At 38.5% G+C, this 144,179-nt stretch overlaps 3 protein-coding genes across 7 annotated transcripts; 2 read left to right on the top strand and 1 right to left on the bottom strand.

Annotated features, from left to right (window-relative positions):
* The first annotated feature begins 24,038 nt into the window (after nucleotides 1-24,038).
* CNGB3 (cyclic nucleotide gated channel subunit beta 3) lies at nucleotides 24,039-92,260 on the top strand. Its single transcript, XM_075085346.1, has 18 exons — nucleotides 24,039-24,164; nucleotides 25,600-25,675; nucleotides 37,383-37,494; nucleotides 54,979-55,133; nucleotides 56,559-56,744; nucleotides 57,325-57,533; nucleotides 59,420-59,470; nucleotides 61,379-61,465; nucleotides 62,728-62,792; nucleotides 68,449-68,571; nucleotides 76,173-76,314; nucleotides 78,265-78,424; nucleotides 78,833-78,930; nucleotides 79,999-80,082; nucleotides 82,185-82,303; nucleotides 86,801-86,947; nucleotides 90,603-90,783; nucleotides 91,939-92,260. The coding sequence occupies exons 1-18, from the start codon at nucleotides 24,048-24,050 to the stop codon at nucleotides 92,179-92,181; spliced, it is 2,355 nt and encodes a 784-aa protein (XP_074941447.1). The 5' UTR covers nucleotides 24,039-24,047; the 3' UTR covers nucleotides 92,182-92,260.
* Nucleotides 92,261-95,703: 3,443 nt separating this feature from the next.
* Nucleotides 95,704-129,095, bottom strand: CPNE3 (copine 3). 5 transcript variants are annotated; one of them, XM_075085340.1, is made up of 17 exons: nucleotides 128,823-128,902; nucleotides 117,773-117,918; nucleotides 117,553-117,692; nucleotides 116,768-116,947; nucleotides 115,526-115,600; nucleotides 114,995-115,066; nucleotides 114,139-114,222; nucleotides 112,432-112,521; nucleotides 108,985-109,083; nucleotides 105,756-105,842; nucleotides 105,101-105,160; nucleotides 104,046-104,179; nucleotides 103,538-103,592; nucleotides 103,385-103,436; nucleotides 102,561-102,694; nucleotides 100,220-100,456; nucleotides 95,704-98,778 (listed from the first exon to the last, which is right to left on the bottom strand). In XM_075085340.1, the coding sequence occupies exons 3-17, from the start codon at nucleotides 117,682-117,684 to the stop codon at nucleotides 98,668-98,670; spliced, it is 1,602 nt and encodes a 533-aa protein (XP_074941441.1). In that variant the 5' UTR covers nucleotides 117,685-117,692; nucleotides 117,773-117,918; nucleotides 128,823-128,902; the 3' UTR covers nucleotides 95,704-98,667. The 5 variants fall into 5 exon arrangements, with proteins under 5 accessions (XP_074941441.1, XP_074941442.1, XP_074941440.1 ...); XM_075085341.1 differs by lacking the exons at nucleotides 117,773-117,918; nucleotides 128,823-128,902 and adding an exon at nucleotides 128,996-129,095; XM_075085339.1 differs by lacking the exon at nucleotides 117,773-117,918 and having other exon boundaries at nucleotides 128,823-129,032.
* A 4-nt stretch (nucleotides 129,096-129,099) lies between these two features.
* On the top strand, nucleotides 129,100-142,633 carry RMDN1 (regulator of microtubule dynamics 1). The gene is made up of 10 exons (XM_075085345.1): nucleotides 129,100-129,318; nucleotides 129,697-129,808; nucleotides 131,411-131,498; nucleotides 133,235-133,394; nucleotides 133,779-133,868; nucleotides 135,072-135,127; nucleotides 137,191-137,278; nucleotides 138,916-138,946; nucleotides 140,253-140,386; nucleotides 142,378-142,633. Exons 1-10 carry the CDS (start codon nucleotides 129,175-129,177, stop codon nucleotides 142,414-142,416), a joined length of 942 nt encoding a protein of 313 aa, XP_074941446.1. The 5' UTR covers nucleotides 129,100-129,174; the 3' UTR covers nucleotides 142,417-142,633.
* Nucleotides 142,634-144,179: the final 1,546 nt, after the last annotated feature.

The following is a 144,179-nucleotide window of genomic DNA, read 5'->3' as shown; positions in this document are numbered from 1 at the left end:
ACTTTCTCTAAGGAGCAGGACACCTGGGCTTTCCAGATATCAGAGAGAAATTAAGTTAATATTTTCCCTAAGAGTACCCAAACCACCAGACAAGACTAGCATTCCCCAAAAAAAGATACGATTATCAAACTCGGTTCTCATGAGCACATGGGGGCTTTGTTCAGTAACTGCTTGGTTTAAAATGCATAAAATAACCTTAGGTGCAAGGACTGGTGAGTGGCACCAGCCCTTTCCCCACTATGTGCCCTAACATTAATGCAAAGGCATGCTCCCTCATGCTTATATTTTTTTTACTGTCCCTTGAATATTGTGTTCTCAACTGCATAATGGCTCAGCCTTAGCAAAGGGAGGAAAAACATCACCACTGCCCTCTACCCTGTCTGTACTGGTGCTCTCCTGTAACACAGTAGATGTATCTAGAACACGCAGTACCAAGGAGTATAGGGACATTAAACTGACTGCTTTGTTTGGTAACCAGCAAATCTGTTACAAGGCCCTAATGATATCACTTTGGTCTGCATTAGAGACAGGGATGATCCAACCAGTCCTGCACAAATGCATATCCTCAGTACCTAAACTTTCCTAAACTCAGGTAAGTAATAATTTCAGCACGGCACAATCTGTTGGCCTATTTAGACACCTGGCGCTTGGCATGTGCTTATGAATCTCAGGTTAGGTATTGATTTAACTCAGGTTTGAGATTTTCACTGTTGGATCCAGCCTCCAGGCTGAGTTTTTGCAGATGTGCATTACAGTACTTAAGTTTCTTTTTGTATCCAGAACTTCTGAAACAATGACCAGTATCTACTTAGCTGCATCATCAAACCAATTTAAAAATCAGAGATATTAATTTTAACTGCTCGGTCCCACAATAGACTCTGAATTATCCTTCCATTTCAGTGGTTCAGAATTTTAAAACTTGATTTTAATTACCCTTAGATTATAACTTTCATATTTCCTCTAACAGTAAAAATTTGAAGAGACATGAGACTGCCAGAGGGGAGAGAAGAAAAGAATGGATTTACAAATGCAACAGTAGGACAACTTCTGAAACAAGAATGGTCCTTCGTTGAATTTGTATTCTGTATTTGATTACATATCTCTCTGCATGCAGGCTCTGCTTTTTAACTTTCTGGATTTCCAGGAGAATATTGTTAATATGCACACTGACTTTTTGCAAGCAATACAGGGAGAAAGGGGAAAATGTTTAATCAGTCTAATATTAATTTCAATCACTGCAAAGGTTTCATGCAGCCTACAAGATATATATTAAAATGAAGGTTGTTAGTCTACATTGGTGATGTGAGGTGTGACACAATAGCTGTCTATAAGCCTAATCTATAAAATGTGGTCCTATAAGCTCTATTTCATTTGCTCTGATAAAGAATACCGCTTTAATGAAACAGGAACTTTTCATATTAATTTGGAGTTCTTGCTTTCTGAAGCACTTTGCATGTGGTGCGGGAAAGAAGAGGGAAATTAAGACAAAGCAAGCTGAATTTTATCCATGATGTTTCAGCAGGTTGAAACAACTAAGCTGTCTTTGCCAAAACTGTGTGAAGAGATGCCTGATGGCCTGCACTATGTGGTTCTTGGCTTTGGGAGTGTCACAGGGGGCAAAGTTCAGTATTCTTAACAGGGCTGCATTTACTTCTAGCAATAAGCCACTGAAATATTGCACAGAATCTGTGTGTGGAGATTTAAGGTAATATTTTCCATTACAAGGAAGTTTCACTTAGAGTGGAACATTAACTTTTTCGTGTTCTGACATCACACAAAACCCTACACTTCTGACGATGGCATTTTAGTGTTTGTGAACTCAGGTCAAATGAAGTGGTTTAACCACTACACATGATCTTCCTCTGCAAATGAAGGAGTAGGACAGAATTATGACGATGTGAGTGTCTTGGATAAGTATTTACATACTTTTACGCAGCTGGATCTGAATTCATTCCTCTCTCTCCACTCCCTGAATAAACAACATTTGGCTTCCCAGCAACCTCACTTGTCCTAGGTCATTGAGACACATTATTACAACTCAGTTCTAAACCAGATTGGTTTGAAATTATAAAAACTAGCTGTGTTGCAGATGTACAGTTTCTTTTGCTGTGAAACTCTTGCACTAAGCAGCAGAAACAAGATGGACAAGATGCTTCAAGTACTGTAGTCTGTTAATTTCTCTCCTGCTCCTTACACTCAGTGAAAGGATGTTGCAGGTATAAACCAGAAAAACCAGAACCTTCCCTTGCCTTTTGTGTAGAACAGAAACTTAAGGAGCAATACAGAGGTATCACACTGAAGTGAGTCCAGCAGAGCTTACCCCAGTGGACAGTGGGCGGAAGCTCATGCAGAGTGAAGCTGAGAGCCAGGTTTGTTCAGTTTTTAGGAGGCGGCTGATGGTGGTCTAGCTGGAGATGCTGCCTAATGGAGCAGAGACACAACGGAGTCAGACTGTTCTTGGTGGTGTACAGCAATAGACACAGGTATTAGTTAAAAACATCACAGTGAAGGCGATCAGCCGTGGGAACAGCTTACCCCTCTGAGTAATCTTCATCCTCAGAGGTATTCAAACTTGACTGGACAAGGTCCTGAGCAAATGCCCTGGGCCACCGCTGATTTTAGCAAGGGTTGCATGAGATGACCTCAAGAAGTGCCTTCATTATTCTACAGTTTCAACTTCTGTACATGCTACTGTTGCTGAAGCAGATGTGTTTCAACTACAGAGATGTGCTAGGGGATGCCTGCTGTACAGCCAAGTCCCAGACTCATACCAATAAAGTTAGTTTGGAGTTCTGCAAGTAACTTCAGCAGAAGCAGGCCCTAGGCTTCAATTCCAACTATTTGCATTTATTCCTTGGTGCAAGATTACAAGTTCTGGTGCTCATAAAGGAATGCTTGAAGTTGTTTCCTAACAGTTCTGCTTCATTTAAAGTATATGCAAGAGTAAAGTAATCCAAATTCAAGTGACTTGAAACTACCATTAATCTCTTCCCATGATGAAATATTTTGTTTCATCTCAAAAACTAATTTAATAGCTTTGCTTTTCCATCCTGCATTTGCATCCATCCTTATACTGCATTTTTTCCATGGTTTTTCTCTGACATTTCAAAGAAGAAAAATAGAGCGTGCAATGTAAATCAGACTCAGTTTTTCCTGGGTACCTACTCTTCATTTAAAAAAAAAGAAACAGGGCAGAATTTTATGGTTTCCATGGCTGCTACTATCCTATTGAGTTCTATACCCACAATGATCTCTTACAGCAGCTCCAAGAAATAGCCAAACACAGGAGGCTGTGTACTTCTAAGTTTGGGTTTATTACACTTGATATTGCGACTCCTGGATTATTTGTTGCCATTTCTGTTGCAGTTATGCCTCAAACCTTAATCAGACCTGGAATGGACATTTGTAAGCCACACAGACTTTAAAATCTGAAATTTTTATGTGATGTCTTTTGCATTTTTTTAAGGTCTTCGCCTCACTAAGCTATGCAAATGAACAGATGATAATTTAGACTGTACTGACACAAAAAGACCTGAAATTTCTCCCCACAAACACACACAAGGAAGAGAAGGAGAAGAACAAAAATATGTGCATGAACAGCACAGAAGCTTTCCCCAGGCATGGTGCCTGGTGATCAGAAACAGTATCAGTTTAGAGGGAGTAAGTTGTTGTTCCAGCACCTGCAAGTCAATGGGAATATCAACAATTATTTTAGGAAAAAGTAGCATAGCTACACTGACGGTATCGCACTCCCTTGTAAGCAGCGTCTCACTGATTTCAAGTCACTGGGTTTCAGTACATTTCCAAAGGAGTGTATATGTAGTGGTGCCCAAGCTTTGTATTCATCCCACTCCAGGGTACGCTGTCACTGTGAAAGACTGAAGAAAATCTGCTTTGTCCCTGTTTTTCAGTGTAAAAGATGAACATATTAAGTCTGTTAGAACTTATAAAATTAGATCAGGCAATATCTCCTGCATGATTTTGGACAGTATAATTCAAAGTTGGCTTTTGTTTAAGCCCTGTACTATTTTCTATCTGCAAAAGTTAGTAAATAAGGTGTTTCTGCATGTGTAATGTGTTATTTGCATCAGTTAATGACATTTTTAAGTGGCAACTAAAATTTTTTCTGGCTTGTTAAATCACTCTTTGTTAAAATTTTGCAGCTCAAAATTTAACATTATTTCCCTAAAAATTACACTTTAAGAATACCTTTGTAAACATTTTCTCACTACAGCTAAACACCATAATTTCTGGGAAATTATATGCAAACATCACAGGTGTAACTACGGGTATGGTTCTGACCAAGCAACATACTACTGTCAAAGACAAGGATGCAGTGGAAACCAGAGGAGGTGGAGATTTGCAACAGCAGGTGGACCAGTGTGCCTTATGGATGCACATCCAGAGGAACATCTGAGGAAGAAGTTTCCAGCTGCCTGTACTTCCGTGCTCCCTGCAGTCCAGTTTCCCCAGCTGAAAATTCAAAACCTGCTGAATTTTACTGCTTCCAGTAACTTATCCAGCCTAGTTCCTCCACTGATATTTTGAGTATTTCTACATTACACTGGACCCCAACTTACTGGTGTGTCTGCATCTGGACCACATGCTACTGGTGCAGGAATTAGCACCATTCAGTTTTAAGGATGAAAGTATTATTACTGTTTCTACTTACCCAAGCCTACTCCTGCACCGGGTAGATCTTACGTAGAAAAGAGAACCTGGGGCAGCTCTAATGATATCAAATACTACGCTAGTGACAACTGATTTTTTAGTGGTGACAAATCAGAAATATACAGATTTTTTTCAGATACAGAGGAAGCAGAGCAATTACACTATTCAGACAGTGCAAGGAAAATCGAGAAATACGTCTGAAACCTTTGATGCTGGGGTATGTGATTTAACTGCAAGACTACTGCTCTTCCCACATTACAAAATGGTAATGACCATCTTTCAAATACAAAGTTACTGAAGAGGCTGAGGGGAAGCCAACTCCAGTCTGAGCAGGACTAAATTTCCCCCAATCTTACATTCTTTTTTTCTCATTAAGATGAGTGAGGAACCTCATGTGCCTCTCTGCTATCCTTTGCATCTCAGTATGCAGAGCTGCATATCTCACCTTTAGATGTTTTGAACACTAGAAACTCAAACTGCTAGTAATTGCTTTAGGTAAGTATAATTTTCAGAATGTGACCAATGTATTTATTCTATTGACTGTACTCTCTGAAGTAAAGTGCAGTGAGAGAGATATCCTGCAGAGACTAAAGTAACTGTGTCTACTTCCCATGGGTAAAACTACCATCATCTTTTCTGTATTGCCACTAACTGGCCTGAATACTCTCAAAACGGAGCCAATTTTACACTGGAACAATTCCACCAGCTTCAAAGAAGGTTGTCTTCATTTAAGTTTAGTCTGAGGAGTATCAGGCCCTAAACATGTATAGGGTGATTTTCTTTTAATCCACAGAAAATCATAAGAAACTTAAAGTATGTCAGCTTGAATCTTAAGCTATTTGATGTTTTCTCTTTTAAAAGAAAAAAAATAATCTTTAGCACTGAAGAGGCAAACTCAAGAGGTTTACCCATCATAATCATATGTCCTGCATAGACTTGTTTTGTGCACCCTTTGCTCCAAAGTTACTAATTTCTTCCAGTTTACTGCTTTTTTACTCTACTTTGAGGAAAATTAAATTAGCACTGAACAAAATCTGTATTTTTCAGACCTGAGGTCTCAGGAACATAACAATTTTGAACACTCAGCAGAAATTCTCCAGGGTTATAACAGGTATTATGGTAGTTTACAAAGGCAGAACTGCAAAACTAGAGATGATTATTCAAAATAAATTAAAATGAAACATGAACTGTAGTACTGGGATATACCTTGTATGAGATACACTTCTTAGACTTCCAGGGCTTCCTTTTTACTTTCCAAAATGATGATGTGGTTTTGTAAGTGGAAACAGTACGATTTTGAGCTTTGAAGACACAGCACTTGCTCCAAAGCCCAGATTATTAAAAAATAATATAGGCATTGGATGAAACTCTTTTAAAACAATTCCTAAACAAATAAATTTCTATATCTAGTTTTTTTTCTTAAACAGAACAAAAAAAATTATGTGGCCATCACTTGCCTTCCAAGTTATTTCCTAAGCAGAAATAGCAAAACTCAGTGATATCTGAAAGTGTGTCCCACAGCACCTCCCCCAAGGACAGTAAATTGTCTTTCCCTTTCCTCCTCTAGATCCCAGACTTGTCCTTCATCCTGCCCCACCACTTTGACCAAGCACAAGCCACCATGCAGTTGGTTGATTTAGAGCTATGGACAAACTGGTAAGTATTCATAGACTTCTTGGTTGGCTGATTTCAATTTGATCAGCTCAGGGCTAACACCTACCTGCAGCATCAGCCGGAACACAAATTCAAACCTCTATCTAATTTTGTGAGAGTTTCATACCTTTGAGTTTTTGTCAGATTTGGCTAAACTGGACAACATAAAAAAATTATTGGGGTGAACTAAGGACAGGTAACATAACTGCAGAAGTCTGATTTTGTTAAAAAGTCAAGCTAAAAGCATTCACTTCATTATTGCAAGCAATGTTGTTCTGTTACACTGAGTCACGTTTGTGTTGGGTAGTTTAAAGAATTGCAAAATCACAGAAATGTTGAACAACTATATGCTGTAAATCCTAATAAGAGATTGTTTATTATTCTGGAAGTACTTTCGACTTCTGGTTCTGTAAAAACTTCATATGATGATCTAAAAACTTAATGCAATGCTCCATGTAACTTTGACCTTAAATTAAAGCAGAACAATGGAAATGTTGTTTGCAGTATTATTTATTTAACTTGAGAATGCCTGGAGATTTATAGTAAATTTGAAGACTGCAGAGCTCTGGAAGAAGCTTTTAGCAATTCAATAATTTAACATCTTTGGACATACCCTGAAAGGTACAGATACTCTTTTTTATTATTATTATTTTTGCTCAGACTTGGACTCTTTTATGCTAACATTGGCAAACACAAAACCATTTGTAAGCAGAGTAAAGAACAACTTTCCAAGAAATTAGTGAAGCTCACAGATGAAAGGACTAGAGCAGTCATCTATAAAGGATTGCATGTAGGACTATATTACTTAATCTCACAGTGAATGATGTCTTCAGAAAAAATATTATTGTTCAGCATTAGAAAATAGAATGGTACGCATGAAAAATTTTTAATCCTGTGGAGAAAGGAGCACTGAAGAACAGCTACCCTTATACAAACTAATATCCACCTCGTTGTCCATGAGCATGTCTGATGGTCAGCTGGCACACATTTCCCATGGGAACTGCTACCATCACTCTCTTAATCAATTCAGTTCTAGGCTGAGGGTACTTTTCTTAAAATTTTGTATCATAACTCAAGGAGATTAATCCATTTGAAAAAATACCAAATTATTCCTGACATAGACTCTTTGCCATCCAATTCTGATATTTATACTAACTAGTTTGACTGTACTGTGACAGCTTTAAATATTTCTTTTATTGTAGCAGGAACTCCTATTTTTAGAAAAATGTGAAAAATCTGCTGCTACCTTACAATAATCAGTAGCTGAGTGATTAAGATGCAAGAGGTGTGTGGGGGTATAAAGATTCAAGTTTCTGTATAACATAGTTTGGAGTTGCCCCAGATGTCACTGACAGAAAAATTAGATGAGTGATTGGCCATAGAACTGAATGATTCTGCTTTCAATGGTCTGTCTTCCTTGTGTAGCCCTTACTAGTTTTATACAGGTGATAAATCAAGATACAAACTTAATCTACATAACCACAAGAAACCTTTCTAAAAATAAAAATAAAAATAATTTTAAAAAAATTGTTCTCTCTCCTGCTCAGCTCTTGTTAAAAAAAATCCTTCCCTTACTTAGAGTGTTTCCTGTCAGATTCTGTATGTGCCTTTCCAGGAAAAGTTCAGTTTTGTTGAAGCAACATGTTCTGATGGAAAATAGCCTTTCCACTGGAAAATTCCACACTAGCTCTAATTCAGTTCCCTTCCTTGAGGTCATAACAAGAGTTACAATGTTCATTCCTGCTATGCTTTCACCGTAACTTCCAACTGGACATGCTGCTGTTCTAGAAGCATTATCCTTGATCCCTTAAATTGTTGCCCCAGAGGTATTTTGCCCACCTAAATGCCAGATAAAGCTGAAGCTTTCATTCTCCCTTTATTAAAATGCCTGCTCTTGAACCTGACACGAACAGCAGCCACAGAAACCAATTGACATGGCAAAAGTTTTAAAGCGCTTGCAAACCTCAGATACGCTGTACGTCCTTCAGCACCACCTCCTGCCACACCACATGTTTATTATTGTGCAGAACTGCACAGGGTCTCAAAGCAGCTGCCCCCCGCCCTGCTCCCTCCTGCCCTGAGAGTGCAAAGCAGTAGCAATAGGGCTGGTGAAACAAGGCACAGCCTGTTGCCATCTGTCCCCAGCTGTGGTGCCTCTTCCAATCTAATACATCCAGCCCATGGATTTGGGGGAAGTCACAGCAGTGAAGGATTCCCGCTCGCCCCTACTCGCAAGGCAGTTTTTCTTAGTGCAGAAGCTGCTGCAAGGCAAGAAACTGAAAAGACATATTTCTTATCTTCAGAGACTGGTTTCCCTCATTCACTGCTTCATTGCAGCTTAAGTCTGACTTTGTGCCATTACAGGTTCTTACAGGTTTGTGCTGCCCATATACACTAGGAAGTCTACATGCCCTTAGAGGTAAGCTGCAGACAGCATACCACTAGGCTTTGTCTCTCCAAATTTGTGGCATAGTTATGACAGTTCTACAAGATACTTGTTCCAAATTCATAATTTTTCATTGTTTGCCGTTAAAAAAAAATATGTCTGGTGTGAAACTGAACAGAGACCTATCACCATCCAAGTTCAATCAAAAGGACAAGAACTTCAGCATATAATCAGGAGCATTTTATCACTTTGCATAGCTGGGAGATGTAAACCATTGTAAATACAGTACTGGATATATATGGTAAATGTAATACAATGCCATGTAAAAGCTTATTTATGTGACAGTGGCCTTAATAATAAATAAAACAGACTTGACAAGGACAGACTTAATGATGTGGCACTCTCATTTGAACTCCTATTCTGTCTCAGGACAGTGGGTAAGAATTCATCCAGTCTCAAATGGGTTCTTCTAGTAAGAACTCCCATTAACCTCTTGTGAACCTTTTATAAACTGAGAAGTATTGAAAATGTTCTAAACCAGTAAATGGTGAAAATATAAAATAAATGTTGCAGAAACACAAATCTGCTGGGATTTTTTCTTTGAAATCTTTCACCTTGCACAGATTTGAAGACAAAGACTTTCTTTCCTTCATAATAGGTATAATTTGAGTGATTGATTGTGTGGTTGAAAATTGAATTTAGTATTTTTGAAATATGCTCTGTTTATATTATATTTTTTTATATTTATATTTATATTTGAGCCTCCTTTTGTTTATGGCTCAGGAACTGCTCCACTAACTTGCTTTCAAAGATGCAGCAATTTTTCCCCCTCTGCTTATTGTCAGTTTCTCTAGAAAACTATGTATCTTGTTTAATGATTTTCTTCTCAAAATCCCTTTCAAGTAATTTAAAACTTCTTCTTTCAAATAAACAAACCCATATGAAGAAATCTTATAAAAATTCTTATCCCAAGGGACTGCAAGACTTATGTTCCTATCCAAATACAAATTCTCATCACAGACTCAGAACAGTCCATGATTCACAAATCCTATGAGATTACTGCAAAGCATCAAAAACATATACACAGAGGCATACTTTTGTCATTAACCACAGTGTGAGAAGAAACTACAGAGAACAGAGATCACTCTATACAAGGACACAAATCCAAAATTTATGGCTTCATAGAATGAAGTAGAATCCGCAGAGAAATAAAGAAGTGTTTTATTTCCTTAATTTGTTTTTATTCCCAGGAAGACGCTTACTGAACAATTAAACAAACCCCAAAACAGTCAGAGAACCCGCTCACTAAAGCACCAAAACACAGCAGAAATGGAGGGATAATCTTTAAATTTAAGACATATTCCAGAATTAAGATGCCACCATGAGCAGGTGAGAAGGTGGAGAAGTTTCTTCCCCTTCTCACCAGTAGATTTGGGGGCATTTGAATTCATCATGACTGTGACATGAAGTCATGTTTACCTGTTTGTCCTAATGTGCAGCCATGTATAATCATCATGTGCTCTAAAGAAAATTCTTCCTTCACAATATGCAAATATGTCAATAATTTTACCTCTAAAATTCTGTGGAAATTGCTCTTTCATCACGGATTTTTTTTTGTACTGAACATCCAAATGGCCTCTTGGCTCTTCCAGTCTTAGCAGTCTCATTTTCAATAGCTTATTTCATTGCTACTTCTATTCCCCTTTTAATCATTCATGCCGTGTTCAACCCATGCATGGAACATAACTTATTCTCATCAACTAAGCCTCTGTTAAAATCCTATTTCAAGTGAGAACACTTCATTAATTTTTCCCTGTATGCACATATTTCCTGAATTTATGAAAGTATCCTGCCTTCTTTGTGCTTATCTTTTATACTATTAACTCTTCTTAGCAGAGACCATGTTTACCTTGTCTATTCAGAGTTCTGGAGCTAATTTCTGAAGTTGAATAAATATCTGTACCTCCTGTAAAAGTATGACATCCTTTATATATGTTAGAACATAAACTGAACTCTGAACTCTGTATTTTATTATCACATGGATTTTGTGTAATTTTGAGCTTCATGTGTGTATTTGGCATATCGATGTCAGGAAGCATGGGTCTGTTAACAGATATGGTGCCTTTTGAATAGCTGGTCAAATAAGACGACACAACATGCATGGATATTTTAGGGAAATTTTTTTTTAGTTCAAGTCACAGACAACTAGATTTTGGAAGTCTAAGATAGTCAGCTAATTGAGAGCCACATAAGCAAAATAGGTAGTCATCTAAGATGGCATGGCACTGCCATCTATCCTTCCTCCACTAAGCTGTCCTGACTTCTGCATCTGAGTAAGTAGTAAGAACGTATGTCAGCTACTAATAGGAGTGAGGGGAGATCATCTGCCAGCAGTAACCTCAATCCATCTATCTGTCCACAATTCAGGAGTAACAAACTCAACCATCTAGTGTGCTCTCATCCTAGCTCACAGCCTTGCCATGACAACATGGAGTAGGTCTTCTTCCTTGAAGAAACAAAATTCAATTTTAACAACATTTCTAATAGACCATGAGCCAACATTTGCTCCCCATTCATATTACACGTATCCAGTAACTATGTCTGGCACCTGGAACATGTCAATTCATTAGATTAATATAGCATCCAAAGTCAGCAACCATTATAGGAGTTTTCCTGTCCACGTTACCAGTCCATCTTTTCCCAAATGAGAGTACAGGAAAAACAACAAAAAGCCTCAACTGCACCACCCCTCCATATTATTCTCTGAATTATCTTTGCAAAGGTAAACAAATAAAATATTTAACAGCAGCCATGGTCTTCCACTATACGGAAAGGAAAAGGCATATAAAGATAGTGCAGGAGAACTCTAAACTACATATTATGCTAAGAGAAGGACTTGGTGACTCAGTCCAGAACACAGAAAAGCTGTGCATCTCCAAGATGGGAAGGAAATATAAAAGGACACTCTCATCACTGAGAACTACTGCAGTATCATGCCCTCTGTGCTATGGCTTATTACAGAGTTAACATGCACCGCTGAACAAAATTTACCCATCTGTTAGAGAAGAACTCTTGATATTTACATTCTTGTGGCTTTGCTACAAGACCTCTAAAAGACCATGTCAAGTAACTTCATCTACAGGTACTCATCTGAATGGCCCAACTCAAGAATTCAGTTGTCCTGATTCCTTTCATAATGTTGTGAGAAAGCATAAATGAGCCTAATCTCCCTTCAGGAGGTCTATTGCTCCCCCTCCAGATAGCTAGGATGAATCTCAGTCTCTTCACTCAGCTCCCCAGAGGTACTGCTTTAACACATAGCAAAGAAATTAGAATAAACATGTTACAAGGTGGACATGTATTCAGATACTGTGATAATAGGGTCTCACAAATGCTGAGGAAAAACAAACACAGGGATAAAAATAAGCACAAGTTTATGGAGAATGTTGCAAAAAACTTTCCGTTGCAATGCATTTCATTTATATGAAATACAAAGTGTTCTGTTCTTCTCCTTTAGATTTATAACTAAAATTAAAACAAAAAAAAATCTGTATGTCAGTGGTCCTTTCTTTATAAACGATCACCTGTTAAAGGCATTGTGATATTCTACTGAGAAAACTAGCTTGTAGCCAAAAAATGGAGTGACTTTCAAAGAAAATACATGTATACATATAGACTTCCCATATGACCTGAGAACTCTTGTTCCTAGGCTATTTTCATGCTATAACAGCAGGCTTTAACCATTACCTTTCAAAACGTACTTCTTATCATACACTGTCCACAGATCAACAACATATGCAGTACAACAGAGAAGAAAAAAATATCTATAAATTGCAGAGAAACATATTAGCATGGAAACCTGAAGGATAATATCTACTCTTAAAGAAAATGTAACAGTCAAAAAAAGACTGATTTACATTCCTGAAACCTGCATTTCGAAAATAAATATATCTCAAGGCAAAAATATCTCCCTAGGATACTTCTGTCACTGTATACTTGCAAAACAATCTTCTTATTTGAAGATGTTTTTTCCGACTACCAAATCAAGTTGGAAGAAACTTTGTTGGGTTCAAGAAGTAAAATAAACCATAACAAGTCAGAGTTTTTAAACGTACTGCTTATTGTCAAAGGAATCCTTTTCCAAGTTGTCATTTTCAAATTCATTGGACAGGTGTGTGACAAAGAGTAAATCAACATAAAAGGAGAGCAAATAAAATACACAGCAGGATAAAGAAACAATTAATACAACACAAAGAGCTAGAAAGCAAGTGATGATTTGGAGCCTGCTATTTATCAAAGGCTAAAGCATAGTAGGTGGCTGAGGTTACTGTATTTTTCTATCAGTGACATCTCGTTTCTTGGCAGGTTCTAGGCAGTAAGCACCTCAAAGCCATTTTTAGCTTTGCATGTTGTTAGGCTAATGAATCCAATGGAATGCATAAACTCTCTATGTTGCTCATCCTATAAGATGTATTTATCTCATGTTATTGTGCTACAGAGCAGTATAGCAAAATCTACTTGCTCCTACTCAAAAAAATAAATACTTAAAAAAATCTATAGTAAAATGTTTGTATATTCAGTATGAACTACTTATTTCATTTAGAAACAGCATGATATAATTTTCAGACTATGTTAAAAGAAACTGTAAAAATATGACATTATCTTACCAAACAGGCTGATCCTCCTGTGAGTCCAGGATCATATCTGCACACTTAGAAAATATTTGTTGCTGTTTTTACCTCTTTTGGTCCTTCAAAACCAATACAGTTGAGAGTGTATGAAAAAGATTATACATTTGTCCAGCTGACAGGGTGCAATTATCTGACAATTTCTCCATCACTTTTGCCTGAGGGCAACACTAAAGCAGAAGTGCTGATGATACAGTAAATTGGCAAATAAAAATTTGAAAGCAGAGCTTGGTTATTAGTGAGAAATGGCAGGACAAATCAGTAATTTAACTACAGGGTACGTGCATTTTCAGAACAACCTTGAGGTGGAGGAGTTAGCCAAAATTTTGACAAATGCCTGAGATGAAGTTTAATTTCCAGAAGACTGTAATACATATCTACCAAATGTAATAGGTAAGTAAGACCTGATGACACAAGAGCCCCTTCTCATACAATGTTATGTACTAGAATAAATTAATACATGAACAGTTTTAAGTACTATCCAGCAGAAGAGTACAGACTGCAGCAGGAGGCTCTAAACCTATACCATTTGGTTGTAAATTCACAAGACCTGGTCCATAAGCATTCAGGATTACATTCACAGAAGGTATCTATGTGTGCCTTATACTGTAATAGTCATGTAGTATTTATTTACTTCAAAGGGAGCAATGAAACCCCTTTGTAGATCTAGCACTTAGCTCTTACCAAAGAGTAGACCACTTCTAATTTACTGGTGTTAAAAAGATGCATGCAGTTACAAAACCCAATCTTTTATTGGGGCTCTAGCATTACCTTCAAAACAGCCCTATGTGTGTACTGGTAAATAGCAGGACTCTTTAACATCTAGCATGATTTTAAGCAGGACACAGCACTGGAGCACTGACTGAAGAAGCAAGAGAAGTCCAGTGGTTCCACAACAAAGTAATACTGGATCTTGGGATTCTCCAGTGTTGGCATGGTAGGAAACAAGATAAAGCATCTCAGGAAGAATATATTGTTTAGTGTTGTGGAGGAGATGAAGAGGGAAATCAGATGATTTAAAAGACATTTTGCGAATGGGATCAAGGAAGAAAGGGATTTTGGCAGATTATATGAGTAAAAATTAGTAACTCTATGACTGATAGCAAGATTCATGGGATTTTTCTGGGTTGACTTTAGGTTGGGAGTGAAAATGCAGGGGAAGTTTTGCTAAACTACTGAAGGAATGTCTTTCTTATGATACACAGGAGTTGCGGACGCAACAGATCAGGATAACTGGAGGTATAAGCAGATGCCGTCCTAGATGCTCATACATATGCACATGGAAGTAGAGTGGGGTTATCCAGGAGTGTACTGTGCTTCAATTCTAGCCCAACGCCATCAGTCAGATGCCCTTAAAAATGGGCATCTTTGCTAAAGACCAAGCAGCCATGATGAATAAACAGGAAAGTTGTAACTAAGAACTTTTCCAGGATTTCATCTGAAGGAAAACTGACTACTGGTCTGCTGCTTTATAACCCTGGAAAAACTATAATTTTAAAGACAGATATAAATCTTCCATTTTCCCTGATAAAATTTACTGCTCTTCATAAACTGCTTAATCAAGAACTTACTAGTGCTTTTGATTAATGACTGGGAAGAGAAAAAAAAAAAAAGGTCATATTTTGTCTGAATAAGAAATGGCAGTTTTGTAGCAGTGAGAGCCATAGCCAAGCTAACTCTATAACAGAAGGGAAATGGTTTCTTTCCAGCTTTTGCAGCACTGAATGAGCTTTTAATGCTAAATACATCTCTTCCTACACTCCTAAAACTTTAATTGTTCAACAAGCTTAAACCTGAGATGATAGCAAATACATTAACAAAGTTTAATACAGAAGGGGGGTGGGGGGAACCCTATTTTAACCATTCGTTTAAACTCTTCAGGTGTTCTGTGGGTTTTTTCATCCTTAAACAGAAGTGGACTTCCAGTACTAGTAACCTTAAAAAGCTAATATTTTATTGCTTCTTACCACCAAACGTATTATATCACCTTTGGAATCTCTTTATCTAGGTTTATCTCCAGCACACAGTACTTCAGAGTCTAAGAACATTCATGTATAACTCCTAACACAGTCTTCCAAAGACTTATGGACATGGTAAACTTTAAACAGAGAAATAATGTTGTTGGGGTTAACAGGGCTCCAGTAGACGTTCAATTTTCTTATCCACAGGATAGAAAAGTCAGAATTAGAAGAATTATTTTTAATTAGGAGAGCATGCGCTAGTAACAATCTATCAATCTAGAATTTGTAAATGGAAGAACAGATTTTGTTCACATTGCCCTGAAAAAATCTAAGTAAAAAGGGAGCATGAATTCTTCACAGCATGACCTGAACATAAGTAAACCCCTTCGTGCAAATACAAAATGAATATGGTAGGTCAGCCAAATCAATAAAGGACTTTTTGCCATGAAAGGCTCTTTTTTTTAAACCTATGTCACTCTTTAGCAGGAGTGATTCTTAATGGTGAAGTACTAGCCTTTACAGCTTCGCTTAGAGCTGATCACGTTACCAGAAGTATAATCAATGTTATATTTGCAAATGAGAGGTCCAGAAGAAGGAAGAAGTGGAGTCTGACTTTCACAGAGTCATCACTTTTCTGCCTTTTGTTACTGAATTAAATGAGTTGCCAAATCAAATCCAGTCCTTAACAGCAGAACCTCGTGTAGTGCAGGCCAAACAGATCATGAGTACTATACAGGTCAGGCTTGTCTGAAGTGTTTTCCTTTTCATCTTCACTCCTACATGTTTCATGTGTTTTATCCAGTAAGTTGAAATGAAATTAACTGTATAAAGTTTCCTGTCTTTAGAGCAGAAGCTACCACCCTCTTCTGCCCTTCCCAGATAATGGAAGTGCATTGCTTTTCCTCTCCCTCTTTTTTTGTGTTTCAGTTAATCTTTGAGCTATAATCTATACAGCTGTACTCATTCAAATGGAGATGTTGAGAATACTTCTTTTCATTTTCACAAAAGGTCAGCCTACCATTGCAGAAAAGTGGGAGCTGTGAATATGAATCCCTTTTTTGTCAGAGGTCAGAACTGAAGCCAGGTCCTATTTTTGAGCTTCAGATACAATCCACGAGATAGTTGCATTAAAATATTCTCACTGCTCTCTTTTAAAATATGAGAAAAGAAAGCAGAAGCCAATAGAGCACTCTGATGAAGTTTATCATGTCAGGCATTACTCTTCTGAACCAAGCTACTTACACAAAATGTGAATATTTGCCTAACATCTGGTTTTTGTAACACACTATCTCATCAGAGTGAACTGGGCTGCTAATTTGCCTTAGAAGTACCATTAGTAGTGGATTAAAAATAATAAGAATTCCTGTTGCTTCCATCAGAGGTTTAATCCAAACAACCATCTCATCCATCCAAACAACAAATTTGACATTCATCACAACTGCAAAAGCACAAAAAAAAAATGCTAGAATCAAAAATAAATAGATTGTTCTCAATCCATGCGTGGCAGGGAAAGCCTCCTCAGACAGTAATTACAACTCTACCTTTAAGAAGAGAAAAATACAAAAAAGAAAACCATAGAAGTTTGATGGACTGGTTGAAACTGGGGAAAGTCTCAGTTCAGTGCTTTATCAACTATATCAAATTAACCCCATATTTAAAGAGTTTTTTTAAAGAGGGTTTGGGGATTTTTTTGTCTCTGTTAAGCCACTGTTTGTACAGTGCTCAGTTCTAGTTTGTTGCTATGTTGTTGACTAGATTAGATAGTTTGTGTTGGCGGCATGCTTTAAATATTTATGTTAGCAAAAACATGAGGCCTAGCGTCACTACAGTGGGAAGAGGATGCTCTGAGGGCACATAGAAAATATTATGGGTTTAGAGGAATACATTACATACATCTGAGAGCTTTCATTCTTTTGATAACACAGTGGATTTCAGCTTTCCAGAAGAGATGCAATTTATAACCAAATTCCTATTTCCATTTCCTTCAGATAGAAGTGTTAATGTTATACAAGTGTTAACATTACTGGCATGAAACACCCTAAAAGCATCACCCTCTCTTCCTCCCCTCCCCACAATGCTCATTTGCTTACAAGGGAGCATAGGAAAACAGTGGGAACAGATGTTTGTTCTCCACGCTTATTTCTGCTTTTCCCCACAGATGCCTGCCTTGCACCTCTGGGTCCTTTTTCATCCATATTAAGCCATGTGTTCATCTCCCCAGACCCTCTTCAAGAAAGTGTGTCAAGCTTTTATAACTAAAATAATTGAAAAGTAAAGTAGTCTTAGGAAAAAATGTAATGGGACTGCATCACTTCAGTTATCACATTTGCTTCTGCTTCTTACACTTCTCAATTTTATTAAAAAGAGAAGCTTCAAAAGCCCACAGATATTGAACATGAAAGTCCAACTCTACCCTGGTCACCTTCAGATATTTTTCAGTGTAAACAAAATAAAAATATTTATTTCTCTAAGTCTTCCCCCTCCCCGCCCTACTGCTATAAGTGAATATTATTGAGGAATGTTGAAAGGACATTGGTCAGGCTCCAGACACCAAGAATGAGATTATATATTGAAAACATTCTGAACAAGAAATACTTTTTTAAAAAAAAAGAGAAAAAAGATCCTTTTTTTTTCATGGTGTCTGCTTTTCACCTCACATTAAATGGTTTGGGTTCCAAAACAGAACAGGTTCTAGACCTAAACCTTACCCAAATTTAAGATTCCATCACTTCCAAGAATTTCTCTGCTTTTCATGTACATTGAAGTTTCCTTTTCCTGATGTGCTCACACATAATGAAAGTTAAACTTGCCTGATGTACTCTTATAGTTTTATTTAAGGGAATGAAACACCTTTCTACCACTCCACAAAGATAAATACTACCATCCTTGTTCTCCATAGGTATTCTGCACAAGAGAAACAATGATTAGCAGTTGAAAAAGCCAATCGTAAACAGCTAGTCATGTGTGAAATCTCTTGAACAGTGTCTAGAGAATAACTCTTACATTCTAGCTTTGAGTATAAAGTTATATGTAAAGCAGTGGTTCTGAAACCAATATCATAATATCTTCTGTGAAAAAGACATTAAAATTTTTTAACAGTAAGATGCATTCCAGGTCACTGCTATTTTACAAGACTAGAAAACAAAGCAGCAGAACTACATCATCTTTTTTGGGAGTCTTGGCATTTTACTGAGCTACTATTTCAGTGTGTTCTTGCATGGTTCAGAGAAGATCTTACTGATCCTACTAGCATTTGGGGGAAAATAATTTTACCAAGGTGACTTACTTTTCAACCTTTTGATGTAAACAGCCTTCAGGCAGAAAAATCAGCTTGTCCAGTGGTTTTCAGTAAAAGTTTTTACATTTGGTGCACAGCTAGCCTATGCAACTCCATGCTGAAACATAGGTTGCACTCCAGGAGTAAGCCCTTTTGAAAGGAAAGGTTGTCTGCCCTCTTTATCTTCTTCCTGGGGTTTCCTACAGAAGACATTCAGCAGAGGAGCCCTTGTCAACTTCCCTACTGCAAACAGCCACAGCATATAGTCACAAAAAAACGTAGCAGTACAGAATGATGTTTGAGCTCATCTCACATATTTTGAGAAAATCTAGCACTTGATCTTCCTATTTTGAACAACTCCAGTCTCTCTAGAAGTGGCTCATACATAGAGGGCCTCCCCTAGGAAACATCCAGCAGACCACATAGAGGCAATCTCCCATCTAAAGGATGTGGCAGAGAATCTATTCCCTGCTATAGTCATCTATTCTTCTCCACGCGGGTGCATGAAAAACGGTAAGAGAAAGGGGACCATAACCTCAGTAGTATAACATTAGTAAATGACTCTATGTGGCATGAGAGGACTCCTTTTTAGATTGTTTGCTTCTGACACAAGAATGACCTTTTACACATTCCAAATCAGTACTACTTACCAACTAAGGTAGTGAGGAGGCCTTAAGTTGCCAGTTTGAGGTTATGTGGTCTTCCAGGAGGAGCAACAGGAGGCTTAATTCTTCCAGTGACCTACCCCATGGCTGATAATCCTCCAGGTAAGTCTCATGGCCATATTTCTGGAGAGGCTGTTCCTTTTTTCCCCTAGGTCCAGAGAATCATTTTGGATATTCACTTATGTGAGAGAGAGAGAGAGTTTTGAGCGCTGCCTTAGTTGATAAAGCTTTCTCATGTGATGAGTCACATTTTAGAGAGTAACACACTGTTACTAAAGAAATTCTGCCCATAAGGACACATAGGAAATACAGGCATAAACATCTAGTGGTGGTGCCTTTTTTGTTCTGAGGAGGAAAAAAAAGCAGCAAAAAGACAGAGGGAAGAAAAAAGCCAGACATGCTTATGGAAGTGTACTTTCTATTAGTAGACAAGACCCTTTGCTCAACTTTTATTATGCCTGCAGACCAATGGCATAATTAAACATAAGTGGGCTTATATTTTTCTTCTGTCTTATGCCCCATTCCTTTGATTCACATGTTACTTCCATCAAAAGAGGTCACTAGCAAGAGGTGGCATCAGCCGTCACAGTTTTGGCAGGCTGACAGTCAATTTTGTCACCTCCTCCAACCCACCCATCACGTTATGCCATGACGATAGTATCACACTCAGAGCTAGCCAGGCTCTGGTAAAGGCTCCAGAAAAATGAGTCTTTAGGATATGGCTGCTACCTTAACTAAGTAATTTTATAGAGAGGAATGTGAAAAGGAATAGGAAATATCAGCACCCTGTCTTTTCCAGCCTATTGCCACAGAAGTGTTCCCATCTGTTTTTTCTTGTAAGTTGAATGAATCCTGATAATTTGATTTGACATATAAAACTGCATTTGAAAGGAAAAGTTAGAGTCTGCATTCCTTGAAAGACAAAACAATGAAGATTATTGTGTATTTCCAGATTCCTCCAGACTGTAATACCTATTACTGCCTCAAACTTAGGATGCAGAGGTTGATTCTGGTACATTTGTGCCAGTGTATAAACTGCAACTTAATAAAAGCTTTATGAATCTGTGCAAAATTAGCTACATTGAAAGAGTGAAGAATCATCGTTTAAGTAACCTTTGTTATTTCTGAAGATATCTCACTGAATGCTACAGTTATAATGCATACACCTGGCTATGACTGTGATAATATGGACATATTTTCATTAAAAATGTGAATTAATTTTATTTATTAAGCCATAGTTAGAGTTAGATAATAGTATCACCTGAATTTAAAAAAAGAAGACAATGAGTAGATATGAAAAATCTGAGCTCCAGAACTGTTTTCTTCTGAGAAAAAAAAGTCTTTTAACTAAGTCCTCAAAATTAAGGAAGGCAGATAAATTAGTGCTATGATTTTTGTTAATGCACAAAAATAGGCAAAATTGTCAAATCTTACACTGTGCAGAGGAGAAATTATGATAACTGCTAGATTCAGCTTCTGTCTGACTACTGTTACAGAGCTCTAAAGAAATATAGATTACTTTTAGCTGTCAAGATCCTTGAATCACAGAGAGAAACTGAAGAAAGATACCTAGGAAAAACATCTGTGCATTGTGGGAAGATCTGAATAGAAGTGAAACTCAGGCTTTGATTGTTTTAACATGCTACACCTGATTTAATACAAAAATAAAAACTTCAGATGATATCTATTGATCTGTGCATTCAAACCAGTGGAGCAACTGACACTGCCTGTTGAGGAATGCAAAGCAGCCCCTGGAATTCACTTTATGCCTATTAAATACACTGGTAGTTAAATGTGACCTCACAGAGCTTTCAAGCATTTTATAACAAGTACTAGGCAAAAAAGCAAAACAAAAAAAAAGAAAAAAAACACAAACCTCTAAACACCTCCAAGAACAGTTCTGAAGAAAGGAATCTCTTCTCATTAGCAACTGTCCCAATTATTCAGAAAAAGAAGTCATGATTCCTTTTGTATATTCCTATGATTTAGGAAGTACTGCATTCTTTAACACAGCTTCAAATGGGGTGATGGAAGAGAGTTCTGCCAATTGTTTTAGCATTGATTACAAATCAAGTGAACATACAGCGTTTAAATTACCCCAGTTTCTAAGACATTTGCTGTGCTTAATGGAGAATAATCTCTTACACGAGTGCAGAACATATGATCCAGTCTGTGAGTGCCTTGTTTCAAGTTTACTTTTAGACTAAAAAACAGAAAATCCCTCGAAGAAAAATGTTATCAAAACTTTGGAAAGGCAATGCATATGTCAAATTTTTAAATGGAGGAGCAACATTTCCTTAAAGAATGAGAAAGATGGTACATCGTTAATAAATATAGGATATACTCCACCTGTATCTAGAGAATGCCTGAGACAGGCTTGAAATCCCTGTACCCTTTAGGGTTTACCATAAATACAGCATATAGTAAGCACTGGTCAAAGCCAACGTAGCTAAGAAGCTAACTGGATACAGGCTATCTGCTTTGCTGCTGCACTCTTAATCTTCTTACTTAACAGTGCATCATGATATTCAATTAACCGAAGTGCTTTTAGCATGTTCAGAGCCTGATAAAAATAACTAAATACCCATAGTACAGAGAAGAGAAATGAAATATTGAAGCAGATTAATCATCTTACCAGGGTCAGGAGGTGAAATTGTACCTCAATAGGTATCAAATTATTAGGTTTGTTGTGGTCTGCTTATTATTTACAAAATCACATCTTATGAAGGGGTTTCAAACATTTATTTAATTAGTCACAGGCTAAACCAATATAACATTCATTAACTGTGGATGTCAATAGTTATTAACAGGTTCCCAAAGGCACTTTCCTTTTAAAGTCCGCTACATTCCTTTTGCATGCCTTTTAATTATAAATTAAAACCAGCATAAACACTGTAACAAAAAACAGAATTAAAACTTCTTGTTGCTTGGCATTTGTAAAAGACAAATGTGCATAATTTTGCAGAAATTCTTGAGATATGTATTTTCCTTTAATAAATGCTATATATTGTCGTTGTATTATGCTTTATGCACAGCTTCACTCTTTTTAATAAACAAGGAACAAAATTTCCTGTTCTAAAGAATTTTAATAATGAAGAATTTCTTTTTCATAATCAGAAAACTGTTGCTCTCAGATATAGTTTGTATGTGGCAACTGATTAAATTTTCCTGCGTTAGCCAGATTAATTCACTAAAATTTCACATACTAAAAGAAAAACTAACTTATTTTCTAAGATTTCTTCTGAGATTCTACTCCTATGAGCCGATATAAAAAGAGCATGGAGGCAGAATTTCACATCCAAAAGGTAAGAAGCCACCTATTGTCCAGACCTGCATAAATAAGTGAAAATATTTTATTAATTTATAATGGTCATACAAACACTAAGCTTAAACACAGACCGAAGCATTAGCAAGAATTGCATTGCTTTTAAAGTAAAGCAGAACACAGACCTTCATCAAAATGGAGGTTCCAAGCTCTTGCTGCATCTAACAACTATAAAAATCATGCATGTAGAGGGTTCCCAGTTACAAGGCTGAAGTCTGGCCAGCTATTATAAGGTCTGCCTCATAAGCGTCGATGTAGGAAAAAGGCTTGCAAACTAATGAATAAATATTGTTGGTTCATTCTTACAGTTACTACTACTATGGTAGAGTAAGGATTAGAAACTGTTCTTGCCAGACAATAGAAGCCCCAAGGAAGTGGCCGTTGGGCCACTTCAATATAATAGCTAAATATATAATTATGGCAATCTCTCAAAGGAGTAAGTGTCTACATTTCTTGATGACCAGCATAAGTCAATTATAAGATGTTAGCTCAAACTCAGAGCTTAAAGCGAAGGCATAGACTTGTAATAAATAAAGTGGAATTAAGGACAAGAAGAGACAATTACATTGTAAAGATTCTCGTTAACAGGGGTTAAATCGACATAGAACTGGAGGTATTTGAAATTGAGTTTTACCTATAATCTAAACCATGCTTGATTTTATAGATGTATATATAGGATAACCCAAAGCCTATGCAATCTCAAAATTATGTCCTAGTTACAAACCCTATAAAAAATTGTATTTTACTAATTTGTAGGACATTCACCTAAAACTTAATTTCATCAAAATTGTAGCTAAGACTCTGCATATATTAGTATTGTCTGTAAATATATTGGAAAATAAAAGATGAAATTATGTCCACATTTTAAAGTAAGGAGGGTGGAATATAAACCAGGTATGACCTGCTAGTGTCATTCTCTCAAAAAAACCTAAAAAAACACACCTTTAAAAGTTCAGGACTGCAAAGAAATTAAACCTCCTGAGATCTCATGTAATCTATGGGGTAGCTGGTGGTTGTTGGTCAATTAATCTTTCTTATTTCCTGGTTAAACTACAGGTATCTTTAAGACTTAAAACTTCATTTCTAAATATAAACTGAATGCTTAATATCCAACACATAAAAGATTAGACACTGATTTATTCTAACCAGAAAACATTCAGTTTTCTTTGAATATGTGCGTGAAAAGTTGAGTCTGTATATAGTGTAACCATCAAGACTAGAATAACTTAGTCTACAACATAAAACAAAAGTACTAACATTGAGAAAAAGCTGTTGCTGAAACAGACTGTGCAAGGAATTTCTTTAAAGCATTAATCAGAGCTAAACCTGATTAAGTGTCTAATTGGCTTGATTACTGATGGCAAGAAAACGTGCTATATACCTGTTGATGGTAAGAGTTCTAGAGGCTTCAGGAGAGTTGAATGAGCAAGATGTTTAAAAAACTAAAAGCAATATTTTCTAGAGCAAAATTATCACCTGAGGAAGCTGATTGCAGGAATGAAGGTGTTCCTCCACCACCCAAGGCATCTACAGACCAGGTATGGCTTTTATTGTTTAGTAGACTCCGTAATATTACCTTTTGTTTAGAAAGTATTTAAGTAAATGCCTAATGTTAGATTTTTCAAACATACTTACTGCACAGAGTATCAATCTTTATTTGGAAAAAAAAAAAATCAAATAAATGCCTTTATTCCCCTCCTCCCTCCTGTCTTTTCTTTAGTAAGAAAATATAGATTTCCTCCTTTTGCAAGTTGCTTTCCAAGCAGGGCTAACCTGAAATAGTACAAGCTTATGAGAGGTATTTATCAACATTGAAAACAGAATTAGAAATACTGGTATGGCTGCATTTGATGTGCTGGAGTATTCCTCTTAGTCTTGTTCACTGCTGGCAGAAAATGCCAGTATATCATTTCTGATTATTGGAATGGCATACAGGTATATATTAATCTGTTTCCCAATAACTGCTGGAAAGGCAAAGTAATTTAGTATCTTTTTAAAGAAGTATTTTATTTGGCTTGGTCTCACTACTACAACTCCTGTTTGAAAAAATACAGGAAGTCATATTACTCTACAGTCTATATTTTTTATTTAAACAGTTATTTACTGTAAACATTAACCTATTCTTTTCATTTTCATTAATGGAATATTTTCAAATGGGGCAGAAGGACGTCTATTCCTTCACTTGTTACATTTGAATTTTCCTCTTTTCCCAATAATGTTCTAGAGAGTGTTTTCGGTTTTTTCCAGCTTGACATAATGAAAACTTTACAAAGCAAAATGGCAACAATTTAAGGTTTTACCAAATAATTAGGAAAATGTAATGAGTTCTTTAGTATCAGCCTGAGCTATTAATCTGATTTCATGCTTAACGAAACAATTGAAACTCCACCATTATAAACTTAATTTTAACTAAGTAGTGTCTTTCTTCTGTGTAATACATTCACAACAGTCGAGCATATACAAAGACTGCCTTAACTTCTGCAAGCCTTGATTTACATGTACGAGAGTTCCATAAATTTTACAGTTTTAAGTAAAATGGATAGAAACATAAATGTTCTTAAGACACAAACATTTCCTAGAATTGATGTTTTCCTGAAGTTCATAGGTTTGTACAACCTCAAGAAGAGGTGCAGTTTAATCCAGCCCAAATACAACTCAAATTTGATTTGTCAAGTCAGCCTTGACAACAAGAAAGAGGCTCTGGCAACATGCAGCATCAGACCTCCAGGCTAAGTAACTGGTTTTGCACAGCAGATGTGAAGACATCAGGTTTTAATTTCAGTACCCAAGTCCTTTTGTGAACTGATCTGGAAAGTCTTGTCCAAGAACACACACAGAACACCCAAGAACAAAGCTCAGTGTGTGTCAGGTTGGTTAATGAAATTCCTAGGATAATGTTGCAGGCATCAAGCCATCCTTATCATTTTCAACAATGAGCATCTACAGTTTCTAATCCTGTTGATTTTTTTTAAGGGTGAAAATAAAAAAACAGATGAACCACAGAAAGCAGAGGCCAATGAGAAAGCAGAACCCATACCAAAGCAACAAGGTCAGTAATAAGCTATTTATGATTATTCAAAATTATCTGGACAAAATATATGTATATTATATAGGGGTGTAAATAGAAGTGTTATTCTTCCAAATGCTCTGCCAGGTGCTGATCTTGTTTTTATTTGTGGAAGAAATTAAGAACTCTGAATTCCCATTGACTCCAAACCAACGATTTGTTACAGAAATGCAAGCACTACCCACAATTATAAAAAGCAACAAGCTTTCAAGAACACAGTCCCTTTATGAGCTTGTCCACTTTAACCAGCTAGTCTAACAAAATCTACCTCCTTGTACTGTAAGTTGACTTTTTAGAAACCTTATTATTTTAAAATAAAGGTATTTAGAAGCTAAAGAAAGAAAGCTGCATATTTTTAATATATCATTTGGGTGTACTTCTCATATGTATTAAGAAACTACAAAGACAAGACAGACTTTAAATGATCTGACATTCAAATCTTTTGTTGAACTTTCAGAACGTTTTCCAAAAAAGCAAATAAACAAATAACTTTTAAAAATCGATGTTATTAAAAATTATTTGCCATCACCATTCAGAAGACATCCAGGACTAGGACACAGGAACATAGAGCTCAGGGCAGTAATACAACGTAATTATTTGCCTAAGCAGCTGGTTGCTGAAATGAGTGGCAGCTGGCCATGGCTATTCTGCCCCCTCTCCCCCTCCCAGTTACCAAGCCTATTTTGCTTATACCAGAGCCAGAATGACTGCTGCTGCAGCAGCTACCAAAATAAAGGCTCACAATGGGTGAAGCAACAACTACTGCTGGACCATGTCCCCTCTTCCCTCCCTCACAGCATCAGTGGTGCAGCCCTTTCCTTTGTCAGCCTCCGGTACTGGAGAAAAACACCAAGTCCAGTTTTCCTGTCACCTCATGTTTTTCCTCTGGGAGAACAACTCAGGTTCATTTCACTGGAGCAGCAAAGCAAAGGCTGAGGAACCTCCAGCTTTCTGTGATAGAGATGATTTAAGGAAAGAGGAGCAACTGGAAAAAGACTACAAGGAAACTTGCATAATCCTTACTTGTGTTTTGTGTAATTGTAACAAGTATAACAATTCCTTTCCTCATATAATGAAACTTTAAACAAAGTCCATTTAATGTAATTATCTTGTTATATAATGGCTGTAGCACTAAATCAAGGGAAAACAAAATCTGACATGAATTAACTGTAGCAATAAGCCAACAATGGTATAAGTCAAATCTGATGTTTTGTGGCTTTTTAGAAGCATTAAATCACAGATGTTATCCCACAACAGAATGAAGTATCATTATGGAATTTTTTTTTGTTTCCATCTAAAATTTGATCTAATTTTACAGATGAATGTAACCCATTAATATGTGTTTTGGGATTATAAACTACTTTTCCCCCCCTTCTAAAATATAAACTAAGTGGTGGCACAGAAGTGACTACCTCATCAGTTACTTTAGATAAATATCATAACACAGGTTCTGTGTTTGTTTTGGTTTTTTAAAATCCATAGTTTTCTAGAAGTTGCTTCAAGTCTCCTTTTCAAAAAGCCACAAGACTGTTTCTCCTTTTGCATGTGGGTATTAATGAGTTAGATAGAAAAAAACAATACAAACCAGAGAACTTACATAGACACTACACCTAGGAGAAGCCTGTGAATTCCAGCACCATGTACCATCTGAGCTGAATAAGGAACTCCATTATCTCTGGGCAGAAAAGTGAGGCTGGTCTCAAGCAGTTCACAGGAAGGTCTACATGAAGACTCCTGCAAAACTTGGCAAGGTTTGTATCAGACCTAAAATCACAACAGCTGCTAGAAGAAAATAAGAATATCTGTTGTAAGCAAAGGACAAGAGCCCAGAGAAAGCATTTTATGGTGCATGTACAACTTTGAAGAAAATTATTAAAAGCACCACCAGGGCTCAACCAATATTAGTTAAGGGAGATCAGTTAAATGAAGTTAAAACTAGTTAGAGAAAAGCCTCTCCAAGATCTCTCATTAGTTTCTCTGGTATAACCAGAATAAACTAGACCATTAAAGCCTCTGATCATAGTCCCATTTTGTAGCTCCATACTCCTGAAACACAAACCAACAGACTGAGTAGAGCTTATCTTCACCCCTTTCTTCTCACATGGCCAAAAACAGCCATCACTTTCTCCCTTTGTCCTAGCACTTCACAAGGCAGCAGGATGTTCCCAGCATGGATGAGAACCCAGCAGGGGGCATAATTGCAGCCCTTTTGGTTAAAACTTGGCCAATTATATCACTCAGCAACACCTGGTACTTTTGGCTTCTTTGTTGGCTACTCATTGCCTTATCTCCACCTCCTCAGTTGCCCTCTCTCTCACTAGCTTGCTTTGTGATTAATTCTCTGCATAATTAGTTCACTCTGTAATTAATTCTCTGTGCTTAGTCAGTTTGTTCCGTAATGGATTCATTTTTAAATTTATTCCCTGCGTTTCTTTATGTACTTAACAAAGTGTGATTCACCTAATTAGAGGTTCTCTATGATACTGAATCCAATTGCTATAGTTTCCTTGCATATTTATCACCTCCCATAACTGACTGACTATACAAATGCTTCACTTGTTTTACACACTGTTGTTCAATAGCTCTGTTGCTGGTTATGCTATTTAGAAGGCCACATCCAGTCTCTACCTGCTAGCTGGTGTCTGCATCATTCTCTGTATCTCAATTTCTTTTGTCATCCTAGCAGATCCTTCCAGTACAATTCTTTCCAACTCATCCCTTTTCTTTCCCTTTCTCGAAACACTCTCAGCACCACATTTAAGTACTGCTCTTCTGAAGTCTGTCCTCATCTCCTTCCCACTTTTCCCTCACTAGAAACTGGCCTGTTTCCAGTATTCTGGGTTTTGGTCTTCCCACTTCTACTAAATTAACAAGTGTCTCAAAGATTTTTTCCAGATTCACAGACTTATTTATGTAGCTTTTACTAAAGTCCATATTGACATCGCTTTGTTCTTGGTAGGGCCTGAGTGAGAAAGCTAGACTAAAACTATCATAGGTATTTATATACATGCTATAACTGCACCTCTGGATCATAAAGTAGACAGACTGTGGCATCTGGGAGATTACCATGTTAATTTTCAGTGATACTTATTACCTTCAGAGCCTAGATGCTCAGAAAGTACCCAGAGGATATATGAAAGGTTATATAACTGCTCATAAATGAAAGGCATATGCCATTCTATAGTGCATGAGATTTTGATGTTTCTGACAGAGTCAGAAAATTTATATAACAAGAAAGAAGCGCAGAGGGAAAAAAAAAAAACAACCAAGAATTTTAATCAGTATCCCTGAACATGTAACACTTCAAAGGAAGGGCTGCTCAAAAGGAACTTCGGTCCACTCCAGACTCTCTCCCAGTGAGTACACTTCTGTTTAGTACTTGAGAAGCTTTCACTTTTCCACCAAATGGTTGACTAAAAAATGAAAAGCAGCAGAAGCTGCTGATAGCTGCCAACTTTCATTTATTAGCCTAGCTGTTTTACCTCCACTCTTCCATAATAAGAGAGTTCAAACCCATATCACTCACATTCCAGTAGAGTTCCATAACTACCCAAAAAGTCTAGACTAGATAGATGTGGGAGGAAATTCTGTGGCCTTCCTAATCGCTGGGCCATTGTGCAGCAAAGAATGCAAAAACCTGTGAAGTCTGAGAAGAGAGAGAACAACATGGAGCCTGGAATTAACCTAGAAGTTAATTGAAATACTAATGTTGTAGGAGGAATGAAGAACTTTGATTTGATTATGTATTTATATTACAACAGTGTTGAATCTTTAAAAAAAAAGGAAAAAAAATTATTACTACAATGTGTATTTGACCCTTTCACAAATCAACAAGGCCCAGAGCCAAGATTTCCTCTTCTCAGAGGAAATCTTTGATCACTAGCTGCTAAATAAAAGTTGGTCAAAGATAGAATAAAACATCTGTATTTATTGAGGGTACTAAAATACTGTTGCTGTGAAACCCCAGCTAATTTCTGCTAATTAGGTACCAGCTAACTCTACATGGACTACAACTGAGTTATAAGCTCCTGAGAAGGGATATTCGAATTAAATGTGAAATTTCACAGCTAAAAACTGCCTTTGGTCTGTTGTGAATCTCAGTTTTAAGCTTCTTTACAAAACCTGTCCCCTAGCACCTCAAAATCCAGGGTTAAATAAGTGGTTGGTATTTCAAAAAATACAAATCAAGTACAGCATTTTGATATAATATGCTGCACTTCAATGAACCAAACCTGCCAATGCAAAGAGACTTTAAAATAATAATTTTATTCCTTGTCTTCTTTTCCTTTGTACTCTTCACCGGCACTCAGTCAACAGGCAGCTATTATTCCCATAAAATATATTTTTTAAAGATTACCAAGAACTCGAGTACGTTTAATCAGCTTGCTTCCCCGCCTGCTGATGTGAAGTCTTTTAATTCCTTTCAGATCTTCATTTTTCATATGACTGACAGGGCTAAATGCTAGGAAAACAAACCCAGCTTCTTCATAAAATCTGTCTTTACATGGAAAATAAACTTTTATAATAGTTTTGTTAGCCACTGAAGTTGAGGGCTGAATTAAGCTGGACCTATTTACTGATTGTTTAACTTCAACCCCACTGATTTCTGAACTGTTTTCCCCTGCACAGAGCATTTGTTAAAAAAATTTTGTTTATTTTTCTTGACATCTTCATGACCCTATAGCCATCTTTCAAATATTTATGGACATAGCTCAAGAACACCTCTGGGAAGGAAGGACAAGCAGGTAAATTATTAACTGTTAGAAGTATCCAGAAAGTTTGTGGGCCAGTTCTCTCATTCCCATTCTACTGCTTCAAATGCAAAGTCAGTCTTTACTCCTGTTATTTACGAGAACCTGTGCTCTATTTGGCAGGCAATAACATTTAGGAGCCTATTTGAGACTTCTAAGCTATTTTGAAACTTTTAATAATTTGCAAAAAAGAAGAAATTACAAAAAAATTCCTGAATTTAAGTGCTTATAATTATGTTTCATAAGGATATATGTCACTGAGATAGCTAAAAAGCAGAGTACTCAAATATTACACACTCTGCCTCCTACTAGCAGGCTCCACCCATGTCTTTATGCAGTGTTTCCCATTTCAAACAATGCTGTCTAACCTCAAGTATTTCCATGCACTGTTAAAATTGCCAGTGTTGTTGTATATTAACTGCAATAGTTTTATCATATGAGCACAAACACCAAGCTACACAAGGTTTTCAAACAACCATTACATATACATATTCAACAGAACGAAGACCAAGTACTCCTCTGTCTTTGACTTTATATCTCCCATGGCTAGTTATCTCCTGTGTTTCTTCTAAGTTTTGAGAAGCTGAACAAGAGAGTTCAGGCCAATCAGGTTTTCAGGACTTTCTTCTTTACTGAAGGAATACAAAAGAACAACATTAAATGTTCTTTAAATAATGATTTCCTGCATTAATCTTGGTAATAAACTTCAGAACAGAGTGTTAAGGTTTACAACTGTATTACATACATAACAAGTGGATTAACCATATTTAGTATGACACCATCATTGTGAGATAATACAGTACATTTTAAGCATAAGTTTATTGTAAAATGCCTACATTTTTGTAAAAGTCACTAAAAAGTCAGCAGCAGAAGAAAATGTTTTACCATACATTTAATTAATATAAAACATACATGATACTAGGGCGTTGTGACGGAAATACTGCTTCCACCGAAGAAAAATATACAAGTGAGTCAATGTTTTGTAAATAGTACTGTAAAACAATATATTGTTGATTCAAAATGAAGTGAGACTATGTCCAGTAATGATCAAGTTGTGTTAAAATGTACTTTTGTACAATCAAAACAAGAAGCTGAGGGGAACACTGTGCTTTTTATGAGGACCATGAGTAACTGCTAACCATTAAAAGTTCAATCTTCACATATGCCCAACCAGTCCAGAAAGGAAGGGGAAGCATAGGTAAGATATGGTCAGACTTGCTAATGCAAGGCAATGCAGCTGGCTGGGAATTCTTCCCTTTCTGAAGTATGGCAAAGAAAAAGTACTTTTTCTGTTCTGCACTTAGGAATACATTTAATTGCTACTATTATAGCTGCTGACGTTTATTAATATCTTTCTCTCTAAAAACTAATATTTTATTTGACTTTTTGCTTCTCTTCATATTTTGGAATAAGTATAATATATTTGTGATGCTAAAGGCCAGTTATTATGGCTATGGAATATGTACCTGGACGTAACTGATCCAAGAAATAGAACTTTTAAAGCCAGACTGGTGACTGAAAGATTTATGTTTTATTACTTTTTGGAAGAAAGTCTTCAGACTGGCTGGCTGCTCCAGAGGCATACCGAGCTGATGCTGAATAACCAGAAAGGCTGGTGGTCTCCACAGCACAAAGTGCTTTCTTTCCTGTCCCTAAGCCCCCCGCTGCTGCTTGCTCAGGCAGACTCTTCCCTTGCTCTGAACAGCAGGCTAGCAGCTCAGCACCTCAGTCTCCACATTGACCTTTGGAGGGAGTAAGAGGAAGGAGCTGTACTGGACAGGCTGGAGAAGTCTTAATTGCCTTTTGCAAATCTAGGGTTTTGAAGAACACCAGTAACAGCAGGAATACGACTGGGAAGTAGAATAAATAATGAATTAGTATAAAATGGCTGACTGTATCTGCCTTTCTGTTTGCTAAGTACTTACTATGCTAGGTAATAACATTTTAGGCTGTACTGGTGGAAGTATCATGATAACATTCATAACCACAAGATAACACTTATCTTGGTGGATCCATGAGGTTTGAGTCCTTTGATGACAATGCCTATTACCAAAAGAGAAGTCAGCAACACCTCTGTGGGGCTAGGCCTATGAAAGAGATTTTTTTGATCCACCAATACTTACGTACGCTTACGATTAAAGGCTTTAGAAGAATCAAAATGATTACTGCAAGAATGACAACTCTGCAGTGCTGTGTCCTGACATTGACAAATCTGCCTATACTAACAGCTGCCTCTGTGGAAAAAGGTCCTTAGGACTAATGCCTACAATTTTAGGACAGTGTGTATGGTGCTAAATTTTAGAAACATTACAATGGAGTTGGTTTAAGCTAAAAACAACTTTGCCAGCTCTTCCAGTGTTATGTTTAGCCTTACAATATTCTGGTTTTTGTGACGGCTGAACTCCTGGTTTCATGTGATTATTACATAGTTTTAATAAAAACCCCAACATTCAGCCTTTTGTGTTGCAGAGGAAAAAATCCCTAAATTATCAATCAAAAAGTCTTAAAACCCATAGATAAGTTTCTCTTTTTCTCTACTGCAAAAATGGGAAATACTGTGCTACAGGCTATTCTGCAAGCGTGTGTGCATGTGTCAGTAGGAAATCAAATTAATTTTGAAAGACTGTCAAAGGTCTCTGTCCAAAATTGCAGAATGAAAACTGAAGATAAAAACTGCTTTATAAAAACATGAACAAGGGAGCTAAGCAGCCTCAGAATAATTAATGTATACTCCTCCAACGTGCAGAGATCTTCTGGCTACTCTAACCTAATCCTGCATTACTGTTCCAATGTCATTTTACTAGAAGTTTGAAAACAGGGGACAAGAATAAACAGTGACGGTTTAATAATACTAACTTCAAGGTGGGACTATTGTCAACCTGACTAAGTTAACACAGGTAAAAGACTCATGTCCCAACAATAGCCTTTTTTAATTACTTTTTTGCCTGACTTATGTCTCCCCTGGAACAACAAAGACCTGTGGAAAATGAGAAAAATCTGAAAGACCGAGAGAGGGAAACAAATCAGTCTTATAACCTGCACCTTGTTCCTTGCTCCTTGCTATCCTAGGCGGATCACTGATATGATGAGGTTTCAGTGGGCCTCTCAATTGAACCAGCTACCTTTTTGAGGGATCCCATTAAGCAGTGTTTTGCCCAGAAAGTTATACTGCCTCAACTGGCACTTTTCCCTTCCATCTTAAATCAGAACCAGCAACACTTATCCCAACTCAATTTTAAATTATGTTATCCTTATGAGGAGGCCAGATGATCTAGAATATGTAGACACCAGTGGGCTGCATTCCTCAACTCCCACTACTAATACATTGGCAGCTTTACTTGCCTATATTCCAATATAATGGGAATGGAAATCATTTAGAAAAACCCAAATCCCTTATTTTGTCAAGTGAGCACGGATCTATCTGTTTTGAAAATTGTTTTAGATGTTGGTGCCTTGGCATAATTCTGCCTCCTTTTTTCACTCATGGTATTTTTACCATGACCAAAGTTACATAAAGCCAATAGAAGATTTCCTTGTTGTCCTGTAAGACTTGCCATTTACCTCATGGATCATTATTTGTTCTAGAAACCAGTTGCTATACTCCAAATGTTCCCTAAAATGACTACCATATTGCTCTTAAAGACATTCCTTTGGGGCTGGTCTCATAAGTCAGAGGGGTATGAACTAGACTTAAGCAGTGAAGAGCGACTAGGATTTTTTAAACATGGCTACGCAGACAGCCCTCACAATTTCACACACAAAGAAACAACTACAACTTGATGCACAGCTGGCAGTGATGCTAGCCCACGATATCCTAATGCAAATAAGCATTTATGCTTATTTTTGCATTGTATTAGGTTCAAATTGTTGCAATAAGCAAATAATTGTGGTTATTAGCATTTTTGTGCTGGTCCTGGAGATTTATGAACTCTAAAAACTTATGGAATTTTGGAATATTAATGGAATTACAATGTTTTCCATCAGTCTGTATCCAGCCAGTGTTCAATGGTGTGGGTTCAGACCTCAGACTGAATACCTTGAGAGTAGCAGTCTGAGAAGCCATTCTCCTTCTGCAATGGGATGCTTATGTGCAAGCACCATAATTTTTTACTTGGTGGTCGTCCCTTCCCAGACACATGTTTTCATTCCAGAGATGGATTGTCTTATTCAGGAGCCTGTTATTCTAAATAGTGTGTCTACACTGGCATTTTATTCCAGATGAAGAATTCCCTTTTGAACAAAATCTGCCAGTTGTGCCCTACTATGCTCTGTTTTTCACCAAAAAAAACCCCAACCTCTAGGAATGCATGACGGAATTCCTTTAGAATAAAACTAAACCAGAAGAAGCACTCTGTGAGTCAGCCTACTTTACTTGAGCTGTTGATGGTCATTCTTTTCAGAGGATCACGATAGACCTGGTTTGAAATACAGCTGCCTCAGACAGATATAGCTTGGATGCCAGGCCTTCAGCATCATTTCATTGTTCTGATTGTTCCTATCAGGTTGTATTCTCTGCCAGTATAGATGTAACTAGGGGAGATTGCTATAAGAAAGAAAATTCCTAAAGTGAGACAATTACAGGAATGTTGAGACTAGCCTTGCTGTCACTCTTGAGTACATAGCTTTTCGGCTGGTGGAGTCAGGACAGGGAGAACTGAAAAACTGCAAACCATGAATTCAGAAGGGAGCAGAAACCACAGCAAATGCTGACATTTTTGGCTCTTGCATCTTGTTCTCTACATCATGTCATTCTGACCACAAAACCACAGGAGGATTGTGTGCCAAGGAAAGCACAGAGTCAGTGGCATCATTTGTGGAGATCCCCTGAGGAAAGGGTTAAATAGAATTTTAGCAGATTAAGGTTCAGTAGAAAAACCCACAAATTAGCCAGTTATAAATAGGTCCAAAAGCCCTTTATTTTCTGTAGCTGCAGCTCCTCTGTTGGATGTCTGAAATTCCTGGGAGAAATAAATTTTATTTCACTATGAGAATGTACTCACTGTGCTAGAAGCCTGAACCCATTTTAAAATTCCGCTTTCCTAAAAAAAAAAGTCTTCTTGACTGGAGCTCCTAGAAAAGCATTTTGAAAGCCTGTAATCAAATGGTAAGAAACTCTTTCATCATTGCTTGAACCTTCCTGGGTACAGGAACAGCAACAGTCCTCTTTGGAGTCCCCACTTCCCTGACTGTGCTATTCTATACCTTGAAAATTCCCTGGTGGATCCTTCAGGTAGGATGAAACAATCCCTAGTGTTTTATTTCCCACAGACTTTTCTTCAAGATAGTGCTGCAGTACTAACTGCTGCAAAAAGGAAACAACAATCTGCATTTCCATTAAGTGGGCAAGATACTGTTATCAATTTAAGCCATAAATCCAATCAAATGACAGAGTTTTAAATCTAATTCCTCACAGAAGTCTTCCCAGCTTACAGGTGACAAGTAATACAAATCCTGCAGACTATGTCTTCATACTCAGTAGTGCTACATTTCTCCAAGGGACTATTTGAACATTAACCACTAAACTTGCTGAGTCAAAACCCAGTTGACCAGCACATTGGGAGCATGGATTTCTTTGCCTTCTCTTCAGTTCCTTGTCTGACTCTAGCTTGAGCATTTCTGGCATCCACAGATACCTCTGTCTACGTCTTGTCTTGGATCCTGTTTAAGAAACGAATTCCTGTGAGAGTAGCAGGGCTCACACAGGGCATTCTCGCTTCTTAACCTAAGTAATAACCAAAAATACTAGAAATGCCCCACTGGACTGTAGTCAATTGTCCATCCAGTAAAAGTCTGAAACTCAGCTCAAAAAACGTTTTGTTTATCAAGTATTATAAACAAACTGACCCGCTGTCCTTCACTAAGTATTGTTTCAATGGCGTTTCAAGCAACCACCCTCCAGCTGAGCAGCTTAGCAGTTTACTGTTGTAACTGCTTTTACCCCTCTGAAGTGAAAACTCTCTAAATATAGAGATCAACTATTAGAAAACTAATCTTACACTAGCTATTCAAAATATTCAAAGTTTTACTTTCTTTGAGCTGTCTTGAATTTAAAATATAGCACACACAACAGGCTCCTGATTTATTTGTTATGATGTTTTCCTGCCAAGCTTTTTCCTCTTTAATCATATTACTTAAAGTATTTATGAAGGTTGAGTTTATTCCTCCTTTATGCAAACTGTCAGACTGATGAGGGCTTTCAAATTATTTTTCAGTACAAAAATTTAAAATAAAGATATAGGACTAATTGTAAAAATTAATCACGTAAGGCCACTTAAATGGCAAGAGACTATACCATTTGCAGAGTTCAAAGCTCTACAAACTTCCCACTTAAACTCCTTTAAAAAAGTTACTTGTAACAAAAACAAAGAAATAGACTAGCCAAATTTCTACACACACACATCCTTAATGATATATTTCAATCATAATTTACTCGGCAACAAACAGGACTGTCATGGCAGCTGAAGCAACAAGAGGTTTAATGCAACTGAAACACTGAAGTATAAATAATGTCATTAGCATTTGCTATGCATAAGCAAATAAGCTATTCTTCATTTTCTTCCTGTATTTCACAAGGCATTTTAAATAAGCACACACTAAAATTCTATCATATGGCATGAGTTCCTGTCACTTACAAATATAGAAAAGCTCTGTATTGACCATTGTTGAGCTGGCTACAGGTGCATCTAGTTTAAAAACCACAAATAAGTTACATATTCTAAGAGGTACACTCATCATAAACGTGCTCTGTACAGGTGGCGCTGAAACAGACTTATGCAGGAAATTATTCAAGGTCAGGTCCCAGAATCAGTGTTGTGTACGGCTTGTCCACTGAAGGAATAGCAGCAGCCAAGCTGTGATTCCTCCAAAAGTATTATCGTAAATACTTTAAAAATTAATATTAAAAAATTAATATTAAAAAATTAAAATGTGTTTTCTAGATACAGTACCTGCAAAAGCACCTGAGCCCTCAAAAACTGAAAAATCGGCTGAACCACCTAAGACAGTTCAACAGGAGCAGCATCAGCTCAGTGACGGGAAAGAAGATGCTAAGTGAGTAAATTCAGTTAAAAATTTTGAGCCTTTTTTCCAGACATCCTGACTTAACATTTCTGTGTGCCACACTTCAGTTCTTTAAAAGTCCATCCTGTCCTGTAAGGGTCTGAAGAGCTTTATTTCAGTTCTAAGACAACTATATATATATGAGGTATTCATTTAGTACGTACTTTTGGTATTTTGTTGTGTACATCATCCTAAATTGCAGGAATCAGGAAAAGGTTTGTTCAGCTACACATATACTAATTCTAACAGTGTTGCCGCTCGCTTATTATTACTCAGCCTTAGTAAAGGAGTAAGTCCCAGGATGCTGCCCTGAATAGCTGGCATGTTTGTCACATCATTCTGACTTAAAATCTTTTTGCCCTGCACATTTTTTTTCTGAGTTACAACATTAAATCAGCATTAGTCTCTGCAACCAGAGGATTAGGGCTGTCTCTTCCTGAGACAAATAAATTAAACAGTAATGTTCCTTCAGGGGAAAATCTAGCGTCATTCAACCTTTGGAAACAGCTTAGGTGACTGTTTTGCTAAAATAGAAATAAATATGAAGTCTAGAAAACAATAATCTTGAAACAGTCTACATTCATTGCACAAGCATAGATTCATAGAGTCATAGAATATAGAATCATGAAATTGTTTGGGTTGGAAGTGACCTTTAAAGGTCATTCAGTCCAACCCCCCTGCAGTGAGCAGGGACATCTTCAACTAGATCAGGTTGCTCAGAGCCCCGTCCAACCTGACATGGAATGTTTCCAGGGATAGGGCATCTACCAATTCTCTGGGCAACATGCTCCAATGTTTCACCACCCTCATTGTAAAATTTTTTTTTCCTTGTACCTAGTCTAAATCTACCCTCCTTTAGTTTAAAACCATTACCCGTTGTCCTATCACAACAGACCTTGCTAAAAATTCTGTCTTCATCTTTCTTATAAGCCCCCTTTAAGTACTGAAAGGCTCCAATAAGGCCTGCCCATAGCCTTCTCTTCTCCAGGCTGAACAACCCCAACTCTTTCAGCCTGTTCTTGCAGGAGAAGTGTTCCATCCCCCTGATTATTTCTGTGACCCTTCTCTGAACCCAATCTCACAAGACCATGTCTTCCCTGTACTGAGGACTCACTGGACACAGCACTCCAGGTGGGGGTCTCACCAGAGTGGAGTAGAGGAGCAGAATCACCTCCCTTGACCTGCTGGCCACACTTCTTTTTATGAGGCCCAGGATACAGTTGGCTTGGACATTGCCAGTTCATGTCCAGTTTTTCATCCACCAAGTCCTTCTTCACAGGGCTACTCTCAATCCCTTCATCCCCCAGCCTGTGTTGGTACCAGGGGTTGCCTAGCCCCAGGAGCAGGACCTTGCACTTGCCCTTGTTGAACCTCATGAGGTTCACATGGGCCCTATTCTCAAGCTTGTCCTGGCGCCTCTGGATGGCAACCTATCCCTCAGGGGTGTCACTTGTACCACTCAGCTTGGTGTCACCTGTAAACTTGCTGAGCATACGCTTGATCCCACTATGTCATTGATAAAGATATTAAACAGCTTCATAGAACAGACAAGGTTGGAAGGCTGCTCCAGAAGGAATGAGGTCCAAACTCCTACAAAGACGAGGACTGATTTAGAGGTTAGGCCCAACTCCCAAGTTAGATCTAGTTGCCCAGAACTTTGTTCAGTGTAATTGCAAATGGCTATCTCCAAGAATGGAGTTTCCACTTTCTCTGGGCAATCTGGTCCACCGTTGACCATCCTTATCATGAAAATTATTACCTTGCATATAATTAAATTTTTCTTTCTCTAACTTGCTTCTGTTGCATCTCATCCTTTTCCTGTGCACCTCCAAGAATAGTCTGGATCCATATAACTACTCATTATGTAGTGGAACACTGCAATTACTTCTCAACTTTTCACCTCCAGTCTGAACAAACCCAGTTTTCTCAAAGTCTTCTCATACATCCTGTGCTCTAGTCCCCAGTTATCTTAATAACTACCTGGTAGTGTTGCACCATGTGGTCAGAGCTTTTCATGTACAGGGGAGACTACTGCTGGATACAGATTCAACCTCATAAATGTCACACAGAAGGAAATAACCACTCCCCCTCAATCAGCTGGCTATGCTTTTTCTAAAGCATAGCATGTAGTTAGCTTTCATTGCTGCAAGAACACACTGTGGATTCTTATTCAATTTGCTGGACCCCCAGATCCTTTTATGCAAAGGTATTTTCTAGTCAGTCAGCTCCAAGGCTTTACTCTCGCATGGGGTTATTCCATTCCCGGTATGGAAACTTGTGTTTGCCTTTGCGAAGCTTCATGACATTCCTGCCAGTCTGTCCCCCCAGCCTGTTGAGGTCCCTTTGAGTAGAAAATAATGGATACACTCAGTCCAGAACAGGGTGAAAACTCCTCTTGTTTGCCTTTGTCTTCTATTATTTTGATTATCCTGATGACACAAAGCAAAAGTCTTTCTATGATATAGAGTTATTTAATTTATAGAGAAGATTATTTATTTCCTCTCCTTCACCAAGACAGACTTTGTAGTGCAGTCACAGGAATAATCAAGCAAATACTAATGCATATGCCTTGATAAAATAATTCACGCAATTAAAAATAGCTCTAGCTAGAACGGCTCAAAATGTTATAAATAACTTGGTAATTTGAACGTGAATGAGTAGGTCAACAAAGAAAACCTAGATAAAGCATCTCTAGTTTTGTTGTTGTAGGATATGTTACTAGATGCTTATAGTTCCACCGGTAAATCCCATAACCATGGTTAACATAATTACAATATGCTTACAAAACAAAGGGGTCTGTTGCTTATTAGTAGAAGACAAAATCTGTCTGTTCAAGGTAAATTAAAAATGTTTATGTTAAACATTCTTAGAGCTGTTCTGACTCACTGTCATGAGTGCATCCAGATATATGTTGTCAGTCTAATTTGAGCAACAGCTTCTAAAAATACAGTAAATCTTTGGCAAATTCTACTGTCAAAATAGTTACCTGCTAAATTCTGCAGCAGAGCTTGGATGGCACTGGTGTCATTGCATTGGTATGAAACTAAACTAAACAGATCTGTTATACGACTCTCAGAGCTGGAGGGAGAATAATTTTTAAAATGTGCCTTTGAGAGAATTTAATTCATTGCCCCTGATGATTCATGGGAGTCTATTCCGACACCATTCTTGTTCAAGGTCACTAACTTATTGAGTCTGTGTGTTCAAATTTACTCACTAGAATATTTTTAACGAAAACATGAGAAAAGCTACACAAATGTGTATGGATATGGAGAATTTGAGTCAAATAGATACATGTAGTCTACAAAAATAGTGGTAAATGAATGTAGTGGGTTCGCCCTGGCTGGATGCCAGGTGCCCACCAAAGCCACTCTGTCGTTCTCCCTCCTCAGCTGGACAGGGGAGAGAAAATATAAGGAAAGGCTTGTGGGTCAAGATAAGGACAGGGACAGATCATTCACCAGTTACTGTCATGTGCAAAACAGACTCAACTTGGGGAGACTAATTTAATTTATTGCCAATCAAATGAGAGTAGGATAATGAGAAATAAAACCAAATCTTTAAAAAAGCCTTCCCCCCACCCCTCCCTTCTTCCCAGGCTTAACTTTAATCCCCATTTTCTCTACTGCCTCCCCCGCAGCAGCACAGGGGAATGGGGAATCAGGATTGTGGTCAGTTCATCACACATCTCTGCTGCTTCTTACTCCTCAGGGGGAGGACTCCTCACACTCTGACCGTGCTCCAGCATGGGGTCCCTCCCACGAGAGACAGCCCTCCACAAAATTCTCCATCATGGGTCCTTCCCACAGGCTACAGTTCTTCACAAACTACTTCAGCATGGGTCCCTTCCACAGGGTGCCATCCTTCAGGAACAGACTGCTCCAGCATGGGTCTCCTGCAGGGTCACAAGTCCTGCAGAAAGCCTACTCCAGCCTGGGCTTATCTCTCCATGGGTCCACAGGTCCTGCCAGGAGCCTGCTCCAGTGCAGGCTTCCCACAGGGACACAGCCTCCTTAAGGCATCCACCTGTTCCAGTGTGGGGTCCTCCATGGGCTGCAGGTGGATATCTGCTCTACCGTGGTCCTCCTGGGGGACAGCCTGCCTCACCATGGTCTTTACCACAGGATACAGGGGAATCTCTGCTCCGGAACGTGGAGCACCTCCTCCCCCTCCTTCTTCACTGACCTTGGTGTCTGCAGGGTTGTTCCTTTCACATATTCTCACTCCTCCCTCTGTCTGCAGTTGCACAGTTTTGGGTTTTTTTCCCCACTTTCTTAAATATGTTATCACAGAGGCAAAACCACTGTCACTGATAGGGTTGGGCTTGGCCAGTGGTGGGTCCGCCTTGCAGCCAGCTGGCATTGGCTCTATTGGACATGGGGGAAGCTTCTAGGAGCTTCTCACGGAAGCCACCCCTGTAGCCCCACCACTACCAAAACTTTGACATGCAAACCCAATACAATGAAACATGCTCAAATCGTTCCCTAGCACTGAGGCCAACTACAATAATGCAAAATGCCTCCTGAAAAAGTGTCAGTTGTGAAATACCTTTGCTCAGTGCTAATTTCTGGGTATTCCCATACCTGGGAATTATTTGGAAAAGTGATAGTTTGACTAGTCAAAACCACAATCAAGGACTGTTCGCACAACTCAACAGGGTAGTCAGCTGAGAGTCCCATTGTCTAGGAGTGTCCTGGTTTCAGCTGGGGTAGAGTTAATTTTCTTCCTAGACCTTTCCCTGTCGCTGTTTAATCTACATTTGGTTAATGTCCAGATGGAGATTACTGACAAGAGGTATCCTTTGGGGGTCTGTATTAGGAGCATTTATTTGGGAGATATTTGATATCTAGCTGCTCCCTGAGGGAAGGGGAGATGGAAGCTGAGGGTAACCCCAGTGCAAGAAGTGTCCTGACCAACAAAGTGCAGTCCCACAGGGTCTGAACACAGCAAGCAGAGCAAAATCCTAGTGACAGGGTCCATAAAAAAGGCAAAGTGACAAACCAGGTTTAGGGTCTATCCAGGGAGTCCAATCAGGAGCAAAAAAGACAGGGTCAGAGCCAGGACTGGACACAAGGTTACAACATGGCTCCAAAGTGCATCCAGGAGACAGAACCAGAGACAGAACTGGAGGTAGACACACCTAGGTGTAGCTCAGGCAATGACTAAGGCCTGAGCTTAAGTGGACACCCAAGGCACATGGGCAGAGGGTGTGGGTGGAAGTCAGCCACAGCCCTGCTCAGGGCCTGTTAGTATAGGTACTAATATGTATGTATACCTATTTATATATGTATAAATGTATATATGCTATGTAAAACCAATATGTAGGTATGTAGTATACATAGTACTCAGGGTCCTGGTGCTATGTTTTCACTTAGACAGTTTTCCTATACTAATCATCCTCCAAGAGTCTAAGTTTAATAAAAAGTCACTTGATCTGCACAGTAAGAAATCATCAGTATGCCCCCAACTGTGAGTAAGATACATAATAAGGTAAGAAGGTTGGTGGTATATATCTGTTCACAACCCACATACGTCCAGAGCACCTTAACTTTCATGGGAATTACGTTAATAGAAAAGTTTTCACTTTATCATCTCTTACTGTGACTTTTAATTTTTTTAATGCATCTGTGCAGGCTCAGACACATAGGGTAAGGAATAAGGAAGAAGGCAGTTATCCTGTTTGAAATAGCACACTTTTCATTTAGATCAGACCTGTGTCTCTCCATGCAGAATTTCAGGGAGAGGTAATGAGTTTCCACATATAGACGTCAAAATTTAAAATCATATTTCTATTGCTTTATGAACAATTATACTAATGGAATTAACTTATCTGAAATCAGTTAGACTATTTATATGTATGACAGTTTGCAAGATTGTGCACCAGCTGTGTCCTTCTTCCAGTTCAGCTGCATTAGAGTAGCTTTTTACTCATGGTGCAGCACAGCCTGTATTATCTATTAATAGGAAAACAGGTTTTTTAATTTCATCTGTAAGAACAAAAGTGGGGTTTTTTCTCTTGCTAAGTGAATGACAGATTTGACAAAGACTGCATTTACTCCTGAAAATTCCCATAGAAACTCTTTGTCCACAAGAAAAAAAAATATATTTCTGGCTTTCCCTCTCATCTCTTCCTCATTTTTAAAATACTGCAGTACATGGCGATTGACATTAATAAACAGTAGAGAGACACAGCAGTGGTCTCAGCCGCCTAAACGCTACATCTGAAAAAGGAGACACACGCGCATGGCTGATGTACCAAGGCACCGAATTACAGCCGAGTGACTGAAACTTTTAATGTCTGTTTCCTAATGGATTAGATAGATAGGACTGCACATAAGTCTGCCCTGTCTGCCAATATATTGTTTCTCTCCTCCATCTTCAATGATAATGTAACAGAACGATAGGTAATTTCCATGAATAGCTATTTGCTGAGCAATAATAATCTCTGGGAGGGAGGGCTAAGACTATGCTGTCTCTTCGCAGCAAGAAATGAGGGAACAGAACAACACTCAGGACCTAATTTGCACTCTAATAGAAGACAGTGGAGTCTTATTAACAAGTAACTAGCACAAAACATCATTGCAGCCTTTATAATATATCGAGATTGCTTTCTGTTGGGGAAGGTTCCTAAAAGCATGTATGGGCATACACAATCCTGCACTTTTTTGAAATGCAGTGCAAGAATTACATGTGAGATGCTGTGTAGCACTTAAGCAAATATGGCACATCATCAGGGAGCTGCAAGGACCAGCCCCTGCCTGAGGGACAGGGAGCTGGCAAGATGGTGGACAGAACAGGGGCCTCCCCAGCAGGGGCCCAGGCCCAGCCCCGAGCAAGGCCAGCAGGGCAGGCCCAGGGGTAGCAGCCAAGGCCAGCCCAGAGCCCAGATCACCAGGCAGGTCTGTGGTGACAGGGCAGGTCCAGGGCCAGGCCAGGAGGGCAGTCAGGCAGTCAGTGCCCGGTGAGGGGAACAGGGGCCAGACACGTCCCCGGGACAGCCCGGCAGGGCTGGGCTGAGGCCAGGCGGGATGTCACTCTGTGGGTGTGGGTCAGGATCAGTGCAGACCACGGCCAGGCCACAGCACAGTCGCACCTGCCACTCAGCAGGAGCTGTAGCTATGGGCCAAGCACTACAGCCGCCACCAAAAGCAAAGGTATCCACATCACCTTGCTCTGCAGAGGAATATAGCTATTTGTACACAAGAGAAAATGACACCATGCTCTGAGCAAGTACTGTCTGGAACCCAACATCTAACAGAAAAATTATTTAAAAGACATGATTTAGATGATCACAAAGTTGACATAGGAGAGGCAAATGTGAGACCTTCGTACGACGCTGTGCTGAAGGCTAGGGGGAACCAACACTGAGCCTGTGGTATGTGGTAGCTGATGAAGAGGAGGACTGTATAAATTGGTTTGGTATGTAAGAGTAGAGGGGAGGCAGATGCCTAAGGAACAAGCAGTAGTGGTTGCCTGGCATCAGGGGACAAGACAATGAAGTTGCAGCAAGTCCTAGAAAAAGTAGAGCATAGAAAAATGGTAAACAAAGCATCTGAGAGCATAGATCAGAGAAAATGGAGGGACGCAAAGAGCTTCTATAACCTCTTCTCTCCTGTGTGTCTTTTAAAAGCCTTTAAGCCTGGCTAAAGTTGTAAGAGTGTTTCATCTTCCCAGATTACCAAGGTGATTACAGTGTACTATTTATACTAAGGCAGTACTCTGAAAGCCCAGTCAAGGATCAGGAACCCTGCTCTGCACAATGCTGGGTAAAATGGCAACCCATATTCGCAGGCTGCACATCCAAGAGTACATAAAGAAAAAAATACAGTGGGTAACCAGGACTTCAGGTGCTTTTAGATTTCATCTTAAGATGTCACATATTCTGGGTTATGTTTAGAGGGCAACAAAAAACTATGTCTGATATGCCACCTTCAGAATCTAGGTATTATGAACAAAACATGTTCTTATAAAATGCACTAAATAAAATTTAATAAAATATCAAGATTAATCAAAATACTTTAACATTCCCACCCAGTAAACATACTCTTTTAATTCTGCTTTTGCAAATGCAGAAACCCAGCTTTCAACATTTCCAAAAAAAGGGAGCTCCAGTTTGCAAACTTCCATATGAGCACGGGTTGTTCAGGAAGACTAAGTTTTGTGCTTGTAGTTTGACTTTTTCATAGCCATATCCTATTACCTAGTAGGCTATACCAGTCCTTCTCAGGCCCATAAAGGAGATTTTTTTCCTCTCTAATTTGGCTAATAGCAAAAAAAAGGATAACGAAACAAACAAAGATTAAGAGCCAATTTGCTATGTGGTGCATAGCCAGGTTAATAAAGAGAACTCCTGCTGGTAGCATGTTCTTAGTGAGTAATACACTTCATTTAGCTCAATTACCTCGACCAAGAAAATTACCGTGCTTATTAGTGCTTGCCATCCACTAGTTGCAACACATCAATTCACCAAGCAGATGCATCTTAGAGAAACTATGTCCTATCACATGAAAAAAATCTCAGCGCCCTGGTGAAACAGACCTAGTATCAACCCTCTGCAGAGTCTCCAGAAGTCCTTGATTACTGTAGGAACACCAGAGATCCCAAACAATGGCACTTATGGCACTAAACTCCAGTTGACTTGAGATGAAATAAAACAAGGTTAATGCTGGGCACTTCTGAAAAATCCCAGTTTAAACATAGTTACAAGCATATTTTATAAAAAGGGTATTGCCTTTCCTTACTTGTTTCTGGCTAATCACTACAGTAATTGAAACTGTAAACAGATGGAACACATCCAGTACATTTTGTAAGCCTGAGTGAAAAGACATTAATATATTAAAAAAATTAAATACTCTCCTTAACACTTATATTCTTTCTGCTTAGGTCTTTCTTTCAGAGCTTATCACTTTTAGTACTTGGATTTGAATTTTTGCAATGGCTAAACTGGGAACCTGAAAATTAAATAGAGAGGTGATGGTGTGCTGCCTGTAATGCTGTAATCATTGCTGAGATGTATTTTCCTACAGCCTTTAAATTTATCCATTCTGTAGGATGCAGTTACCCGTGTTATTTGATGGCATTCACTTTGCACAACAATCAAGTAGGTAGCCTGAAGTTAAAAAGGTAAATTCAGAAGTTTTTCCTTGAAGACTAAATGAAGTGAGTAAAGGGACAGGAATGTCATTATACAGACTGAAATGCTGCTTACTTTTTTTCTTTTCTTGCATTATTTTAAATTCTCTATTAATAATATTAATATATATTTATTTCTGACTGTATACATGGGAGGAATTCTTTTTTTAGAATATGTAAGAAAACAAGGGTATAGTTTTTCATACTTTGCCACTGATTTATTTCCTTATTTAAAAGCATTTTGTGTAAAACCTCCATTGATTTAACACTTTTCAAAGTAAAAAGATACCTTTTTTGGTGAAGGAAGAAATTATGATTTATTAAAAATATTATCTCTGCTATTATCTGTTGAGTCAATTGCAGGGAAAAAAGCAAAGCAATGAGCATTGTGACAGGTACACTAGTGTAATATAAACACACCAAACAATTGCAAATATATCAGTGTCTTTCTTCATAAATCTAAGAGTCTAATCTAAGACAATGCTATCATTACTAAAGGAAAACTGATTATTACTCCATGACTAGTGTAAGTATTCATGCCCATAATTAATCTTGTCCAATACTTTTTATTAAAATACCCGGTCTCCAGTTATTTGCTAGTTTTCCAAATATTAGGTATTTAAGATCACCACATCCCATTTTGTGCTGCACAAGAGAAGAACAGAAGAAACAGTGAGAGGTGGAGATATGAGGATCAGATGAGAAGTCAAAGGATTCTAGCAGCCCAGTCTTACTTGGTGCTCTTGATAAATTATACTCAAGAGGAGATGTGTGATGATCTATTGTCCACAGGGAACTTCCCTACTTTGTTGCTGAATTTGGAAAAGAAGGTGGCAGGGGCCTGCAGAAGAGGGAAAGGATGGTCTTAGAGATAACTAAAAGTCACCTCAGAGGAATAGGTTCTTTCTCTCTCTCACCCAGTTTCTTTGTGATACTAGGAAAGGTACATGAAATAAGTTCCTGCACAAGTGGCTGCAAAACAGTTTACCACTAACGAAGGTAAAATTGCAACAAAGTTGGTTGCACTGAGCTAATTTTGTATAAGCATAGGCAACAATAGCACATGTCACAAAGTTCAGTATAGTGTGAAAGTCTGCCGGGGTTCCCAATACTGGAGCAACTTTAGTTGCCACACAAGCTGAATATGCCACCACTTCCTTCTCTTTTACTTTTACTTAGTGCTAGTTGAATCAAAGCTTCCTGAAGCATATATCAGCTAAAAGTTTCTTATTCAGGTAATCACACTTCTGCACACTGAAAATTATAAAATAACTAATATTCTTAGTCATTATGCAATTATTACCCTTTTCCAAAATTTTTTCCTTTGACAAAAAACAGTAATAAAAAATGAAAATGTTCAAATGTCCAAAAAGTAAGATAAGAGAGAAGGGACTATACATTTTATCCCATGTTCACAGTGGACAGGATAAATTGTACCAAAAGAGGTTTATGTTGAGAAAAATGGGTATAATGAGGCTAGTGAAGCACCAGAATAAATTCTTTAGGAAGATTATGTAAGAGCCATTGCTAAACATATTTAAGAACAGGTTAGACAAGAATCTGTCAGGAATGGCACAGGTATACTTCATCCTGCTTTGAGCTGTGGGGACTAGGATTACAGGATGTATCAAAGATCTCCAAAGTCCTATATTTGTGTGATTTTTTTTAGGATCTGTATGAAAAGAGATGAGAATAAAAGCATCTATTAAAAATTAAGTTTTTCAGACTTGAGACATTTTATTGTAACTCTTTAAAATTCACTATGGGAATTACAGTGTTTTCATTATAGCTTTTTATTATCTACATATTAATAAAAACTGAAGAACAGAAAGCTTGAAGAAGGATTTGTGCTGTGCTCGTGAACTCTGTAAAGCACTGGATCATACTCTGAAACATCTTTCCTTAGCCATAATTTATTATATGCTTATGTAAATAAGTTATGAGTTTGCATTTAAATGTGTTGGAATGTAACAGAAGTTATGTGTATATGGTGTATATGATAAGAAATATCTTTAAAAATTCCTGGTAAGAGGAAGATAAGGAGACAGATTTGATCACTTACAGATAAGAAAGCCCCAATGACACAACAGCATCAGATGAGGAAATAAGTGAGCCAAGACAGGACTGCCTCATTTATTATCAGATGGTTCTTGCTTAGATTATTATAATTCTGTTCTAAAGCAATTAGTGTCAGAAATGATGCTGCCCTTACTGTTTATTTCATAATAAATATCCAGTGCCATTAAACAACTTTATAACACTAGTGACATTAAAGAAAGGTGATTTTTCCAAGTTAATTGATACTTTCAGCATTCATCTTACTTTCTTTTGCATAGTTCATACTGCAAAATTACTAATTAAAATAAAATCTTATTCACATTTTAATCTGGTACCTCAGTGAGAGTTCCATGTGTTCAGCATTGAGACAGACTTCTCAGAGAGCACCGTACAAAAGATAAGAGGATTCATAGCCTGTTGTAATTGAATAACTAGGAGGATTGTCAAAGGAGCTGCTGTGACAAACCTTTGAACTAAACAGGAGGAATGTCATGCGGCTTAGATGATTAAATTTCAGTCTGCACTGCATCAAGAAGTTTGTTCTGAGTCCAGTGCTAGCAGATAAACTCTGAAAGACAGCGGCTTCCTTAAATATTGTTTCTTCTATATCCATTTTGCTGTATGAATACAACATGAGATCTGGGAAATGGATGATCTCTGCATTTTATTTCAGAAACACTTGCTTAGGGTCAAAATAAGCATAATTTCTGTACAAAGACTCTGAATTAAGGGAAAGTAATGAATTCCAATTGAAAGTTTTATTTACATGGTGCCCACATGAAGCTTATTAATGCCTATGGCCTATTCTTGCTATATAACCAAAGCCAACCCAAATATTATTACATGACTATCTTTAAATTCATTAAATATGCAAGAAAATAGATAGTATGACAAAAGTAACATAAATTTAAATTCAAATTGCATTGTGAAAAATAACTTAGTCCTAAAATAGAATGTAAATAAATATATATTCTATTCTTTTTTATTGCAAAGAAAAGTTAATATACTGCAGTATTTCAAAATGTGCAGCAAATAGAGAAACACATAATCTTCTGGCTCACTAAATATGGGTCTCTTTCAAACACTTTCCCTCTTAAAAGAAGAGATGATGGGGCAGAGGAAGACAATTATTTCAAGACTGCTAATGAAAATTAAAGTTTAATTAAGAGCTTTTTGAAATTCCAAGGGATCTAACATGTCAACAGGTTGTTTCAAGACTGCTATATTTATCTTAGAAACTCACTTTCTTAACACTTGAGCTGTTAAGATTTTTGGTAGTAGTGGACCCGGTGGTACCTATACAAGTTACATTACTCATTCACTTCCCAAAACTCTACATATTTCAAGTTTGTTTGCCGAAAACGATTTCCTGGTGTGCTGCATGCATTCTCTTAGATTCTCAGGAATCACTGCCTACAATAGTTTTCATGGTCTTGGCTAATATAATCTTGAAGTTTGTCACACTTGTTTCAACTATTACTAATTCATACTAGAAAGACGTCTAGAATCCCAGTCTTTAAAGGCTTAGAAACTTTCTTCAGACCTTTAACTCATACTAATTAGTGGTGGTTTTAGTCACATTTATTCTTATTAAAATACTGTTCCTCAGCTCAAATGCCTCTTTTACATACATAGTTCTCCACCAAAATTTAAATTTATAGACAACAATCCTATTGCCTCTCCATCTGTTTTGCTGTCCTTTTTAAAGCCAAGTTGCCAGTAGCCTTCATCATTCCTAGAGACTTTATAGAGTTTCCTACATGGATTCACCTTTCGAGAACAGCTGGTCAGAATAACTCTTACTATTGGCTGATATACCAATATTAATGATTCCTTCACTAGCAATATGTAAGATGCATTCTAGGGTTGCATTTGCACCAGCGTTTTTCACAGCCAGATTACAATACAGCTCATAGGCACCCTGTTGATGACTAAAACACTTGGATATTTATCATTTGGTCATCTACAACTGATGTTCCCACCATTTACAAAAGAAAACCTTACAAGTTGTTTCTAAATGCATGTCTGCATTATGTAGCATTAGATTTGTTTTTGTTCCTATTACACACTCAGTAGGAATCGGTCCTACTTTTTAATCTTCCAAATCCAATGTCCTATCAAACATCATTAGCACACTACCACTACATTTTGGACCAAAGTCATTAAAGAAAATATTAAAGCTCAGTCCTAAAACTCCATAATCTTCCTGTGCAGGTAAAGGAGGATAAGCTCCTTTTGCAGGCAATTCAGAGCAAAAACCTTAGTAATTCTCAAGCTCTCCTCAGAGAACCCTTCTATTGACTACAGTGGGAGATAATCAGAATAGGTAAAGTTAGCTTTTTAGAATACCCCTGGTCCCGCAATGAGCAGGTGACTAACACTTTTTTTTTTGTCTTGCAGGGAAACATTAGATTTCCTAGTCACTTAGGATGTGTGACCTTAGACTTGGAACTGAGGACAGATAGAGGGTTCTGGTTGCTATAACATTACCCACACTGGCATTGTCAGCACAAATTGAGGATGTGTTTTTGAATCAATACCTTTCATGTTGCCTAGAACTACAATTTTCTGTCTCACTGAAATCTTTCTCAATTATACCATCATGTTTTGTGGACATTTGCATAGCTATGCATTGTCATATCCTTCTGAAAATGGTTATTTGAATTAGAGACTCTCCATAATTTATTCAAGACAACAAATAATTTTTTTCAAGACACAGGTTGTAAATACAATCATAAACCATAATTTCAGTGCTCAATGAAAGCATTAAATCTTCTATTGAAAGATCAAGAATTTTATTTCTGGATAGACAGGAAAAAGTACCTTAAGTGCTGCAAAGAGAAGGGTTATAACGGAAATCAGCAAAAAGTGGTATGGATTTTTTTCAGGCAGAAAACATTTTATGAAATACATTTTCTCAGAAGTCACCTGTAGAAAAAAGATGGAGTTGAACTCAGGTATTTGATGTTCATGGCCAAAAAGCAAGAAAGAATTAGACTCTAGATTGAAATTTGGAAAAGTGTAAACTTGATTTATTCTGAAATAAGCCACTGTATTTCTTGATCCCTGTTTTGTTTGAAGTCTTAACACAGAAAACTTCAAAGCAACAGTACTTAACAGATGTTACCTATATTAGCACACTCAACACAGTATTTCCATGGCCTGTTCCTTCAAGGCCATTTTCTTCCACTATGCTATAGGTGTCCAAATCTTTTCTCTTGGCATGGGGAGAATCAAGGCACTGTAATATTATTCACTAAACAAACAAGTAAAAACCTACAAGTTAAAAAGATAAAACCTACAAATTAAAACCATAAGAAAGCTACATTATTATTATTATTATTATTATACTTCTATTGTTACGTATGTTGCTATCATTAAACAAGACGTGTTTGAGGTAAAAACAAAACTGTGTGCACAGTACATGAGCTGTGGTCCTGACTTTGCCATTTCCTAGGCCATGTGAAATTATTACTTCTGTGGGAAATAAATATTTCCACTCTATATGGTGTAGTAAGTAATACAGAACTAGGCCTATTGTAACATATTGCGCAAAGGTCAGAGATAAATTTGCTTAAATAATAACATATCAGCTTAGAGACAAATCCTAGCACTCAGCACAGCTCAACACAGGACACCAAAGGCAAAGTATCCTTCTTCCCAGCTAAGCAGTGTGTTAGTAAGGGAGCAGATTTAACTCCAACTGTGCAGATTTGCCCCTATATGGCACAAACTATTCAGCTGTATAACACAGGCAGAGAGGCAGAGACAAACCAGGAATTGATCGATATTCACAGGTTTGATCCCCCTCTGAGACCTTTCATGCAGAGAATAAAACAAAAAAAGCCCAGTATGAAATCAATACAAGCTGTAATTATAACTGTGAGGTGAGAATGAACATAATTATAGATTCAAAAAGAGGCATTATCTCCTTAACAGACCCTGCTAAAAACATAAGTCAAACTAACCTTTCTCACAGGCACAAGATCTGAAAGTCTGAGGAGTAGCAAACCAGAATCAGAAACCGTTGCAATGCAGCATGATGGACAAAATAAAACTATTAAATGTGGTCTCTTCAAAGAGAAATACTTTAGCAGGGTTTCTGACCTGAAAAATGTACTCCTGTTCCTGCCAGCTGTCATGTTCTGCTGGCAGCTATGTGTTTATGTATATGAATTTATAAAACATGTATTAATAGAGTTAATAAAAAGTTTACCACATGAAAAAGCACACACAGAGTGAAAGAAATCTCATGAAGCAAAAACTGAGAGGGAAAAAAGAGGAGAGCACTTCAGCTCCGCAGGGGAAATTATCTCAGGCCAGTCAGGAGGTGCTGACCCAAACTCTAATTTCCGCCAAGAGTGAAAGGCAACTGCACAGCACTGGTGTCACACATTCATGGCAAAGCACCACCTAATGCAAGAGATGGAGTGAAGTTTGAACGGGCTTCATTAACCAAAGCAATTTAAAGTGCACCTCCGCATGAAGCACAGGCACAATACACATCTTCGAATTAGCAGTATTCAGCATTAGCCTCCTCCATCTGTATTAACCAGAGAAAATTTAAAGCAAGTATTTCATTACTAGAAAATAATAGAGGAGGAGATAATGCAAACCAAATGAGAAGTAGGGCAGGGAAAATCAATTTCTCATCAACTGTGGGGCAAATAACTTTAAACAAATTCACATAGTTTCTAATCAGTACCAAATAACAACATGGGTCCTTCAGGCTACACTGCAGTGATAAAGCACCAAATTCATGATAGAGGAGACTTAAACTTTTATTGGAAAGGCTGTGAAATAGCAAGAAAATCCCATACATCTTATAGCTTATCACTAGAAAGCAGGTAGAAGGGGCCTTTGGCATGATACTTGTAATAAGTGTATTTTACTGTAAGATAGCTAATGGCCTGAGCAAATAGAGCAACAGCAAAAAGTAATAATTATTTGAAAGCCTGCATAGAAGCTGAAAAACTAATTGTGACATGTTAACTCAAAACAACAAAGGATTTACACTGCAGATGGCCTCAACAAACAGAATATGTGACACAAAAGGAACTGTGATGAGATTACAAAGTACATCAGAACTGTTTGATTAATCTCCTGTCCAGGATGTTTTAAGGGACTACAGAAGACTTAAATTAGAGAAATGATAACCACATACTTTCAGACTTCTGCCTCTTCTGCTTTTAACAGCTTATCTCCATTTTATTCAATCATTTTCTTGCTGAAGGATTTTCACATCCTTAAATCATACTTCCTTGAGCACCACGATATGTGTTGTCTCCAGAAAACTGTGCTTCTCAAAAAGATACACGCATCCCACTCTGACACTCTCTTTTTTTTAGTTACAGCTCCTTCCCTTATGAACTTCAGAGTAGGTTTAGGTCTTCAGGAGACATAGTGTTTATTCAAAATCACTTTGGAGTGTTTTTAATTTCTTCCCTACTCAAGATGTTATCATACCATTTTCCCTGTACTCATCTTTGTGAAGGTCTTCTCAAGAATTTGGAAATTTCAGGTGTGCCTCATTCTTGGTCTGCGACTCTTGCCATAACCTCCACATCCCCATGGTATTTGGGATAGAGCTGAAAAACTGACAAGAAAGAAAGAACAATTTTCTGCTGTGCTCCCCATGTTGGGCACAGCTGGCACAGTTTCAGTCTAGGGGTGGCAGCGGTGACCTGTGTGGGAGGAGGCAGCGAGGTGTTCTGTGCCAGTCACAGCCATTTCCCGCCAGCTCTGACACCATTGTAAGACGCCAGCTGAGAAGTGTTGAGTCTAGGATGCAGAAGAAATCCCATATCTTAGCCTCCACACAGAGGAAGTCCAAACGCATGGCCCAGCTGCCAACTGGGTGGTACTCCAAAACAGCCCCAGTTTGCATAATCAGACACTAGCAAGTAACTGAGGATGAAATTTCAAGAGAGTTGATCAAGAAACACCTCGGCTAGATTTGCTAATTGACTGTGCAGTATGCATAGATCCAATAAAAGCATTAGTTTCAGTGCAGAATGTGAGTGTGGGTGATTGATAATGAACGGTCCTCAGGTTTGAAGAAATGCTGTGAGTGTGTATATAAATTGGCAATATAAGTTGACATAAGCAGGAAGCAAGAGGGGTGAACTTAGGTGTCTGCTTACTGTGAATTAAGTGATGTGAATAAGCACTATGGCCAATGAAGATCCAGTCTTAATGTCTGACTTTGGCTCAGAAGTAGAATTAGCACTGTTTCCTTCCAGTGTTTTCCAGTACATTAAGCTTTTTTCCTTTTGTTTTAATTAGCACACAGGAGCCAACACCTTCAGGTTTTCAAACAAATCAGTATGCTGATGCCCAGCTTCAGGAGATTGTCAGAAAAATACGGGAAAGGGCAACAGTCTACAAGGAAAAGCTGAAAGACCCAGTGCTGTCCTCCCCTGAAGGCAGTCCTACAGCTTGTAAGTGACTCCAGAAATAGCTGTGTATTTGCTGAGTTTAAAGATTAATATTATTTTGAGGGAACAGAAAATACTGTGATAAAATTTTTAAGTAAGTATAGCATGTTTACCCACTGGAATGGATCAGTTTGTGCCCACTGAGGCTTATTAGGCTTATTAGGCTACAGTAAACCAGGTCCTTAGGTACTAGCTCCCTTTGAACCACATCACTAAAGAACTTGGAGAAAAAATCTTGGGCGATGCCTAGAATCATCCCTCTCGAAAGGTTTTATATATGTTAAAATAGTTCCCAGGCATGTTTATTCATGGGGATGAATCTGAAACATATGAAGATGCATACGTATTTTATGCATAGGTATTAGGCACTCTGATATTAGGTCTGCTGTGTAAAAGTAAATTTTAGCCATGGCAGCAATTTTCCAGATGCACTAAGGACTCTAAGTGCCTGCTTTAACTAGAGCAAACTCACCCAAAATTAATTGAACATTATGACATTTTTTCCTCTTTAGAGGAAAGTTTGACTTTTTTTTCATTTGCACAAAGAATTGAGTGTGGTGATTTTATATTCTGACATTTTTTAGAACCTGTTTATTGCTTATCTCTTTTATAACAAGCTGGAAAAAATAGTGCCATAAAATATTATAAACTATGCCAGCTGATAAAGAAATTACCTTTTTTATTGTTGTTATTATTATTATTTCTTTGCTCATTTACCTCTTTTGTTCTCTTTGTAGAACTTACAGTCATTTATTTCCTAAATCATTATAGATCCAGTCTGCCAGTTTACTGCTGGGACTGTGTATCCTACTCAGAGGTAAAGCCACCAGAATTAATTGGACAAATGTGTGGACAAAATTATCTGACCCAAAGATGGAAGAATTAGGCTCAAAGGAGTGACACAAGACTTTTGTAAGCTTAGAAACATACAAACCCATAGGTTTCCCATTAGTTTCACCTGCTGCATCTTGCATATCAGTTCTCAGGAAAGGGGAAAGATCAGCCTGTGGCACAGACATCTTTTCTTATCTCCATCCTAATTGCATGCATTATTTGCAAAAGTCATGTAAAGAGAAATGCCCAGTTGCATTACTGAATGCTGAATTATGAATTACCTTATTTCTTGTCAGTCTTCTATGGCATTAGTTGTGGGCACTGTCCAAGAAAACACAGTACCATATCTATTGCACACTGTAACAGGAAGTACCCTGTTCTTGATAGATGATGTACACAATTATATTAGTGGTGATTTTATTCTCCAAATTGTATTCTATTGCATTCAGCATTATAGTGAACTGTAGCTTTAGTCACTGCCAAGTACTTTTAGAAGAGTTTTTAACATGATGAGGCTCTTGTACGTGTTAAAACAGGGTATAGTAACTGAGCCATTATTAAAATGTCACCCATTGCGGCATTCTATGTGGCTAGCACCATCAAAGAAGAAGCCTCCCCCCCCACCAAAAGAAGAAAAAAAAGAAGAAAAGAAAGAGGATGCAGAAGCAAAGCCAGAGGAGGATCATTACTGTGATATGCTGTGCTGTAAATTCAAAAAACCTCCCCTAAAAAAATACATGGAGTATCTGCGGTTACCAGACAGCATAGACTCATACACAGGTAAATTAAAAGCTATGCAATAGAGTGGGGTAAAGTGTATTGAAGTGACCTAATATTACATATCACTGTGAGCCACCATAAGATCCTCATTCCAGTTCACAACACAGAGGGACACATAGATCCTTCCCTAAAGAGCATTTATTCTGAACAGGGAAAAAAAAACATTAGAAGTGACAACAGTTGTAAAGATGGTATGCACAAAGCTGGCAAGCAAAACCAACCACAATTAAAAGCCAAGTCTTCTGATACTTAATCTAGAATTTGTCCCATTCACTGGGGCCAAATAATTCTATTGTCAGTTATAACATACAACAGAAGCATGCAAAATGTATCCCGTTTCTTCAGATGCATCAAATCCTATATGCTCTCACAAACTCATCTTCTTTGCCTTTTGCAAATTCTTTGCGTGACTCCTAGTGCCAACCTATATCACTTTAGCAGCCAGTGCTGTTGAAAAAGCAAGGCTGGTAGGTTGCTCTGGGCAGAAACATTCCGAGAGACTGCAGTAGAATAAATGTGTCTGAAAGAATGAGTAAAGATTTTAAGTTCATGCCTTTAAATTCAATGTTTTTTCTTTCAGACCGCCGTTATGTAGCATGGCTCATGCTTGTGACAGTCGCCTATAATTGGAATTGCTGGTTTATTCCCCTTCGTTTCGTGTTTCCATATCAAACCCCAAGTAATACAATATATTGGTTTACCATAGACATTATTTGTGATATCTGCTACCTGTGTGACTTACTGATTTTCCAGCCCCGAGTGCAATTTTTAAAAGGTGGAGATATAATAGTAAGTATTGAAGGTGGGATTTCCATGGTTAGTAGTTGTATGTTAAAGTACGTTATAGAAATTCCCTCTATTCTGAGATAATTTTTCCTGCTATGCCAAATCTATGTAACTTTTTTTAATTCATCAAAGGATACCTTTGTTCTTCTTCACTGACCTTCCATAATCCTATTTTGGAAGAAGGAAACATATCCATTGTCAACACTTTTTTAAAAAAAGAAAAAAATACAGATTTGAAACAGATGAGAGCAGTTGGAACAGGCATAAAGCTTTTTCTCACCAGGAGTAAATTGGTGCAGCTTCATGGAATTGGTGATTATATGGCTATGTATTCATACATGTATGCATGTGTTTGTACATTTGTCTGAAAATTTCAGCATTCTATTCACCTTGTGCAAGAATCATAGCTGAAGACAGTGCATATTCTGCAGAGGCCAGGCAATATATGCATGTTTTGTTACAGATTGTAAGATTGTGGGGGGTTTTGCCAAAATCAGAGCAAATCCCTGTAATTTCAGATTGATTTGAAAATAATTTAAGATATTTTATTTTGGGAAAATATGTACATTCAATTTTGCTTCTTGCTCCTATTTTTGCATTATCTTTTTATTGAAAAATGGAAAATAAAACTCTAAGCAAGTATCTGAAAAAAGGTAAAAACTTGCTCTTAACATATCAAAACGGCATCTATCACATTAACTTTTCTTTAAAAACTTCCCTACTTTTGATTCTTTAACTTCTTACAGAAGAAAGCCTAATGCGGAAAAAAATCAGTTTAGATAACTTCAGTGTGACACTACTGTGCCCAGCAGACAGAAAATTCAAAATTAGATATCCTCAAATGTAATTTGCAACTAGCTTTAGTTCAGTGCTTTTACATAAAATTTTACACATTGTGCATACAAGATATTACTGATATCTTTACAGAGGAATCTCAGATAAAACTCTGCAAATATAGTTTGGATAGATATTAAATGCAGTGCAGTGTAATGTATTTTTCCAGGCCAAGACATTCGGTAACTGGCAATCTTGCCTAAATCCTACAAAACCCAAGTTTTATAAACAAGATCAAAACAGTAAAGTAGAAAGCTTACCTTGTATTTCTCTTGAAGCTGTTTGTACAATTCACAGATCTTAGTGCGTGAAGAGGTCATCTACTGCCTGATCTCCCGCATTTAGTTTAATGCTTAAACTGATTATAGTGTAAAGTTGGCATGGAAATATCCTTAAGATTTTAGAGATATTTTAAAATTGTCCCTGGTATAAATACAGAAAGTGTAATAATAGATACATTTCTTTAGATACCTCTGATTTCCCTGTCTTATTAAGGTATTAGCATCAGTTCCTATGGAGAGCAATTTAAAAATAAATATCTAATCATTACTAATGAATGCAACGTTGATTATTATAATGCTAATAACGTTAGCATGCTAACACTAGCTTTCAAAGAGCTAATCTTGTACAGCACCATCAGAAACATTCTTTGCATTTATCTTGGAATCACTGGAGTCAAATGGAGTTTTTGGCTATGAAATTGAGAGGGTTTGGGTCAAGCACCAACTGGAACAAATGTCTTGAGAGGGAAGATTTGCAGGAAAAATGTAACATACTTTGCTAGGTCACCATCCAGACTTGGAAAAAATCAGGGAAACCCCAAACCTGATTTCTTCAAGTAGGTCTAAAAAAATCTGGTCTATTCTAAACTGGTCTATTATAAGTACTACTTCTTTGTACAGATATTTCTCCATTCATACTTTTAGACCATCATTAATATAACTGTTATCATCCCTACCACCAGAAGAGAATTATTGTTATTGCTGAGTAGCAGAGGCTCCGTCTCAACATTCTGTTCGTGACTATGCCTTCTTCTCCTTTCATTTTCACTGTAGTCAGACAGAGTGGAAATGAGGAAATTCTACCACAGTTCTATGAAGTTTCGGGTAAGCAGATCTTGTGTTACTGATGTCAATATGTAATTTCTGGCTGTAGGATTTCACAGGAGATTTTTTAATTCACTGAAAATCACTGTTGGTTTAAGAACATCATCAGAAAGCATTGGCTTGATCACACGTCAGTGCTCACCAGCTGAAGATTGCCATCTGCATAAACAGTGTTTAACTGTAAAACAGAATAATTATAAATGCAATTATAAATATTAATTCTGAATAATAATAAATTCATAAAATAGAATGACTAAAAATATCTGGGTTTATTAATTTGTGTGAGGTCATTGCCACACGCTGAAAGACAATAGCACAGTTTGCCAGAGATTCATTAAAAGAAATAAAAAGTCTTGAAGTTAAGTGGTAGCTCTATTCGGTGAACTCTTATGCATGGTACTTATGGTCATCACTCACACAAGTAAACAAAAATTCAAACTAAGATTTTTGACGCTCATTGCGCTTTGTAAAAACAAAGTTGCATTTGATTTAGGAAAATTGTTCATTTTGCTCCTCAGGATAGGTTGTCTCTTGACTTCCTGATACACTTACCGCTCTGTGACACAGCCCACACCTCTGAAACCTGTTACTGCTCCCTCCTCTTCTGTACATACTTTTGCACCTGCCTTATTTCAGAGATAAATTTGTCTCAGTGGCTGTGGTATCACTACTTATATACTTGAGGTTAAGCTATCCAAAAGTGCGGGATATACACTGTACAAGTGAGTAGGACAGAGTCAAACTTACAGCAAGAGAAATAAGTGGATATGCATGGTTTTATTTTAAGTTCACACTTGCAGTATGTTAAGTGTTCTTGATTTCTGCAGAAACTGATGAGTGTTGCGTATTCTCACCACAGGCAATATATAGATATAATCTGGGAATTTGTCATATGATTAAGTACTAATTAACAGTTACTGATATTAAAACACTTCTTACTAAATTTTGCATCTTAGGCATGTGTCTGAGAGAGGAAGGGAGCCCATAAAAGGCTGTTTGTCCTCAGTCAGTTTTTTGGTTTGCTTTTCTTTTTTCACAGAGTTCAGGTATTAACTGCATCTTACTTGCATGGAGTAAAAGGTCTGCACTGCAGGCTAGTTGCTGCCAACACAAGTTATGTCTCTCGGGGCAAAGGCATTTCTGATTACAGTGAGATGAAGCCTACAGTTCCACATCCCTTTTTTGTTCCTGAATGATATCAGCAACAGAGTAAGGCATCAAGGGGCCTTTAAAAAGGCAAAGCCAAGTTTGCCACAGCTTTCCTTCTCTCCACTGAATTCTTGGAAAAAATGAAGTAGGCAGATAAGAGTAATCACATAGTTGTTGTACTGCAGGGAGATGTTGAAAATCTTAGCGATAAGGGAAGGAGAAATATCCAAATATAACAAAACACAATATCTATTAAAAAAAATTAAAATCCGAACTTATGATGAATCTGTTGTTTGGAACACATGGCTTCTACAGGTTGCAAGCAAGGAGTCTAATTCATTGTGTTCCCCCAGGTTGCTTTAGGCAGCCTGGTTTTGAAAAACTGTAGGACTACTAAGAAGTGCTTGTGGAGTGCCCGTCCCACCCCCACTCACGAGCCACATACATACCATTTTAGATTGGTCAGACCTATAATTGAAATAACAGAAAGTATTAGCAATCAAATATCTGAGATACTGTTAATAATCCCCATGAAACAGATTAAAATCTCAGGCATGGGGGATTTAGAAGCAGTGCAGAGCAAAGCTGTTGGTGTTTTCAAGAGATAATCTTGCATGCCAATACTTTAGAAGTTACAGGCTTAGCATGCTGACTGTTCAAATATTATACTCAATCACGATTCGATCTAAGTAGGTTTTTGACAAGTAAATGCATTATGATTATTGTGAAGTTTAAATTGACCTCTCTGCTCTTTAACAGCTTGATGTGATATCAGTATTGCCATTTGAAGTTTTATACTTCTTCTTTGGATTTAATCCAGCATTTAGAGCAAATAGGATGTTAAAGGTAAGATCTGTGATAATGATGGATGGCTAACCACACAAAAATGATTTTACAACCCAATGGAAAGGTGTTTATAATATTTAGGAATGCAAATTTAGAAACTGGAATTTTTTTCAGGATAATCTATAACACCAAGAAACAAATCAACAAAAAATACAAGATATAATCTAAGCAAATTAAGCGCTTATTCTCTTATTTTCCTTCTGACTTTCATATTTCCTACTTTCAAAAGGGGTTTTGTGATTAAGGCTGGTTTGTTCCCATTATTCAAATTAGATTAATCTTAATTACCTGTTTAGTTTTCAAAGATAAAAAAGTTAATTTAAGATCACTAATTAATGTCAATGTCTTCTCCCCTTCTGTTCATAATGTCAGGTGCTTTAAAGCAAGGGAGGGAATTTTAAGGACAACATATATTATACACAGCATATTTAACAAGCATAAACCGACTTTGGTTATGGAGTCCAAAGACATCTGGAGTTGTGCAATGGAGGGGCTGAGAAGCGATTAGACAACAGCTCTCTTCCTGCGTTTCATAGTACCTAGCAGGCCCCTCTGTGGCAAAATACATTCCCCTTCACACAGCCATATGTTGACATTTAAAGTTGGAGGGGGAACAAGAACTCTGAGAATAAAATGAGGGTGCTCTTCATTTCAGTTTTCAACAAAACTTCAAAATTCCATACATCAGAACCAAAACTGTGTGAAAGAATGGAAAGTTAAACTGTACCTCATATTAGGCAAACAGGCATGTACTGAGCCAAAACAAAGAAAAAAGCTACATGTGAATATTAAGGTCTATTGCTAAAGGTAAATGACAAATAACAGGAGGAATTTAATACAGCAGCAATTGTTACTACATGGTATTGTCTAGCATGTGGTTGTTGATACATATGATCACTTACTGAGAATTACTGGAATTTTAGAAAAAAGGGATTTTTATGTGTGTAATTCTCTCTGATAAAGTCGCCCAAGCAATTATATATGTTTGAGGAAGTAGAAGACATTTATGTGCAGCAGTCTGACCTAAACAGCAAAGTTATTTCTATAATCAGATTAATGGGGCACTCAACACCCAAAACAATGTTTAATTCAATTTTCATCTTTGCTTTTCAGTTCACCTTTTCATTAAATGTTTAAAGAAGTCAGACTACTGAAAAATCCTTTCTTTTCAAAATGAGTATGTGAACTAATGTCTGTACTGTTAGACAAAGAAGTGTGGTGAGGAATAATGATTGGATTACTTTCATTTGTTTTCCATTCAGCATAACACATTCTTTGAGTTCAATGATCGTTTGGAAGCTATACTGGACAAAGCATACATCTACAGGTATGTGCTTATTAAACACTTGTATCATGCAAAGCTTGGCACAGAATGCATCTCATTTGATTTCACAACTTGTCAGTGAAGCACTGGGTGGCATATAACCTCTTTAACTGTTCAATTTAAGGTTTTTTAAAATATCTGTCTTTATTGTAATCTTTAATGAATCTTAAATATAAAGCTTCACTCACTTATGGAATCTAGCTCAGTTCATCTGGCCTGGTTCAGGCAAAATGCTCACTAAACTGAGGGTCCTGACAAAATTTAACTGATCAGAATTATCAGAGGTTTCTTTAGCGAAAGAGCTAAAGAATGGTTTCTTCAGGTTGCTAATAGCAGTGCCAAATCCTCAGTAGCTGTTTATTTGTACTTAATAAGAGTCATGAGCTTGAGCCTGTGTCAACATTTTTCTTCAAATATGCTCTCACCATGAACCTGGCATATACAGAAACTTGATCGTCCACTGCATTGACTAGACTCGGAATGAAAATCAGTTCAGCACACATCTCAGATAGTGATTATAACCGTTGCCCTCTGCACTATGTTCTCACCTTCTGCATTGACTAGAATAATACTGGAACCAACTCAAGCAGTCCATGGACACGGGTATGGCAAGTTTCATAGGCCTCTCAGCAGTCAGGGATGCTGCTAACACCCAATGAACCCACCTATTGTGTCACCATTATTGTGATCTACTGTCAGTGTCACCAGCCGTAGTTTATCCTGTGCAATTCCTACACTGACAGATTCTTTTTTTCCCTGTCCCAGTTTTGGGGCACGTATTGTTCCTGTGTGCTGCTGCACCAGACATAAGAATCTGCAGTTTACCACCCTATTTACCATTCTATACCTGTTTACCATTCTATTTCAGAGATTATTTCACTTAAATGGTAGAGTTGGTATTTATACATGGCAAATGAGATGTTTTCTGAGATTTAGAAACTAGTTAATTTGAAAAGGAGTTTGAAACATCATTTGTTTCATATTTTCATGTACCTGAAAAATTAAACAAAACTTAGAAGTTTGAAAATTCTGCTAAAGCATTTTTGAGATGCTGACCTCCACAAAGTTTAATCTTATGTTGCCCTCTCCTTCACTTATTGAAGAGTCTTTTGTAAGATTTTTCTTCTTTTTTTTAAATTCTTGTTGGTACAAGAAAAGGCTTATCTGAATTTCCACAAGATGAAGAAATTGCTTTTCAGTTTCTGAATCACTGCCTCCCTATCTTCTCCAATTTCTAATCTCATTAAAAAGAATGAGTTTTCATCTCTCTTGCTTATACTTTTTAACTTTTTCTAAAGTTGAGAACTTTTAAAATTAGTTCATTATTTTCCATATTACTTCCTTTGCTTTGGAGTCATAATTCAACAACTTTTCTGTATCTCCTGTAATAATTGCAGTAAGTACTGGAAGTTACGAATTTTTAATATGGATGGGTTTGAATCAAGTAATTAGCCTGTATGTAACAGTAATGTTGTGTGTATATGGCTTTCAAGGAAATGGGAACAAATTAGCAAACCCATTTTCACCCAAATATGCCGTTTTGCAAGGGACAGAATTTTACACCGTATAAAAGTATGGAACAGGAAACAGCTGTTTAAAGGGCAATTTGAGAATCAGATGCATATATCTTCAAACTATCCTAACTTTGGAGGAAGTAATGTTGATTTGTGTGTCAAAAAACAGAGAAGGTGCTCATTTAGGAATGCTAAGACAAACACAGCAAGGTCTCACCGGTCCCGTAAAATGTATGAAGTAGTTAGAAAGACAGAAACAGTTATGCTGCAAAGCTGTTCTGCCTTGTTAGTTTAGACAGTTTTGTAACACGGTATTGGTTGAGTGCCACAGCTGTGTGTTGCAGCTTGTGTCTTTGCTTCCCAGTCACAGGCCCGCTTACATTTTACAATATTAAATCACTTGCAGAATGTAAACTGCAAAACATAAATATTAGATATTGAATCCATTTTCTACCTCATACTCTTAAGAAGCCAAAAACCTGAAATGTGTGAAATAGAGCACTCTTCATAACTAAAATACAATTTTAAATCCCGCTGAAGATGTGTGGAAAAACAATGGTAGAGCACATGGACTTCAATACTGCTCAGCATCTAGACAGATAACAGTATTAATTCTTTATTATCTATAATCTTTCCCATCAGTGCATTCCTAAGGTATGTGGTAGAAAAAAATGCCTGCATAGTGTGCTACCAAAATGTTATATATAGTATTTGCAAAAACACCTCTTAAATATGTCATGCCATGCCCTGATACAATGCTTTAAAACACTGAAGTGCAGAAAACATTGATTCTTAGTTTTTGAGGTGCTCATTGGTAAATATATTTATATGGCAGAGATTTTTTAACTGGCTTACCAGAAGACATTAAGGTAAGGGAAGAAAAAGGACAAATGGAGAAGTCATTATACAGAAGAAGAATGCAAATGGGAGTTAAAAAATAGAATCATAGAATCATAGAATGGTTTGGGTTGGAAGGGACCACAGAGGTCATCTAGTCCAACTCCCCTGCAGTGAGCAGGGACATCTTCAACTAGGTCAGGCTGCTCAGAGAACCTTCCAACTTCACCTTGAAGGTTTCCAGGGATGGGGCCTCCACAACGTCTCTGGGCTACCTGCTCCAGTGGTTCACCACCTGCAATGTAAAAAGTTTTTTTCTTATACCCAGTCTAAATCTACCCTCCTTTAGTTTAAAACCATTACCCCTTGTCCTGTCACAACAGGCCTTGCCAAAGGGATGGCCCCCATCCTTCCTATAGTCCCCCTTTAAGAACTGGAAGGCCACAGTAAGGCATCCCCGCAGCTGTCTCTTCTCCAGGCTGAAAAACCCCGATGCTCTCGGCCTGTTCTTGCAGGAGAGGTGCTCCAGCCCTCAGATCATTTTTGTGGCCTCCTCTGGACTCGCTCAACAGGCCCATGTCTTCCCTGTGCTGAGGTCTCCAGAGCTGGACACAGCACTCCAGGTGGGGTCTCACCAGAGCAGAGTAGAGGGGCAGAATCACCTCCCTCGACCTGCTGGCCATGTTTCTTTGGATGCAGCCCAGGACACAGTTGGCCTTCTGGGCTGCAAGCACACATGTTGGCTCATGTCCAGCTTTTCATCCACCAGTATCCCCAAGTCCTTCTCTGCAGGGCTGCTCTCAATCTCTACATCCCCCAGCCTCTACTGATATTGGGGGTTGCTCCGAACAAGCTGCAGGACCTTGTACTTTGTTCCTTGTTGACCTCATGAGGTTCTCAGTGGCCCACCTCTCCAGCTTGTCTAGGTCTCTTTGGATGACATCCCATCCTTCTAGAGTGTCAAGTGCTCTGCTCTGCTTGGTGTCATCTGCAAACTTGCTGAAGGTGCACTCAATCCCGCTCTCTATGTCACTGATGAAGATATTTAACAGTAATGGTGCCAGGACAGACCCTTGTGGGACACCGGTCTTCACCGGTCTCCATCTGGACATTGAGCCATTGACCATTAGCCCCTGTGTGCGACCATCCAACCAACTCCTCATCCACCAAACAGGCCACCCACCAAATCCGTATCTCTCCAGTTTAGAGAGAAGAATGCTGTGGGGGACTGTGTCAAAGGCCTTACAGAAATCCAGAAAGATGACATCTATAGCTCTTCCTTTGTCTACTGATGAAGTCACTCCATCATAGAAAGCCACTAGGTTGGTCAGGCAGGACTTGCCCATGGTGAAGCCATGCTGGCTGCCTCAGATCACCTCCCTGTCTTCCATGTGCCTTAGCATAGCTTCTAGGAGGATCTGTTCCATGATCTTCCCAGGCACAGAGGTGAGGCTGTCAGGACAGTAGTTCCCTGGGTGCTCTTTTCCACCCTTTTTAAAGATGGGCACAATGTTTCCCTTCTTCCAGTCCCCAGGGACTTCACCTGACTGCCATGACTTTTCAAATATCATAGAGAGTGTCTTGGCAACTACATCAGCCAGTTCCCTCAGGACTCTGGGATGCATCTTCTCAGGTCCCATAGACTTGTATATATCCAGGTTCCTCAGGCAGTCATAATATAAAATTCAAATATAAAATATAAAAGAGATGAGCTGCTTGTCCAAACTACTGCACCTTATTTGACTGTCACTATGTTGGTTTGATCTGAGATCCTGCTGTGGTCGCCATTTGAGCAATAAGGCAACCAGTGAACTGGATAATGTCAAACTAAACTTCTACACACTAAGTGTATATGCTTGGGTGGATTCTCTTCTCAAACTCATTATTCTGAGTTTGTAGGTATAGATCTAGAAAAAAGTTACTACATCTTATCTATGCATTGTGGCAGATTCAACATATGCCTAGAAAAATATTATATTATATTATAGCAAAGACTTCCAGAACCTTTACTCAGATATCAGGAGTCCACTTGCATGGATTCAAACTTGTGCACAAGACCTGGCATGGTCAATATTGCAATATTACTAGATCACATCAGCTATTTGCTGTTCTCAATAGCTTGCAACCCTAAACAGAGCTGTCCTGGAAGCACACCAACATTTAATCAGAGATGTGACATTCATTTGTCCACATCCTAAAGAATAAGGGTACACACAGGTAGGTTGCTCAATGGCATGGAAAGGCAAAAGAAAGCACGCAATGGCGCCTGAAGAACCAGCAAAGGAATGCATAATACAGAAGCAACCACAGAGATATTATCTTCTATTAACTTAGTTTATAGACATAACTTAGCTAGAACTTATTAAACTTTCATAAAACCACGCACCCAGTTACTATGCACTGCAAACTGCATTGAACTCTAGCTGTAGAGACAAATGTTTTATGTACCAGCTTCCCTGTGTTTAGGCAAGCCCTGTACTTTTCCTGCTTATTTATCCCTTGCATGTATGAATACTTGAATGGAGAGCTAAATCCAGGAGACCTTTCTTTTGATCCCCATGCACTAAACAGAGGATAAACAATGAGATCATTATTGTATTAAACAGACAGTTGCTTGGTTCTTAAGTAGTTCATCATTGGTGTTCAAAGAACTGGCCATAAGCATAAGAACGGGGATTAGGAGTGATATAACTCCTGCTGTAGCCACTAAATCATACTATTTAGCGGATCTACTGCGGGCTTCCTAGCACAGCTCCTGTAAAGCAGTTCATTTCTGACCTCAGACATTTCTTGGCTTTGGTTCACAAGTTTAGAGCCTTTCTTGAACAGATTTTGGCAAACACATTAACCCTCTAGCCTCATTAATATAGCTTCAAATTTCTTTAAATATTCATAGCCAATTAAAGAAGTGGATTATAAAGTCGTCAGGGAACCATAATTTGAAAATAGCCCTTTGTCAAATATTCTAGGAAAGATATTTATTTACAGAAAGAGTGGTCAGGCATTGGAACAGGCTGCCCAGAGAGGTGGTGGAGTCACCATCTGTGGAGGTATTTAAAAGACGTGTAGACGTGGCACTTGAGGACATGGTTTAGGAGGCATGGTAGTGTTGGGTTGATGGTTGCACTTGATGATCCTAGAGGTCTTTTCCAACCTTAATAATTCTATGATTCAATACAGGTGGGGAACTACTTAGTAGGTGCTTAATATAAACAGTTGATCCAAAAAAGCAATGGGTTCCATATTGAAAGGAAGGGAAAATGTAAGTTGTTTTAAGTTGTTTTACAGGAATCTGTTGACTTTTATAGGGTCATTCGAACAACTGGATACTTGCTGTTTATCTTACACGTTAACGCATGCCTGTATTATTGGGCTTCAGACTATGAAGGACTTGGCAGCACTAAATGGGTGTATGATGGCAAAGGAAACATGTAAGTCCTTTTCTCTTGCAAGAAAAAGATTTTGTTGAATATTTTTTTGTTGAATTTGCCCCTTCCTGCATCCCTCTCCTTTTCTCATGCCTTTGCTTACAGGGTATGCCCTTACTTTACACATGCTTGGATAGCAAACTTTTAGCACCATGACTGCTGATTAGCAGCTTTCATTACTAACACATATTTGGAGGGCAGGTGGATTGAATAATCAGTTTATCACTTTCAGCTTTTATAGGCTTATGAGTCAGTGCTAAGCACTAACTTAATTAAACATTTAGAAAGCAACAATGGTCTTAAATTAAACTTACTGATTGCATATGCACATGGGAACTGTTAGAAGGATTTCAGAACAAATCCTCAAAGGGATAAGAGGCACAGATTTTTTTTCTGCCACACAGCACTGTGTCACTAAAATGCAACCTTTTAGTCCTTCTAAACTCTGTAGTGAATAGTCTGGAAAAATTTCACTCACTTTCTACAATCTTTTGAGCAGGTCATGCTTAAACATGTGGCAGACTGTCTCCAGTGGGAAGGACTGGATATTGGTACACTTTTCTAGAAAATCCTTGGCTGGTGCCAAGTAAGGGACATTCATTAAGACGATGGAGAGGAAGCAAGAGAAAATAGCAAAGTCATAATATATTTTGTGTGTAGTTATATAAAAACATATCTAGTAGGTTCAGATGCATGAAAGTTCATTTCTTTCAAAAGCCATAATATAGTTAAAGCCACAGAAGCTCAATTTGTTCATTAATTACATTCTTGCAAAAACACATATAATATACTACTGCTGTCATAAATCACCCTTTAAACAACTTTTCGTGTTTCTCTTGGAGATATGCTCCTCTTGCTTGTAATTTTGTCAGACTTCACAAGTTTGGTGTGAAGTCACTATCTTGAAGGGTAAGAAAACAGCCTTTGAGAGTAAAACACTTTGTGTTAAGCAGCATTGATTTTTTTATAGTTACAATTCTCTCAAAAAAAAAAAAAAGACATGGCTGAAGTTTCCACAAACCACTAAAACACACAGTGTGAGTACTGCAGTCAGACACTGTGCAAGCAGGCTCATAGAGCTCAGTGGGACCACTTATGTAAGTGAAGTAATATATAGGTATTTATTCACATGATCAAAGCTACCAGAAATATGACAAGGAAAATGCAGAACAAATTTCCATTATAGCTATTTTTGTTATTGACATTCTCGAGAATACTTGCCTCATAATTAAAAAAAATAAGGTAACTAAGACTGAGCAACCTGAAAATTTCAAAAGTAGAGTGTTTACTCAGTCTTCAAGTTTTTAGTGTTTCTTCAGAACAGCCAGGAAAACAGCCAGGGAAGTCTTCCTGGTTTTCATGGACAACAATATTTTACATTTCACTCAGGGAAACAATTGGTAGAAATTATTTGCTGGCTTGATCACAGACAATGCAGTTGCACCCAGAAGCAATGGGCAGGTTTTTTAGTATTTTGTGATACCTTCTCCATGAGGAAACAAAAACATTTCTCAAATGATGTCACACTGAAATCACATAAGATTTAGGACAGAATTTTTTATAAACAATAATAATAAGCTGATAATTCAAGGTCTGCATTAAACTGAGATGCTGAAATAAAATGCATATTAGAATATTTCCTTGTAACGATCATTAAGTCATTAATCTACTTCATCTTAACATTAGTTAGTAAATGTATGACTTTATTCTTTTGCCTGTATCTAACTCATATTGGATTACATGGTCCCACATACATTTAACCCCAAAGAGTATCCCATGTTGAGCTGCATGTCATAAAGTATAGCTTGGTATCCCACTAACAGCAAATGCCTTCTGTATGGGATAGTCATCACCTCAGAGAATCAGTCCTGACATATGATCTGACTGTCAAATATTTGGGGATTTTTGACAGAGAGGCATTGTATAAACATTAGTTATTATTGGAGATGCAATGTGAATTTAAACATATCAGAAAAGATACTTCTAGGTGCATCCATTTCTCTGGAAAGCAGGAATTAAGAACAAGCTGGGAAAATCTGTCAGAAAAAAGTGTTCAGAACTGCAGTATATATTATAGCACAGTAGTGCAGATGTAATTTCCTTTCATGCAGCAGAGTTGTCAATATTTGTAGTATGAAGATGTAGAATGGGAACACATTCTGAAAGAAGATGAAACAAACATAGCATCTTAGCTAATTAAAAAAATGACAGTAAGCAGTTTGACAAATAAATCAAAGTTCTAGTGGTCCCAGATTACAGTGACCCAAAGCAAATGATCTGGCACTGATTTAGTGGCGTGAATGTTTTATGTAGAATCCCTGCTGCGTACATAAAATTGTGTTATTTATGGCCAAAACCAGTTCTTAAAAATGTCAACACTTCTAGGACCCTTTTTTTTTTCCTTTCCAGGCTGAAAAGAATATACAGAGAGCAGTTTCCCTTATCAATTTTATTATATATATGTTACTGAGCAGACATACTAACTGAAATTCAAATTATAACAGCTGTAGACAGCACTCAGACCACAGCAAAATTATCAAAATAGCTCTTTTTGCAAATTTCTGCTAGCTGTATTCTTTTCCAGCTCGTGTCTAGACTCTAAAGTGTTAGTATTAGTCCAAGAAGTTTTTAGGTCTTTTGCATGGCAGCCTTCAGTCAAAGCCTTTGACCTGAGGTGCAAAAGGCAGTCAACTTCACTCCCCTACAACACACCCAAATTAGCCACACAAGATGTTCCCAGCATTAAAACTGCACTCATGAGCTTGGCATAGTTAGGCAGGTGGGCCTCAGTCTCTCCTATTGCAGAAGGACAGCATCCCTGATGCAACACCATAGTTTAAAGCCTATGTAACCACAGCAGCAAGATATTGAAAAGGCCTTTTAATTACAGCTAAAAGAACAATTTTAACTATATGTGTTTATTTACAATGTAATCCAACAACCTAAAAAAGAGATCAGTGTCCCTAATTCATCAGCAAAATGGACAAATCCTCTGGAAAAGGGGTCAAAGCTGGAATGTAATGTCATTGGTCTGAATTGTCCCATGGAAGTATCTGTCTCTCTCATCACTGCCCATAAGGGAAAGTAAAACTAGGAAGCTGAAATTCCCATGCAAAACCCCCAGGTCAGCATTAAATTTAGGGAAAACAAATCATTCCACTTTACTCATGGTAAATTTCTTCCACTGTTTGCAAGTCATTCACAAGTAGTTTGCAAAATTCTCTGGCATATTTATTAACCAAGACATCTATTTGCATACTGATGTAATTTCTGTATAGCTTGCTGCTTTCCTGCTCTGGGCATAGACTTAGCAGATATCTGGAAGTCCCAGAAAATGGTCACTGTATGTGTCTAGAATAACTCTGATTTGGTATGCATTGCCCAATATGCATTAAGATTGGCATATCTTTAAACGTGTCTCATGGGTATCAGCTGTACATTGCACTTGCAATAGCTCTGATGTGTCCACTTGCAGTGCTTGCTATACAGAGGCAGTTTTATGTCTCCAGACAATCTGTGAAGGCACAGCCCAACTCATGTATGTCAGACCTAACGCTTTCAGACCTGGTACTTGCAGCCATACTTTTTAGACAAAAGCTTTATAGTTTACGTGATCCTGTCTGAGATCATCATACCCACAGGCACCTGATGAAGGCACTCAAGAAAAAGAGGGACTAAAAAGGAGGTCATTAGAGTATCAGTTTGTAGAGGCCACTTATTTAGTCTGCTTAAACCTGTCCTGGTTGTAATCTGAGAGGAGTCAAATATGATAGCCCTGAAACAATGCTTCCCTGGGCTGAAATGGATGTGTGAATACCACCTTAAAGTCATAGAATCATAGAAATGGTTTGGGTTGGAAGGGACCACAGAGGTCATCTAGTCCAACTCCCCTGCAGTGAGCAGGGACATCTTCAACTAGGTCAGGCTGCTCAGAGAACCTTCCAACTTCACCTTGAAGGTTTCCAGGGATGGGGCCTCCACAACGTCTCTGGGCTACCTGCTCCAGTGGTTCACCACCTGCAATGTAAAAAGTTTTTTTCTTATACCCAGTCTAAATCTACCCTCCTTTAGTTTAAAACCATTACCCCTTGTCCTGTCACAACAGGCCTTGCCAAAGGGATGGCCCCCATCCTTCCTATAGTCCCCCTTTAAGAACTGGAAGGCCACAGTAAGGCATCCCCGCAGCTGTCTCTTCTCCAGGCTGAAAAACCCCGATGCTCTCGGCCTGTTCTTGCAGGAGAGGTGCTCCAGCCCTCAGATCATTTTTGTGGCCTCCTCTGGACTCGCTCAACAGGTCCATGTCTTCCCTGTGCTGAGGTCTCCAGAGCTGGACACAGCACTCCAGGTGGGGTCTCACCAGAGCAGGGCAGAGGGACAGAATCTGATAGCCACATGTACAAAGGTTTGATTTACTTGTATTAACCAAAATCATATATGAAGTTTAGCATATTCTGAAATGGGCTTTTATGAAAAAGATATTTCTATTGGCACAATATTACAAGGTATCTTATTTGCAGTGTTTCTTAATGTTTTCATACCTAGGACTTATTTTAGGGAAAAATCTAGTAGTTTGATTGCCTGAGGGATGAATGTACTCTGTATGCTGTGCAGAGGGAAAATCCTTTTCTCATCTCATGTTGTTTGCTTCAACAGTAACTTTATAGCAGGCTAGTAAGCCGTATGGTAAACAATGATGGTTTCCAGACACCAGCTAGTAGGAAGCAGAGCTGCTAATACTGTTTGAAATAGGACTCTCTTTTTTTCTGGCTTTCCCTAAACATAATTTACAATCTCATTTCTCCCCTTCTTAGAGAAAAAGCAGCTTTATATTTCAACTCTGTAATTTTCATTTCAGATCAAAATAACAACAGTAAAATGAGTAAATGGAGAAAATACAAAATGTGTGCCTAAGAGATAGTAAATGTCATGTGATTTTGCCTGTAGAAAGTTTCTTTTGAGGTAAAATTACAGAAGAATATACTGTATTAACTACACCTTCAGAAAAGGGTGGACAGATCTGAAAACAATGAAAACCTCTCACATTTTGGATATACAAGACTGCAAAGAAGAACGTGACCCCTAAATTCCTTTCATGAGCTGCTTTCATTCTTTGTAGACATTCCCAGAATGAAGATTATATTGTCTATCATGGTGGATTTAGCAAGCTTGGCATCCAAGGCCATTGGGGGGTGAGGGAGTTGGTTAATTACTTTCATTTCCTATAGTAACTAGCACAGAAGTAATGTTAATGTCTTTATTTTTATATTCATAAATTATACATGTTTCAATCACTACAGCATTCTCCAGTTATGGCAAATGAATATGATATTAATATGCTTTATATGATAATTCCCCTCAGACAAGCTAGAGACATAATTTTATGCTTAAATCTGCAGTTCTTCAAAAACAGATCTGAGGCTTTTTCTTACTATTTATTTATGCTACAGAAGTCTAAGAGAAAGCTGTCACTTACGCATACTTTGCTGGAAGCATGCATGGTGATGATTCTTTTTGGATCCAAGTGAAAATATTATAGTGGTGTAATCCAGCTGTTCATTTTGCAGCCTCAAGAAGGAAAAATTATATGATGGCAGATATGCAACGATTTTTTTGACTTAAGGAATTAGTTTCTCAATTAAAACAGCCAGTTCTGGCTGTTAAAATCTAAAACTAGAAAACTATGGTAAAAGTGATCATTGTTACTGCATTTCATTAAACTGCAACCAAGAAAAATGTGACATCGTAATGAAAAGCATTGATTTCTTGGTGAAGCCTGACATTTTAGGTGAAAGACTTGGAAACACTTTTGAGTTATTTGAGTAAAAACCCTCATTGGAATTGGTTGTTATTGTGAATTTGTTTTCTCATATTTACACAAAACTGACCCTCCAAATGTATTGTTACATGCACCATTTATTAATAGGAGTGGAGATTATATCTTAGAAAGAGAGGAGTTTAAAAGTGGAGGCCACCAAATTAAAATGTACATCTGAAGTCTGCAAGCAGAGCAGGTGGCCTCAGATACAGGATAGGCATGACAAGATGCACGCAAGACTGTCTATTTCAAAACAAACGTCTCTAAAAGTATTTCTTCTTTGTTTTTTTTTTTCTTTTTGATTTCCAACTCATTAAATTCAACAAATAGAAGGAATCTTCCTTGCTTCAGAAGCAATAGTCATATGTGAAAAAATAGAAAATCTCATTGTACAATTAAGGAAAATGAACTTCCACCCCTAATCATTAGTGAAGCTGACAGAGACTTAGGAAGTCAAATTCTAATTAATAGGGGGCCTTTAAAAATATTCCTATACCAATTACTTGTTAGCTCAGAAAAGAAGGAAATGACAGCACATTCATGACAATGATTTAAACTAATTAATTCCAGATGCACATTATGGGGGATGCTGCATTACTAGTGATGCCACGTTTTAGAACAAGATTCAAAACAGAAGCTTAGAAATGCCAAGGCACTTCTTATATATATATATAAAAGAGAGTTAGTATGATTATCCTCAAAAAATAAAATGAAAAATGTCTGTCTAGGTCCTTTGTTTTTTCCATGCTAATAGAAATACACCACTTGAATGCAACAGACTCTGTCATGAACAAGGCTGTACAAAGAGGGCTGTAGAAACAGAACAAAAAGTCTTTGGCCAAAGAGCTCACAATTCAGATATGAGAAGACAGCGGATGGATACAGGGAAGGAGTCAATATAAGCCATACATTGAAGCAGAGTCTTAGTGATTGACCATTGCTCATTGCTATATTTGGCTTCTAGATCAAGAAAGGTCTGAGAAAAGCCTTCAAGGGTGTTAACAAGGTGGTTTGGCAGCTATTGATGGACAGCTATTCCCAGGCATGAGGGAGAGTAGTGAAGAAGGCAAGGAAGTGTCTGCTAAGGTGATAGAAGGGGTAGTGGAGGCCAGCCACCAGGAGAAGTTAATGCAGAGTCAACCTTTCAGTGCTGAAAAAATGAAGTGGCTTGGAGAAGCTGCATTAACATTCCGATTGGGGAAACATGTAACTTATGTTTGACATAACCCAGGAGGCAGAGCCAGGAAAGGGTGCTCAGAAGCAGAGTGGGAGGAAGACCAAATGTGGTTAAAGGGGTAGGAAAATGAATGGGCACGAGAAGGACAACACTACATTTGTCGTGCACACCATAAGGCTTCACAGTGGTGTCATCAAATGAAGCCATGGAAGAGACGTTCAGCTGTGTGTGCATTTAGTATGCTACAGATAAACTCTGGGAAGCCTCTAACACTTTTACACTGCTTTTGATATCATGGCATCTTCACTGGTAGTGTTCTAACGCTGGAATGTTCACCTTGGCAATTTGTTACAGAAGTCTTCTGTAATGCTGCATAGAGTTACTGGAGAACAGTAAGTAACCGCTGCGTTTCCCATATATTCTTACTTTGCTGTCAGTGAGAACTTTCAGCTGAATATGATTTACGTAACTGTACCATTTGTAAAATCATAACCCTTTATAAAAATGCTGAAGGTCTTTTGGACTGAAAGGCCCAACTCAGGAAGATACATGTTTAACTTCAACCACCTAAGGACCTATAGTCAATAACAAAAATGCTGTCTGTATCCACAGGTATCTGAGGTGTTACTACTGGGCAGTTCGTACTTTGATCACCATCGGTGGCCTTCCAGAACCACACACCCTGTTTGAGATAGTTTTTCAACTGCTGAATTTTTTCTTGGGGGTCTTTGTCTTCTCCAGCTTAATTGGTCAGGTACATCAAGAAATCCATAACTAGATACACTCAAATTACTGTAATGTAGTGATAATATATTCAATTTAATGAAGTTTCGCTCTGGGAAAAAGTTCAGCTTCCATCTGAATGTCCCTCTATTTTACTGACATCTGTATTTATTCTTCTGACAAATACATGTGTTTAATCATTTCCCAGTTTTGTAGCCCTTTTGCACACAAGCTGATTTAAAGCCAAGACTCTGCAGGACAGGGATGATCCTTGAAACTACGTATAATTCCTTTTTTCTTCCTCACAGCCAAGGATACAGGTCCTTAACATTCACACTGTACTGTTAAATCTGATATAAAAATTATAATTGTAGGTGTGATATCAATATGTACAAATTATTGAATAAGTCATGCTCGATACGTTGCCAATAGAATGCTGTTAATGGAAATCCCATGTTTTTTTGTCAAACTAGGATTCTGCTCTCTTCTATAAATTACAATACATTTGTTAACCTGAAAATTAACTGTTTTCTATTTCTCTTGGTTCTCATTTAGCAGGAATTAAGAAAAAAAAAAAAAGTCCATAGTACAGCAAATCAGTTATATTTCAAAAAAACATAACTGAAATATTTCTAGCTTGTAATGATTAAACTTGGGCTTTAGATCCATAGGTTTTAAAATACCTTGCCTACAGAAAAACAAATGCCATGGTTCCTACCTGAGACTCTGTCATAACGGATTCCTGTAGAAATCATTCCAGACCATTTGATTTGTACATGTGTGTTGTTGGAAGAATTATTGTGAAAAAATAAAGATGAAAACTGAAATGTAATTTTTATTTTGAATACAGGATTTGAAAAGTTCAGTCAAACAGTTAAAAATTGCATGTCTCTTGCTGTTTCCAAGTGCAAGAAGATATAATCATCACAAAACAGAGTCTTGCCTATGGGACTTAAAATTCATCCCCAAACAAGAATTACCAAAAATAAAATAAAGTAGTTAATATAAAATATTTATTCTGGAAAACTATTGAATTCAAGTATATTGGGTTAAACTTCAGAGTTTACATATGTATAATTTTATCCTAAATTGATATAGCTGTCAATGAAAGCAACATTCCCCAAGAAGACTCTGCAGATTAGTTTTTGTGACCAGCATAGTCATTAGCAGACTCAAGACTTAATGCAGAAACAGCTTCACTGCACTTTGTTATAGTTCCTGTTTACAAGAGCTCTTAAAATTACTGAGTTATTCCTGGTTTGCCCAAAAATTGTTATTCCAACTGCAATCAATTGCATCTCTGTAATAAAGAGCAGAATTCAGCCCACCGGCACGCTCACCCTTGGCCACTGCATTATGAAACCACTTGACTAAAAACATGTCTATATAATTATGCTTTTGAAGAAGAAATATCTATGAACATTAACTCATCCACTTTTTAAAAACTAAATTATGTTTTTGTTGGAATGCTAAATGATGCTCCTGCATTAAAATCTTCAAGGACAACTTTCAGCCAAAAGTGCTTTTTTAGGACTGATCTAGATTGACATTACTATTTGAACAGTGGCAGGACCTTAATTTTAGTGGTGCCAGCTGATGTTACTACAGAAATTTAGCCCAGTTTGCTTCACTTCCAATTTGTACTGCACACCAAAGACGCAATATCTTCATTATGGATCTTTAAGAAAAGCATTGTCTATATTTTTCATCCATGTCCAGAAATATGAGACAGAAGAATAAGCTAAAAGCCACAAACGATTGCTTTGAAATCATAAATACAGACTTTCCAATAGAATTAGATTAAATACGTAATGCTTCTGAAAAAGCGGATGAAGCACCTATTCAAAACATGGGTCTGAATGAATAATTAATCAATGATTTTGCAAACAAATGTTTTATTCTTTTTATATGTTGTTGACAAGATATTCAAATCAAGACTATTTTTGCTGAAATGTGTAGTGACAGCAACTGATGTTTGCAGATGAGAGATGTAATTGGAGCAGCTACAGCAGGACAGAACTACTACCGATCCTGTATGGACAACACTGTCTCCTATATGAACACTTACTCTATTCCAAGAGAGGTCCAAAATCGTGTTCGAACCTGGTATGAATACACGTGGGACTCTCAGGGAATGCTGGGTAAGGCTTTCCAATTCCAGTTATGTAGCAACCCCAAGTGAGGGTGGTTGTATAAATACAGATATAGGGTGAAATTCATATTTCTTCTTTTCTGAATTGCATGCGAGAAGTGAGGAGGGTATTCAGTTTACTTTAGAAAATAAAAAACTCCAAAGCAATATGACATTTACTATTTCACAGATTCTATTAATTTATATAACATTCTGGTTATAACTTTAGAGAGGATATGTAACTGAAAAGACAATATCTTAGTAAAAGCATATTAGCAGCTTCCTCATTTGAACTCATAAACGCTAGAATAGCTCCACTAAGTTGTTTTTCTGTACAATGCTCATTTTTATGGACATTCTTTCATTCTTCCTTTATATTTTCTAACTAACAGAGTTTGTTTGTTTTTTTTTTTAACAGATGAATCAGAATTACTGGAGCAGATGCCAACCAAAATGCAATTGGCCATTGCAATTGATGTGAACTTTGCCATTGTCAATAAAGTTGACTTATTCAAAGCAAGTAGTTTCACAGGCAAACGCAGAATTGTGTGGTATTCCTGAGACAGAAACCTTGTTCTGTGCATCTTGCAATACTTAACAACACGTTTGTTAATACGAAAGGCAAAATAGGTCTAAGAAATGTTTCAGTCAATGGAGACATGACAGGACAAAGCCAACTGCCTGCCTTTGAATTTTTGTGTCAAAGCAGAGATTAAAAAAAAAAGCAAATTAAATTAAGACATAGTCCTGTTGTAACAACATATTAAAGCTGATGTTATGGTCAGACTATAAGTGATTTCAGAGTGCAACTAATCTCAAGAGTCTGACATAGAAGAATGTAGTTTTTAATACTGTTCACTTTGCCTTGCCATATACCGCCTGGCACTGCCCGAGAGATCACTGATGCTATGTGTTCTGGCAACATAACTTTGATGTAGTTAATGCTACCGTTTAGTAACTTTTTGTGCAAAGGAGCTTTCTCTTTTTTATCATGATAGCTTTCCAGAGATACAACTTAAATGTGGTACTTAAGACTGGATTTCTGACAAGAGAACCAAGGAGACACTGCATTTTTAGAAGTAGTCTCAACATACAGTAACCTTAACACTAATTTGTTTGTTAGGATAATTGCAAAAAAAACCCATGATATCTCTGTATAAACATTACGTATTTTCATGATTTCTGCCATATTTGCTGAAGACATGGACTTAATAGATTCATACCAACATTTGACATGATCTGGGTTTTATTTCACTCTGGATAAGTAAAAAAAAAAAATCTCACAAGAGACCCATGAAGCTGTGAACATAACAGTAAATGAGCTTCCACACCAAATTTAGATGTACAGAAGCTTACTTTGCAAAAAATGAAGAGGTGTTCAACCTAAAGGGAACTTTATAAGTATCTGAAAGGACAATTCTTTCAGTCTTTTCTCTGCTCTAAAAGCTGAGACTTATGATGTTTTGAGTTTGCATTCCACTGGAACTGAATCCCTGGATCACTCATGTGTTGTTGGGTTTTGCTGCCCAAAAATCTCTTGTGTTACCAAATTAATAAAGCAATCAATTCTAACTATTTTAACAGGGGTGCGATACCCAGATGATATACGACATGCTGCTAAGGTTGAAATCCATTGTGTATTTACCTGGTGACTTTGTCTGCAAAAAGGTGAGCATTTTTGTCTCTTTCAAATCAAAATTGTAGTATGTAATTTAGAAAAAGAGTTCAGCTATCAGTTAACAGTGTCCTTTAAATAAAAGTAATCCTGAGTAATGAAATAGCATAAAAGTCTTTAAGGTACTCTGTGTAATAATAACAAATGTGCTCTCAAGTTTCAACCTCGAACACGGATTTTATTACTTACATTATCAAACATAAAAGTATAGCAATATGGGAAAGTACTCAGTGTAAATATGGCTTACCTAATGATACTTCATGAAGTTTTAATATTTAAAATGGAGCAAGCTTTAATTTTTTTATACCTATATACATAATATACATACAAACCTACCCAGCAGACCCCAATCTATGACACTTTGCATGTGCTTCATTCGTGTATTGAGAGACTCTTAACTGGAATTATCCAAGAATGTAGAAAATACACTGCATCCCATACTGGTCCTTACAGCAGGATCTGATCTTGCTCTACCTTCACTCACAGCTCTGAGCCACCTCCACTTCCAGCTGAATGCTGTTTCACTGTCCCTTAGCAAAGACATCTATCTTCTCTTAACATTTCAGTTCAAACATGGCCTTACAGTAACACAGGCAGACAGCTCAGCTTCTGAGCAAGTGAGCCCAAATCTCTTTTCAAAATGCATGTAAACACACTCACAGGCAGTGTTGGATGTAATTAAAGCATGAGGGAGGGTGAAGTATCAGTACTGTTACTGTTCTGGCAAGTGACCATCAGAACCCCTTAACTTGTCTTTAGCAGTTCTGGTGCAGAATCTTCACTAAGTTCCTTCTCCCTCCAAGAGTTAAGAATCTGATCCTCTTCCAGAAAGCTGAGCTAGTCCCACTGACTCCACAGTGAAGTTAAACAATTGTGAATCACTGAAGGATCAGGTGTGTCCCTTCAAAGACCAATCTCAGAATTGCTGTTGGCTAGGAGGGGTGGAAGAGTAGTTTGGTGTGTTTGCTTGTACAGTGCACAGCATGAAAAGATTTAGACTGCATCTGGGACTCTGCCACAACAGAGATAATAAATGACACTAACAGATTCACTGTCTTGATCCTGCAGTCAGATGCAAGCAGTTCTCAGAAAGGATGGATTACAAGAAATGGAAGCATCATTTTATTCCACCTTGATTCAGAGCTAAAAGGCTGCTCACTCGTATAGATCTACTATGTGGCCAACAACCACAGTAATCCTATTAATGCTGCAACATGTAGTAGGGAATAAAACCCTATTGGAACTACCTCCTCCTTGGATGTATGTTGGCCTCATAGTACTTTACCAAGGAGGCTCCAACAAGCAGGCTTGGAGGTGCAAGTGAAGGGATAAGAAGTGCAAGTGCTATATAATCTGTTCTAGCTTTGTTGCTGTTCCCTTTTCACTTTTAAAATGAGATTGCTGCTTTGCCTCCGTTACCCTGGCTGCATGAGTAGAAAAATATTTATTTGCCTGTCTTACTGAGATGTTGTGAGGATCGTTATAATCATGTTTGTCAAGTGCATTACATTACTCCAGTTTGCCTGCTTTTTATTGCATATAGTGATGTCATGCTTTGAATCCTAGTAGATCATGTGAAGGATAATAAATAAACTAATAATCTCTTAAATCATCCAGTGATTACATAAAAGTAAAGCTTTGAATGACTGTTCAGTCTTATTTTCCTTTTAAATTAGACGATGATTAGAAATAACAGCGCAAAGATTGAAGCTTTTTAGGCCATAAAGCATAGGCTTTTTTTTTTGCACTTCTTTGTTATTAAATACACTGCTGAAGTACTTTAGTTTCCACCAGAATAGTTGATGCAAATGACTGCTACAATCGTGATGATTATCTAGTCTTCTTTTTCCAGGTTGGCCTAGACAGTCCTACTCCTGTTCAAATATTGTTCCACATCACAATTAGATCTGCCAAAGCCATTCCTTGTGCTTAGTGCTAGGAAAAGTAGCACAAACATTTATTTCTCCATAATACCAGTAAACCTCTTTATGAGAGAGTGGAAAGATATTTAAAGAATACTTTGTCAGATTATTCTAGCAAAAAAAAACCCACTGCCCTGCTAAAACATGGGATTTTTATGTATTTGTGTGCCTAGGGAGAGATTGGCAGAGAGATGTACATCATTAAACAGGGCGAAGTTCAAGTCCTTGGAGGCCCTGATGGTACAAAAGTCCTGGTTACACTAAGAGCAGGAGCTGTATTTGGGGAGATCAGGTAGGTCCAACACTATTTTTAACACTTTCTTTAGAACTGGTCAAACAATCAGTGGTTGTTTAACTTCTCTGTGGTAAGCGTGACAGCTACCATGGGGAGGCTGGAAAGTTGGTAGGATCAACCAAGATGACACTGAGCAAGGAGACACACATAAGCGAAGGAAAATCTAAGTGAAACATCGGAGACTACTCTGGCAAGATCTGAGACCAGTGTTTTGGGCAATGTGCACAGGGATATACAGACAGATTTCTAATTCAGCGTTTAAAAGATTTAACAAAACTTCCTGTTCTGAGGTCTGCAGTACAGCAGGACCAAATGCATTTTATTGCCTGTAGAATGAGACTGGGTGCCCTTACATAGCAGATGGTAAAAATTATAATTAATTTCCAACAAAGGAGATAAAAAATCTAAAATAGCAAATAAGCCTGGTTCATTTCGGAGCTGAAGTAGGGATTAGTTGCCAAAAATCAGGCATCCACATTTGAAAATGTATTTGTTTAAGAGCGTACAAAACAAGAAAAAAGCTGACAGAACAGATTTTTGGGTATGACTTTATCTGGACGAGAAAATTTTTCTCAGGTGGTTACAAAGGTTTTTTATATTCTCCATGTGGTTGCTATGCAAAATCCATTAACTCTTATGGGCCATATTCCCCAATTATCCAACCAAGTGCTAGATTTTAGGCACTGAATCCCCTGCTGAGGTTGGCCTGAGGAAAAGTAATAAAATACATGTGCTGCTGCATGTGATAAACGGGATTCTTGATATCTTCCAGCTGCCTTCCTGTTATTGCTAATCCTCTTGCTGGTAGCTTTAATCTGCCTTTGGAAAAGCGGCAATCAGCTCTGTGCCAGGTTTACATTTATCTTCTACTTGTGTCTCCCTTTGTGGTAAGGGAAAGATTCCCATTTATCCAGTGATGTGCGTACAGAACTTGCTTAGACCTCAAGTGGAAAACACCTGATATGTCCCATAGATACAGACCTTTTTCATGAGTGGGAAAGTGAAATTATATCAGCTCTTTGAGAGAAGGTTATCTGAAAGGTGTTTCTCTGTGTGACAATATAATACTTGAGCAAAGCCTCAAAACAAAATGCTGTATTGTAAGTTATGTGCAAAGGCTGAGAGTGCACCAGTTTTCTGCAAGAGCTGAATAATTAAAAGATAAAAGACAAAGCTACAGCAGCCCAGATATGTAACACACACACAGTTTTCAATTATTTATTAGTCTTGTACTTGGAGGTAGGACTTCATTTTTTAAACTGAGAAATTATAATGATTGGTTTTAAAACAAGGATGGGATTTTCAAACTTTTGATCTAACACAGGTGAGTACTTGTTTCCATGTGAGAACTACACAACGGCCTTTAAAGATTCATTTCCCAGTATATGTTACTCTCCACATAATTGCCAATACGGCCAGTAAAACCCTCAGCAGTGCTATAAACCTACACTTCTAGCCTTGTTTTATTCATCATTGGCCTACTGCGACAGCATACCAGTTCAGACACATGTAATTTGCATATAAATGACAGGCAGTGGATAAACTTGAGGAGAAAATACACAGCAACTGGCAGACATCTCTAAAACTGAAGAAAAGACATGAAGCACTAAGTGTATGGGTAGAGATTTTTCCTCTCCCTTGCGGCGAAGTGTTAGAAAATAGAGTTTATATAACACCTCTCTAGGTAAGTTTTTTCAAGGTCTTCTGAATACTGTATAGCAGAAGAAAATGAAAAAAATATTCTGTAATGGATGAAATATTGCTTCATTTAGCACTTCCAGGTTTTCCCTTCAGTATTCATTGTGTGGTTATCACCTGATATCAGACCAATTTCCTTCTGATTTCTGATTCAAGATTTGTTTAGAGGAATATATCAGCCTCTTTCTGAGTGGTTTAACTGCATGATTTGTAAGACACTTGCTATTTAATTTCACTCTGTTCAAAACGCACGTAAATGATGCTTAAAAAGTCTCTGAGGGCAAAGGAGTTGAAGAAAAGAAGAAACACTTATTTCAGAAAATTTCCCCAAATTATACTAGAAGGCCGACGCAAGACTAATGTCAAACAAGTCCTTTGCCAATTTCATGATAGAAAATTATTACAGAAAGAGATTAAGTAATGGGATTTGCCTCCCAATTAACATCTTACCCTCGTTACTACTTTCCTGTATGGATAATATCAGTTTGAGGAAGCAAAATAATCTCAGAATCAGAGGCAAACAGATTGCTGCCTTAATGAGAGCCTGTCTGCGCAAACAATTGAGAAAGAGAGAAATTAAACTATAACACAACACTTCATTAGCCCAGAGAAATTTACGCTTTAAGCCAGATGTCCTCATTCATCCATTTACTGTTATTTCACTAGAAAAATTTCCTATCAGAAAATGGTAATTCTGGAAAAATTAAAGTATTTTGCCATTAAATGTAAATTTTTGACAGGAAGATCTCTAAATGTTTGGTCTCAGCTTTAGCCTTTCAGCTTTTTTGTAACTTTAACTTTTATTTGAAAAAATAAAAAAAAACAAAACCCAAACCCAAAACTAAAGGGGGTATTTAGCTTTGTGAAAGTTTACATTTTCTACTTTGGCTCAGGATTTTCCACAAAGTGGCAGCTCTGCCCTTTGGTGTTTGACATCCTGCTCAGAAGCAAGATCCAGACCTACTTTCCTTTCCTGACTTACCAGTTCTCCCCGTAAGCACATAGGTCTGAGCTGAGACACAACAACCCTACAGGTTCAGCTGATATGCACACCATTCCCTGGATCCATTTGCTAATTTCAATGAACAGCAGCTTCCAACAGAGATCTGCTATTAAAAAAAGTTAAAAAATAAGTCATCATTCTCACAACTTTATACCTCTAAATTAAATTTTCTAGCATAAGAATTCAAAAGTTATCATCTCATATTAATATTATAGCATTTCAGGCTAACAACTGGAGTAAAAAATGTAAGGTAAAAAAGGCAAATTTCTCTATTAACATAGATATTACATTATGAAGAACGATTGCAAGGCAAATATAGCTATTTTTTAAAATTTGGTCTATCACGTAACTGTTAGCACACCAGCCAAAACAGGTTCCATGTTGAAGTCCATAATGCTGTCCTTAGTCAAAGATGACTCTGTTTGAGCACGGACTGCCTTACTTGCAAAATTCACCTCACATCATCACCATAATGAAAAAATTCATCTCTTTAGTCCTAGTCTGCCTCGATAAAATGAGCTTTCTGTTAAGAAACCTGAAAATGATTGTTCAATGACTTGTTGAGAAGTGATTCATCAGAACTCAAAAGCTGTTTGCAATTTTCTTTAGCTGCATTTCTTATTGTGCAAATAGTTTTATTCTATCTGAGGAATTGTACAGAATTGTTTAAAAGGAAGACGATATACTGCATTTTCAGCTTGAGTTCATCTATTGATTGCTATCTTGGGTTGCGGAAAAACACTGGGGGAAGGTATGTGTATGTGTAAAAATACCTGTGTACACGCCATTGCAGAGGTCTCATACTATCCTTTATAAAACAAATATATTATCTGTATGATCTAATATTAATAAGTATGTTCTAGAAATATATTTAATATTAAATCCAATATTTATATATTAATATTTTTGATAAGTAGTAATTCCTGTTTTATGGGGCCCACTCTATCATTTATTAATAACTTTTAAATTTAGAGATTACTAAATATTCTCCAAAAATACTAACTCACCGAGAAATATTTAAAGGACAAATTTTAGGGTAGATCTCCTTGAATACAGTGATAAAGCAATTTTAATACTAAGAGCAAAATGCAACTTCTTTTGCTTATCTCCACAGCTGAGAAGTGAAGTGTCTTCATTTCATTTGCTTAATGCAAGATGAACAATTGAATTTTTATTTGTACAACATCTAATTTGGATATCCTTCCTACGGCCAACTGCTGCTTGCTAAACTGGTCTAATGCCTTACTTGCAAAACAAAATAGCCGCCTTTTTCTGGCAGACACATTTGTAACTGTCAGCTTGAAAGACCTTCCTAATCCATATCATTCAATTGCCAACATTCAAATGTGGGTTGTGGTATGTGAGAAAACTGAAAACCAGTGTCCCACAGAAGTTACTCACTTAGGAAGATTAAAATTCTTGAAGAATCATTCATTCATTGTAAATAACTTTCAGTAATAACAGACTTGTGCTGCTCTACTTCTGATGTAAATAATTTTCAACAATAAAATTGAGGAAATGCCAAGGTCACATGAGGACTAGAATGAATGTAGTCCTTGCAGCGGATGTCTCTTGGGAGAAACATCTCTATCTAGCAGGACTTTTTACAGTCCTTAGCACCTACATATGCCAAACCAGTAGTGACAATTAGAAGGTATTTCTAATCCCAACTGCAGAAGGACTTTACAGAACATCAGATAGAACAGTTGGGTATGTAAGAGAGCTTTACAATGACTTTAATTCCTCACTAGGGCAAGTAATGATACGACTGATGATGTTTCCTTTCATTCCAGCCTATTAGCTGCAGGTGGGGGAAATCGAAGGACTGCCGACGTGGTGGCTCATGGTTTTGCCAACCTTTTCATTCTGGACAAGAAAACACTCAATGAAATCTTGGTGCACTATCCTGACTCAGAAAAACTTCTCATGAAGAAAGCAAAGTATGTTCTAATAACAGTTTTTAAAACACATTATTTAGCTGCAGAATGGACAGTTGTGGCTACTAGACAGATTTGCAGTCCTTTCTTGGAAAGGTAACAGATGTAAACACATTTGCATTTAGAGGTCAGGCTTGCCTGGTAGTACCTAGTGGAAGTCACAGTCTTGACAGGGATTCCAAGGGTTGTGGAAATGTGATAAGTAGAACAGTGTCCTGAATGTGGTTGCCTTCTTTGCTGCATTTAAGGTAACAAAATAGGAGATAGAGATGCATATCAGGATTCCTTACACAGTCAAGAAAGAAACCGCAGGACAGATGTCAGTTAAGGAGTAGGTTTTCAAAGATGCAACCAAACACTCAAAATTAATTCTACAGAGATATACTTCAATGCACCCACAGACTTGTATGCATTTCCAAAACCTTTAGCAGTAGTTAGGAATGGATTTAAATTAAGGCCTGACAAGATGGAAGTACACAGATTAGAGGTGTGTGCATTTTGTTCAAATGGGTTCTAAAATGGGATTTTAAATCCAATCTGCTTTTCATCTTGCTTTGGCTGTTGCTTGCTAGGATCACCACTTCCTCAGGTTTGAAAGGGCAAAATATTGTCAGATTTTTTCATAAAATTATGACAACATTACTACCTTGCTACCTTGCAAAAGGTCCAAATACATGAAACAGGTTGTCATTATTACTACGCTTCAGCACTCTTATTCTCAGCTGTTAACTTGCATTGCTATCAAAGGTTGGAAGGTTGCTCCCAGACTTGAAATTCCACCAGAGAAGGCTAAACATAGCACAGGAGTGACATTTTGTTTAGGGAAGTGCTAGCAGATGGTTGCATTCAGCATGTTTCAACAGCCCTGGTTGTCAAACGACAGTATCTTGAGAATCAGCGCGTCCCTGAGGCACAAGGAACCTAGATGCAGAATGGGCCGATTGCCCAATTTTCAAAACCAGCATCAGCAGGTAGAAAGGTGGAACAAATCCACTGACTGATGGTCCCTAGCATTCATCCTTCCTGGATTTTCTCCTGATTCTTTCTGAACAGTTGTGTGACTATCATTACTTGTTATTTCTGTCTCTCTGTCCCACACTACCTTCTTCTGCTTTCTAGCCCAACCTAAACGTATCCTGCCAAGCCATTAAATTCTGCTTCCTCCAGATAACCTCCAGACAGATGGATAATAATCATTCATCCTTCGTATCTGCACTCCCATTTGGGCCCAAAGCCCTCTTCAGATATCAGCCTATATGCAGGTCATCCTGTTTAATTTTAAAGATATGCAGTACCTGCCCTGTGCTGGAGGCCATGTATTCTGCTCACTTGTCAAGGCATCCACTAATTCTTCCAGAACTCCTGTGCTCTGTGTATGGTCAGCCATGTCTCTAGAAAAACTAGGCACCCATAGATTTGTGCACTGTTTTGGTATATATTGCAGTTGTGCAGTTTGGAATCAAGTTATCATTTGCTCTGCCCTGGAAGGTTTATGTTAGAATCCGCAGTAGGGTGGCACTGGCCATCCCACACCTTTAGAGGGCTCCCTGAAATAAACTCAAAGGAGATATGCAACCAAGAACTTTTTTCTATTATCACCTGCCTGATAGTCACCGTATGGACTTTACGTAATAAACCCATGCAAGCTGCTGAAGTGTACTTTTTAAATTCATTACAACAAAATAAAAAAAAAAGTTAAATCTTCACTTCCGAAATTCCCAAAGTTACAAAGTACAAGACGCTGAAGAAAATTATAGTATTATGTGATTTACTGTACTTCAGACTGCACATATAGTCCTTGTTCATAAAAGGCCTTAAGTCAGGGCTTTTGCAAGGATAGAAAAGATGCCTTGAAAACTGTACAGTAACCTAATAGAAATTGAAAGTATGGGAAGCCTCTGCTTTTCACTGGTTCCATCTCTCTTGGAACTGTCATCTAGTCTTTACCCTCATCGTTCATTCTCACTTCTTGTCATTATGGTTGCAAAACAGTATAGCTACAGAAGGGTGTGAAAATCTAGTCTGCCACATGATTGGCAGTAATTTTTATATCCTCAGGGTATCTTCTACTGAAGAAGACCCAAAATAAGTACCACTGTCTAACTTGACCTATGAGAGATGAACCATGCTGAGTTAGTTTAGTAGACTATTACTTTCACAAGCATCAGCTGGACTCCAAATTGAGCACTAAATGCTCTCTGAATTTGCATCCAGAAGGCCAGGTAAGAGACTTCCACCTCAGGTATGAGGCATCCATCCCCCTCCACACTTCTCACCTTATAAAACTCTCATCTGCTTTGTGACACCTTAATTTGAGCCTTCACTTTTTTATTCTCCAGGATATAGGTAAGCAATTGGGTGCTCATGGCTTGGATGGACATACTGTTTTATGGGTAAAAAACTGGCTGGATGGCCGAGCCCAGAGAGTTGTGGTGAATGGAGTCAAATCCAGTTGGTGGCCGGTCACAAGTAGCATTCCCTGGGGCTCAGTACTGGGGCCAGTTCTGTTTAATATCTTCATCAATGATCTGGTTAAGGGGATCAAGTGCACCCTCAGTAAGTTTGCAGATGACACCAAATTGGGTGGGAATGCTGATCTGCTCCAGGGTACGAAGGCTCTGCTGAGGGATGTGGACAGGCTGGATTGATGGGCTGAGGCCAGCTGTATGGGGTTCAACAAGGCCCAAGTGCTGGGTCCTGCACTTGGGTCACAACAACCCCATGCAACGCTACAGGCTTGGGGAGGAGTGGCTGGAGAGCTGCCTGGTTTAGAAGGATCTGGGGGTGCTGGTCAACAGCTGGCTGAACATGAGCCAGCAGTGTGCCCAGGTGGCCAAGAAGGCCAACAGCGCCCTGGCTTGTATCAGGAATAGTGCGGCCAGCAGGAGCAGGGAAGTGATTGTGCCCCTGTACTTGGCACTGGTGAGGCCTCAACTCAAGTACTGTGTTCAGTTTGGACCCTTCAGTACAAGGACGTCGACTTGCTGGAGTGCATCCAAAGAAAGGCAATGAAGCTGGTGAAGGGTCTGGAGAGCAAGTCTTATGAGGAGAGGTTGAGGGAACTGCGGTTGTTTAGTCTGGAGAAGAGGAGGCTGAGGGGGGACCTTATTGCTCTCTACAACTACCTGAAAGGAGGTTGTAGAGAGGCGGGTGTTAGTCTCTTCTCCCAAGTCACTAGCGATAGGACAAGAGGAAACAGCCTCAAGTTGGACCAGGGGAGGTTTAGATTGGATATTAAGAAAAACATCTTCACTGAAAGGGTTGTCAAGCATTGGAACAGGCTGCCCAGGGAAGTGGTTGAGACTCCATCCCTATAGGTATTTAAAAGACAGGTAGATGTGGTGCTTAGGGACACAGTTTAGTGGTGGATTTGGCAGTGTTAGGTTAACAGTTGGACTCAATGATCTTAAAGGTCTTTTCCAACCAAAATTATTCTACGAATCTAAGTCCATATTAGAACTGTAGCCTCCACCTCTGTGAGAGCTTAGGATAAAATCCTTACCGTTTCCAGCTTGGCTTTTGTCACTAGACCTGGGATCAAAAAAATCGGCTGGAAAAGCTGCCAGACTTTCATCCATGAATGTGACATCTTAGCTTTGCAGGAACTCTGCTTGGTTTAACAGCACTGTTGCGTGTTCTTGCTCCTTCCTGTCTCCAGAGTGCTGCTGAAGGAGAAGGGGAAACCTGCTCCAGGACCACCAGTGAAACAGCCACACGGCTTGGGCAGTCTGTTTGGGAAGAAACAGGAAACTCCCACATTATTTAAAGTGATGTTTGGAGGTAAAGGAAAAGAAGGCCTTGCTAGGCTGTTGCAGCTGAAGAGAGAACAAGACATTCAGGTAATGCCACAGAAAATAGAGTAGATTATTCCAGGTGCTGAAGAGAGAAACAGGAAAGATAATGAGAGAGCCTGGGCAAACAGAGTAGATGAAAATGTAACCTTACTGCAGTCAACAGCAAAAACTCCCAGTAGCTGAGATATAATCACTGTACCTAATCTCTATAAACTCTAATTCTAAAATTTGGCTCCAATCTTCTTGGACCTGGACTCTATGCAAAGAAAACAAAAGCAAAGAAAAAGCTAGGAAAAAAGCAAGCAACCAAAAATCCTCAAAGAAAGTAAGGACAAAACTGACTTTACAAAGACCCTAAGGGCATCTGATCTTTCAATTTTATGTAAACAACAGTAAATACAGAACTATCCTAAACAGAAATCTGATCCAGCTGACTCAAGCACATGGTGAACTTTCCAAGTCAAAGTCAGATCTTTGGTTGTCACATATCCTGAAGAGGAAAATTAAAGTTTAGCCCACACAGCTAAAACTGACAAAATCTCTAATGCATTGCACTTATGAGAAAGCTGTTATTATAGTTGGTGAAAGTCATTCCTACATTACACTCTGCTCTGAGAAATGTTAATAAGAACCTGCTCAGTTCAACATATTTACCCAAAAGTGGCAGAACTCTTTTCTGTCTTCATAGCTGAACTGGCAGTGTTTTTATTTATTTTTTTAAGTTAAATAAAGAACTTTGCTTATACAATGACTACAACACTATGTTTGGAACAGAAACATTGCTCAATTTAATGTGTATTTGTGAACTTAATAGCAAACAGGTATGGCCAAGGAACTGGGGCACTGGGCAATATGTCAAGATTTACATAATACTTTTTCCTTCTGTATTAGTATAAGAGGAAGGCAAGACCTAAGGAAGGGCTGTGTGCCCCAAAACGCGCCTGTTTCATCTTGCTGTATTAAAAAGAAGCAGATACTATCGCTATCCACAAGCTTTTCCTAGGTTTTATGTTGACACTCTGATTCTGAAATGGCATTTTTCATTTAGAAACTGATATTTAGCATCTAAATACAAATTTACATAGGTTGCATACCATTAATCACAGTATCCATGCCGTGCCTTTCCACTGTGCATACATAATAGAACACTTCCTGAATTTGTTCTGCAGCATTGGAAAACATTTAACTTTTTGTTTCCAGGAAACTCAAGCTGAAGCACAGGGTAAACCTGAGTCTGAGGAGAAGAAACCCGTGGAGCCTGCAGCCTCATCTGCACCCCCTGCAGAAAAGGAAGAGCCGAATGCAGACGCTAAGCCTAAACCACCTGCAGTTATGCAGAGAACCACCACTAACGAGTCTCTGATCATTAGTATGTCTCCATCTCCCAGAGCAGAAGAAGGAGAGATCCTTACAGTTGAAGTTAAAGAGAAAAAAAAGAAATAGATGGTGCTTTGGGCCGTGGCCCCATCTGTTGTCTTGCTGAATTCAGAGGGCGAGCGTGACTTTGCTTTTGGGTACAAAAGATTGAACGTAGACACTAGTTAATAGAAAAGCCTACCCCCACTCCTCTTCTTTCCCTCTCTCCTGAGACAGCTGGACAATTTATTTATATACTTGCCTCTTAACCTTGAGCCTGAAGAGAGAACTTCTCGTGTAGTAGGAATTAGAGTTCAGATTGTATTTCAGGACCACTTTTTTCTTGTTTGATCCATGCTGTCCTTTATCTCTTACTCTGTCTTGTTCCTGCTTCTCCTCTATCCTCTCCTGTTTATCCTTGCTTTCTTATTGCTGTTCCTGTTGCTCAGTTTGCTCTTAATTTTCGTATGTGTTCTTTTCTATTTTATTTTCTGGTTTCCCATAGTTATCCTTTTTCTTGTTACTGCCCTACTGTTGCTGCGGTTACTTACGTTTCTTTCAACTCTTCTCTCTCCTCCCCTTATACTTGTAATCAGTGACCTGCTTTTGTGACCGGCGTGGCTCAGTGCAGAAAGCTGTGATGCTGCGTGTTGGGTGTTTTAAGTTAGGACAGAGGGCTACAAAACAAAACCATTGTCAAAAGATAAAGTGACAAAACACACAAGGGGGGAGCAGATTGCAGAATTATCACCAGCCTTCTGAAAGCACGAGCATTGGCTCCAATTGTCTTTGACTCTGGTGAACAAACGGATATTTCCCTCCCACCCCAGGGCTGACCTTTAACTTTGGCTGCCAATTTACACGTTCGATCTCCTCAAGGGGTTGGGCATTAATAATGCTCTCTGAAGAGCAAGCAGTTGATACTGGCTAAGTTTTTTAAGAACCTTGGTATCTAAACTGGTCACTTTAAAAATAAAGGCTATTTTATAAAAAGCAGGATTTACACTTTCTGGCTCTGTGGCGCATAGTTTCAACCAATGCTCCAGTTGTTCACCTCCATCACAGACCTCGACTGACAGTACAAAGCGAGCCCTTTGCCCCAGTAATGGGGCTGAGCTACATCGTACCTGTGTACTAAAGTAAACCCTTTATGAGCACCACAGCTGAGAGGGATACAGCTTCCTAACAAGGAGCTCCCACACTGTCAACCTTCTGCATCAGCTCATCACAGAATGGGAGGCAATATTAAACAAAATGCTGAAGCTGTGTTTCACGCTTAATTATCAATTACTTTTTTCTCTTCCATGGGTTTCCATCTCCTCTCTCTCCCTCCCTTCCACTTTCAGTCCCCACTGGACGAACAGCTCTGGGAACTAGAAACCATTATGCAGAGGCCAAGCCAAGAAACCGTAAGGGCAGGCTTCATGGCTCCTCGGCTGACCAGCCAACCAAAGAAGGCATCCTGCCAAAAGCAAACATTCGCTTTGCAGGCTACATATGATCCTGTGGGCTATGGATTCTGCAGGGCTGTTCTTTAAAGCCTTTGAACTTCTTTAATCACAGGCAAAGCTGGCAGCCCAACCAGACTCAGTGGGAGCTTTGCCTGAGTAAAAGCTGGATGACTGAATTCCATATGTTGTATGTTCCACACATCCTCTGACATGATCAAAAACCAAATCTGCCTCCAAAGAAGGTTCTGTCACATTAGCCGTGAGGTCAAGGCTCAACTGCTACATGGGAAGAACTGTCTTTATTTATTATATGATACTTGTTATTTGATATGTAAGAAAAAAAGGATGCCACAACAGAGCTAGAAACTGCTAAGATGCATCATAAAGGATTATTCATCTACTGCACATCCAGGAACTTCTCAATACAATCCCTAAACTAGAAATATTGCAGAACTGCTTCATAAATGAGGCCTTCTGTGACTAATAGTGATCTATGAATTCCTTACAATATATGGTTCTCACATCTTTTTATTCAGAGAGTTGTCAAAACATTATGGAAGGGGGAAAAAACACATAAACCCCCATATTTTAACATTTTGATATTAATGAGTAAAGCTTTCTCATTGCAAAAGATGCAATCCTCTTCTGCTGACACAAACAGTTGTCAGGTAGCTTCAAAGATCTTCACTGTCAGTATATTTAAGTTCATCAATCACACACTGACATATATTACAAAGTAAGGGCTGAGACTACAGCAGCAAGCATTACACTGCAGCAACAAGGCAGCCCACGAGCTGCTGCTTTGCTACAGCTCTTAACAGCTCAGGATTGCAGGAAAGCCTGTCAGTTCTGTCTGCAAAATTACCAAGTTACGCACAGCTCTCAAGTTCCTTAGGCCCAGAATAAAACAGGAGAAATGTCAGTATTTGCAGATGAACATGGCCGCACAGAAGTAACATTCATCTGGTATTCCCTGGGTCAAGAGCACAAGTCTTGTGAGGAGCAGCTGAAGGAACTGGGGCTGTTTGGCCTGGAGAAGAGGAGGCTGAGGGGAGACCTTATCGCTCTCTACAACTACCTGAGAGGAGGTTGTAGTGAGGTGGGGGTTGGTCTCCTCTCCCAAATAAGAAGTGATAGGACAAGAGGAAATGGCCTTAAGTTGTGCCAGGAGAGGTTCAGATTGGATATCAGGAAAAATGTCTTCACTGAAGTGTTGTCAAGCCTTGGAACAGGATGCCCAGAGAAGTGGTGGAGTCTCCATCCCTGGAGGTGTAGATGCGGTGCATAAGGACATGGTTTAGTGGTGGATTTGGCAGTGTTAACGGTCAGATTTGATGATCTTAAAGGTCACGATTTCATGATATCTTAATTTTTCTGTTATTGGAGTATTTTCCCCTTCCCAGAATTCCTCCATTCTTATGGGTGGGCAGGGGCAGGAGCAGTCCAGGAATCTAAGTTGGAACTACTTATAGGGCTTTCACCAGAAGAAACTACACAAGAAAGGTCAAGTGCTGCTCCTTTTGTGAGAGGTATTAAACCCTTCCAGAACTAATTCTACCCTGTGGATGAATCTGGTAGAGAAGTTGAGTGAATTACTCTAGAGCACCTAGAAAATGCAACTTCCCGTATCAAAGCTCACTAAGGTTCTGTCTGGCATCACGCTCCACTGCAATGCTATGCCTCACGTATCTCTGAAGCTTCCCAATAAAGCATCTCAGACTGAACTACACTTGAATGTCAAGAAACTGAAGGGTGCAGTAGGACAATGTATCTGAAAACTAAAAATAACCAAATCCCCATGCCTCTCTACTTAAAATGAGGACACTATTCTGAAAAAAAGATTTGGAAAACCTAGTAATAATTGTATGACATAAGCATTCATGGGAGAACTCTAACGAGGCAAAGAGCATGAAACAGTCACTGCCAAACCCGCCCCATTTCAGATTTATCTTCTTGCTAAAAGCCCGTATGTGATCCTTTGTGAAATATACACTGCACATTCAAAACCACTGAGTGAAAAAGCATTTTTCCTCTCATCTGATAATACTTGTTATAAATCTGATCTGTTCCGCCTGTCGAATGCTCATCACACAAACTGCAAAAGCAGCATTTATCATTACACACAAAATGCTGAATACAAAAGTACAACAGAACAGGATACTGAAATTATATTTTTAATGCATAGGAATTTTAAATCAGTTAACTTCATCAGAACTGAAATACATAGGAAAGTAAAAAAATTCTGCTTACAGGTTATTTCTCTACTGTACATATGCATATATTACGACAATTAAGTGGCAAAAAGCATCTGATTATGAAGACTGCTGTACATCATTTTTATCACAAGGTGGTGCAAGTGACCTACGAGCACATTCCCTTTACAAAACTTTGACAATATTTTGCTTTGTCACCCTCAAGCTAATAAGGCATTTTTTACATGTAAAAACAAACAAAAATGGCAAAACTACAAAATAACTCCCCACCCCTCCCCTTGACTCACAGTCTGCTTCATTCCTTGACTCAGAACATTGCTTCAGCCTAACTGGAGAGTTTCCGGATCTTCCAACGGGCTGTTTGTTAGCTGCATACCTCTAAGACAAGTTACAACAGGAAAATGGTTCTTGTCGCTGTCAGGTCTGAAACACTTTTCTTTACACAGAGAAGGGCACGTTGAGAAGTGGGTGTCATTGATATGCTATTTAATTCCCGAAGCTTGAACAACATGGAGGCACTCTTCCAATGAGAGATAATGAATTCTCTACTGCAGAAACTCAGAATTTACATTCAGAATAGACAACACAAAAGGGTTTATGTATTTTATATGCAGCAGATATTTAGTAGCTATATGTTTAATAATATGTTTATGTTTAGTAGCTATATGTGCAATAATAGCTATTAACATTCTTAAATGCATTTAAAGGCACTTCCATGGCAACTTGAAATAGAATTGGTACAGAACTTAGATGCAGCATTATATTCTTGGCAGAGAGCTCAGAGGAACTTCAATAGTGCCCTGTACTCCTATCAGCAGTACTCATCCGCAGCAATGAATCTAGACAAAGCATTAATACTGCATCCCGTTATCTCTCTATGTGGAGCATGCAGCTATGAAACAGTTTACAGTTCAAAAACCATACTATATCAATTTGCAGCAGTGTGATTTAGGTTCATTGTAACTACTTCATTGACCTTAATATTTTGTGTGCCATATCTGGCATGACACTTCATTTTAATTTACGTATAAAGTAGTAACACATTGCCCTACACTGATAAAAAGATGACTTTAGGTTTTTCTATAAACACACACATGAATTAGATTTGAAAAAAGAAAGAGCTTGGCTTAATATGAGACAAAAACTCTTCCTTAGTATTCCACTACTGAAACTGGACCCCCTTCCACCAAGGAAAATGGAGTGGAGAACAACACATTCATTCATGACTGAGAACTAGTCAACTGTCTACAAAACATTTGGTATGTTTTACAGGTTGTGTAAGACAGTCTCAATACATATATCTTTCACCCATCAATGTTCATGTGAACTCAGATTTTGCCAGGATTATACATAAATGGAAAAAAAAAGATTAAACCACACAGAGCAACTCCAGCAACTACACTATGACCTGTTGCAATCCTGAGCGCCTAATTATGCTAAATTTAGCGTTAGCTCATTCTGTTCGTACATGTTACAGCCAGACCATCCAAAATCAGATCAGTTGGATGTCTACCTCTAAACCACTTCAAATATGAAACTGCAAAATTAGCGTTCAAGATGGGCATTTTAGAGGTGGTAAATGAGGCCTTTACATCCACTTACGTTACACGCACTGACAGGATCAGAAGAGAGGCTCAGCAAGCAGTGTGCAACTGGGAGACAAGAAAGCTTCATCTGTCCACTAAGCAAACACAACGTGATTTACACTTGGTGTAAACGATGAAGAGAAAACTCAAGCCAAGAAAATAAACCAAGAGAAATGCAATATGATTATAGGATTAGAGCTTAAAGACTTTGTTATGTCTTCCTACTTGGAGGGAAGAGGGAAAATTGGGGTTTTTCCAGGCACTTTTCATTAGCGAGCTCATGAAAAAGCATGATTTGAAATATGACAAAACCAATATAAATTAGGCAGCACTTTCAAGAACTGTCTTTGCTTGAAAATATGCAGTTATAAATCAGACAAAACTTTTGAACTGAAAAATGAATTCCCACTTCAGAAAAAGACCTTTAAAGATCAATAGTCATTATTGTTTTATGGGGGGAGGGGAACAACCAACCCAAATCCAAAACAAACTCCAAGCAAAACAATCTCTGGAGTTCCCGTTTTCTAGCACAACACACTCTGAAACAAACACATCTTACAGCCTTACAGTACTAGCCTTAAAGGCCAATAGTATTCTTCTGAGATGTTAGAGGTTTACCTTGATTTACCCTAGTTATTCTTGTACTACCTTAAAGAGACTGCATACTATAAAAGAATATACACTTTAATGACTTGTTTGGCTCATGTTCACACAGCCCTGAATCCCAGGCATTGGCCAAAGGCACTGAAGTGGCTAATGTGAAGTTGGCATGCAACGAGGGCCTTTACACCCTGTTCTGGCACTCGTCTAATTACGAAACTCCTGTGACAAAATTTTGTTACAACACAGAAGCCTGAGGTATTCCAAGTTTGTTGAAGCACATACAAACTTTTATCTGTTGGTGGTGACATACACTCTTTTTCATTTCAGACTGGTTTTATGATGACTGAGAAATTGCAGTTCTCAGCGTAGATCCCCACAAAAGTAACTGAACACTCCCACGGGCCATATTTATCAAACAGGCAGCTGATCCACTTCCAGCCATTCTCCCCCTTCTCTCTGCACATTCAACCTCTTTTTTTTCCACTCTTACTTTTCAAAATAAAATGCACGCATGTAAGCCCTATCTCTCAAGTTAACATCAAATATTAACACAACTACAGTTTTGTCCCTTAAAAGGCACACTTGGCATTGATTTGCAAGCAAAAGCTAACAGACATTACCATACGGAGGTGTATGTACACAGAAGTATCTTGAGAACTAAAGTCTGTAGATGCAGCAAGTAAAGCAAGCACAAAGTTTCAGCTTCCCTGCTCAGCCCATTCACTTTGCAGCAGGATTCTTAGGAGGCTGCAGTTTGTAGGTGCTGAAGTAGTTCACCACTTGCTGAGGGACTTCTGCCAGGACACACTGCGCCAGAGCTTCTTTTGGAGACTTATAAAAAAAGAACACCAAGGTTCAGTTTCCAACAACTGTTAAAGGAGATCCTAAGACTGGTAATAAGCATGGCCTCTATAAGAGCAATTTAAAGTCTGACATTTTACAGAGGACTTTACATAGCACCCTTGCGGTGGGACAGACGGAACTTTCCTGACATCTCTACCTTCTCGCTCCTGTTCCCAGGAACCAGCTGGCTGCCTTATTCCAGTGAAGTAAGAGGAGCTGGGTGCACAAACGGCTGCCATGTCTGAAGACACCTTTTGTCCTATGAAACACACACACGGAGTGCAGGCTTCCAGCTTCAGCCACGTAAACACACTTCCACTACCTGCTTAAGATGACCCTTCAGGGGCTTGTCTAATTGTCTGCAAGCCTTTGCACCAAGTGCCATCCACAGTAACTGTATTGCTACAGAGCAGCTCTAAAAGCATCTCTTTTAGAGATACTGTTTTTACTGTAAGTCTAAATATCCACGGGGGGAAGAAAGCACCCCTTTTTCTAGAAACAAAGAATTCAAATATATAATTTTATAATGAATATTGATCCTAGTTAATCTACATCCAAGTGCACTATTCAGTAAGCATATTCTATATTGATTTTGCTCTCTTTCTCCTTTCAACTTGCCTGAGTTGCTCTAAGATTAAACAAAGAGCTTGTATCAAAAGTAAAAATAAAAATAGAAAGACTAAATAAGGAGGTATAACAAGTATTATTAACAGGGTTAATATTAAGAAACAAAATAAAATTGGAACATATTAGGATGGAAATAAAAATGCTGATCTTATCTTCCCCTTCCTGAGGAATTTTCTTTTTTTTAATCAACTTTTTCCAGCAAGATGTCATTTAAAAGCCAGACTATATTAGCCTGTCCATATCTTATTGGGTCTACAGCAAAAAATCAGGATTTCTATTCTTTCACCGCCTTTTTTTTGGTATATGTGCTTTAATAAAAATGAAAACTATCACCACTATTGTGCCCACACAAAATTTCTACTGATTATGACCTCCCTGTTTAGTCTTTAATTTTAACACTGCGCTAAAATGTGAGACTAATCCACATTTACAAATGACCATCCACAAGCAAAAACACTTTTCCGTAAGAAAAAGAACAGAGTAAGTTCTTCCTTCCAAATGAAAAACACATCTATTTGTGTCATCAAGTCTGAAGGAGATTTACAAAGGTCATTCTCTTGCAGCAATCTCTCAGAAATGCAGTGCTCAAACCAGAAATTGAGTCTTTTAAACATGAATCAGGTCACCTAATGGAAATTCTACAGATGCTGAAGTTTTTTTGTTTTTTTTTTTTTAGCATTTGATAAAGACTTATCTCAGACTTCAGAGTTCCTTTTTGAGACACCACAAAAGCTTAGACTACATGTAGCAAACCCACCATACTGCTACAATATTTGTTAAGCATACCAGTAAGATTACTTACATTTTGGAACTTCCTGAATGGCACAAACTGGACAATGTCTCTGACAGCTGGTTCTCCTGACGGGGACCTAAGAACTCCATTGTCACCATCAAGAAACTCCATAGCATCAAAGTCTGCTCCTCCAACGCCAACAATGATAATGGACATGGGCAATTTTGAAGCATTAACTATGGCAGTTCGAGTTTGATCAAGATCTGTTATCACACCATCCGTTATGATCAGAAGTATAAAGTATTGCTGTCAAATCAATAAACACTGTGTTATGACAAAGAAATAGGAAATGCATAGGCATGTACACTTAGAAAAATGCACTTACAGACTATGTATTGTCGTTGCTTTGAGCATGGTCAATGCACTCAACTCAATTTTACAATCAAACATCTAAGTTGTGGTCAAGCTTCATCTCTACAGTCCGAGGAAATTTATAAGGACAATGTAAGCAATCTTTGAAAAGAAGTCCTCTTTAAACAACTACCTTCCAAAAACCCAATGGTATCACCCTTCTCCTCTCCAAAATCCCCGGACAAACCAACAGTTAACCCATCTTCCAAGTATCTGACCTGGAATTGAACGCAGTTTGTTGAGGTTTTGGACAGATAACATCTGTGAATCTGTATTTGTTTCCTTTCTGGTCTATCGATGCCTTTATGAAATGCTACCCTTTGCTTCATTCAGTTTAGCACAGATGCACAAAAGAGCGCTACCAAGGGTAATGGAACAGGCCTTCATTTTTTCAGTGTATCCCTAAAATCCTAAATATAGATGAAAACACATCTTTTTGTGCTGAAAAACAGCATGCCCATTTTTACTCACATTTTCTAGCTGCTGCAAAGTTAATTACTAAAGCCAATGAGACCACCTTGCAGTACTTCTGTAATTTATTCAAGTACCACTCAAGTTGCTTCCACTATACCGCCAGGGCTTCCAAAAGCTGGCACCTTAGCCTCTGCTCTGAATCAAAGTATCAAGAACAACCTAGAAATACAAAGTTCAGAAACTATCAAATGCTTTTGAACTTCTGGTCTTCTCTCACTTGGTTCATTTCAGACGATTAATGCGCAGCACAAATTCAAGTTCCAAAGGTACTGCCAGTATTCTTAGAAGTCTTCCTCTTCAGTACTTTGTTTTCCACCTTCCCTTATCCACCTCCAAAAAAATTGGTTTTCCTTTATCTGCTGTGTTCAAGTATCACCTTTTCTCATTGCTCCCCACTACTCCATTCCCCCACTCCAGCAAGAACACCTACAAAGCAACCACTATCAGAGAAGGCTGTGACCAGCATCATGATAGCACATCACACTGGGTTTATTTCTCTCTTCTTATACTTCCCTTATACTGGAAGAAAAACCACCCCAAAACCAAAACCCAACCCAAAATATCTACAATATGCATTAAATGGCAAGGCAGTAAAATTTTTCAGTGCGTCCTTTCAGGCAGAAAAAATATATTCCTTGCTAGGCATATTGCACTCTCGGAAAAAAAAATGCAAGAGGTTTTGCTACTTTCCTTACATACGTCAGTTTCTACTGAAAGACTACCAAGGCAAAACCTTATAAACCTCTTGGCATATGAAAATCCATAGCTCTCTTCCTAATTGGCTTCCACAGGTACTTTTATATGCAAAAATTGCTAAACCAATATTCTGATTTTACGTGACATCTGGGATACCAGTATTTGCTGTCGTCAATGATTTAGGATATATATGGCTTCAGATTTGCTGAACTTGTATGGATTATTATCTAAATGATTCAACACTCGACTTGCTCTTCAGACTTCCTATTTCCTGCTATGGTCAACAACTCAAGTGTACAATTTTAACAGGGAGGAGGGCACAGCACATACAGCACCTAAAGCTTTATAGTAAGGGCAGTTAATTATCTATGTTGATACACAGGTGTCAGGAGCTATATCCTCTATTTCTTCATTACCTTACTTAATTCTCTCTCTCAGCTATCTCATATGAAACAAGGTCTAGCTGATTTTTCTCAGCTGAGGTTAAAATCACTTTCCTATATGCAAAGGCTTAAATTAGACTTTAACACCTGTATTGCACTGCAAGAGCCTTGAATACAAGATACCATAAAGGTGCCATGTATTTTTAAGTTGATATTTCAATTCTGAAGAGTTTATTTAGTTAATTTAGGAGACAATTGTTGTGTACAACCTGCAAAAACCAGTTAACACTCATCTCGTTTTAAGGGTACCAAACACCAATTCACAAGGTAAATGGCCAGCTGTTGAAACAAATACATTTACAAGCTTAAAAGATAAAAAAATATATATAAACTAGAAGGAAAAGAAAAAAGTAAGAAAAATACACACACTGTCATAAAGAACTTACAGATGCCGTCTGCTGTTGTGTAGCTGCAGCAGCAAATCTTGCGACATGATTTATAATTGGAGAAAAATTTGTTGGCCCATATAATTTCACTTGAGGAAGACAAGCCCGATATGCATCAACAATGCCTTGGATTCCTAGAGGACACAAATAGACCATATTATCTTTTTTTCCTATTAGAATTAGGATATTGTCATGTCCCAGGCTAAAACCATGACAGATATTTTGAAGTACTCAACCTTCCTAAAATAATATCAGTTATTTAAAGTGAGGATGCCAAGATTTAAAACTAACCATGATGAAAAAAATAAATAATTCATGAGCAATGGAGGCCTTCAGCTTGACCAATGCTTAATGCACATACTTGACATGCTTGGCTTTATGTGGATAGAAAGGCCAAATACTGTATGCTCAAGCATGTGTAACTGAATGACAACAGTTCTCTTCGCCTGGCAGCTTGTGGTAGTCAGTAGTGTGATTGTAGAGGCCATGCTGAACAGCCACTACCAGCATCGTACTCAAACTGGACAACTCCACACCAGCAGTGAAGTAGAATGAAGTGGCTTGACAACATGAGAGAGGCATTCCCAGCTTACCTGTACTGTGCCCTAGCTGTTTAGAACACTTCTTTCTCGAATCATTACAGAGGAGAGACCAAATGCTATTTCTAATAACTAGGAAAATGGTCATAGATTTTTTTCCTGCTACACAACTAAACTCATTATTTAATTAGAACAACATGCTTCACAGTTCACCTTTCAAGTGTTTTTATCCCTTCACCTGAGACGTTTTATTTTCTGGGTCTGACGTTACTTTCTCAGACTTACCATTACAGAACGGGTTTGATGGGTTAAAATTTAATGGGAACTCATGTGACACCTGTCAATACACAAAAGACAGAGTCAGGACTGTATATACACTATTCCCCTGAAGTAAGTGCTTTTAGTTGTCTTATGTGGTGCATTTACATATTCCATTACCTGAAAGGAAGGAGGAATTTGTGCACCAAATCCAAAGGCTGGAAACATCTTATCTCTAAAAAAGCAATTTTAAAGAAAAATGAAGTGAGTGCCTTCCATTAATAGCTGTCATAGTTCAGTAAGTTTCGCTAATCAGCACTGCTTTTGATCATTAAAAATACTTTTATTAAGCATTAAGAGGCAAAATTAAACGGACGTTCCCCCCGTAATTGTTTCTAGGACTGAAACCAATCTTTAACACCAAATTGGCAAGAATGCAAGCATTTATTTAAATTAATGCTGCTCTTTACATCACAGATGAAAAGCCTTGCTTGTGTGCTGTAAACACAAGCTTCTGCTTGTGATTATGCGATTGTGCAGTGATTATGAAGTCTTTTTTAGCTCTATATTTCAGCTCAGAAGCTTCATCCTGAAATAGCTGCTGGCATCTTCAACACTGGTTTAAGAAACTACCACAAAAACCTACACATTTCTAAAAAATGCTTCAAATAAAATATCTAAAACTTACGTATCATAGTCCTGAACGACCATTCCTACAGACCAAATGGCTGTTAGGTATTCATTAACTCCGTTAGGGCTGAGGTAATGCAGAGAGTCTGGAGAGCGAGGGTCTCCATTGGAGCCTGTAAAATCTATCCCCACCTACAAATGCAGTATTTATATCAAATTGCTGTTAGAGGTAAAATTATGTTTCTTATCTCTGGCAAAGCTGAAGTGAAAATCATGGAAGAGTTGTAAACAGTAGTTACCAGGACATTAAAAAAAAAAAAAAAAATCTAACGGGCACAATACTTCGATGCAGATTTCTTGGAATGTTAACATTCTTAATAATCAACGCCACTACCAAACTAGCAGAAGCTCTGCACCTCTCAGAAGGGCTGAAATGGCTTTCACCTATCAGGTTTACTGCATTTACCTTCAGTTACCATTCACAGGAGCTCTTCAAAAGCTGTTAAATTGAGTTCATCCTGCATCTTGCCATACACATCTTTTCTCTCAGAAGTACAGCTAGCCAGACACCACAGAAGCCTGGAGATAGTTCCTTCTCTGACCTCACTGTGTCTTCTCTGCTTTAGTGATGAGGCATATCACCAAGGTGAAGACATCTTACATGACTTATGCTGCATTTGGTTCATGATTTACGTAACTTAAGGGTCCTAATACATCTAATTGGTTCCGTATGTTGCCTTCATTAAGCAAAGGGCCTTGAAAGCCACCACCAAGGACAAAAGTGAAACCTGTGGTGGGAGGACAGGGGGAGCCCTTATGAAAAGGAAACTTGAAGTAAATCAGAGAACTGTAAATTTCTCCTTGGTCTCCATCTACACAGCTCAGCTAGTTCCTAATGACCGTAATGATAGGTTCAGAACTTTGTGCCATGAGTAAAGAAAATAATTTTTTCTAAACAGAGTAGATGGATTCTGGCTAACTGGCTTCCCCCCTCCACACTACAGAACAACAACAACAAAAATATATACAATAATCAAATGAAGAGCACAGTAATTATATACTCCGGTTTGTTCCAAAACTCAAAAGCTACTTAGTTTAAATAATTTAACTTACTGTGAAATTCAGCTGACACCCACCCATGATGTAATCAAGAAACGTGCATTCTACTATGATCTAAAAATAGAAGTTAAAGACAGAAATTAACTTATTTTTTAATGGGAGAAAACCACTAAGTATTATTGCAGCAACTTTTGAGGTTACAGATTTGTTATCTTTACCCATGCAAAGAACTACTTTTACTCTATAGATATCCCACCCACCACTGCAGTGATGATATTTATAGCGTGTGCCATCACACACTGAGTGCATCAGAATCAGGCCTTTTACAAAACTACAAGCAGACAAAGCAGCTCCAAATGCACTATCATTTATAAAACAGCATATTTATGACACACTTACCAGATTTTAATTCACCATAAAATGGTGAGTTGGGAAATGCAGTGGTTCAGGAATGGCCTTAGAAATTGGTAAGCAACCTTTGGCATACAGATGGCATCTTCAAGAGAAAGTGAGGGGACGGGCAAGGACAGGCATGTGATTCAGCTGTCAATCTGCCTCCTTACGATGCAACAGAGCCCTCAAACATTTACTATGCTGGAACTTCCAGACATTTTAAAGTTTCTTAAAGTTTGAGGGTAAAGGTATAATAGATGAGAGTTGTTATACCTGAATACTTAAAAACAGAGTCATACCAGAATACACTACTGACCTCACAGTGCTTAACGCTCACTATGCCAGAGTTTTTATAGGTTTTTTTCTTCTGTCTTTTCTTTTCATTGATGCACTCAAATTCAACCTGCATGAATGCAAACAAATCCAACAGAAGCACTATAAATATCATTTATGCAACAAATTCAAAAATTCTTTATTCTAGGACTAATACTTTGGGCTTGCATTAAAAGTGCAGTTTATTTCACTATCAAGCAAAATTAAACCCAGCCTGGCCAAAATCAGCAAGAAAAACCCCATTATTAAGACAGAAATACTCTCTTTCCCAAAAGCCTACAAAAACATTTGTTTAGACAGCTGTCTTTCAATGAGACAAAGAAATTCCGTACCATTTTCCCTCTGGGAATTCTGCTAACAACTTTCTTTTTGGTAAAGACATGGTGATTCAGGCAAAGCACCACTGTGTCCAGCAGCTGTGGCAGTAATGTACGAAATAAGGGGTATAGGTTTACACTTTCCAAAATCAGTTGCTGAGGCTTCATCAACTCAACCAAAACCTTAACCTCCAAGTGCAATCAACAGCTAGCCAGGTTAAGCAGTTCCTGCCATCATACAGTCATGATGGTACAATGCAGCATGTCTGGTGCATATAGCCTGAGGAGGTATTCCAGACCGGCCTTCTGGCTCAGTGCCAGAAAACAGTGTTCCGCTGCTTTGGTTTAAGATAATTAAATTTTAAAAAGTGATCTTGCAATTAATCGCAAGCAAAAAAATGCACTAACATGGTCAAAAACTGAGAAGTCTACATGCCTCTTCTTTACCTTTTTTTTTTTTTTTTTTTGACATTTCACCACCACCATCACTTCTATCTGATGGGAATTGTCTTTCAGAGACTTGGTTTTGTACTACGTCAGTTGGTGAGGTGCTCACTAATAACTGCCGTGGGATACTAGCATGTACAATCTTTCAACTACATTTTATAATCCTCCAACCAGAGCACACTAACAGCATGCCTGGGGGGAAGACACACCTTAAGCGAACAGGGGGAGGGGTGTGGAAATTGGCAGGTCTCTGGAGAATGAAAAGCCACCCATTCACTCCAGTCATAGGAGACCAGCTTTTTCAGCAACTGAGGATACAGAGTCACACCTATGTGTGCCTCAAGTAAACTTGAAAGAAGCTGTGCCAGATCTCCTGCAGGTGCAGCTGATGTCAGACTTGTGGGAGTAGCTAAAGATAACACTTGGAATATATAAAGTCAAATTCTAATGTGCACTGGAAATATTTTACAAACATCAAATTATTCAGATCACACAGGATTACAGATTAGTTCTGTTCAAAAGTAGAAGAAAACTGGAGAACATAATTTGTGCTGTCTCTTATATTTGCTTCATCTTACTGACACAGCAGTAAGTTTCTTGGAATAGGGATAGCCACAGTTATCAAAACAACCTTCTTAAAGCATTTCCAAAACAACCACGGGCAGATTATAACTTAAAATACCTTTTCTTTAAAATCAAAAGAGACCGCACCTATTCTGCTACTAGGGGAGCAATGAAAATAGGTATTTCTGTTTTCAAGGAGCTTTTACACTACTCAAACTATCACAGTTCTTACAAAAAATATGTGCTTGAAAGTATGAATGTACAAACCTGCCAGGTTTGTTTCATTTATGATACTGCTCTATAACAAAAGTGCAAATTTTTTTTTAACTAATGAAGGAAAACATCTTGTTAAAATATTAATAAAATTTTCATTTAAAAAGCAGGAAAACGTTTTTGGTTTTTTTTTTTGCACTCCTTAATTCAATAATAAGAAGGATCACTGTCAGCATTGAAAACGAAAGTGATACCATCTGGCCCCTGAAAATACAGAAAAAAAAAGAGAAAAACACCTAAGAGATTCAACTAGGGAGCATATGAATTACACGTGTACGATATGAGTCCAAAATTCCTTAAAAGTACAAAACCTTGAGGCATTAAACTAAACCATGCGTAATTCAAAATGGATTCAGAAACAGGTATCTAGAAGAAAAGTATGGCAGGGCACAAAGCAGCAATCAAAAAAACGCTAGTCAAGGCTGACTCTTCACATTCAACAGCTCTGAAGTATTTAGTACAAATGCAATGCTCAAGATGTTAGAAAACTACATGCAGGCACTCAACAGATCACATTCGTATTATTATTATTATTATTGCAGGAGCAGTTTGGCGGATTTTACAGAAAGGAAAACATGGTAAAGTATTTGGACAACATACTTGTCCATAAAACAAAGGCTTTTATGCCAGGGTTGTTATGCCACCTTTCTTCTTCTAAATGTAAACCTTGTCTATTAAAAGGTTGTAAATTATTATAGTTTGTAAGAACAGGAAGGGTAATTTCACTTTAAAGGAAAGCCATCTAAGGTATCACATTCAATAGCATTTTTGTGCAGTGGCATAAATGTTGAATTTTTTCATATTTCACAGAATCCCAGGTTGGATCATCTAGTCCAACCTTTCTAGGAAGAGCACAGTCTAGACAAGATGGCCCAGCACCCTGTCCAGCCAAATCTTTCAAGTGACCAACGTGGTCAAGTCAACCACTTCCCTGGGGAGATTATTCCAGTGGGTGACTGTCCTCACTGTGAAAATTTTTCCTCTGGTGTCCAACTGGAACCTCCAAGAGCATTTTGTGTCCATTCCCCCTTGTCCTCTCAATGTGACTCCGTGTAAAAAGGGAGTCTCCATCTTCTTTGAAGCTACCCCTTAAGTACTGGTACTCGGTGATGAGATCCCCTCTAAGCCTCCTTTTCTCAAGGCTGAACAAACCCAGCTCTCCCAGCCTATACTCATACAGCAGGCTTCCCATGCATATTTACTAAACTATGCATGACAGTTTCTAAGTACCATGCTTGAAACATGGGATTGAGTAAAATCTGGAAAAAATATCACAAGCTTTGGCCTTTTAACTGCAGTGACAATTGTACTGCATTCTGTCTTTGACACTCTAAATTTTCTGATTTCTGTATTTTTACAGTTAGTGAAATTGATTTGTGCTGACAGTTGGGTATTCAGATATGTAATATTAAAAACTGTAACCAAGATATTAAGAGTAGGAAAGTGAACACATAATGTAGATGCTGAAACAGCCTCAACTACAGTTGCATTTTTAAGGTGTAGCCTAACACAGCTTCGATACCTGCAAGTCAAGTGACATAAGATTTGCTCCAAAATGAGTAAAATGGCTCATCAAGAGCACACAGGCATTTTAGACTCTGTAAGACTTACGGGTGAGGACCGAGATGCTTCCTTTAGTTTTGACATCGTAGTTTGAAAACTTCCTATGAGATCATGAGACCCATCACTATCGTAGTCATAGCACTCAACCTAAAATGAAGCATTATTTAGCGTTAGTACCAGAAATGGCCTTACAAAAGCAATAAACACTGCAACGGCATTTCTAGTTCAGGCAAACCTGAACATCCAAAACATTCCTATATCTCTTATATCATGGAGTTTTTCTTCACATTGCAGTCTTAAAATTGCATAAACTTGCATATAAAGATTCCGAATTAAGACTGGGTAAAAGTCAATATACCCAGTTTCAGATCAGATCTTGCACTGAAGTGGAAGAGAAATGAGAATACTAAGCAGGGTCAGGTCCTGCATAAGCAGGTAACATCAGTTATATTGAACTATGTTTTGGGAGTACTGCCATGGTGGATTAAGAGACTTAGTTTTCTGGAGGTATTAAGGAAATTTAACTATCTCTGAGGATCCAGCTAAGATTTAGTAAATCATTCATTCTGTGATCATGAGAGTTTCATTAATACTTTTATATTACTTCATTAATCTTCATGATAACTCAGAATTTATAAGTATACGAAGGTCCAGCCCTAAATCTAGAAACAAGACTTGAATTTTACTTTTTTTTAAGATTAGCAAACTTAAACAGTGGTTATGATCCACACTTCCTGGATCTGAATGTCAACTAAAAATCCCTCTTTTCCTGTATTCAATGTTTAATGCTAATTTTTATGATTCAATCAACTCACATTTTAACACCCCAACCCATCAAAGAAGGCGTAACAAGTGAAAAATAGACTTTTTCTGTTTGAGAACCTATCAGTTTGAGCATAATTTTACCACTGTAACTTTAACCTTATAGTGTCCTCAATTTTTTTTTTTAAAAGCTCAACTTATGAATGTGCCCCAACTGCCTTCTGAGATGAAAAGCTAGGTATTTACCTGTAATAGCATATGCTAATTCCATCCACTTCCAATATTTTATTTCAGTTTAGTGACACAGACAAGATAGCTAACTTAACCAAATCACAGAAAAACAGATTAAAATAATTTAACTATAAATAATAATCAATCAAGACTCAAAGTAGGAATCCCCCACTATCTGGAATCAAAACCAAAACTTCAAGAAAAACTTTTCTGAATACATATGGCTTAAACTGAACAACTATTTTTATGTCCGTCTTTTGGACTGAAAAAATTCTACGTTATATTCAAGGAAGAATTTAGTTGATTACTTAGCCACTTCCTTTAGGAATAACAAAGTAAAGCAAACAACTCCAACATATACTTGAGCTTCTGAGAGGAATTAACTTTCTGAAAACAAACAGTAATGCTGAAGTTCAAAATTTGACGAGTAGATTGCAAGTTCTACACTGTGCAAAACATGCCTCTATGCTGCAGTTTGCGCTACTCCTACAACATTTTGAATGCACTAACAAATAAAATGCATGCACATGCACGGGATAGCAACTTAAATCTCACAGAAGCAACCACAGTACTGACAGACTAATGTTCATGGCAGATGCTGTGTAAAAATTCTTTTGAATGCCATAAATTAAGCCAAATACTCAGCCAAGTGCTTCAATACCTGAAATTTAAAATTGAAGGCATTTCCTGAGCCAAAAGTTACGATAACTGTTCACAGTTAGCACAGTTATTTCTTTTTTCCTTTTTAAAGATTTAAAATTTGTCTTGCTTGATATATTTGACCATCTAGGCCGATTTTCAATACTTATTCCAGGCAAGACAGAAATATTTCTTTTGTTCCATGTATGCTCTCCTGGACAGACAATAGAGCTAGGGAACCATGTGATAAAATTGCATATACATTTTCCCCAGCAGAACCAAGCATGCTTGCTCCAGATGAAAGGCTCACATTTTCAACACAGAAAGACTTTACTGACTGCAAACACACATGGAATATAGCAATAAATCCAGAAGATAAAGAATCAACTTGGTTTGTGCATTGCTGGGGATACACAAACTAAGCCATTAAATAGGTGAAAAGCCACTCATTATGGAAAAGTTGGTGGTTTTACTTACTATGACAAATAGGCCATTAGGTACGGAACTGTGCGCATATAAAAGTGTTAAAAGAATTGTTTAATCCTTCAACAACATTGTAATACAATACTGCCTCCATTTTAATGTTTGAAGTGATAGCTCCTGGATTTCTAAATTACGGCATAATCCTACTGTCTGTCTGCAAGTCCATAACAGCTTCAAGTAAAATCAATTTCCTCTGGAAATGAACATACATTTCTGAGGGAAGATTCCAAAGAACAGACTTTACTAAAATTATGATAGAGCTGAGAAAAACTCCATCTGAATAGATATATTTTAATCAATGGTCTATAGTTTTAGTATAGCTGTTTACTGAAAAAGAGAAATGTATTTACAGCCTATGAAAACATTAAGAGCTGTCACAGCTATTTTGGGGAAAAGGGAAGCAGAAAGGAATGAGAAGGAAGCAGCAAAGAAGCAGGTTCTGGGCTTGTAAAGCTGTTCATTAGCCTGCTTTATGATTATGTATTCCAATCAATACAGGTGCTTGTAACACCCAGATCCCTGTGGCTGTTAAGCATTTTCCAGGACTGCCTCAAGTCATGTGGCTAATACCTGTCACATGCAGATCATGCTTTCATTTTTCCTTCCCAGAGGAAGAACGGCAAGTATAGTGGTTTGTTTCATTTGGGTTTTTTTTAATGCTAAAATATCAGGTTCCTAACATGTTCATAACAGCTAATAAATGGTATTTTGATTGGTTGTTTAGTTTCCCCTGAAGGGAATTCCTGAATTCAGAAGTTAAACATCATTTATTCAAGGTAAGATTTGAAGATACAAAGAATTAAAGACCAGTCCTGCTAAAACTATCACTTCACCAGTTTGGTTGACTTTCTGACCAAAAGTTTCATCTGAGGAGAACAGTTGGTACATCTGGTATCCACAAGGTACATCTGGTCCACATCTGTTACCTCAGCTAGTATATTAAGTGTAATTCATTGCATCAGGTAGTATATTAAGAATTTCATTAGTGTTCCCTGTCACACCAGTAACAAAGTATTACAAGATCCATAACGCAGAGCAGAGCATATTCTAGCCTTTACCACGCATATTTTACTATACGGTATCTTAACACCACCAATAGTGGCTAATGCAACACTAAAACTGCATAATCTAAATGAGAAACTGAATTGGACATTTGAAAGCTACTTATGTCTAACTGGTTTCCCAGACTTTCAAAGACCAACTTTTACCAGATAATGCATCACAAATGTGAGAATTTTTTTTTTCGTAGAACATGCACGTGTCTCTGACTTACTCAAATAAGAATAAGAAACAAAAAGAGGCAATAACTAGAATAACAAATCTTTACATATCCTGTTTTTTAAAATATGTTGATTCATACACATGTATCACATACACTACCTTGATTGACTTATCCATGTCACTGTAACACAGAGAATTCAGAGAGATTTTAAAGGGCCTCCAAACAGGATTCAGGTTGTTTTTAATAACCTGTGAAAAAAAGAAGCCAGAATAGTAATAGTATTGTTCTCAAGAGTGGAAAGTATTCACTGTAATTGTGAATACCTTTGTGCCATGATTTTTGTAAGCAAAAACAGTTGACTAATGCTGCTGTCAATCACCTTCTGCAATCCAAACCCTAACATATAGGGTATGAACAAACTAAACATTCCTAACATGCAGTAGTATTGTCCAAAGATGATGGTATCTTTCACCTCCATATTTTTCTAACTGCACTGTGATCTACTATATCGTTCAGCTACACACTGCAAAAAATTCAATTTATCATTACATAAATTTTTTAAATAAGCACACACGTATACACACACATAAACATATATAAAAGCATGACTTACAAAAAAAATGGAAAAAGATTACACTGGAATTTCTGAATACACCAATGCTCTGGAGGCTGCAATTCACTCCAGCTTACATTTGTTCTGAAATGCCACTTATGGAAATATTCCCTCGAGAAATTCATGGTATAGTTAAGCAGAAACAGTGCATGAAGATAAAAAGATACCCTACTGCACACAGTCTCTCAAGCTGAATGCTAAATAAGTGATATTTAAGAATAATCTGAAGGATATGCAGAATTTGTCAACTGTAAAGTATCTGTAATATGCCAAATACACCAAATAATGATCTTGGAAAGCACAAGGAACTACACACAACAAGCAATACTTAATAATATCTAATAATAGTAATACTTATATTTCCAGAACTGTAGGAGTGCAGAGAAAGAAAACTCTCTTTTGAAAATGAAAACAGTAAATAGTAGTAAGTAACATAAAAAGCTTTTTAAAATCTGTAAGTTAAAGAACTAATCCTCCAGACAGGTCTAGGCTGGAACAGCAAATTCTGGATTCATTACTGAAATTGACAATGACTGAAATCCTCATGTTATACATTTTATGCAGAAGAACCACCTCATGAGGGAGACTAGTTTTATAAATCTGACACAAAAAGGATTTATATTTCTTCAACATCCATGCTTCAGAATTAATACAGTCACCTATTCAAATGTACACAGAGCCTCAGTTGTGACTAGGGCCTGAGCTTCCACTACAGCAAGACACTTGGAACCTACTCCCACCCTGTCAGTTGCTGCCACGGGACCTCTCCACCTCCTCCTGGGTGGAAGGCTGCTGCTGCTCAAGCACATTTTCCCTCACTCAGCATTATCCTTGGCTTGCCCTTGCTATGCAAGCATTCGGTATAATTACTTTCATTAGTAAATGGTACAGCTAGGTGACACTGACAGAAGAACAACACAGTCACAGGAATGCCCAAGTTCTAACCTTAGAGTAGCACTGAGTATGCAGTACCTTTTCAAAACATTTGTTTTCTTCTAGATTGCAGAAAGTTGTTTTTTTTTTTTTAAAAAAAAATTCCTTTAAAATAGGATGGCATAAACCAGAATCAGAGTAAGGTTCACTTCCCGTCTTATCAGAAAATCCATGGAACAGCTGAGGTGATTTCTAACTAGTCTGCAAGTCAACTATCAGACCATTCTCTTCTTTTTGTAAGGAACTGTATCTTCAGTGCTGTGACACACTGGAAATCAAATAACCTTAATCTCTAGGCTGTTGACTGAAAATATCCTACCTCTGTTCTGTGAACCATCACCCAGTTTCCATCTCCAGTCTGCTTGTGGAATTCCAGATAAGGATCTGACTTTCCAAAGAAATCCTGTATTTAAACAACATGTAATTATCCCAGAACAGCCTGTGGCATGAATGCCATTAAACACTATTTAAAACACTAGTAGATTAACAACAAGTGAACTAAATATTCAGGGAACAAAAGCCTTATATGAAGAAATGCAAGTCTGTGAAAGAGAGGGAGAAAACAGAGCATGCCCGTCAATTTAGGATAAGTGTCCACATACGAAATACCTGGCAGTCCAAGCAAAAGAATGCTTATACTAATCAGTACTATGATGCGTAGTTAGGAACCTAATTATTTCATCCAGTTAAAAAAAATTATCATTAAATCAATAATATATTTTTTTCCATTAACTTTTTTCAAATGTGTCTTTCTAAATACAGTATTTTTAGCCACCCCCAAAATGTTTACTATAACAGATTTATACACTGCAAGTACACTCTACCATTTCTTTGAGAGCAATAACAGGTAATCATTTACACAACTATTGAAACCAATGGAAAACTCCGTTATCTTTATGATTAAATGTAAAGATTTACATTTAAATGGAAGTGTGCTTTTCATGGAATACCCCTGCAATGCACTTGTCTTATTTAGAAATATGTTATAATTAACTTCAAAACAGTCAACGAAGTTACTTCGAAGCAATCTTTCTTCAATTTCTTTTTCAGTGTAAGAAAAATCTTAATGGATTTAATTATTTCAGAAAAAATAACAAAGAACATTTTAACATTTCCTATTTTGACAAGAATCTCTCTTTACTACTTTATCAAAGAAACAGCAATCACTTAAATACCTTATTGTCCAGTTTCCTTGCTTCTACTTCCAATACAACCACCCTGTTGTCCTTCACTTCTTCTGCTGTAATCTAGATAGTCAAATAAATAAAATATTTGGTTTGTACTCAACTACTAGTTTTCACATACTCACAACACTCCTATGACATGTCCACTAAAAAAAAATCATGTTTGGTCACAAATGAAGCATTAAAAAATGGGGTTGGGGAGGGAGGAACAATTTGATTTGACACTGGGATTCACTAGATGATAACACTGACAAATAAAGATACTGCCCAAACAGTAGCACATCAAATGGCCTAGTTATTTTGATGAATGCAATGAGACTTATAGAAGCAGAAGGTGGGCTGCTGTCCTTTGGGGTGACAAAGAAATAGTAGTGGAATACAGAAAAAAATGCTTTAAGATATTTTTTACAGCACTGTAGGTTAGGCACACCGCGTTCAAGCTACTGACTAACTAAAAAAAAAAACCACCACCAAAACATTTAAGTATAAACATGAAGAGATTTACTGTTTTAATTGTCTTACCGTAATACTTCCTCTTCCAGCAGGTCTGCCATTTTTAAGCACTAATGGTTTTGTTAGAGTCTTGCTAGAAACTACCTGCCAAGATAAAATTTGAATATCAAGCATTATTAGTGCAATTCAAAAGATTTTCAAAGGAATGAAATGAGATATTGAGGTATTTTCATTTTAGGAATTTTTCTTTCCACATGAAGGTGATAGCATTACATTTACTTCCCACGATCTCCTATAAATAAATAGGTACTACTTGATACGCTTCAAAATTTTAAAATACATATGCAGATGAACACATGCAGAGTTTCAGGAGCAATATGAAATAAAATGCCTTGTAGCAACATGATACACATACAAGGGCAAAGATAATACCTTAAGTTCCAATCGCAAATTGTTCTGAAGTTTTTCATACATACCATTCAAAACACATGCAAGCCACGTTTCATAAACAGAATTATAAACACAATGTTTGTCATGCAAACATATGTCAGCCTCCCCCTGCAGTGTTTCTAGTTGATTTTATTTTATCCTCTTCAGCAATGCTTTCTCAGAAGTGTGTCTACTCATTCTGCAGGTCCTTCTTTAAAGAATGAATGATTAATTTTAAATTGTTACTGAATTTCATTTCACAATGCCTCTGTCTTCATAATGCACTTAAAATAAAAATACTTTAGACACAGGGGAGGAAAAATCCCAAGAAGACTCTCCTGAGAAAGTGTCTTAGAAGGATCCATTGGAAACAACAAATTAAAAACAAGCTGCCCAATTATGATAGTATCAATAGGATAATTTGACACAGAAATGGGAGTGAGAGCAACAGTAGGCAGAACCAGAATCACTGCTTGCCTTGATTGGAAAGCAAATTACAAGGTTAACACGGCCCTTGTGAACACTCTTATGTTGCCATACGCCAATTCTCTTTTTATAGAGCATAAAAATAAGAACTTGAGTATTAGAGTAAATAAACAGCAATTACTGCTTTGTGCTTGTTGACAGTCCACTTACTTTCAGACAGCAATCTGAACAGTCACCATTCTAGAGTGCACTTCAGGGCATCATCTAAAGACCTTTTGCAAATAAGCCGTATGCACACTGAACTGAGGCTTGAAAAAACAGATGATTGGAATCCTATTCAGTTTAAGAGTACCCCAGCTACAGAAGAACATAGTGATAAATTTCAGATATAAGTGGTTAATGATTTGCATTAACTTATATTTCCTTAAGTCTAAGGGAAATCATCTTCATACTTACTTGTCCCAGCGTACATTCAAATTCTCCTAAGAAGTCATCATCGCTCAGATCAAAGGTTTTGTTATCGATGTCATATATTCCAAATTTAAGTTTCTGAACAAGCTCAAAATAGTAATCAATTAGGAATTTCTTGGCAAACTTTGGGTTCAAGGAATTCTTAACTCTTTCTGTGCGATCAACCTGCAGATAGAAAGATTCCACTTTATCCAGTATTTTACCAGCCAAACAAGTACTCAAATCAAATAACATATTATTAAAGACTTTCAAAAGCTGTTCTTAGCATAAAGCTGTATCTTCCTACAAACTGTATCTTCCTACAAACCTTTCGTCAAATATAAATAGCCACATTACATTACAAAACCCATTGCTGGAAGTCAGAGATATTTGAGGACCTGTTTTTCTTTGCTCCCTGTAAGGAGTATCTATTCCTGCATAGGGAAGACCAACATAAGAATGGTGTATTGTCTAATCCAGGATGAGAACCTAGTTTTGGAGTACTGTATTTACAAAAGCACATTTAAGCATTTGGAAGGCTTCTTCTGTTGGTCCACACAGGGCTGGGGGAACAGCGCTAAAAATCTGACATTTTTTAATAAGGATTTATTAGAAAATGAGTATTTGCGTGCTACCTGTATAACTACTACAAACATAATCTAATGAAAAGTATTCAGAGGTGCTGGTAAAAAATTAAAATAATTTAATGAAATCATATGCTCCAGTGTTTTAAAAGGTCCAGCAAGTTAGACTGTGTTTTTAGCAGATTCATGAGAAGCATTACACTGTACCTCATACCACTGCTGACCACTCGTGTTCTGGAGAAGCACACACAGTGGGTCTGACTTGGAACCAACATCTTTATCCAAAAGATTGGTGCAGGCAATGGTCAGCTCCACCTTTGTTACACACTGTGCCGCCATTTGTTAAGCTAGAAATCAAGAACAGAAAAGATTATTTTTAAAATGGACTAAAAAGCAAACAACAGGATTGTCACAATGCATTAATTACCTGACTGATCATTAGAATTGTTAGCTTGTCAGGAGAGAGGTTTGAGGCTCCAAATGCAAATGTTGAGATTTATGACGTACCAACATTACAGTATTACTGTCATACTCTTGACTTTGCCACATAGGTATAAAACTTCATTTCAAAATCTGCATTTAAGAATCAAGATCAGGTTTCTTAGAATGCTTGAGGAACCAAATGGAAAATAGGATACACTGCAAAGAAAGCACAGTGGTTTGAACTGCTGGCAATAAAACTTCACAAGCTTTAAAGTACATCCTGTAAAGCCCACATAAATGCCAATATCTTATAATGTAGATATTAATAATAATTCAATGAATAAGGAAACAAATCATATGATATACTCCCCCACCAAACCTTTGTAACAAAATGCTGAAGCCATGAGCATGGCAGAATTGGAAAAAAGGAGTTTAAGCAGGTAACAGGCATAGGTGATTTTGCTTTAGTAAATCTTCAGAAACAACTACAATTTTTAATAATAGGGACAAACAACTTTGAAGTCAAGTAACAACTGACAAGTAGGAATAAGTTCTTTCTGAAGGTTCATTTTAAAAAAGACAACTGAAAACTTTCTCACATTTCCTTTTAAGTATCTCAATCATTCTCCACTGGAACCGAGAAGACCAGCAGATATTACAAACCTACAGAAACTTCGTCATCCATTATGAATCCCGCTCTGGGATAAAGTGCATTTCCAAGCCTAATTAGATCTAAACAGCAGATATTTTCTATATTTAAAAAAAAAATCTCTATAATTATACTCTTCAGGAATATAGTTGATCATTTCCAACATCTCTTTAGGAGGTGAGCCTCTACAGTACAATTGCCCTTGACACTAAACAGAACAAGGAAGGGAAGGCATCTGCTTCTACCTAGCCAGCTCACTTCCATCATACACATATAGTGTACTTGAACATGAAACTATACTTAACCCAACCCATTTCTCTTCCTTTCACTGCACTCGTATGACTTTTGGTGAAAAGGAACTTTTTTTAGAGGAATGGAAAAGAGGAATGATGAACTGAAAACGGGAAAAAGAAAACACTGTGGTCTGAAGGAATTTTCCCAAGGCTTCCTGTATTCCACTACAGCACACTTCACACACTGCCTTCTCCATCTTTGTTTTGCTGTCTTAGAGGTGATTCTTTTGGAGACTGAAGTAAATATAAGTGATCTGTAAAGAAACCACTCAAACATCCATGCACATACATTGTTGTTAAGAAGCATGCCAGAATCAGGGAAATGCTCCTGTACCTCCCCAAACACCTCAGCATGATTCCATCTTTGAGTATCTTTTGCTCCCATGACTTTACCAAGTTTCAGTCATTGTCCCTGAGGGGAAAAAAGTGAAACTCTGAGTTCTAGGTATTTGAATTGTTTTTAGACCAATGTTTTTCAGGCTTAGAAATCATACCTTTAAAAAGCAGTCTGCCCCCTTTTTCCTGGTTCTCTTTTTATGCTGGTATTTTCCATTCCCTATTGCTTTCCTGGCTGCCAGACAGAGCTCATTAACAGTCAGGGCTTTGCCCATAGAATCCAGTGCAGACCAGTGCATGACTCCTTAATTGCTATTTCCATAAAAACAACTTTCTGCTGACAAAATGACCAACTGATGCTGCAACAGCAAATAGAAAGGGTTTTAATGAAATTCAACAGAATTCAAACTTGAATTGAGACATATTTCTCAAAACAGTCAAGATGATCTTGCTCTTACTTCCTTCAAACTCCTTATTATTACAAGTTCCCGAAAGGGCTTGTAGCCACATTTGCTTTGTTAAAGGAACGTTCCCAAAAATCACTGATAAACAGATAGCATCCAGTCAACCTAAAAATCTGGTCAGCTTTTTCTACTTAGCTTATACTCCTCTTAACATCACAAGTACTTTCTCACATGAAAGTCAGTTCTGTTACTTCTCCTTCTCCTCCATGTCACTGACTCTCCCACTATGCATCTAAGGTGGGAAAAGAGCAGATTTAGCAGAAGAGGTGCGGTGCAAAAAGCACCCTTTCAACACAGAGAAAAGAATAAAAAAGCTGCTTCCCTTCCCTGAAACACATCGCTCTTTTGAGACCTAGTAATTGTGTCCATATTAGATAAAAGACAACTTATAACAAGAACATGCACTTATCCAGTGGAGGATACTCAACTCGAAACACAGACACAAAAACAAAACTTCCCAAATGCTGAGATGGTGCTTTAATCTCTTCCATTTCCAGTTTTGCGAAATCAAAAATGAAAAATAATGGAAGGCATTTTCCTCAGAGGTTTTGAGATCAGAAATCAATATATGTATAATGGGTTGAAGAGCTCTGTAATACTTCTAATGCATTTCAAGAAATAATTTTGTGCTTTTACTTGGAAAAAAGACAACATAATTATCCATTATACCAAAGACTGATTTTTTTTTCAGTAAATAGTTATATACAGTCCAATTTTCACTACATTAAAAACATTAAAAGTTAGTAAAACACATACTAGTGAGAAAAAATCATATCTCATTAACCCAAAACAGTATTTACTGTAATGAAAATCAAGTTTTATTTAAGTTTCACTACAGTAAATACTCAACAGATACTTCTCTTACAACATTGAAGTCATTACAGAACTTGCAGAGGGCACACAGATGCTTCACACGTGTGAACTCAGAAGTCTTTTAAATGGCTGTTGGAGCTCTGCATATGCTGCGCAAATCCTTGTAATCCCAAACTGTGCAAAAGGAAGAATGACTCCCTTTAAAACTGAATGCAGGGGAGGGGAAACATCACCACCAAGCCAAAGGAAAAGGCTGAGGTACTTAATGCCTTCTTTGCCTCAGCCTTTAACAGTCACATCAGTTATCCCCAGGGTATTCAGCCCCTGGAGCTGGAAGGCAGGGACAGATCACAGAATAAACCCCCCATAATCCAGGAGGAAGCAGTTTATGACCTGCTGAGCCACCTGGGAACTCACAAGTCTATGGGGCCAGATGGGATCCACCCGAGAGTAATGAGGGAGCTGGCGGAGGAGCTCACCAAGCCACTCTCCATCGTTTACCAGCAGTCCTGGTTAACAGGGGAGGTCCCAGATGACTGGAGGCTTCCAATGTGACGTCCATCTAACAAGAAGGGCTGGAAGGAGGATCTGGGGAACTACAGACCTGTCAGCCTTGCCTTGGTACGGGGGAAGGTTATGGAACGGTTCATCTTGAGTGAGCTCACCAGGCAAGTGCAGGACAACCAGGGGATCAGGCCCAGCCAGCATGGCTTCATCAAAGGTAGGTCCTGCCTGACCAACCTGATCTCCTTCTATGACAGGGTGACCCACCTAGTGGACGAGGGAAAGGCTGTGGATGTTGTCTGCCTGGATTTTAGTAAAGCCTTTGACACCGTTTCCCACAAGCTGGCAGCTTGTAGCTTAGAGAGGTGTACTCTTCCCTGGGTAAAATCTAGCTGGATGGCCGAGCCCAGAGAGTTGAGAATGGAGCTAAATCCACTTGGTGGCCAGTCACAAGTAGCATTCCCTGGGGCTCAGTATTGGGGCCAGTTCTGTTTAATATCTTTATCAATGATCTGGTTAAGGGGATCAAGTGCACCCTCAGTAAGTTTGCAGATGACACCAAATTGGGCGGGAATGTTGATCTGCTTGAGGACAGGAAGGCTCTGCAGAGGGATCTGGACAGGCTGGATCGATGGGCTGAGGCCAGCTGTATGGGGTTCAACAAGGCCCAAGTGCTGGGTCCTGCACTTGGGTCACAACAACCCCATGCAACGCTACAGGCTTGGGGAGGAGTGGCTGGAGAGCTGCCTGGTTTAGAAGGACCTGGGGGTGCTGGTCAACAGCTGGCTGAACATGAGCCAGCAGTGTGCCCAGGTGGCCAAGAAGGCCAACAGCGCCCTGGCTTGTATCAGGAATAGTGCGGCCAGCAGGAGCAGGGAAGTGATTGTGCCCCTGTACTTGGCACTGGTGAGGCCTCAACTCAAGTACTGTGTTCAGTTTGGACCCTTCAGTACAAGGACGTCGACTTGCTGGAGTGCGTCCAAAGAAAGGCAATGAAGCTGGTGAAGGGTCTGGAGAACAAGTCTTATGGGGAGAGGCTGAGGGTTGTTTATTCTGGAGAAGAGGAGGTTGAGGGGGGACCTTATTGCTCTCTACAACTACCTTAAAGGAGGTTGTAACGACGTAGGAGTTGGTCTCTTCTCCCAAGTTACTAGCAACAGAATGAGAGGAAAGGGCCTCAAGTTGCATCAGGGGAGGTTTAGGTTGGATACTAGGAAAAAATCTTCACTGAAAGAGTGGTCAGGCATTTGAAGAGGCTGCCCAGAGAGGTGCAGGGGTCACCATCCCTGGAGGTGTTCAAAAAATTGTGTAGACGTGGCACTTCACGTCATGCTTTAGGAGGCACGGTTTAGGAGGCACAGTCGTGCTGGGTTGATGGTTGGACTTGACGATCTTAGAGGTCTTTTCCAACCTTAATGATTCTACAATTCTGTGACTCCAGCTCCACCCAGTTCTCCTCACGTCTGAAAGCCTCTGTTAGCTGAAAACTTCCAAAACAGTTTTGGGAGATGAGTGGTAGGATTCCTCAAGATGATAAACATTCTCAAGGATCAGAGTCACTGTTAGTTAAGTAATCATGCTCTTTTTGAAGACCTGGTGGAATAGAGAGTCTGGAAAGTTGCAGTCTCTTCAGGATGGTGAAAATAAATCTCAGCCACACTACTGCATTACATCTTGAAATGCCATTCTATAACACACTATCAGATGTAGTAGTGATGTATCAGATGCAGGATGAGCCTTGACTGACCTCACCTAAGAGGAGACTTATTTATTCAATTATTTATTGTTACGAAAGTAACTATGCTCCCCCTTGACCAAATATAATTTAAATCTCTGCTTTTCTCAAGCTATCAACTGTTTGTCCTCCATAGAAGGTAATCCATAAAGGCGAGGTAACACACACCAGAATGTGGCCAGACAACAGCTCAATAGTCCTTTTTATTGGAATAGCTTTTTTTGACCACAGGAACATACCAGGCTTTTGAAAACACACCAATAATTCTGGACAGAAGACGACTACATAAACTGTATGGCAGAATTAGCAACATCCAGACTCCGAACTGCATGGCCACGATGCACGGTCACAAGGGAGATACTTGGTCCTGATCCTATGCCATGCCTAGGCTGCTCAAGGGCATCATTAGGTCAACTAAGTATATTACAAGCCCTTCTGCCTGAGCTGTCATTATCAAAGCAAAACTGTAAGTCAAGGACTAGTCTTGTCTTGCAGTTCCACCGATGATAATGTTCTTTGAATTCCACTAATGATTCTATTGAAGATAAGTGGCATCCACCAAATAACCCAGTCAACTCCTGCTTTTCAACAGAAACTTAAAACATGGCATTCTACTTGGAAAGGAACAGATCTGTTATCAGAATAATCTTCTAGCAGAGCACTTGGAAACTGTCAGACTGCAGCAATCCTGTCAATGCTGCAATACCAGAGGAGTACAGGCTTGCCCAGATAACCTTCCAGAGTAGTACAATGATATGTTCATAACTACAGGTGCTTCCCAATCTGACAAGCAGAAATACTTAACTACAAGAAGACGAAAAGACTAAAGACTTGTCTGGCTGGGTTTGGTATCACTGCCTTTAGTCACAAGTCTCAAACCTGTGACAGCTACTGCTGTCATAGAATGTTGCCTAGTTCCTATGAACTACTCATGACAATAGACCAAAAATCCATTTTTCGTAGTTACCTCAGGGCCCAGACGGACACAGGAAAAAGCAGGGGAAACATTTCAGTATTTGCTAAAGTCTATTCCCGATCAGCTATTCTTCTACATGTAATGCTACACTCCAGCATTTTATGTAAACTGTGTGCCAGACTGAAGCAGTCAGTACCATATACAAGCAGTGCTCCGATCCTTCTTGGATTATTAAGTATTTCCCATGAACCTGGGCAGATGACAACATGGAAATTAATTATTTGGAGAGAATATAAAAACGAAAGCCTTGAACCAAGCCTAAACCTCTAATAATGCACATGAAGCTTTACTGTCCTGTACACTCAGTGTATGCAACTGTTCAGTGTCTTCACTTTCAGACAGAACTAAGATACCATTTCTTGCAAATAGGAAATTTTGTGGTAAAGATCTCTCAGCCTCTGCTCCTTAGAGCCTCCTTTATTGCATCTCAGACCACGCAGTAACAGCACTTCTTGCAACAGTCCTTCACAAGAAGGGTTGCAGTGAAGAGCTGGCGCAAAGAAGGACAAAACAAGATTTAAATGAAAATAACTGGGGAGACAACACCCATCTGACAATATAACCTGCTCAATCCATAATCTCAGGATGGTCCTCTAGCTTCTCTTTATAACAGCTGCATATGCAAAGAGCAGAGAATGACATATTCCCAGAAAATGACACATCTGCTGCAATAAGGTGGCAATGAAATTATGACAAACGGACCCTTCTTTCACTGATTGGGTTACTAGTGACACAGTTTCTAGTGGTCTTGGACTACACATATATAAGTGTGTATTTAAAAAAAAATCTCAAGGTAACCCTTCAATTCTCAAGCAAATGGACCACCTCGCATGAACTGACATTTCATAGAAAGTTAAAGGCTAAGACTGTTTTGTAACATAATTTCATCACTGCATTTGAAAAGCAGAGACTTCTCTAAAACTCCTACCTCTAAATCTGAATTTTGGCTCCTCTCTTTCTCTCTCTGTACAGGCAATACAGCTGATAAAATTCTCGTGTGGCACCAGCTGATGTGCTCACAAGTTGAATAACAGAAGCAGCTCAAAGTAATACATCTCAACTTGAATTGTTCTGTAGGTATTTGAAGAATCACACGAAACCTCAACTGTAAGCTCTATCTTCTCACACGCATTATTTAGTATGCATGAAGGAATTACATCATTCTTAATTCAACAAGTGAGATTATGCTGATAAAACCCTAGTGATCACAGAACTCCTTTTACTGGGGATTATGCCAAACAAAAATAGGAGCTAGTATTTAAGAAATCTGAGGCATATGAGTGTGTGAGACAGGAGACTTTGTTTTCTCTATGGGAAACGAATAATCTATTTATACAAGCTTCATTATACTCAAGCAGTTCAAATATTTATCTACTGGACTGGTAACACACTGGTGTAATAAGTCTGGCAACTATTTGTAAATAGTTCCTGTATATAAAAATCTAACATTAAGTTACATTGCCAAAGAACATATGTAGAATTCTGTTAAAAAAAAATCCTACTGCACAGACAAGAAACTATTAATTTGACTTCTAGGATGCCTGTTCACAAGATGACTTAGAAGCAGCTGTTTCTAAATATGCTTCTGTTGATCTTTTAATTCCTGAATATGTGTATTCACCATGTAGGCACACCTTTAATGCTGAGGCCCAGCTTCCTCCTAACACAAAAGTATTTTAAGAATTTTGGGTGATGTTTTGATCCAAGTAAGCTAAACTATAAAAGGTAATACTGTGCCCGGAACAAAAAAAAGAGAGAAACACAGATCTCCTGACTTCAAAATTTAGTTGTTTTAAGCAGATGGCATTAAACCAGGGGAAAACATATTTCCAGCATATATGTTTTATCAGAATATTTTTGTCAATTACTTTATGGAAAACAACTATGCAATTTGAATAGTATCTTAAATCGTGTATTCTTCATTGCAATTTCTCTGTGTAGAGCCACAGACTGACTATACATAATTAACATTATCCAGAAGATAGAAAAACTTGTTTCTCACTAAAACTTGCTGTGTTTTATTGCAGAAAGAAGATGCAAGTGATCACATGTTTTAGACTAATCCTTCTTACAGTCCATTTCAAGTCTGCATGTTGTAACACTTCATTGACAAATACCAGTTCTTAAAAATGAGTTTATGGTAACTTACCTCAGAGGTCTGCCTCTGGGCTTCTCAGAGAAGGCTAAAGCTTCAACAGTAGCATTAAAACGTGAAATGAAATGAAATTAAAACCAAGAACTATTATTCCCATATATCAAACAAAGTAACATGTTCAAATGCATATACTTTGAGGAACTACCGTTCCTCGTAAAATAAATAACCTGTTCAACAGCTTTACATGTCCATGGCAGCAGCACTGTAAAGATTATTTATGGGAAACTCAGAGCCTTTGTTGGAGAACAAAGTACAACATAAATTAGATATTTAAAATGTCCAACAAGAAAAGCCCTTTAAGATTTTAAGAACCAAGATCAGATTACCTTTTTTGTCCTATTCATTTAACTCTCTTTTTCCAGTAAGTTGATAGTGCTTTAAAGTAAGTAGACCAAAATCAGCAGCTTTCAAGCTCCCAATGTAGCTTATGCTCCAAGAGACCTATGCTTCCTACGCTGCTAAAGGTTGACTAAGAAAGATCCATAAAAACACTACCCCACAATGGTCTGGCATATCATTTTGTACTTCAGCATAAACAATAACACTAACTTCAAACTGACAATCACAACATTACACTTTACTATAGCCCAGATGTATTTTAAACCTTCCCATAGGCAAACCAAGAGCTCTCCAGTCAGCTGTCCTTCAATTCTGTATCACAGCAGCTACTTGCACTCTGCATTTACTGTGCCTGGGGGGTATCACATATGCTCTGCATATATACAGGCAGTGGTTCCCACCACCGCCACACAGCAATCATGCTACTTCCTGGAACCATCAGATTATTGCACATGTGCTCATCACCTACCATGAGGACTTCTTAATAACCTTCCTGGATGTGAGAAGCACCAGAAGCAAGTTGCCACCGCTAGAACTAATTCAGCTGGCTCCTAAGGGTGCCTTGGATAAAGCACTGAATGAATATGTGCACTCGATCCAGCTACAGGATGGGAAGGATCTACAAAAGATACAGCCTTCCTTCAACCACAGAAGAAAGTATGAAACAAGTGATCCAAACCATTAAGACTATTTCTTAAACAGAAGCTCAGACCCAGCAATCCAGCCCCAAAACACCTACATTCAGAAGTCCTTCAAACGCTTAGTAATGCCATTTTTAAATATCTAAGCATCAGCATATCATCTAATGCAATGTTAAAGACAAACCAAAGAAATTAAACATAAAACAGTGAAGAACACCATAATTCTACTTCCCATCTACTTGTTTCCAGCAGCCACACCACAACTTCAAATGTGGTGCTAGAAGGGACCGTTAATAACCTTAGCCTAATTGATCTAAGAATAGAAGTAACTTTGTTGGCTTTAAAAGGAACTAATGCCTACAAATAATAAATATGATCATGTACTGCTTATGTTGGAAGACCACCCTGATTTTGACTGAAAAAGAAACAGAATTAATAAGAAAGGAAAAAAACATATCTTACTACTTAACTTTGTCCCTAAAGGTATTTCCTAGAGGAAATCATAGTAATGACAGTAAATGAGAATAAGGGGGGAAAAAAAAAAACTAAAATCCACCCCAGGTAATAATATTAACCTATCTGAGGAGTTGAGATTTTAGTTTTGTTACCCCTCGAAGAAGGATCTTTGGTGTTGTTTCTACAAAGCAGCTACTATGACTTCCCACTAGCCTCAAATTCTGGAGAAAAATTAATGCCTTGGGCATAACAAAAGGCTGCAAAAACACTGTGGTCCAGCACTGCTACCCTGGAATTCTGGCAGGTGACATTTAATAATGGCTTAGTTATTCAACCTACTAGAAACGGACTTTTGCTTTCAACAACTGAACTAAAAGTAGTCAACGCTCACATATAAAGGATTTGTATAGATTAATTCCGAGATATTTAACAAAAACATACTTGTTGGAAAAACACTGCACTACTTCTAACACCGTAACAGAAAACCAAAAAGTCCTGTCTGGTTCCCCTTGCTCCTCTACACATCTTTCTTGCTTACTTTTTTTTTTTATTTCTAATGCTTATTGGCGTTCTGCATGCCCTGTGAAAAACCTTGCCTTTGTGATTATGTAAGTTAAAATTTAAAACTTCAGTTAAAAAAAAAAAAACCTGGGATTAAGTTTGACCCTAACTACTTTTACTAAACAAACGTTTTTGTACCACCACCGAAATATCTTTAACTTGAACATTTTGGGGCATAAAACTCCCAAGAAAACAAATGTAAGTTCTGCAGGCTGGGTGATGCATATTACCTCGAGGATACCTAATACACTTTGAAGATATGAGTACAGAAGCAGAAGTGAAGAGCTTTCATATTTTAACTTTTCCCCAGTGGAAGAGTAAATTATGACAACACGCAAGTCAGCTAAGGTTTATCTTTGATTTACGATGCGACTGCAACGAAGAAAGAAAGAAACAACAATGCCTTCGAACAGCAGCTCAGTAATAACCGCGTATTATTTTAGGAACGACGACGACTCGCGCCAGCCTCCCTTCGGAAGGCTGCGGCGCTGCCCAGAGCGGCGTCACGCCGCCACGGATGCGGCGCCCGGGACTCAGAAGTCCTGGCGAACAGCTTTAACTTCACCGAGTTTCGCTACCTGAGGGACGGCGAGAGCCGACCGACTCCTGGAGCTCTGCACACCCGTGCCCAGCCCCCCGCAGGGAGCCGCCGGTCCCCGGGCGCAGGAAGCGGGCCTGCACCTGAGGGGACGTGTCGCAAGAGGAGGCGGTTGGGACAGCTGCGAACCGCCGCCTGCAGCCGGGGCGGGGCGGCCGCCACAGCCCGGCCCGGTTCGGCCCGGTTCAGCCCAGCCCGGCAGGGCCCCAGCTGCCTCCCCGCCGGGCAAGACGGCAACCCCGGCCAGCCGGAGGGGTGAGGCGGCCGAGGCGGGCGTAGCCTGGGGGGACGAGGCACGGAAGGGACCGACTCCCTTTCCCCTGGCCGGAGGGGGAGCGAACCGCCCTGCGCGGGAGGAGGACTCTCCCGAGGCACGGAAAGGCGGCGGGGCCCCGACAGGCCGTCCCCGGGTCCCCAACCGCTCCGCCCCGTTCCAGCCAGCCAGCCAGCGGCAGGGCACGGAACGCTGCTCCCCTGCTGAGCGCCCGCGGTCGGACCCCTTCCCTCTCCTCCCCTCCCATTCCCTTCCCTTACCTGCGGAGGCCGGCGGCAGCCGCCCCGAGGCTACGGACCCCGGACTCCTGTGTCACCCGCGCCCACGCCCACGCTCACGCCCACGCCAGCCGGGAGCGCCCCGCCCCGGGGCCGCCGCTGGCGAAGGGCGCATGCGCAGAACCCCCGGGTCCTTGCCAGCCCCTCACACCCACCTCTGCCGCTTCTCACATCCACCTCTCCGCCCGCCCCGGGCCGGTGACCTGGCCGGGCCCGAGGCGTGGCGCGGGTCCCGGGGCCGCTCAATGGCTGGCGGGTGGAACGGGCGGCCGTTGCCCTTGTTTCTGCCCTTGTCCGGGCAGAGCTGGGGGACGGACCGGTTCCTCCGGTGGCGATGGCGGCTGTCATGGCGGCGCTGGGCCTGGTGCGGCCTGTCCGCCGCTGCCCTGCTTGTCTGGGGAGGCCGCTCCGGCGGGAGGCGGGCGGCCCCTGGGGCCGGGGGGAGCCCGGTCCCCGCCGCGGGGCCTGCGGCAGCGAGGTAGCCGGGTCGCCGCTTGCTCGGGGCGGGGTGGTGGGGCGGCCGCTTCTCAGGGGCGTGAGGCCGCCCTCGCCCCACGGGACTTCCCCACCGTCAGTGGGAGCTCCGGCCTCGCGGGGGGTGGCGACGGCCTGATCCGTTCTGGGAAAAACTGCGATCCCTGTGCTCGTTTGGAAACCACAACTTTGCTTTTTTTTGCCTTTTATCTTGTGCTTGCTGCGTATTTATGGGTCATTTTCAGTCAGTTTTTTCTTTTTTTTTAAAGTTTTTTTTAAGTTTTATTCACAATCTGAAATATAACTGGTGCTGGAGACAAGACAAGCTCTTTTAACTCGGAGCGACAACGTTTATTAATACCTATCTTATGATCCCATGCAGGTGCTTAGAAAAAGCCTTCAAAGGGGGCTTGCACTCTCAGCAGGGTCCTTTTTCGTTTATGAAGCTCACAAGCTGATTTGTGGCTTTGCTGAGGTTCATGCGAGCTTCAAAGGTAATGTTTTCATATTTTGAAGTACATAAGTTTTTCTAAGGCAAAACTTAATATTTTTAACTCCAGAATTATAGGGGGAAATGGTGCAATGCTTTTGACTTTCTCCATTAAGACCGCATGCGGTGTGTTTCCATGATCGGATGCTTTTGAATTGGTTCAGGGTAGCCTTGTAGGACTTCTAACAAGGGATTCTTTCAAGTGTCACTGAAAGCAGATCTAGTAGCTCATCCTGTCTAGAATATAACACGGACACAGGGTGTATGATACCTAACTTGTTGCTCAAGCTTTAAAAAACTTACAGAGAAAGATATGGCTCACTTATGAATGCAAACCAAACCTTAATCAATCTCTAGAAATCTTTCTTAGTTCAGGTTTTCAATATGAACACAGTGCGATTCCCATTCAATCTGGTCAAGCAGCACTGAGATTGCATTTCAAACAAAATCGAGTAATGTCTTGTATTTTGTCACACTGAAGAGGGAGAAGAAAAGCCTTGCTTCACCTACCAGCAACAAATAGAACAAGTGATAACATGTCCTTTTCAAGATTGCATAAAGATAGTCTCGCTGCTGGAAGAAAAGTAACTTTATCTTAAAAGGGGACATTGTTCCAAACTTAGAACTTTTCTGTTAGATGGTAAATTAAGGGGGTTTGAGAGTAAGCCTAACTAAATGGAGAATGAGCGTAGCTGAAACCTATGCTTACTGTGTTGATTAGATAGTAGTCAGTTCAGATAACGTGTTCATTTCAGAGAGGAACATCTTAGATCTTTATGCTTTTATTTCAATAATAAAAATTCAGACAATGGACTTCTGAACAGATAAGGAACTGTTTCATTTGGTGAAAAAGAAGTAAGTTCTGTGAATCAGATTTAAGATAGCTGCTCAGTACACAAATAAAATTTCCTGTGAGGAACATAAATGCCACTACTTGTGTCTGGTCTTTTTTGGTGTTTTTTTTTTAGTGCTTTCACTTGAATCTGGCATTTACGTTGCCAAGAAAAGCAATGTTAGTGTGCTTTCTATGCAAGGCAAGGAGTAGATATGGTGAAAATGAGAGCAAAAAGAAATACCTGAAAAATAAATAAAGGTCTAATAATTTATGTGAAACACCTGGTGGGAAATGTACTCAGAGGTTTGAGTTTTGAGCATTTAGTTGTTGGATATGTTAGTAGTGTTCAGGGAGTCTTAACAAGTAAACATAGCAGGCCACTGAAGATGTACCATGACTAGAATCCAGAGTCCACATAGACCATTATTTGATCTTTGAAATGTTTGATAGAAGGCAGGTAGAGATGGCAGGGTTAAAAATTATCCAGCATGCTCTCCTAATCTTCAGTGATTTATATTCTAGGATTTGTAGTTCCATGAGAGGCATGTGTTCAGCACTGTTTCTTGTACTAGTTGTTCCTTGTAAATGGAGCTTATCCAGTTCTGCTGTGCGAATAAGTTGTTTGGAGCAATGGCCTAAAAAGGAACTACATCATTTGTTCTTTGTGTTTTCAGCTAGGTTGTCTTGCTCTGAAGTGTTTTCTTTATGCTGTAATGTCCTAATTATGTGTAATTTGTTCTTCTGTTTCCACAATTTTAATTCCTTCATAAGTGGAAGAAGTTATAGAGCAAGCAGACTACCTGTATGGGAGCGGAGAAACTGAAAAGCTCTATCGGTTGCTGGTTCAGCATAAAAATAGGTACTTGATTGCATTGAGATACTACTGTGACTTCTTTCCTGTGCTCTTCTGTATCAGTTTCTCACTAATGTTCTCACTGTGGTATGCTGGAGAACCTTGCTTTCATCCTTACTTAAGTAGGAAAAGATGACTCTTGATCTTTTTCCTCTGGATGGAAAAATGAACGAAGAAAGGGCTGGTAGCTGTAGAAGGTGAGGGTTAACAGCCAAGTTCTTCAGTCCTGCAAAGGGGTTTTTGCTTGTTTGTTTTGTTACTCTAAGAGTCCTTCAAAATACAATGCAGAAGCTCATAGTGTGTCTACACATTACTAAGTGATCAAATTACCTAGAATTTAGGTATTGAAAATTTGAGAGCCACTTTTTCATTGCTTTTTCGTAGCTGACCAGCTGTTTTTTTCTGTTTTTATTCGTCTCATGTTAGGATTTGATTTTGAACAAAAAAAGTTCCTTATTCATGTAGCTATGCCTTAACTGCACAAAACATTGTTGATAAGCGAACTGGGACAAGCTGTTTAAGGGAAGAGCACAAAATGCATTGCAAACTGAGAGTGCAATCCTTTGGAGGAGACAAGGCATCTCACTTCTAGAACTCTGCTGGAGGAAGTCAACTGTTCAGTTGTTTTCAGTTCTTCCCCACCTCCTCGTTCTTGCCAGGGGCACAAGTATAAAGCCTGGGAAGTTAAATGGCGGCCCTAGCCTGTGAGGGATACCATGTCATAAGCAAGGTGTAAGCTTACTACTAGGTATATAACAACACAAATTATTCTGTGAGGAGTAATGCTTCTGGTAGCAATAAACATTTTTGTGACTTGGCTGAAAAATGAGTCTGCTAGTTCTATGTTACTGTGTTAATTAGAGCAGGACTGCTGCAATGTGAGCAGTGACTCAGTTTTACTCTGGATAGAAAACTGGCTTTATTGATACTGTGAGTTTAGCAATAACTCATGTAAGCTTTTTAATATGTTTGGTTTCTGGTAATTTTGACTTCAGTATTCTGGGGCTGGGGGGTGGGATGGGGTGAGGGGGACTTTCATAGCCAGAACCTCTGAAAGACTTCTTAAACTTAAATATTTAAGTCTATTAAAATAGTAAACTGAAATTAAAATGGTAGCTAGGTAAAAGTATAGTAAAGTGCAAGCAGTATTTCAAAACAATATGTTAACAAAATAATAAAACTCAAAATCCCTTATCTTTGGCTCTATCATAACATACACCATTTGATATAGTGATGTAAATAAATACTTAAATGTACAGCTTTATGTCGTGGTGGTACGGCTAAACTATGTTTTTTCACTGTTGCTCTAGGAAGAATTTCATTATTGAGGTACAATTATAGGGACAAAGATGCATAATATTTTAAACATTCCTACTAAACATTAATATCGTATCAATGGAATGCTATAAAAAATACCGTCTAGCTAAGAACAAAGTAGTCCTTGTTTTCCTTCCAGTGTGGTACAGTTGGCTTTAGTAAATCTGCATCTTTTTTGGGAAAACAAAGTCCTTTCCTATAGATATGTTTGCTTCACAGACCAGAATAGCAGAACTAAGGTATCCTCAGTCTATAATGGAGGGCTTTTATTTTTTGTTTGTTACCTAGGGGTTGTATAGAATGAGACATGGTATGCTGTTGTCATATTGCCCACTTGAGATGCATATTGAAAGACTGGTTTAAGACCTTTGCTTGCTTTGTTTCCATTACTGCTTTAAAATGTTAATGTTTCTATTCATACCTAGTGATGACGCAGAGTTGTTATGGCGGCTGGCGCGGGCATCACGAGATCTAGCTCAGCTTAGTGGTACTTCTGCAGAGGAGAAAAAACGACTGGCGTATGAAGCCTTTGAGTGTGCGAAAAAGGCACTTGAAAAAAATGAATCAAATTTTGCAGCGCACAAGGTTAGCCAAGCAAAATAACTTAGCTGAAATCTTGTTCTTTGATTTCTGCCAGTGGAAGCTGGAACAAATGTCATCGTGCTGTTTCAGCTTTGTTCTGTTCTCTTTTTTTTGTGCTACTTCTCTCCCAGGCAGAGAGGTAATGAAGTATACTCAATTGTGTTGGCGTCTTGGAGAAGAAGAGAACACTGATTGCCTTACGCATGCAGACCAGCAGGTTGCTCTGATGCTGCCTGAGCGACTCATAACAAATACTCCTTGCGTGTTGCCATTAGTGGTGGTGGCAGCTGTTCTGTTTGGCTTTTTTTTGAGTGTTTTTTTTTTATATCTACTATTAATAGCGATAGTGCTGTATTAAATGTTTTATTTTTGTTCTTGGAATTACAGTGGTATGGAATTTGCCTCAGTGATGTGGGAGATTTTGAAGGAATCAAGACTAAAATTGGAAACGCCTTTGTTATCAAAGAGCACTTCCAGGTACTGTAAACAGCTTTTTGCATACGACAGCATTAACACGTGCAGTGTGTAGATTGTGTGACAGTTGTGAACTCATTTTTGGTGAAAATATGCAAGCGTACTTCTCTTCAAATCTCCTGGTGACACTTTGTTTTTTGGGTTATTGTGACAGTCCTGAATGCCCCAATTATCTCTGGCAGTAAACTTAAGTCCCTGTAGAAGGGAGTCCTGAAATCGCTTAAGTGGTTTTGACTCCTTGCTGTAGTTTGTCCCCAGCCAGCAACCAAGCCCCATGCAGCCACTCGCTTACTCCCCTCTGGCGGGATGGGGGAGAGAATTGGAAGAGGAAAAGCGAGAAAACTCGTGGGTTGAGATAAAGACAGTTTAATAGGTAAAGCAAAAGCTGTTCGCAGAAGCAGAGCAAACCAAGGAATTCATTCCTTCCCATGGCCAGGCAGGTGTTCAGCAGTCTCCAGGAAAGCAGGGCTCCATCACGCATAACAGTTACTTGGGAAGACAAATACCATCACTCCAAACGTCCCCCCTTCCTTCTTCTTCCCCCAGCTTTATATACTGAGCATGACGTCATATGGTACGGGGTATCCCTTTGGTCAGCTGGGGTCAGGTGTCCTGGCTGTGCCCCATTCCAGCTTCTTGTACAGAGCATGGGAAGCTGAAAAAGTCCTTAACTGGTGTAAGCACTAATTAGCAACAATTAAAACCTCTCCATGTTATCAACAATGTGTCCAGCACAAATCCAAAACAGCCCCTTACTAGCTACTGTGAGGAAAATTAGCTCTATCTCAGCTGAAACCAGGACACACCTCTTAGGACTAGATAAAATGTAACTGTGCTATTCAGAAATAGATGTCTGGCTGTCCTTTTAACTGTGGATTTTGTGGCAGTAAAGGACAAATACTGTAGAAGATAAAGGACTATTAATTTGATATCACCAGAAATGATACCAAAATCTGAACACGCCAAGTCTCATGTGACCTACTAAACAGAAGTGCTTAGAAATCTGTCAGTGCATTCAGGTTTTTGGAGGTGAGCTGATTTATTTGTGCGCTGAATAAATACTATATTGCCTTGAAATTCTACACACTGTTAGTCTGGTTTAATTAAAGTAGGATAACAAGTCTACATTTCTTGATGTATTTTTAATCCATGTGTGGCAGAAAAACTTTTTACATCTTGTGGTTTTTTTTTTTTCCCTCTCACTAGAGAGCCATTGAACTGAATCCAAAAGATGCTACAACAATTCATCTTATAGGCATTTGGTAAGGCATATTTTCAAACAAAAGTTAGTGTGTGGCAAAGAAAAATGCCAGAATGTAAAATGTGTTACATGAATTGCAGAAATACTTGCAATAATTTAGTGGCTTGTCGTCACTTGATGCAAACATGAAAACCTTTTGAAGGGTTATAGGACGTCATACCTTGAAAAGGTGTGGCTATTAATTCTTATGCAGTTCAAAAAGATGAAAAATAATTGTTCATTCAATTTATTTGTTTTACTGCATGGAACTATTAAAAACTCATTTTGCAGACATAAGCACGTTTCCATAGCAGGTATCAGAGAGTGTGAGTACTACTGCTTTTGTTCTACTGCTGTGAGTGGAGACAAACCCAACACTGAATTTACATTGAATTTCAGCAATGGCTGCAAGTTAATGCAATCTGCATATAGGGAAAAGCTATCAAAAGATAGATGTGTTCCTAAAATACTTCCGTTGTTATCAGTCACGATACTGTATTGGTATTGTAAAAGTTGTATTTAAGTAAAGCCACATGCATGTTCATTAACAAAAATCTCTGAAATTTAATTCAGTGCTAGGTGAAATTGGTACTAAGAATTGCTGTTACCTAGCAGGCAAAGGGACTGGAAATACGACTTCCCATACTAACCAAGGCATTCTGTGGAAGCAGTGTGGTTGAAAGCAGTATCTTTTATGTGGTAGTGGGGGACTCCAGACAGCAATTCTGGTTATTTCTCTGAAAGAGACCGAAGCTGATACATTGTTTTACAGGAAATCTCTACTGTGAGATTGAGAAATTGAAAATAAATAAAGACAATGGATTTTTAGCTTAAAAAAATATTAAAAACCACAGCCACCTTCTCTGTGTTTCTTTCTGGACTCTTGAGTATCAGAGTAAACTACAGTCTGCTGCTCCAGTGCTTTTTATTAGTTTACAGACTTACTCAGTGTCCACCACTCATTCCCACATGACCTAACAATTGCAGTAGTCCAGATTTCTAACAGAAGTGTATGCTACCAGCTGAATGAGCCTCAAGGTCAGTTTTCAGATAGGAAGCTTGTTCTGGAGATTCAGAAAAGGTGATTAGAAATGTGAGATTATTATTGCTTTTGGCACTAAAATATCCCCATATTGTATATTTAAATGTATACATTACTGAATCCCAGAGAATCTTCATCTGAAACTGGGTTTTGGTACCAGTCAATTCTTGAGCACTTTTCTCCTTTGTCTTTCTAGTCTATCCTGGATTGAACTTCTTTTATTGGCATTTCTGATAAGGCACATCTGATGGTAAAATTTCAGCTCAGACTCTGTATTCCATGCCTTGCCCCCATCTCCTCTGAACACTTCCGTATGTGCATTTATTAATTTTTCACCTACTCTAGAGTGCTCAATTACCCTCCCACAATGAGTATAAAAATATTATTCACTGTGTAAAATAAAAAAAATAGCAATATTTAACGTTTGCACCTGCAATTTTCTACGTATTTGAAGTACTTAACAAATGTTTAATCCTTTCAGCATCTCTAAGATAGATGGCTGATAACCTTTGTTACTGAGTAGATAGGCAAACAGCATAGAATAGCCTAGCCTATCAAACAGCAGTTTGATTCTTGGGTTTATTTTTATTCCTATAGATCAGAGTCTTTCAGGAATGCGCTGCATATCTGCTTTATATTAATAATTGAGAAAAAACAGGTAGTATTGAGGTAAGGCAATGACATTACTCAGTTGTGCCCTGTTTTTGCACATATATTAGCACAATATCAAATACACATGAATCGTTAAAATCTTTCAAGCTCAAAAGCTGTCTTGTGGTTAATAACTGTCTCCAGTTTTGTCTCATGTAATAGCAGTTCCCAGTAGAAGCCCCACGAAAACTTCTTTAGCAGAGCTATGCAGCAACTTCAAGCATCTTGCTATTTTTGTTGTACAGTTGTAAGAACTTGCTTATAGAACTTGCAGTGTGGCTGGAGTTGTGACTCTCGGCAAACAATAATTCTGGTGTCCGAGATATGAAAACGTTACTCGAAAATAAGAGGAAAATGTGAAGGGTATATACCAATGTTTCCTTTTGCTCCAGGTGTTACTCCTTTGCTGAAATGCCATGGTACCAAAGAAAAATAGCTGCAACACTATTTGCTACACCACCAACCTCCACATTTCAAGAGGTACAGTATGAAAATGTTTCACAGATAATTATTCCCCCTACAACGCTGCTGATACACTTTTACTAATTTCCCTGACAAAGCTTGACCTCTGCTTATGGAATAAGCATGGACTTGTCAGTTTACAACTGTCATTAATAAAATAAGAATATAATAAGAGAGTGAGGGATATCTAAAAGCACAAAATTCTTTATTTTTTTCAGCTGTAACACACACAGAATAGTGAAAATTATTTCACGTAGTTTGTGTGGCAGAAAATACCAAGCTCTGTGTAACTTAGTTTGTCTTTACTGTTACGATCTATTGCAAATAACTGTCTGTACTAGTCCCAGTGCTGGTGATTTATATAGTGGTGTTATACCATGTTCTTACTTAATAAGACTGTTAGAATTTTTCCCTTTATATTAAATGTAAAAAACAACAGCTCACTTTGTTACAAATACCTTCTCATCCCCTGGCTACATATGGTGTGGGTTTTTTTCAGTTGAAAGTATTTTTCTTCATCATTGCTATGAAAATGCCTGCTGTCATACAGCCTAAAGCATACTGTCCAGATGTGTATCTTCTAGGGTGTCTAACACAGTATGCATCTTATTTAAATAGTTGTACATATATAGAAACTTGAAAATTAAATTGGTAATAGGTAAGTTTGCTGCAGCTGTTACAATCTTTGTTTAGATCAACCAATAACTGACTCACTATGTTTTGTTCTTTTAATGTGGGGAGGGCAGAAGTCCCTAGAAAGTAATTGTAGAAGGCTGCTTGCTGTTACACAGAAAGCAATTTAAGCTCTGTTTGAAAAAGAAATAAAACTTCTTAATGGAATATCAAGCTTATGAATTTTGCTGAAAATCACTCTCTGAAGAATACAAAGTGTCAGCCAGGATTTTGAATACTGCAGAATCATGCCAGCCTGAGCATCGGGCTCTGTAGCATTTAAAGTGGCTGAAGAAGCAGTCTTGTCCCAGAACGTGTAGTTGAGCCATACTGGTAAGACTTCTCCAGTTTCAGTACAAAATCTGTTTTGTAGATAAGTCCATGCTTCAAGTTTTCTGACAGTATTTTCCCTCCAGCTAGTAACATCAGGAAGAAGTAGGAATGGACTGAAATTTCTGATGTGCAGGATGGGAAACTGGTTGAAAAATGTGTGCGGATTTCATAAAGGTTTATTCTTAAGTATGAGGATACTAACTGGTGCTCTGTAGGAAAGCAGTTCTCTTTGCAGTATTTGTGTATTTGAAGTATTAATGACCTGAACAATAAGATTTGTTTCATCTGCTAAATTTATACATGAGAACTGGCCTGGGGAAACTGCAGATACGCTGGGTGGTAGAAATAAAATCCAAAATGATCTTGAGAAAGTTGAAGTCTGGGGAAAAAAAAATTATCCGATGGGCTAGGGACAAATGTGAGGTACTGTACTTACGGAGGAAGTGGCAGGGGAATAGTTGGGTATGTACTAGTTCTGTTGATGTAAAATCTGATTGTACATGGAATTAGAACTATCAGTTGCACGCTGAATTAACAAAAATAGGCTCAGGAAGTCCTTCAGTTATGTTAAGCTTGTGGATAAGGCTTTAGTTTGACTACTGTGTTCAGTTTATTCTCCATTTTAAAAAACACAACCTTATCTTTTGCAGGCTCTTCGTTACTTCCACATGGCAGAGGAAGGTAATACTTCTAGCTTTTTTTGGACAGAATAGTATCTTCTATAAATGATGACTTGCAGTAAATCTCTAGCTTTCAGTATTATCTTAATAGCATATGATCTGCTGATAAACATATTGGCCTATTGTGCTAGTCAGCACACTACTAGACTGTTACATTGTAATGCTTCATCAGAGATGCTTGAAGCATGTTACACACTTACTGTCATCACTTGGAGTGTAACATGAGGGGTTTTTTTCAGAATAAGCATTCAAGTGAAGTTTTACGCTCATTAGTTACAAAGTACTCTTCCCCAAGGCATTCAGCTGGAATGGAGGGGGAAGAAGCAAGCAAAAAGGAGTTTTATGTCACTTTTTCTAAATTTTCTTACAGTTCAAAAGCCCTTTGTATTCTAAACAGAACAACAGAGAAAGGGCACATTTTTATTGTTTCAGAAGCTATTTGGATCAGAGTGCCAATCTAACTGGCAGTAAAACTGTCCGCAGGTAGAAGAAAATACAGACCAATTATTTCTCCAAGAGTGAAGCCATAAGCAAAACTGACTGGCTGAAAGATAAAGGAAGAGAAGGGAAGGCAGTCTTCTATGAAAGATTTGTATATAGTTACATCAGTGAAGTTTGAAGGAAAAGTTCACTTTGTGTCTTCCCCTAGATGTCAAGTAATGCAGCTGTGAACTGGAATTGTGGACTTATATCAAAATTTGCCTCCAAAACACCTCCATGTTTTGAATCCTGACCTTAGTTCCAGCAGCAGAGAAAGCTTGTGCAAGAAGTAGAACAGTAGGCAAGACTAGTCTTTAATAACAATTGATAGCCAAAGCATGCTTTATAAAAGCAACTTCTTAAATCTCCTTAAAAAAATTTAAATGGGGATACAAACAGTTGGAAGTTTTCTTCCTGTGTAGCCAAAGCTGAGCTAATGCCTGTATGTGCATGGTCTGAAGCTAGGAACTGTGCTCGTTATTTCCTTGCCTGTACCTGCTGAGCTGGTTGTGATGCCTGTAGCACCCACTAGGTGCAGAAAAGCACAGAATCTGCAAAGCAAAGCTGTTACATGGTAAGCTCACTGCTTTGCTCTTGGCAAGGAATCTAGTTTCATTTAGTATATTAATTAACAAGCTGCTAGATAACTTAACTGTATGAGAGACCAAAACCTAGAAACCAGAAATTTTATATTGGCTTCCTTTGGATCCAAAGCCGAGATACTGCTCATATTTTCCAAAGTATTTAAAGGAGCGGCACTATAGTGTGGCTTTGATAGTATTTGATAGTTCATTCTCATTTAAAGCTTTTCTCCTGTCTCTGTACAGCTGACCCAAATTTCTACAGCAAAAATTTGCTCTTTTTGGGGAAGACATACTTGAAGTTAAACAATAAAAAGATGGCCCTTCTGTGGTTAAGCAAAGCGAAGGATTATCCTGCACATACAGAAGAGGACAAACAGGTAGGAAGTTAACAGTGGTTAACAGTGCAACTACATACTGTAACCCACGTGTGGCATCGTGGCAGTAGAATGTGCTATAAAGTTAACTCGGAGTAAATTGTAGTTCAGCACCTATATTCCAGGATCACATCTAGACACCAAAAAATTCTAGTATATTGGTAACTGTCTCTAAACACAATGGTTGGAAATATTTTGTTTATTATGAACTGTTCTGCTGTCTTCATGATGCTTTCATAGTGCTAACAACAACCCGCCCTTAACTGTGGGGCTGAAGTTAAGGCAGGCACCTGAGCTAACAGATGTCTGTGTGAGCACAGATTCACTTCTCATACACCTAAAACTGGAAAGGTAGAAAACATTCTTTGGAAGAGCTGAAAACCACGCACACGGGAGGAAGAAAAAAGCATGGATGTATCAAACTTGCTAGATCCATAAAACTTAACATCGTGGTCCTTTCCAGGCCCAGAGGGAATTGAGATGAACGGAAGTAACATCTCTTTGACAGCAGATCTCCAGCGCTAGGCACTTAATTACCCTTTTGAACGGCTCAGGAGGATCCCGGTTCAGATGGGTGGGCATCTGCTTCCTACCTGAACACACACAGAGTAGTTCCAGGAGGGTGATCCATTAGACCTGCATTGAGTATAAACCACAGCAAGTACCGTTACCTTTCGTAAGCAATCCTGGTAGCATCAGGACTAACAGCCTGACTTCCAATTGATTTTTCTTATGGCTGATTGACTTGCAATTCATTTAGTGTTAAGCTGCAGTGTGAGATCAGGCTTTAACTGTTACAGAAAACACCCAAATGTGTTGTGACATTCTGAATGTCCTAACTGTAAGAAGTACTTCGGTACAATTTTGTATGTCACGCCTCAGAAAAAACACTACTCAGGTTTATGTCTGTAGGTTCTCTAATAAGGCTCAAACTGTTGCTCTAAAAAGCTAGCACCTTCAGTAATTATCCTTCAGTAGAAATATGAGTGAGGGTTCCATCCCTCCACTGCTTTGCAAAATGTATAGGAATTTAATAATTCCCAATTCCTAATAATTCCTAATACTCTTAAAGTAGTAGTGGTCACAGGTATGTATGGAATTGGTCAATTCTTCTGACAGTTCTTAGTAGCTGGAGGCACACGTGCAACCAGTGATCACAAAAGCTTGCCTTTCTTTAGAAACCACACAAAAGGAGTCAGTAGTGATTTTGTGCAGTAGCCAAGTTGTTAAACCGCTTACCTGCTGCTGCCGTGCTTGTCCTCCTGGTACAAGCACCGATTCCCTTATCCCCTTGAAGGGTGCAGAGCTGCTGAAATGAGAGTGCTGGTATTTTCTCTGTTCTCTGGGTGAATGTGTAAAATGCAAAATTTATTGGGAACTAGACTTGGTCGTCCCGTAAGAAGGAAACTGGTGTGTGCAAAGAAGCTGGAGTTCTTGTTCTGCATTTGGCAGAAGTAGGCAGGTTCCCTGAACAGTTTTTTTTTTTACCTCTGAGTATCTGCCATGTCTGCACGGCTTGCTCTGGCAGGGCCAGAAGCATGTTGCTGTTCTGTTTTGGTTTTAATATAGATGTTGGAGGTCACATTCAAGTTTTATTAGATTTTACCCAGAATCCCTAGACAAAGGGAGTCTCAGAAGCTGTCTTCTCACTCTTCCTTAGCTGCTGTCCAGAGTTTTGAGAACCCCAGGTTGGTTGGTTATGGTCAGAAATAGGACAACTGACTACATGCTGCGATTGGACTACAGCAAATCAAAAGCTAATCATGTGTACTCAACCCAAATAAGCTTAGAATGTATAGTAAGTTAATTACACTGAAGGCACTGGCTTAAGTGGTTTTATTCCCATTCATATTTCAAGTGTTGAGCATCTTGAATTACAGAAGAAAAAAATGACTAGTCTTAGGCAGGTTCTGAATTTACAGCACTGTGGTGAACCGTTTGGGTGCTTGCATGGTAAGTTCTGCTAGAGTTCTGAGTATATTTATTTCTTTCAGGTACAGAAAGAAGCGCTGGAGTTGCTTAACTCTATATAACAACAAAAAAGATAATGGGAATTCAGAGCCTCAGGTTTGAGCAACATAGGAAGATGACCCCAACTACTACTTTGGTTTATTGAAGCTGTTCATAAAATTATAGCCTAAACCTGCTGTCTCAATCTCATTTCAATTAAACTGTCAACCAGAAGATCTGTTTTGTTATGTGACCTTCTCTGTTGATTTACATGGGAATAAATGGCTTCATGGACAAACAGGGTGTGTATTGTATGTAATGCTGGGACAGTGTTCGTGCAGGTTTTAAATTTTTTTTTTTCTACTGTTTCAGCTACAAGTTATGTATGAGGAATGATAAGAAACGTGACAAGCACAACTGAAGAAAGGAGGTACAGGACCAGGACATAATTATAAGCCTGCCATTTTTTCCTAAAACATTCTCCTCCTTCTGTGGGGTACAACACCCTTCAAGTGTAATATATGTTTATATTATTAGATGCTCCTACAGCTTTCTCAGTGAGGCTGCACAGTCTTAAATACACTTGAATGCCTGTGTTTGACTTTGCTAAAAGTGCTGTGGTTTAAAAAAAAAAAAGTGAAGTAGGGAACACCTAAGAAAATCCTTTTATGGTTGGCATCACCACATGCAGTAAGATGCTGTCTGTGAAATATCAATACTTAGTTGCACACTGATAGGCTGTGAATTTAGACAAATCAGAGAGCCTGGCAATTGCCAATCGCATGAAGTTTAGCAAGGGCAAGTGTCGGATTCTGCACCTGGGGCACAGCAACCCTGGATGTTCATACAGGCTGGGGAACAAGAGGCTGCAGAGCAGCTCTGCAGAGAGGGATCTGGGGGTTCTGGTTGATGGCAAGTTGAACATGAGCCAACAGTGTGCCCTGGCAGCCAAGAGGCCAACCGTGCCCTGGGGTGCATCAAGCCCTGCATTGCAGCCAGCCGAGGGAGGGGATTGTCCCTCTCTGCTCTGTGCTGGTGTAGCCTCACCTGGAGTGCTGGGTGCAAGTTTTGGGCATCGCAGTACATTAAGGATATAAAGCTACTGGAGAGTGTCCAGAGGAGGGCCGCAGAGTTGGTGAAGGGTTTAGAGGGGAAACTGTATGAGGAGCAGCTAAAGTCACTTTTAGTCTGGAGGAGGCTGAGGGCAGCCCTCATGGCGGTCTGCAGCTTCCTCACAAGGGGAGGAGGAGCGGCAGGCGCTGATCTCGTCTCTCTGGTGACCAATGACAGGACCTGAGGGAATGGCAGGAAGATGTGCCAGGGGAGGTTTAGGTTAGGTATTAGGAAAAGGTTCTTCACCCAGAGGGTGGTGGAGCGCTGGAACAGGCTCCCCAGGGAGGCAGTCACAGCGCCAAGCCTGACAATATTCAAGAAGTGCTTGGACAATGCCCTCAGATACATGGTGTGAATTTTGGGGTTGTCCTGTGCAGGGACAGGAGTTGGACTCAATGATCCTTGTGGGTCCCTTCCAGCTCAGGACATTGTATGGTTCTATGGTAAGTCTAAGGACTTAGTGGCTACACACTGTTTGCTGGACATACGCACTCCTTCCCTGTGACTACGACAGGAGGAACGCATACTCCCAGTACGTTAGAAGGGACCTACGCTTCGGCAACACACAGACTTCTTTTTGTAGAGGTAAAGTAAAACTTTCATCTTGCTAATATTGTAGCAGGAACTTTCACCAGAAAAATAAATTAATCTAAGTTAGACATCCAGCATAGAAAGTATTTACAGACTTTCCAAACAATAGCTTCTGATTACCCAGAGAGAGTGGACCAAATAA

The sequence above is a fragment of the Phalacrocorax aristotelis genome, chromosome 2 (genome assembly GCF_949628215.1).
Source record: "Phalacrocorax aristotelis chromosome 2, bGulAri2.1, whole genome shotgun sequence".
NCBI lineage: Eukaryota > Metazoa > Chordata > Aves > Suliformes > Phalacrocoracidae > Phalacrocorax > Phalacrocorax aristotelis.
Note: the sequence above shows the minus strand (reverse complement) of the source record. Positions and strands in the feature narration are given on the sequence as shown.

Coding starts and splice junctions, on each gene's coding strand:
- CNGB3 (XM_075085346.1), top strand. CDS start 24,048: ATGAGCAAGATGTTTAAAAAACTAAAAGCAATATTTTCTAGAGCAAAA. Junction 55,134..56,558: donor TGAAGGCAGTCCTACAGCTT/GTAAGTGACTCC, acceptor CTATGTGGCTAG/CACCATCAAAGAAGAAGCCT. Junction 62,793..68,448: donor GACAAAGCATACATCTACAG/GTATGTGCTTAT, acceptor TGACTTTTATAG/GGTCATTCGAACAACTGGAT.
- CPNE3 (XM_075085341.1), bottom strand. CDS start 117,684: ATGGCGGCACAGTGTGTAACAAAGGTGGAGCTGACCATTGCCTGCACC. Junction 116,948..117,552: donor GTGGTCAGCAGTGGTATGAG/GTACAGTGTAAT, acceptor TTCTATCTGCAG/GTTGATCGCACAGAAAGAGT. Junction 104,180..105,100: donor GGTGTCAGCTGAATTTCACA/GTAAGTTAAATT, acceptor CTGCATTTGTAG/GTGGGGATAGATTTTACAGG.
- RMDN1 (XM_075085345.1), top strand. CDS start 129,175: ATGGCGGCTGTCATGGCGGCGCTGGGCCTGGTGCGGCCTGTCCGCCGC. Junction 137,279..138,915: donor CAACCTCCACATTTCAAGAG/GTACAGTATGAA, acceptor TATCTTTTGCAG/GCTCTTCGTTACTTCCACAT. Junction 138,947..140,252: donor CTTCCACATGGCAGAGGAAG/GTAATACTTCTA, acceptor GTCTCTGTACAG/CTGACCCAAATTTCTACAGC.